General features: G+C 36.1%; 10 protein-coding genes and 3 long non-coding RNA genes across 26 annotated transcripts; 6 read left to right on the forward strand and 7 right to left on the reverse strand.

Annotated features, from left to right (window-relative positions):
* Positions 1-14,392: 14,392 nt before the first annotated feature.
* Positions 14,393-15,764, reverse strand: LOC140814273 (uncharacterized). The gene is made up of 3 exons (XR_012114085.1): positions 15,634-15,764; positions 15,049-15,108; positions 14,393-14,469 (listed from the first exon to the last, which is right to left on the reverse strand). It is a non-coding gene; the product is annotated as an uncharacterized lncRNA (long non-coding RNA).
* A 4,305-nt stretch (positions 15,765-20,069) lies between these two features.
* Positions 20,070-24,938, forward strand: LOC140802851 (transcription factor MYB124-like). 8 transcript variants are annotated; one of them, XR_012111719.1, is made up of 14 exons: positions 20,070-20,410; positions 20,551-20,919; positions 21,082-21,128; positions 21,260-21,316; positions 21,431-21,503; positions 21,806-21,861; positions 21,968-22,150; positions 22,235-22,413; positions 22,592-22,746; positions 22,915-23,057; positions 23,135-23,349; positions 23,421-23,569; positions 23,721-23,887; positions 24,566-24,938. XR_012111719.1 is itself a non-coding variant. In XM_073158470.1 (13 exons), the coding sequence occupies exons 2-13, from the start codon at positions 20,815-20,817 to the stop codon at positions 23,829-23,831; spliced, it is 1,473 nt and encodes a 490-aa protein (XP_073014571.1). In that variant the 5' UTR covers positions 20,070-20,410; positions 20,551-20,814; the 3' UTR covers positions 23,832-24,452. The 8 variants fall into 8 exon arrangements, 6 of the variants coding, with proteins under 6 accessions (XP_073014571.1, XP_073014582.1, XP_073014577.1 ...); XR_012111718.1 differs by lacking the exon at positions 24,566-24,938 and adding an exon at positions 23,990-24,452; XM_073158470.1 differs by lacking the exon at positions 24,566-24,938 and having other exon boundaries at positions 23,721-24,452.
* A 343-nt stretch (positions 24,939-25,281) lies between these two features.
* LOC140802876 (UDP-galactose/UDP-glucose transporter 3-like) lies at positions 25,282-28,226 on the reverse strand. Its single transcript, XM_073158499.1, has 7 exons — positions 27,904-28,226; positions 27,542-27,639; positions 27,328-27,458; positions 26,996-27,026; positions 26,448-26,551; positions 26,082-26,203; positions 25,282-25,820 (listed from the first exon to the last, which is right to left on the reverse strand). The coding sequence occupies exons 1-7, from the start codon at positions 28,005-28,007 to the stop codon at positions 25,412-25,414; spliced, it is 999 nt and encodes a 332-aa protein (XP_073014600.1). The 5' UTR covers positions 28,008-28,226; the 3' UTR covers positions 25,282-25,411.
* Positions 28,227-28,531: 305 nt separating this feature from the next.
* LOC140802869 (probable serine/threonine-protein kinase PBL3) lies at positions 28,532-31,688 on the forward strand. Of its 2 annotated transcripts, none has more exons than XM_073158492.1 (6): positions 28,532-28,874; positions 29,406-29,743; positions 29,838-29,973; positions 30,494-30,630; positions 30,702-30,825; positions 31,123-31,688. In XM_073158492.1, exons 1-6 carry the CDS (start codon positions 28,817-28,819, stop codon positions 31,572-31,574), a joined length of 1,245 nt encoding a protein of 414 aa, XP_073014593.1. In that variant the 5' UTR covers positions 28,532-28,816; the 3' UTR covers positions 31,575-31,688. The 2 variants fall into 2 exon arrangements, with proteins under 2 accessions (XP_073014593.1, XP_073014596.1); XM_073158495.1 differs by having other exon boundaries at positions 29,409-29,743.
* Positions 31,689-32,211: 523 nt separating this feature from the next.
* On the forward strand, positions 32,212-36,077 carry LOC140802884 (pentatricopeptide repeat-containing protein At2g02750). Of its 3 annotated transcripts, XM_073158512.1 has the most exons (4): positions 32,212-34,629; positions 35,142-35,252; positions 35,769-35,855; positions 36,010-36,077. In XM_073158512.1, the coding sequence occupies exon 1, from the start codon at positions 32,306-32,308 to the stop codon at positions 34,160-34,162; it is 1,857 nt and encodes a 618-aa protein (XP_073014613.1). In that variant the 5' UTR covers positions 32,212-32,305; the 3' UTR covers positions 34,163-34,629; positions 35,142-35,252; positions 35,769-35,855; positions 36,010-36,077. The 3 variants fall into 3 exon arrangements, with proteins under 3 accessions (XP_073014613.1, XP_073014608.1, XP_073014614.1); XM_073158507.1 differs by having other exon boundaries at positions 32,212-35,252; XM_073158513.1 differs by having other exon boundaries at positions 32,212-35,169; positions 36,010-36,030.
* Positions 34,997-36,692, forward strand: LOC140809730 (mitochondrial outer membrane protein porin of 36 kDa-like). The gene is made up of 6 exons (XM_073167447.1): positions 34,997-35,026; positions 35,142-35,252; positions 35,629-35,682; positions 35,769-35,855; positions 36,010-36,218; positions 36,473-36,692. The coding sequence occupies exons 1-6, from the start codon at positions 34,997-34,999 to the stop codon at positions 36,690-36,692; spliced, it is 711 nt and encodes a 236-aa protein (XP_073023548.1).
* Positions 36,693-37,321: 629 nt separating this feature from the next.
* On the reverse strand, positions 37,322-41,693 carry LOC140802897 (serine/threonine-protein kinase PBL34-like). The gene is made up of 6 exons (XM_073158517.1): positions 40,844-41,693; positions 39,586-39,920; positions 39,352-39,487; positions 39,065-39,201; positions 38,825-38,948; positions 37,322-38,238 (listed from the first exon to the last, which is right to left on the reverse strand). Exons 1-6 carry the CDS (start codon positions 41,022-41,024, stop codon positions 37,754-37,756), a joined length of 1,398 nt encoding a protein of 465 aa, XP_073014618.1. The 5' UTR covers positions 41,025-41,693; the 3' UTR covers positions 37,322-37,753.
* A 267-nt stretch (positions 41,694-41,960) lies between these two features.
* Positions 41,961-59,276, reverse strand: LOC140802903 (hydroxyproline O-galactosyltransferase GALT6-like). Of its 2 annotated transcripts, none has more exons than XM_073158520.1 (6): positions 57,657-57,796; positions 57,371-57,579; positions 57,148-57,245; positions 56,885-56,926; positions 42,462-43,458; positions 41,961-41,983 (listed from the first exon to the last, which is right to left on the reverse strand). In XM_073158520.1, exons 2-5 carry the CDS (start codon positions 57,420-57,422, stop codon positions 42,574-42,576), a joined length of 1,077 nt encoding a protein of 358 aa, XP_073014621.1. In that variant the 5' UTR covers positions 57,423-57,579; positions 57,657-57,796; the 3' UTR covers positions 41,961-41,983; positions 42,462-42,573. The 2 variants fall into 2 exon arrangements, 1 of the variants encoding a protein (XP_073014621.1); XR_012111720.1 differs by lacking the exons at positions 41,961-41,983; positions 42,462-43,458; positions 56,885-56,926 and adding exons at positions 56,933-57,061; positions 58,947-59,065; positions 59,138-59,276 and having other exon boundaries at positions 57,348-57,579; positions 57,657-58,055.
* Positions 59,277-60,218: 942 nt separating this feature from the next.
* LOC140802918 (serine/threonine-protein phosphatase PP2A-2 catalytic subunit) lies at positions 60,219-62,794 on the forward strand. Its single transcript, XM_073158532.1, has 6 exons — positions 60,219-60,778; positions 61,093-61,207; positions 61,482-61,590; positions 61,672-61,749; positions 62,113-62,304; positions 62,404-62,794. Exons 1-6 carry the CDS (start codon positions 60,526-60,528, stop codon positions 62,575-62,577), a joined length of 921 nt encoding a protein of 306 aa, XP_073014633.1. The 5' UTR covers positions 60,219-60,525; the 3' UTR covers positions 62,578-62,794.
* LOC140802911 (glycosyltransferase family 92 protein RCOM_0530710-like) lies at positions 62,606-65,195 on the reverse strand. The gene has a single exon (XM_073158526.1). The coding sequence runs from the start codon at positions 65,193-65,195 to the stop codon at positions 63,327-63,329; it is 1,869 nt and encodes a 622-aa protein (XP_073014627.1). The 3' UTR covers positions 62,606-63,326.
* A 2,231-nt stretch (positions 65,196-67,426) lies between these two features.
* Positions 67,427-76,053, reverse strand: LOC140802926 (uncharacterized). 3 transcript variants are annotated; one of them, XR_012111721.1, is made up of 3 exons: positions 75,870-76,053; positions 75,154-75,686; positions 67,427-75,075 (listed from the first exon to the last, which is right to left on the reverse strand). It is a non-coding gene; the product is annotated as an uncharacterized lncRNA (long non-coding RNA). The 3 variants fall into 3 exon arrangements; XR_012111723.1 differs by having other exon boundaries at positions 67,427-74,438; positions 75,017-75,075; positions 75,154-76,053; XR_012111722.1 differs by having other exon boundaries at positions 67,427-73,854; positions 73,980-75,075; positions 75,154-76,053.
* Positions 76,054-83,027: 6,974 nt separating this feature from the next.
* On the reverse strand, positions 83,028-84,735 carry LOC140814279 (uncharacterized). The gene is made up of 3 exons (XR_012114086.1): positions 84,308-84,735; positions 84,198-84,221; positions 83,028-83,960 (listed from the first exon to the last, which is right to left on the reverse strand). It is a non-coding gene; the product is annotated as an uncharacterized lncRNA (long non-coding RNA).
* Positions 84,736-92,239: 7,504 nt separating this feature from the next.
* Positions 92,240-95,202, forward strand: LOC140802931 (ADP-ribosylation factor). Its single transcript, XM_073158542.1, has 7 exons — positions 92,240-92,378; positions 93,619-93,788; positions 93,952-94,022; positions 94,209-94,328; positions 94,614-94,732; positions 94,830-94,911; positions 94,999-95,202. Exons 2-7 carry the CDS (start codon positions 93,641-93,643, stop codon positions 95,002-95,004), a joined length of 546 nt encoding a protein of 181 aa, XP_073014643.1. The 5' UTR covers positions 92,240-92,378; positions 93,619-93,640; the 3' UTR covers positions 95,005-95,202.
* The last annotated feature ends 30,150 nt before the right edge of the window (positions 95,203-125,352 follow it).

A 125,352-nucleotide genomic window follows, 5' to 3' on the forward strand; every position in this document is an offset into this window, starting at 1 on the left:
CTATGTTTATTTTAATATTTAGAACTAATTAAAAATTTCACGAGAATCTCCAATTTCGTTTGAACTTTTCATGTATGTGTAAACATGCCTATAATAAATCTCTACTATGTAAAGATGTGAAGTAAATGAGGACGAAACAGGACTAAACTACCATCGGGCGGATATGTAGCCTCACTTAAATTTAATAAAGAATTGAATATATGAATAGAAATTTTGGAAGACATAGGATTCCTATAATCTGACTTTTAAAAGTGAAAATCCCCCACATTCACATAATGCTAAATTCACATTAAAGTTGATATATTCAGCTCCACTTTCATACCCCACGTGGGGGTTTTTTTTTTTCTGAATAAAATATAATTTAGTAACGCCAATCCCAGATGGGTACAAAAAAATTGTTGCCCAAGAAGCATCAGGAAGAAGATCCTTGTTTAAAAAATATTCCTGAAAATATATTAAAAATAAAATTAGAAACATAAAGTGGATGTGTACTCTTGTTTCTTGAGTACCGTATACTTTTCTTGTTCTTAATTAATTGTAGGGCAAAATACCGAATACTTTTCTTCTTCTTCATCATTATATATATATCCCCCAAGGTCCAATTTAATTTCGTGTAAAGAGATGAAAGGAGCGGGTTGGGTCCCCTCTTGGATTAAAAAGCGGCATAGCACTTTTGTATATATATAATTTGACAACGTAATGCACAAACAACAAAAAACTAAAAACGCACAATTGTTAGGCCAAAGACTGGATTGCTTTTTTCACAAAGTCATCCTATCTCATTCTCAATTTTCTCTAGGTTGTTTATTATTTATTTTTAATTTAAAGTTAAATATCATTACTTTGTTAATGTTTGAAACATATGAATTATGCTCGTGATTTCACACTGATATTCTAATATAAATAGATATTAGTCATTTTTAAGATCAATACAATATCTAACGAATATACATATATATATATATATATATATATTATATAATATTTAGTTTAACTATTCAAAGAGTGGAAACGTGTCACTTTATGATCCTTTTTCTTTTCAATTTTTTAATTGTCTTAAACTTTCTACTCCGTTCCTTTTCTAATTGTCTCCTTTCTTACTTCACTTTCTTCCTTTGAAACTAAAGCTCACAGAGAATATAAATGGACACGTATAAAGTGACTCCCACAACTGTGCATATATATTATATATTAAAAAAAAAACCTTTTTAATTCTACGTTTATTTTTACTGATCTGTAGGTACATATATAATGTTTTGTAGAGGTCGAATTGAGTACATTTTGCTAAAAAGTTTATTTCTATTATTTTGGATTCGAGAAATATTATCTAGAACCCACATTCATAATAATAGAAACTAAAGAATGGTTTTAATTACCATATATATATATGGACCATTAATTGAGTATTTAATTGATTAACAATAATTTATATATATCTCAATAGTAAAGTTGTGATTAATGACCGTGTGCATCCGACTATCAAATTATACATAAAATTAAATAATGAAAATTCGTCCATTAAAAAACCAAATAAAAATAAAGATGTTAATGTGGGGACACTTGGCAAAGCCCTATTGGCGGAGTAAACGCGCCAATTGACGTGATATGATATCCATCAATCTCTTTGGGGACTTGAATCTCCACTTCTCCCCTCCTTTCTTCCACCCAATCATGGTGTACCTTATGCTCACCACATTGAACTTCAACACCCTTGCGTAAACTTACTACTACACTTCATGTAAAACCGTGAATTGAAAAACATATATAAATATTTGAAATCTTGATGCATTAAATTCTTAAAAAAATTAAGAATTTATAAATAACGTAACCTTAGCTTGTGGGGAATCATGTATAAAAAAATCGTCAAGAAAATATTCAGAATAATATAAATATACTCAGCCGATCAAAATGATACCATATTCTAGATCATTCTTTTTATCAAATCAATATTCTATTCATGACGTGTTTCTTTCCTTTTTCCGTTAGAATTCCAGCACAAATTCCATATTTGAGGTACCACATACAATTTCAAACACCACATCAGAGTACAAGAAATGATATATGTTTCAAGTACATATACACCCTCCCACGTAAGAAGAGAGCGCATGCATTCATTCATTAATCGAGAGACAATTAAATATTAATGAGTTTTATTTTTAGCTTTCAAATCAAATGTATGTATACACATTTAATTTTGGAGTCTTTGTAGAGTGAGACAAACCACCACCAACTTAAATCTTTAATCTGTGTGATGAATAATGACATATATGCATGTTTTCAAAAACATACCTTTGTTGTATATTGATATTTTGAATTGATATCCCGGATCTCGAAAATATGAAAGATCTCCCTCCAAAGGTAAGTCCAGCTCACTTTCGGAAATCAAAAAAAGTAAAACCCACAAAGGTATTTAGAAAGTCCGAGAAGGTCATCTTTATAACATAGCCCGTCAGGAGGTCATCTAAGCCGACCTCCCAAACGCCCGTAATCTCGTCAATCAGAAAGATATGGCCGACCTCCCATCACAAACCGAGCCGACCTCCCAGATTATGGTAACATGTTGATTGGAAATGTCTCGGCCGAGCTCTCACTCAACTTCCGTTAGCCAATCGTCAGGGACTACGATGGGAATACCGACCCTGAAGAGCATTTGGGGAGGTTCAACAATGCCTCCCTATTGCACATATACTTAGATGGGGTGAAGTGACGAGTCTTCCTTACGACCTTAGTAGGACCGGCTTAGAGGTGGTTCGATCTGCTACCACCTTATTCTATTACAAGCTTCCGAGAATTTAACAATGTCTTTATGAACCAGATACCACAAGCAAGAGATATTTGAAGACCTTTCTGGACTTGTTCAATGTTAAACAAGGTGAGACAGAGTCGCTAAGAGATTTCATAAAACGATTCAATAGAGCGGCCATGTAGGTCTAGCCGTCGGTACCGAGACGTTGGTAAATTCCTTTACACAGGGTCTCCGGGGGGTACATTTTTTCAATTCCCTGGGGAAAAATCCTCTGGTAGAGCTTTGATGAGTTCCTAAACTGGGCTGAGAAATATGTAAATCTTGAAGATGCATAGAGACAGAGGCGTACAGATGTGAAGCCAGGAGATAAAGACAAGGGGGATGAGAAGGTAGAGCCAAGAAGAAAAAGGCTTGAAGAGAGAGTTGAGGAACGAGGCCGAAGCTCGGGCCCTTTTCCCTATGCCCCATTAGCTATGAGCTTGGAAAGAGCCATGACAATCTGTGAAGAAAAAAAAAAGTTAGAACGCCCGAAACAAGTCGAAAAAAGCCTACGTTTACCTCCATCGGATACGTTCTGCGAGTTCCATCAAGAATATGTCCACAATACTAACGACTGCCAAAGACTAAGGGAAGAGGTGCAAAGAATCATGCAAAAGGATCCACACATAAAGGACATCCTAACCCGGCTTGAGGGACAATATCAAGCTAGCATGAGAGATCGGGGACACCATGGGTGAATCAGAGAGCCCTGCCCAGAGAGATCCATCCTAATCAGGGGGGCTGAGCTGACCCACCATGGTAGTAAATACCTCATATTGAATAGATAGCTAACGATCCTACCCGAGTGTCATACATATGATATTCAGTGGTGCAATTGACAGAGATTCAGACAGATCATGCAAAGCTCATTGTAGGAAATTGGAGAGCTTTGGGTGAGACATTGCTCTCAAGTTTGGCCCAATTATCAACTTCAAACCATGTGACCTGAAAGGTGTCGTGGCACCTCACAACTATGCCTTGTTAGTAATTCTCACTGTCGCCAGATATGATGTGACGAGAATCTTCGTCGACACTGGGAGCTCAGTCAATATTCTCTTCAAAATAACCCTTGATCAAATGAAGGTGGACAGCTTTGAGTTTGACCCCATTTCTACGCCTTTATTTGGCTTCATGGGACATGCAGTCCAAACCGTTGGACAAATTATGCTCCCCTTATCATTGGGGATGGGACCATGCCGCATCACCAAAATGACATGTTTTAATGTGGTGGATGCCCTTTTTTCATATAATGGGAGCCGATTTCCATGCTGTCATATCTACTTACCATCAAAAGCAGAAGTATCTTGCGAGGAGCGAGGTAGGAGTTGCATGTGGAGACCAGAAATCTTCACGCCGTTGCTATGTAGATGAGGTGAAAGTAGAAGTAAAGAGGTCCGAGGTAGGGATGATTGGACTCAACAAAGAATGATCTCCAAACAGGAGGTTCACATCACATTTGAAGAAGAGCTAGAGATAGTGGAGATAGGAATCCAGCGAACGCTAGGGTTGCAGTCGACCTGGACCCCAAAACTAAGAATGATCTATTGGCTTGTTTAAAAGCCAACTCCGATGTATTCACCTGGTCCCTGCAAGACCTTCATGGGGTTAGTCCAAAGGTCATGGAGCACCGCCTCAATGAACTCCTCGAAGCCCGACACGTCAAACAAAAGAGAAGGCACTTTGGCCCTAAAAAAGAGAAGCTAATAAAGGAGTAGGTGGAAGAGTTGCTTAGGGCAGGACACATACGAGATGTTTTTTCCCAACATGGTCGTGAAATGTTGTCTTGGTCCCTAAGTGCTCGGGAAAATGGATTATGTATGTCGATTTCATAGATCTCAACAGGGTTTGCCATAAAGATTGTTACCCTTTGCCAATGATCGATTAGCTGGTTGACTCCACCGCAGGTCAACAATACTTATGCTTAATGAATGCTTATCAGGGATATCATCAAATCTCACTGGCAGAGGATGATCAAGATAAAGTAAGCTTCATAACTTGTGAGTGGACATTCTGTTATGTGGCAATGCCTTCAGATTAAAAAAATGCAGGAACTGCATACCAAAGACTCATGAACATGGTTTTCTCAGCTCAAGTGGGAAGGAATAATGAGGTTTGTGTAGATGATATTTTGGTGAAATCCAAGAGTTCAGCTAACCTCATGGCCGACCTCAAGGAGACATTTGCTACCCCGAGATCTTATGGTTTGAAGTTGAACCCCCCAGAAATGCACCTTCGGAGTCAGGAGCGGAAATCTTCTGGGATATATGGTAACATAAAGAGGAATTGAGGCCAACCCCGAAAAAGTAAAGGTCATTCAATCTATGTCATCTCTTGGAAATCTCCAGGAGGTCCAAAAGTTTTCTGGAAGAATTGCCTCTTTATCGCAATTTATCTCGAGAGTAGCACACCGAAGTTTGCCATTCTTCCGCGTTCTCCGAAGAGCTAAACAGTTTGAATGGGATGAAGAATGCAGAAAGGCCTTTGAAGAATTAAAGAAGTATCTAGCTAAGTTCCCCATATTAGCAAAACCAGCCCCATAAGAGCAATTATATGTCTATCTTTCAGTCACCGAAACAGCTGTAAGCTCGACCTTAATCAAATAGAAAGACACCAAACAGAACCCCGTGTATTACATCTCCCATGCGCTCAAAGGGGTTGAGCTCAGGTATACAACGGTGGAGAAACTTGCCCTAGCTTTGGTCACGACGACTCAAAGGTTAAGACCATACTTTCTATCTCATCCTATTATGATCCTCACCAATAGTCCTCTCGGAAGGATAATGACTCATGCAGATATCTCAGGAATACTGGTTAAGTGGACCATTGAACTAAGGGAGTACGACATCCAATATGAACCAAGGACCACAATCAAAGCACATGCCTTGGCCGATTTCCTGGCCGAGACTCTGCATGCCATAACAGAAGATTATGGAAGGTACATGTGGATCGCTCGTCCACCAGTGAAGGCAGCAGAGTAGGAGTGCTATTATTCTCTCCCAATGGGGATGAAGTAAAATGGGCTGTAAGATTAGATTTCAGGGCATCTAACAATGAGGTAGAATACGAAACAGTTTTGGCTGGTCTAAGGGCAGCACGACAGGTGGGAGCAGCCCGGGTTCATATATTATCTGATTCTCATTTGATGACCCGTCAAATGAATGGATCTTATGATATCAAGAATGAGAGATTAATGGAATTCGTGAAGGTAGTTGAGTCGGCCAAAGAGCTCTTTACTGAACTTGTGCTTAAGCAGATCTCCAGAGATGTGGTAGTCCAGGTGGAATTAAGTCCTTACTCAAACTCCCCACCTCCTGAACTCGAAGACAACGACTGGCGCACTGAGTTGTTGGGGTACATGAAAGAGGGAGGGCTCCCCAGAGATCCACGAAAGGCATACATGCTGAAGCAAAGAAGTCTTCGATTTTATACTTATTGATGGGCCTTTCTACAAGAGGTCACTCTCTCGGCCTCCTCTCAAGTGCTTAAGAGAGATTCACGAAGGTTGTTGCGGAAATCACTTGGGAGCTTATTTCTTGGCACGAAAGGCACTTTTAGCGAGGTATTTCTGGCCAACTATGCAGAAAGACGCCCTAACGATCGTCATATCATGTAACAGCTGCCAACGTCATGCTAAGCTTCACCATCAACCAGCCACATTGATGAAGTGTATAGTGGCAGCCTGCCCGTTTGGCCAGTGAGGAATCAATATTGTGGGACATTTTCCCATAGTCCTAGCCCATCAAAAGCTCTTGCTTGTTGTCATTGATTATTTTTCAAAATGGGTGGAGGCCGAGGCTTTGTCTAAGATCACTGAAAATGAGGTCCTCGGGTTTCTCTGGAAGAACATTGTCTGTGGCGTCACATCAAATAGCCCAACAACAATTAATTCAACAAAATATAAAACTCGATTATAAATTATTATCGTTCAACAATTTAATATTCTGGAGTATTTAATTCACAGACCATCAAATACATCCTAATTAATTAATTTCAAATAATAGGTTATTTTACAACATCCATAAAATTATGAAAACTTTCTATCAATGTGTAGCCTATACTACGTAGACTCCGAATATATACTCAGAATTAATAACAACTGACAAACAACTCTCCAATCTCAATCCAACAATTAAAAATCCCTAATTAAAATAAATTAGGAATATTCAAACTAACATCATTATATTCTTCTCTACTTCATTAAAATCATACAATATTCAACAATCTTCAATTTCAATATGATTTAACAATTTATCAGATTTATTCCAGAAATCGACGAATTTCAAACATCACCAAAATTATAAAATTTATACATCAAATCGAAGATCTCGTGTCAACGATTCCAGAACTGAAGTCGGTTCGTCGATTGGATAAATCGATAAGTCACAAGATCGAAAAGAAAATAAAAAATGGTATCTCCTGTTTTTTTTCCCTCCCACCTCTCCTCTGTTCATTCCTTCTACCGAGTTCAATATGAATTCCACGGACTCAATCAATTTTCTATTTTTTTTAATTTTTTAAATATTATATTATATTAATAAAATAATATAATATATAATATTTAACATTTAACACCGGTATATCCTTTTAGATAAGTCAAACGATCAAATTTTCCAAAACTCAAAACATGAAACTTCTATATCTTTGAGTTTTCTACGTTATATCAAAATTTCTAATCATTCGAACTTAATAGGATCAAAATATGTCATATTTCTCTCTTTAAAAATCATTAATTATTTAGTAATATCACATTACTAAATTAACAACTTGTAATATTTACTTCAAGCATTACATTGTCTGTAAGTTTGGAGTCTCGATGAAGTTGATATCTGACAATGGAAGATAGTTTCAGGGATGTCGGATCCAAACCTAGTGCAAACACCTTTCAACCTTGTTTATGGAAATGAGACAGTCCTTTCGACGGAAATCGGTGAAGAGACCTCCTGAGTGATGTTCTATGATGAGCAGAATGATGAAAAAAGGCAGCAAACCTAGATTTCTTGGAAGAAAAAAGATAATATGCGGTCATAATAATGGAAGCTTACAAGAGACGCATAGCCCGATCCTACAACAAGAAGGTCATCCAGAGAAGCTTTCAAGATGGAGAGACCTAGTTTGGAAGAAGATTCAAGATGATGATGTTCGAAAGATGGATCCAAGATGGGAGGGACCTTTCTAAGGTAGCAGAGAAGCTCAGTTCGTGTGCCTATTAATTGGAAGACCTTGCAGAGAAGAAATTGAAGAGGCCATAGAATGCTTATCACCTTCGCAAATACTATGCTTAGATATTATTATATCTTTAGGTTCCTTTATTTTGTCAGTTACCTTTGTTGCAAGAACATCTTTTTTGAATGTCATATTCAGTCACATTTATAAAATTACACTTTTTTATAAGAGATTGTTGCAGATAATGTTTTCACCTAATATCAGTCCAGGAGCTTTGATCAAGTCAGAGCTCACCCCATCTTGGTCACGCCAAGTTTACAAGGATTTTCACCCGACCTCAATCCAAGAGATTTGATTACGTCAGAACTCACCTCATCTTGGTCAAGCCAAGTTTACAAGGATTTTCACCCGAAATTAGTGTAGGAGCTTTGATCATGTGGCGCCCCAAACCTCGTCACGTAATCATGCAACATGTGACGTCATATGCATAAAATTTTTCTTTTCGACGACGTAATAATATAATGCATATACGACAAAATAGTGCAATCACCACACTATCTACGTCAGTGTAGCAGAAACAATATAATAAATACACACATACAACTCAAATAATACAATAAGATATACTGTCTCTATCTACTATCAACTACAGGACTATTTGACTAGACACACCTAGTCCTTCACCACTATCCTGTCTCACGCATAGTCCTGTAACCTGTCCAACAGAAACAGCCCCCAAAGGGTGAGCATATACAACAATCATCATCGTAATACATAACAGTTATATTAACAACAACATAAGATATAACTGAAATGATAACAGAAATACCCCCTTTGCCGTTTCTGGACAATCATCCAACAACAACCTCAACAACATCACAATGCAACAACATCGACGATACGTCGCACCCCAACACCGGCGACAGCAATATCGTCGAACGAACAACAACATCGACGATACGTCGCACCCCAACACCGGCGACAGCAATATCGTCGAACGAATAACAACATCAACGATACGTCGCACCCCAACACCGGCGACAGCAATATCGTTGAACGAACAACATCAACGATACGTCGCACCCCAACTCCGACGACAGCAATATCGTTGAACGAACAACATCAACGTGACAACATCAACGAGACATCTCCCAACAACGATAGTCAACAATATCAACAATAATAAACAACAACAAATATAATATCAAATCACCCAATTCCGGTGATTTATCATCGTTCAACGCAATAGTATTCATCAATACTAACAATAACAACATATGCTCGTACGTCAACACGTACCTGATAATCGAGTATATATAAATCCTGGCTATTTCTTTGATCCTGAGGCTTGTGATGTATCTAAATAATTCAACAACAATATCAGATCATTGTCACCGTATCAACACAATCATAACAGCCTCAATATACAACATCAAATAGCCCAACAACAATTAATTCAACAAAATATAAAACTCGATTATAAATTCGTATTGTTCAACAATTTAATAATCTGGTGTATTTAATTCACAATACTACCATCAAATACACCCTAATTAATTAACTTCAAATAATAGGCTATTTTACAACATCCGTCAAATTACGAAAACTTTATATCAACGTGTAGCCTATTCTTCGTAGACTCCAAATATATAATCAGAATTAATAACAACTGACAAACAACTCTCCAATCTCAATCCAACGATAAAAAATCCCTAATTATAACAAATTAGGAATAATTCAAAATAACACCACTATAATATTCTCTACTTCGTTAAAATCATACACTACTCAACAATCTTCAATTTCAGTATGATTCAACAATTTATCGGATTTATTCCAGAAATCGACGAATTTCAAACATGACCAAAACTACAAAATTTATACCTCAAATCGAAGACCTCGTGTCAACGATCCCAGAACTGAAGTCGGTTCGTCGACTGGATAAACCGATAAGTCGCACGATTGAAAAGAAAAATCAGAACTGTATTTGACTCACTCTCTCACCTCACGTCTCTTGCCTCTGTTACGTTCGGTGGAATTGATTTGAAGAAATCAATTCCACCGATAACACTTAAATTTTATTTTATTTTTTATTTTTTTATTTTTTTAATATTATATTATTTTATATTAATAAAATAATATAATATAATATATACTATTTAACATTTTAACATCGGTATATTTCTTTGGACCAGTCAAACGATCAAATTTTCCAAAACTCAAAACATGAAACTTCTATATCTTTGAGTTTTCTACGTTATATCCAAATTTCAAATCATTTGAACTTCATATGACCAAACTATGTCATATTTCTCTCTTTAAAAATCATTACTTATTTAGTAATCTCACATTACTAAATCAACAAATTGTAATTTTTATTTCAGGCATTACATTTCTACCCCCCTTAAACGAATTTCGACCCCGAAATTAATCAACAACAGTAATAACATGCATAAATAAAGATACGTCATACCATCAGAATAAATAGGGGTAGAGCTCCCTCATATGCCGCTCTGTCTCCCAAGTGGCCTCTTCGACACCTCTATGCTCCCACTGAACCTTCACCATCGGTATAAGCTTACTACGAAGCTTCCGTTCAGATCGATCCAAAATACAAACTGGTCTCTCAACATAAGACACATCAGGATCTAACTGAATCTCAGAAATATCCAACATATGTGAAGGGTCAGGCTCATACTTCCGCAACATCGACACATGAAACACGTCGTGAATACCAGATAAAGATGGAGGTAGAGCCAATCGGTAAGCCAAAGTGCCTACCCGCTGCAATATCTCATACGGGCCAACATACCTCGGTGCCAACTTTCCTTTCATACCAAATCGCACTGTGCCACGAAAAGGAGACACTTTCAAAAATACTCGATCGCCCTGCTGAAACTCTAAGGGTCTTCGTCTTTTATTTGCATAGGCGGCCTGTCTGTCTTGAGCTGCTTTCAATCGCTGCTGTATCAACTTTACTTTCTGTTGCATTTCATGAATCATATCAGGACCTGTGACTGCAGCTCGATCAACATCATCCCAGTATAACGGAGATCTACAACGTCTCCCATACAATGCCTCAAATGGAGCCATCTGAATACTACTCTGATAACTATTGTTATACGCAAACTCCACCAATGGAATAGATGACTGCCAACCAGATTTAAAATCCATGACATAAGCACGCAACATATCCTCCAGCGTCTGAATAGTACGCTCAGTCTGACCATCTGTCTGAGGATGATAAGCTGTACTCAATCTCAACTCTGTCCCCATCGCAGTCTGCAATCCTTCCCAAAAATGAGAAGTAAATCGAGGATCTCTATCAGAAATAATAGACACTGGAATCCCATGTAATCGTACAATCTCTCGTATATACAACTGTGCCATCGTCAAGTACGTACTACTCATGCTATAGGGTATAAAATGTGCAACTTTCGTCAATCGATCAACAATCACCCAAATAGCATCAATAGTTCCAGTGCTTCTTGGCAAATGAGTCACAAAATCCATCGATATGTGTTCCCATTTCCAAGTCGGCACTTCTAAACTCCTCAATTCACCTCCCAGCCTTCTCCTCTCAGCTTTGATCTGTTGACAATTGAGACATCGACGTACAAAATCAATTACATCACGTTTCATTCCCTTCCACCAAAATTGAGAACGTAGATCCTTATACATCTTCTTGCCACCAGGGTGGATAGAATATCGACTACAATGTGCACGCCGCAACAGGCCCTGGCGCAACTCAGATATATCAGGAACTACCCATCTATCATTCATCCTCAAACTGCCATCATCAGCGACTCTAAAACGAGTATCTTGTTTCTGAGAAACTAACTCCTTCCATTGCTGAACTCTCTCGTCTGTCATCTGTGCATCACGAATACAACCATATATATCAGGTTCAGCTAATAAGGTAGATACCTGGATAGGAGTCGTCGAGATATCAAAATCATATCCCAAGGAACAACAAGACATCATCATAGCTGATAAGCGACCCACATCCTCTGCAGTACAACTCACTTTACGGCTCAATGCATCAGCTGTAAGATTGGCTCGACCAGGATGATATTCAATCTAATAATCATAATCCTTTAGCAAATCTAGCCATCGCCTCTGTCTCATATTCAACTCTGTCTGAGTAAACAAAAATCTCAAGCTCTTATGATCAGTATAAATCGTAAACGAGGTACCGTATAAATAATGTCGCCATATCTTCAAGGCGAAGATAATGGCTGCCAACTCCAAGTCATGCACGGGGTACCTTGTTTCGTGTGGTTTCAGTTGTCTCGAAGCATATGCCACAACATGTCGATCCTTCATCAAAACACATCCCAAACCATGTAATGATGCATCAGTATAAACAACAAACCTCTCATTTTCTGTAGGGATTGATAACACTGGTGCAGTCGTCAGTCGGTGTTTCAACTCCTGAAAACTCCTCTCACATGCTTCAGACCACTGAAATCGCACACCTTTCTGGGTCAACTGTGTCAAAGGTCTAGCAATCTTTGAAAATCCCTCGATAAATCGACGATAATAACCTGCTAAACCCAAGAAACTACGAATCTCAGGTACAGATGTAGGTGAAGACCACTGTAACACGGCTTCGACCTTAACATGACCCAAGAAGACCACTCGATCCAACCAAAACTCACACTTACTGAGTTTGGCATACAACTGTCTATCTCGCAACACCTGTAACACTGAAGCAAGTGCCCTGCATGCTCAGCCTCACTCCTAGAATATATCAATATATCATCAATAAACACAATAACAAATCGATCGAGATAAGGCTGAAATACCCTATTCATCAAACTCATGAACACAGCTGGAGCATTCGTCAACCCAAACGGCATAACTAAAAACTCGTAATGCCCATATCTGGTCCTGAATGCTGTCTTCTGAATATCCTCCTCTCTACCCCTGAACAGACTGAGAACTGCCCCCATGACTCTCAACACGTCGTGAATCAAATCGACGCTTCCCAGATGATGCTGAAGAAGAAGATGAACCCTTCTGATATTTAAAAGACTGTCCCTGAGGTCGCAATGACTCCCTAGTCGGCTCTGATAATCGTCCCTGAGCCCCATACTCCTGCATCACCAACTCAGCCATCCCTGCCCTCGTCACTGCATCCTCAAATGATATCGGGTTATTTGATTGCACACGATCAAATAACTCTAATTTCAACCCTCTCAAGAAATGCCTCATCTTAGCATGAACATTCGTAGCAACATGTGGCACATATTTCAGCAATGCAGAATACCGAGACTCGTACTCAGCAACAGACATACTGCCCTGTCTCAAATCCTCGAATTCTCTCTCTTTCTTCTGTCTGGCTGCTATAGAAAAATATTTATCAAGAAAACGAGATCGAAACACATCCCAATCAACAGTACGGCCCTGAGCTCTCAATCCAGCCTCAGTCGTCTGCCACCACAATAGTACATTCCGAGAAAGCTGAAATGTAGCCAACCGTAACCAAGCAGACCTAGCACACGGCGCAGTCACAAATATCTGCTCTATCCTCTCGATCCACTCCTCTGCACGCTCACCGGTCTCAGAACTATCAAATCTCGGCGGAAAATAACTGCTGAACTGTGCCAAAGTCAACTCACCAGGTAATAAAGGCTGATCTGCAGGTGCATGTCCCATAGGAGGAGGTTGCAATGGATTCATCTGACCAAACCCACTGTCAACCTCGTCCGTTTCTTCGCGTGGATGTACCTGTTCTCTAGCTGCCATCACTGGAAATCCAATTGTTAATCATAACATTTAACAATTACAATCCAGTAATCATCATCACACCTTTCGCACGAAAGTACACGCAACTAAAGAACAATCAATCATATCGAGAAATCATCAATAACAAGTCAAATGCACAGACACACGCAGATACTATCGTCATCCAACTCCCTCATCACAAACCCAACTCCTAACCATCCCAGACATCTAACATATGCTCTGATACCACCAAATGTGGCGCCCCAAACCTCGCCACGTAATCATGCAACATGTGACGTCATATGCATAAAATTTTTCTTTTCGACGACGTAATAATATAATGCATATACGACAAAATAGTGCAATCACCACACTATCTACGTCAGTGTAGCATAAACAGTATAATAAATACACACATACAACTCAAATAATACAATAAGATATACTGTCTCTATCTACTATCAACTACAGGACTATTTGACTAGACACACCTAGTCCTTCACCAACCAAATGTGGCGCCCCAAACCTCGCCACGTAATCATGCAACATGTGACGTCATATGCATAAAATTTTTCTTTTCGACGACGTAATAATATAATGCATATACGACAAAATAGTGCAATCACCACACTATCTACGTCAGTGTAGCAGAAACAATATAATAAATACACACATACAACTCAAATAATACAATAAGATATACTGTCTCTATCTACTATCAACTACAGGACTATTTGACTAGACACACCTAGTCCTTCACCACTATCCTGTCTCACGCATAGTCCTGTAACCTGTCCAACAGAAACAGCCCCCAAAGGGTGAGCATATACAACAATCATCATCGTAATACATAACAGTTATATTAACAACAACATAAGATATAACTGAAATGATAACAGAAATACCCCCTTTGCCGTTTCTGGACAATCAGCCAACAACAACCTCAACAACATCACAATGCAACAACATCGACGATACGTCGCACCCCAACACCGGCGACAGCAATATCGTCGAACGAACAACAACATCGACGATACGTCGCACCCCAACACCGGCGACAGCAATATCGTCGAACGAATAACAGTTGATACGTCGCACCCCAACACCGGCGACAGCAATATCGTTGAACGAACAACATCAACGATACGTCGCACCCCAACTCCGGCGACAGCAATATCGTTGAACGAACAACATCAACGTGACAACATCAACGAGACATCTCCCAACAACGATAGTCAACAATATCAACAATAATAAACAACAACAAATATAATATCAAATCACCCAATTCCGGTGATTTATCATCGTTCAACGCAATAGTATTCATCAATATTAACAATAACAACATATGCTCGTACGTCAACACGTACCTGATAATCGAGTATATATAAATCCTGGCTATTTCTTTGATCCTGAGGCTTGTGATGTATCTAAATAATTCAACAACAATATCAGATCATTGTCACCGTATCAACACAATCATAACAGCCTCAATATACAACATCAAATAGCCCAACAACAATTAATTCAACAAAATATAAAACTCGATTATAAATTCGTATTGTTCAACAATTTAATAATCTGGTGTATTTAATTCACAATACTACCATCAAATACACCCTAATTAATTAACTTCAAATAATAGGCTATTTTACAACATCCGTCAAATTACGAAAACTTTATATCAACGTGTAGCCTATTCTTCGTAGACTCCAAATATATAATCAGAATTAATAACAACTGACAAACAACTCTCCAATCTCAATCCAACGATAAAAAATCCCTAATTATAACAAATTAGGAATAATTCAAAATAACACCACTATAATATTCTCTACTTCGTTAAAATCATACACTACTCAACAATCTTCAATTTCAGTATGATTTAACAATTTATCGGATTTATTCCAGAAATCGACGAATTTCAAACATGACCAAAACTACAAAATTTATACCTCAAATCGAAGACCTCGTGTCAACGATCCCAGAACTGAAGTCGGTTCGTCGATTGGATAAACCGATAAGCCGCACGATTGAAAAGAAAAATCAGAACTGTATTTTACTCAATCTCTCACCTCACGTCTCTTGCCTCTGTTACGTTCGGTGGAATTGATTTGAAGAAATTAATTCCACCGATCACACTTAAATTTTATTTTATTTTTTATTTTTTTTTTATTTTTTTAATATTATATTATATTATATTATTAAAATAATATAATATAATATATATTATTTAACATTTTAACATCGGTATATCTCTTTGGGCCAGTCAAACGATCAAATTTTCCAAAACTCAAAACATGAAACTTCTATATCTTTGAGTTTTCTACGTTATATCCAAATTTCAAATCATTTGAACTTCATATGACCAAACTATGTCATATTTCTCTCTTTAAAAATCATTACTTATTTAGTAATCTCACATTACTAAATCAACAAATTGTAATATTTACTTCAGGCATTACAGATCAAGTCAGAGCTCATCTCATCTTGGTGACACCAAGTTTATAAGGGTTTTCACCGACCTCAGTCCAGGAGCTATGATCACGTTAGAGCTCACCTTATCTTGGTCACGCCAAGTTTACAATGGTTTTCACCCGACCTCTATTCAGAAGTTCTGATCATGTCAGACCTCACTTCATCTTGGTCAAACCAAGTTCACAAGTTTTCACCCGAACTCAGTTCAGGAGCTCTGATCACGTCACAGCTCATCTCATCTTGGTTATGCCAAGTTTATAAGAGTTTTCACTCGACCTTAGCTCAAGAGCTCTGATAATGTCAGAGCTCACCTCATCTTGGTCATGCCAAGTAGGGGTGATCAAATTTTTTTACTAACCGCCCGAACCGAATTGCACCACACCATTTTTCATAATATTTTATAAAAATCGCGATTAAAAATATTAATCATAAACCGCACCTCATACGCGGTTCAATTATTTTTTTGACCAAGAACCGCACTAAACCGCACCGCCTATACCGCTTGCCATAATATTAAGCCTAGAATTATAATAATTTGTAAATAACATATTCAATAAATATGTCATCATTCATTATATCACAACTCTCTTCAAAATTATTATTTTTACAAATAAAACTTATCTTTTTCTTAATTATTCTTCATATTACTCTTTTATTAAAGTATGTATTTATTTTGTTATAATATTTTGTTTGAAGTTTGAAAGTAAAAAAAAAGAAGACAAAATAGTGTAAATGTCATTTTTATTGTGAATGTTTTGTGTTGTTAAATTATTAACTTAGTTTTGAATCTTGATTATTGTTTTATCTATTTTATTTTTATATGCTTTGAACTATATTTTATATTTGAAGACACTATATTATTGTTGTTTTCAAATAAATTGGAATAAATGTTCTAATATTTTTCATTAAAAAAACCGTAAACCGACCGCAACCGCTCAAAACCGCAAAGCTAATTTTTCATGCAAAACGGAAATTAATTTTTCAAAATACTAACCGACCGCATATAGCAATTCGGTTTGAATTTTTATAAAATAACCACAAAACCGCACCGTGATCACCCCTAACGCCAAGTTTACAAGAGTTTTCACCTGACATCAGCTCAGGAGCTATTGATTGCGCCAGATCTCATCTTAGCAGAACCTTACGTGGGCTTCGCCAACCTCAGCTCAGCAGAATCGTTATTATTTTCTCAAATATTGTGCCGAGCTCCCAGAATCTGGCCGAGCTCGCTCAGTGGCCTCACTTTATTATTATCTTGTTAAGTGTGTGACCGAACTACCGGAGCCCGACTGACCTCTCTCAGCAAAATGGTTGGATTATTAAGTGTTGGGCCGAGCTTCCAGCGCCCAGCTGACCTTTTCAGTTGGACCTCGTCGTATTATTATTTTGTCAAGTATTGTGCCGAGCTCCCAGAGCCCAGTCGACCTCTTTAAGTGGTCTCACTTTATTATTATCTTGTTCAATGTGGGGCCGAGCCATTGGAGCTCGGCCGACCTCTCTCAGGGAGATGGTTGGATTGTTAAGTGTTGGGCCGAGCTTTCAGAGCCCAGTCGACCTTTCTCGGTTGGACCTCATCGTATTATTATTTTGTCAATTATTGTGCCGAGCTCCCAGAACCCGACCGACCGAACTCTCTCAGCAGGATGGTTGGATTATTACTAATAAAGTGTTAGGCCAGCTACAAGAGCCTAGCCGACCTTTTCAGTTGGATCTCACCGTATTATTATTTTCTCAAGTATTGTGCCGAGCTTCTAAAGCCCGACCGACCTCTCTCAGTGGCCTTAATTATTTTATTATTAAGTGTGGGGCCGAGCTCTGGCTCTCAACGTGACCTCATTGGGTACTTATTATTCACTAGTCTTGGGTCAAGCTCCAACCCTAAATTTGTTTTGCCGACCTCTCACCGAAACAATAACAATAATTAAATATGATTCTCATGAGGCTCGGTACAAAAAAAAAAAAGCATACTTTTGTTGTATAATGATACTTTGAATAAATTATGAAATGGCCCAGCTCCCTCAACTCCAATTCCACTAAAAAGGCAAGACAATCAGATCCCATACAGCAAGGACTGTGTTTAGGTATGCTATTATCGAACAATGAATTGCATTAATTATAACTACATGATATTATATGCATGCATTTCTATCCATTTATTTATTTTTGAAATAATGTTTAAATGGGCTTTCTGTTGGCCCCCACATTCTAGACTCTGATTTATTTCAAATTAAAAATAATGTAATTGGAAATTTGGATGGATGTATACATGAATGTGTATGCGACAACTTACCCTACCTAGCCACATTAAATTATTAAATATCCCGTTTAAAAGGATCAAATGCCCCTTTGACCATGTAAATTAAATTATTTGATGACCCTTAAAATATATCTCAAAACAAATTTAATGCATAGAATAACTAATTGATAAAGCATCAATATCAAAATCCGTATAATTAGGCTGCCAATATAATCTATAATTTATTGTCAAAATCATATCTGACTGAAAATGGAACATCAATCCATTGCAGTGAACAAAAATGTTAATATAGAAGATTGCAATAATGCTGTTGGAATTAACCGTCACATTTCAATTTCATATGAAAATATCGGTCACCTTAGTCAAACCATTGGACTCGGTCTCCACCCAGAATTAAATTAAAAGTTTTTTAAAATAGAGTAAAAAATAAATAAAAAATTGATGAATGGTCAGAAACAGGCTGGCCACTGATCAAATTTCGTGGTATCATACCATTCCTACCCTTGTTTATGTCACGCGGCCTGCACGTATATGTATGCAAGTATTGAACCATTGTATATTTAGCTTTCATGTTTCTAATTTAGTATTGAACAATTGTATGTATATATAGCTTTCATGTTTCTAATTTAGTATTGACAATTGTATGTATATATAGCTGTCATGTTTCTAATTTTTCTATCAAACCATAACTGTACAAGGAATTTTGTTGATCTAAATTTCAATTTGTTGGATAAATTTTGGACCTTTTCTATATATATTTTATGAATGGGGTGACATGACATGATCAATCACTTTATTTATATTATATTTTGGCTCCTTTCGATCATATATATATATATATATATATATATATATATATATATATATATATATATATATATATATATATATATATATATATATATGGATTTATAATCGAATATAATTTGAAAATGAAAAAAAAATCTCCCTTCTGAGTGAAATATCCATATATAATCGAATATAATTTGAAAATGAAAAAAAAATCTCCCTTCTGAGTGAAATCTTATATATCAAGGTCAAAAAGCGTAATAGCGCGGGTCGACTCCAGCTTTCAAGCTAAGTGAATAGCACAGGCTTAAGCGTGAAAAAGGTTTTTAATAAATGTAAATCTCAATCATAATCTAAACATAATTAATATTTATGTCGATGCATAATCTCATATTTAAAATCATATTAAAATATCTTATTGTTTTGCAATAAAACCATAAAATAAATATTTGTCAATATATATGCTATAATTAAAATAAAAATAACATCTAAATTATAAACTAATATATTTAAATAAAAACAGAATAAAATAATAGATCGTCATTGTGGTTAAACGCTTAATGAAATATGTTAATCGGTCAAACATTGACCGTCCGCCTTCTCGAAGCGGGGCGTTTTTGCAAAGCTTCAGCTTAACGAGCTTACGGGCTTAAGGGCTTTTAGACACGATAAATATTGATTTTAACGATATAATTTGAAATGAAAAAAAATCTCCTTTGAGGAATCTATTTATGTTAATTTAAACCAACAAGAATGGTGTAATTAATAGTCGAATCACGAATATGGTCAAGTATTATTTGTCATTCACACAATCCTATGGGTTGCATGTATATGTGGCACATAGTGACTGACAGTGGGAAGTGAAGTGAACTCTCTTCTTCTTCTTCTTCTTCTATGCGGTCATCATTAATTACACTCCCGTGGATTTCAGCGTTATTTTATTCCATTTGAGGTTTATTTTTTTATTTCAGCATTCAAACTTTCCTCCATACCCGCGCTCAAAAGCAAGAATCCGTTGATTGTTTTTTAAAAAAATATCAACACCTCTCCACCATTTACATTTTCCTAGAGAGAGAGCGTCGCACTTTTATGTTTGAACCCCATATAAAGACCAATCTCATGTTTTTATTTCTATTTTTTTTATCGATTACATACACACTTGGATCGCAAGTTCTATCTCCTGCACCCTTTTTCAAATCTCGAGGCAGGTATCAAGGTTCATTTACATGAGCTATACATAGGTTGTGTTGTGTGTTTTCAAGAAAATCTCGAAACTGATGAACCTTGTTATGATTATTGAATCTTGATTAAGACGATCGTTTTAGATGAATTTACTGTTTTGTTTCAGAAAGTAACGTGCAAAGGGAACGGAGGAAAGGTCGAATCCTAGGCAAAATTTTTGGTTGAGGGATGGGTAAAAGACACAGTGTAGTCTTTGCTGGTGCAGTTCTGTTCCGTTTTGGGAGCTAAACAGTTACTGTAAAGAGAAAAGGGCAAAAGAGTTTATCTTTTAAGGGTCTTACTTTTTGGTTATATACATAATATCCACTCACAAAAAAGGATCTTCCTTGAGCATGCAAGAGAGAAGAGGGATTCACAGCTTACATAGAAAATGAAGAAGAATTTGAACAATAATGATAATAATAGCAACAGGGATGGTGGTGGTGGTGAGATGTCCAAGCAGAAAGAAAGGCATATTGTTTCTTGGTCTCCAGAGGTCAGATTTTTTTTCATGTTTTTAGGTGCCTGTTTGCTCATTCTCTCTCTCTCTCTCTCTCTCTCTCTCTCTCTCTCTCTCTCTCTCTCTCCTTTTTTTTTTTTGGATGTTTAAGATTTAATCTGTTTTATCTGATGATAATATGATTTCTTTCGTTTGCAGGAAGATGATATCTTAAGGGAGCAGATTCGGGTACTTGGGACTGAAAAGTAAAATCTCGATTCTTTTATCTCGTGTTTGATTTTTTCCTATGGGACGTGATCATTTGATTTGGATGTGTCTGAAGATTAATTTTTTTTTTTTTGGGTAAGTGAGACTGATGGATGTGATTTTGTCGTAGTTGGACTATTATCGCATCAAAATTCCAGGATAAAACGACGAGACAATGTAGAAGGAGGTTAGAATCAAGATAAACATAGGCATCTACCTCTATTATGTACTGTAAATCTATTTGTTGCAATCTTTTGAGTTCTTGTTCTTATATGATTTTGAGTATGCCGTTGTTATTCAGATGGTTCACTTATTTGAATTCTGATTTCAAGAAAGGAGGATGGTCACCTGAGGAGGACATGCTCTTGTGTGAGGTGCATTATTTAAGCCTGTTTTCTACGCCCTCTATGCTTCCAAGATTGATATTTGTGCAATCATCTTTTAAATATTATTCTTATTAGAAAGCTGATCCCTGAAGTGCTCCAGTGAAATTGTATTTAGAACTATTGATTTTGATTGGTGGCTGAGTTATAAGTCCAGTTTTCACTGGATGGCACTATGAATCTTTTAAAAAAAGGTTTCATGAAAGAGTGTTCATATATTTCAACAATGTGAAAATGGGTATGACATATCAGACTGACATTAAGCTTGGTCTAATCATCAATGTGACTTGCAGGCGCAAAAGATATTTGGAAATAGATGGACTGAGATTGCAAAGGTGGTTTCAGGCAGGTAATTAATCACATGAAAATCAAGACTTTTCCTTGTACAACTTGTTGGCTGTATTTGTTGGCGTAGAAAACTAATAGTTGTTGCAAGGAATATATCAATTTTTCAGAACTGACAATGCCGTGAAGAATCGATTCAACACTCTCTGCAAGAAGAGAGCAAAGCATGAAGCATTAGCTAAAGAAAACAGCAACACTTCATATATCAACTTAAACAACAAAAGGATTATATTTCCAAATGGGCTCAATACATATGCAGGATCTGAAAATGCCGCACCTCTTAAGAAGATAAGGTGTGTTACTTGTCATGTTCCACTAATTTGAAAATATGCTACTGGGATCAAGTGTTACAAATAACAACCGATCCGGTAATTTAGGACATCAAACACTGCGGAAAGTTGCTACCGGGATGAAAAATTAACTGGAGAATATGGAAATGCAAATCACCTTCTTAGACCTCCATTTGCAGCAATAGCTCAAAATTTTCGTAGTTGTGAGGGTAACCTTGCCTCTCAGCTGCACGACAGCCACATGAAGGAGGTGTCATCTGATGGATGTGAGTTCCAAAGAATATTTTGGTTGTAGGATTTCTAGCAGATTGCGATCACCTAAAGGCACAATATATGGAAATGGATAAATAAATAATACATAAAATGGTAATTAAATAATTAATAACCTTTCTTCATGTAATTGAAGTTCAAATAGATAGATAGATAATGTATTGCATTTTGAAGCTTATGCAGCTGCAAATGACAAAAGACAAGGAACATTTCTTAAGAAGGACGATCCTAAAGTACTTGCATTGATGCAGCAAGCTGAATTACTTGGCTCACTTGCTATCAAAGTTAATTCTGAGAAGACAGAGCAGAGCCTAGAAAATGCCTGGATGGTGCGTCGATACAATTTATCCTGTCTTGAATCTTGTCAGATTTTGTACACTATACCACAACACCAAAGGGAAACATGTACTCCAGCTTCAGCCTTGACATATTTTTTTTGCGTCATTTTTTGTCAAAGAGACTGTTTGGACTAAACCTGCAATATAAACATGTTCCAGGTTCTTCAAGATTTTCTAAAACAAAACAAAGAAAGCGATTTGCTTACGTTCAAGGACTCAGATACCAGATTTCAACTCAAGAAGTTCAAAGAGTTGATGGAGAATGTTACATGTAGCAATGAATGTAGCGATCCATCTCGGAGGTAACTAAGAGGCTAATTTACGTTTAAATTCAATTTGAAATTTCATCCCATGCAAGATCTAATTGATATCTTTTCAGGCAATCCGATATGTATGAGTCCTCCCCTACTAGTTCCGAGTACAGTACAGGATCAACTCTGGTGCCTAATGCATTATGTGATAAAACAGAAGATTTTCATGCTGATATATGTGCACTACCTCAGAACACTGGACAGGAACTGCAATCAGATCGGTCAAATGACCAACATTTTCTTGCTGAGGAAAGTGGAATATATCATGGTGCAAGCATACAAGGTATTGAACATTTATTTTTTGCAGGATGATAAAATAAATGCTATTGCTGATAATAGTGCCATTTATCGTAGCAGATACGATTTTAAGTAATGAAGGGATAAAGGCTGATGATGGAGCTCTATGTGAATTTTCCAACGCTGAATTCAGTTCCCCTGCTCAAGTGACACCAATGTTCAGAGCATTGGCAGCAACAATTCCCAGCCCAAAATTTTCAGAAAGTGTAAGAGTTCAGCCTTTCAGATACAAATATGGCAAAAACACCAAATTATCAACGCCATTTATAGCATTTATATCACCTTTGCATCTGATGGCATGTGGTGACATTTATAAGGTCGAAAGTATATTTATGTCACTTGGAATTCATTCCACAGGAAAAGCACTTCTTAATGAAAGCACTCGGAATGGACTCAACAACTCCAAGCCCAAAGACCACTACTTCACAAGCTCCACCGTGCAAGAGATCCCTCCTCCATTGTCTCTGATCAATTCCACTGATCAATCTTACACATTATAGTCTGTGGAGTTCAGATTCATTGCGGTACCCATCAGAGTTTTTGAACAGTGCAGTGTTTTTGTCTCTTTTTTTCAGAATTTTCTGTTCTTGGGTTGCAGTTATCTTGACCTGAGTTTTTCCAAATAGGCCTGCTAAGATCTACTTTGCAATCTAGTATGCTAATGGAGCATTCTAAGAAGATCAATCGCCATGATCTGCGTCCCGGATACTCACATTGGTTTTGGGTGTTTCCTTGGTGTGTCATTCTTTTGTTTGTTGTCTCATGGAGCTCGGATATGGCTATCCATTGTTCCAAGATGTTTTTGTGGCTAGATAAGCCTATTGTACAGAACCAACACTAAAAGTTATTTGATAGTAAGTGTAACTATACATTGGCAACTCGCCAAGATTACCCTTTAGAGATATTGATAGGAGAAAAACAAAGATTGTTACGAGTCAAAGGAGAGTGCGAAGTAGGAAACACCGGCCTCCTATTTGCTTTATTGAGCAGAGTACTAAATAATATGCATGTTTCACGGTGTTTGGAGATTTTTAATGTAATTCATACTCATTGGAGTGGAAATGGAATAGAATTCTTTGTGTGCAGATATACATCTTGTTGAAATCTAAAAGAAGTGAATGCAATGTAGAAAATGGTGGTATGTATTGAATTGAATATTTAGCAGTCTTTTGTGGAAGCTGAGCTGAAATTTTTACTTACAGAAGGTAAAATTTCTTGCCTTTTGCTCTGTGGATTCTATCTTCTCTGCAAAGCTGCCTCTTATGAGTTGAAGCAGGGTGGGTTTAGAGGTACCTTTGGGGGAAGAATGGGGATCCAAATGATCTGTTATTTAACTTGGTTAGCAGTTGATGGTTGGAAGCAAGTGTCATCATTACCAAAGCAAAAGTCACTGGTACAAGGGAGAGGGAAACCTGTACAAAATAAAGTTTTGCTTTGAATGGCAGCACCCCCAAATATTTGTAGGCAGCATTGCATGTGATTCAGGTGCTAAAAGTACTTTTTGGAAATGCATCTCTCTGCAAGTTGATTAGTACTGATTGCAATTACGATATATATAATTGTAAATTATTTTTTGACTCAAAATAAATTTTAAATTTTGAACAGACTTTAAATGACTAGTAAAATTATAGACTAATTGCAATAGTGTGAATGAAAAGTATTGTTTGGAAATAACATGCAAATGATGGCAAATATTTAGTTACATGGACCTACCGGCTACGGCCTCAATTATCTTGGACAAGTAAATGTGAGATTATTGCTGTGGCCCACTTTGTTCAGTGCCTCACTTTACATGAATAAATTTTGTACTAGCTTGTTCGCAACACATCTTTTAACCTAGACTGAATCAAAAGAAGCTGCCAAGTCAACAATTCCACAGATTTTAAATAACGTAAGTTATTTGTGGCTAAGAAGAGTGTAAGCGTAAGAACATACATGTCTCAATACATCCTTCACAAGTTATATAATACCGAACTTTTGAAGTTCCATCAACACTTTGTCCTTGAAGGAAAAAAATGTTACAACATTGTCAAAAATCACGATCCCTGTTATGTTGTCTTCCTCTTCTTTTGCATTCTTTGCAGCTTCTTCGATTTAAGGTAAATCTGGTATGACAATCCAGAGAAAACCATTGCAACACTTCCCCATTGCTTTTCTGACAGGGGGTTTCCGCTAAGAACTGAAGACACGACGATGCTCACAAACTTTCGAGTGGTGGTAATAGTCGTGTTAGTCAAGGAACCAAACCTACTGATGGTCAAGAAAATAAAATTTTGGCCCACTGCGCCACACAGACAGTAGAGAAGAATGTCCCATGCAGCTTCTGGGTGCAGCCTGCAGAATTGGATCGCATCGTATCCCATGGCATTTGGAAGGCCAAACATGAATATGACGTTATAAATCGTACCCCATAAGTTCATTCCAAGCATTATATTCCAAGCACTTGTTTTCGGGTACCTGAATGCCAAAGTCAACCTTTTTGTCAATAAATAGTTATATAATCAAATCATAAGCCACTTGAAAAAAATTTGTGATAACTAGGTGGACAAAAGAGTCAGGCCAGCTCTTGTGCTTTTCGAGCTGACGCATATATTGTTTGATTTAGCATACGAAATTATCGAATTTCAGTGAATTGATGACACATTCAAATATATTTTCAAGCCAAATTCAAACCACAGTTCTTTTAAGTGTCGAATGTTGACTGTTCATTATTTTTACCTGGCTGTAATGGAATCCTGAGTGGCATTGGTGAATCCATCAAAAGCAAGGTTTAGAAAACAAAGCCCATATCCAAGGGGAGCATTTGGGCGAGCTAGTTTTCTTATTGTCTTCGAGCTAGTCTAGGAAAAAAAACACAGTAAAAGAGAGATATTAATGTAGAAAACAGATACTAATTTTGGAACCACCAAACGAACAACATCAATTCCTGGATTGGGTCTCTAATTACAACCGACGGCATAATTTAGCAACTCACATGGTATGACTGACAGATAACAGAGGTTGAATATTTATTATGTAAAGTTAGATTTAACACTATGAAGGGTTCACAAATACTAAAGAAAACATGGTAACTAGGACACATACTTTCAAAAGTGCAAAACCGGAGACCCCTCCAGCCACAAGCAAAGTGCAAAAATACTCCGGGAAGGTATATTTTATACCATAAACTAATGTACCCATCAGCATCACTGCACAAAACAAATATGCTGATTAACAAGATTACACTATGGATTTTTAATATTAAATTTCTAATACGATAATATAGCGGTACTCCTGGTAAAGTTCAAACATAAGCCAAATCATACGACCAAAATTCTGAGAATTCTAACTGAAAATCAGTGCTACTACTGTTCAATGCAATGAAAAGTAAGGATATAAATTTTGATTGAAATGAAGCAACCTACATAGACTCATTATATTTCCATATCATAATTACAGATATTACTTCCTCCTCGATGGGGAAGAAGATTATTCTAATATTCAATTGCATTCCTCCAATAGTAATCGAAGAATTAAACACTTGGGGAGCAAAGATTATATTTTTTACATCTGTAACTGCAACTTCAGCTAGCAGCAAAAGTAAGATAGAGATTGGATATTTAACTCAACATATATAATAATTAATGACTTACCCGGAATCATTTTTGAGGATTTTGCCAGAACCTAAACACAATAACGGCACAATTAGTACAAAATCTTGCATGACCTGAAACAATTTGGCTTCGTGGTATCTTAAGCAGCGAATATGATATTGAACAATTAAGACATCGATTTTATCATTTCTACAACAGTAAGCCTAATTGCAGATCAAAATCCATTTCCAGTTTCAATAAAGCAGCCAAAATTCCTTAATCACGCATCAAGCTAAAGACACGTTTAACCATGTCACAATTAGATATTTAGGTTCATTATTACATAAAGAAACTAAAGAAAAGGGTGAGGGTCCTTATAATCTTGAACGTGCCTGAGCCGGGTAACTAATGTACTTCAACGCTTCAATCCCCATAGCTGGCCCGATCGTGTTGGTGATACCAGCACTCCAGTAACTCCACCAAGGAGCTCCACCATTTCCGCCATCAGACCAAATCTTTATCACTGTGCAATAATCACACGACAATTAGAAAGCATCCAGGGGAGAAAATTCAGCTTTTACTGAAAATGGTTCCTCAGAAACTTACTTAAAAATGACCAGATTAAACACACTACATTTTGTGCTAAGTTCAAGAACGCCAAGTGCTCGAACCTCTTCTTATCAGAACCGAATCTTTTAGTGGACCTAAAACAACATAATCAAGGAATTTTCCATTACACACTGAAGGATTTAATACATTGAACACAAAGGATATTAGGCAAATGGAAGCATGCTCAGAGCTAAATATATTCATATTACAATTTCCACCAATAATATACATCAGATAAGGAAAAGAATTCTATATTTTTTTAAGAAATTTAGACGTAACTAAGAACTGTATATTACAAAGTAACAGGTAATGGATCACAAAGAAAATTTTAGCTCCATAAAAGAAATGAATATGCTTACACGGTCTCTTGAAGAACCCCTTGATAAATATAAGCAGCCCAAATTCCGGCAACACAAAAGGCGAGGAGAAGTATGCGGCGTAGCCCGGAGCTCGGAGACTGCATTGCAACAAAATAACCCACAGGTAGCCACCAGATCACCGTTTCGGAACAACCGGAAACAGCTCTTTTAAATACCGAGTGCAAACAAAATAAATCCTTTCTTTATTTTCGGGTTTTCTAAGGAAGACGAGGTGGGACCAGACACGTTTGGCTCTCCCACGTGGAGAGTTTCTAATGGTTATAATGGGTTTTAGAGAAATTTGATTGGTGGAGATGATGCGTAGCACTACCCTAACAATTAATAAAAACAAATAATTTTTTGACTTTTGGTATTTCATTTCATCAGAAAAATCGACCAGACGTCTGGCTTTGTTCAAACATTTTTTGGTCAGATTCCTTTGTTGTCTACAAACTATATCCTTTCTCAACTGCATTTATGATCGATCATAATGGTTTGTCGTATGCAAATGTTTGTTATGAAAATCAAAACGATCGGTAATGAACTAAAATGCATACACGCAACACCAGTCCATTTATAATGTCAAATTGGGATAATAAATAATAAATTAAATCAAAAACTCAGATAATGATATAATATAAGTTTGTACAAATCTCGTTTTCTCGCGTGGGTGGGACGAATCCGAACGAAGAGCTTTCAAGAACCCAACTTCTGATTTCTTTATGAGAATTTTCAGTTTTACTTCCTGGAATCGTCTTCTGTTGCTTAAAAATTTCACCTTTTTGTCTCCGTTACCGTCGAAAGCGTGCTGTCATAAGAGCCATCATTCTTTATTCAGTTCTGACCCATTTGGCTCTTGCTCGGTTGTTTGCTAGGACACTTTTCTTCTTGCTCTGCGTTGAGAAGATCAGTAATGGGAAACTGTTTAGGTATCTCCAAGAAAATTGATGTGAGTCTCAGCAACACATCTGGTATGTCCTTTTATCCTCTATTTCTTTGTTCCTGTCTCTGTTTTCTATAACGGAGATGGATGAAGTTTGAATGGTGGAACTTTGTATATCTGTGGGTCTGATCTTAAATTATAATTGCTGCAAAATGTATTTTTTTAAGTCTTCTTGAATTTGATTGACTGAGCTTCAGTTTATAAACCAAAGCTTGGATCTTTCTCATCGGCGAAGGGACCCTTTTGTGGGTTTAGGCCGATTGTTTTCGTTAGACTGGAAGCTGGACTCTAATTTTTGTTTTTAATCTCATATCTTTGAGTAAATTCTATTTATTTTGATAATAGTAGCGTGAAATCCATTGATTGAAAAAATTAGCTTGAATACCATTCTTATATCTTTGACAGGAAAACATATTTTCACAATCATTCTTTTATGAACTATTATAATGATACAAACTTTTTTTTGCCCAACTCTCTATGACTCTGCAAAAAATGTTAGCGTCGTAAGACTGATTAAGATTTTTTAAAAATGCGCTGTTTTATTTTTCTTTTGGTTAAGAAGCATCAAGATATCACAGCAAACCTAGCAATTCAGCAACTTCGAGCATGAGCATACCTTCTCATAGTAGCAAAAGCACCGCTGAAACCCTTCCTACTCCAAGATCTGAAGCTGAAATTCTATCTTCTCCAAATGTCAAACCATTCACGTTAAATGAATTGAAGAATGCGACTAGAAACTTTCGAGTCGACAGTCTTCTTGGGGAAGGAGGATTCGGCTATGTTTACAAAGGATGGATCGATGAGCACACTCTAACTGCTGCAAAGCCTGGATCAGGAATGGTTGTTGCTGTCAAGAAGTTGAAGCCCGAGGGTTTCCAAGGCCACAAGGAGTGGTTGGTATGCCCCTTCTTGGTTATTTTATTGACTGACAAAATAAAATTTACTACCAGTATATGTAAGTCTGTTTGAGAGCTTAAAAATGGATTTTTAGACAGAGGTTCATTATCTGGGGCAACTTCATCACCCAAATCTAGTTAAACTTATCGGGTACTGCTCTGACGGTGACAATCGATTGTTGGTGTATGAATTCATGCCAAAAGGAAGCCTGGAGAATCATTTGTTCAGAAGTATGTATAACACTGATAGTCAGGGTGTATTTCAATTCTTTATTATCAACGTACATGGATGGTTTCTCAATGTGTAGCTTGTTTTGCTTATGTCTCCTCGTTAATTTATTGAATATGTTTATGCCTTCCATTTATCCTTGCATTTGTCACAATTCATTTATCGACTCATTTTACGCTACATGAAGTTAAATGGGAGAGAGATGCTAAATTGCTGTGTGTCCACACAACATCATTGACTAGAACGAAGTAATTACCCATCTGAGGGACGATGATCTATCAAAATAATTTGGTTGGCTTCAAATCCTTGCATGATTTCACTTTCTTGTAAGATTCTCAAAATTGTTTTACATGTTCTCCACGCCTAGATTTCTCAAGAGATCTCAGTTTTCAACTATATAAATTGGCATTAATCGGAACTCCATACTATGTTGTGTTGGCTTTATATCAATTAAGCTTCATGTTTGTAAGATTATTTCCCTGTCGAGACTTTGTTTGAATATTTGTATTTTACCATGTTTAGGAGGGCCACAACCCCTCTCTTGGGCCACTAGAGTCAAGGTTGCTATAGGAGCTGCTAAGGGTCTTTGTTTTTTGCACGAGGCTGAACAACAAGTGATATATCGAGATTTTAAGGCTTCCAATATTTTGCTTGATGCAGTAAGTTCACACAATTTTCTTGTTATTTAATTGCTTTAGCTCAAACTGTTTGTCGGCATTTTTATTTTCAGGAATTTAATGCCAAGTTGTCCGACTTCGGTTTAGCCAAGGCTGGCCCAACCGGTGATAGGACTCACGTTTCAACTCAAGTTATGGGTACACAAGGCTATGCTGCTCCCGAATATGTTGCTACAGGTTTGCATCTTTCAGCCACAAGGTCATCTGGACGGTCTTCCCACTAATTGCAAGTCTCTTTAACTTTTCTATGCTTTTATACCTAATTAACGAGATAATAATATATTTTTGCTTTTCTAAATTTGTCTGTGGAAAAATAAACGAGAAAACATTACTCCTGTACCGCCTGGATATGCAAAGAGAGATTAAAACACCCTTTCAAACTGAAGATCTAGAGGAATATGTTTGACGAGTCATTTTAGAAGAGTTATAGCAATTATATGTTGTGAACATCTTGATTAATGACAAGATGAACAGGTCGACTGACGACAAAAAGTGACGTTTATAGTTTCGGGGTCGTTCTGCTCGAATTGCTATCAGGGCGTCGTGCTGTCGACAAAACTAAGATTGGTGCCGAACAAAAATTGGTTGAGTGGGCGGTGCCATACATGAGGGACAAGCGAAAATTGTTTCGAATAATGGACACCAAACTAGAAGGCCAATATCCTCAGAAAGAAGCATACACTGCGGCAACTTTAGCTTTGCAGTGCCTAAACGGTGAACCAAAAATGAGGCCACGAATGGCGGAGGCTTTAGCCACGCTCGAACAACTTCAAGCTTCAAAGAATACATGTAGGCACTCAAAGGTGGTGAGCCGAGCTTCTACCAAGTCTGTGAATATGCCGCCATTAAAACAGCATTCACCTCTGAATATGACTCCTTCAGCTTCTCCGTTGACAGCCCATCGAAGGTCTCCCCGTATTAAATGAGACATTCCTCTTTTTAGTTGTAAATATTGGCTTCAGATCCAAACTTTACTATTTAAGATCTTGTATTTGAGTCGAGTTATGTGATTAAAACTTGCACTCGATTCCCTTATCATCCATCTCACTGCAGAATCGATAGATTTGGAGTAAAAAGAAGTCAGGTTGTGTTCTTAAATCAAGATTTATTATTATTATTATTTCGATGACTTGGCAGCACAGTGGGCTAATGTACTAGTAAGGTAAATCGGTCTGTGCAGGCTAATGTAGTAGTAAGGTAAATCGGACTGTGTAAGTTTTGTCGACAAATTCGTCCGAAAAAGTATTAGTAAGAAAATCAAACTTTTAATCATTGTTTAAGAATATAACTACTACTACGTGAATTCATATATTCTCAAAGAAGGATTTTAAAACTACATATTTTTGAGCAAATTTGAAATATTTTGCTTTAGATTTCTACATTAAGCTAAAAAAAGTAACTAACTTTTTGACATTTTATGACAAGAAATTATTTGTTTTTCCCTATCAACTTTTGTAAACATTTGATAAAAATAAAATATTAAATATAAGAAATAATATTTTGCATTTGGTAGACATTGCGATAATTATCAAAAAGCATCGCAATAGTCACCGCTGTCTTATTTGGAGTGAGAAATTTTGTTTCATTATATATGATATTTTAACGGATGGTGTCCAACTAAAAACTACTTTTCTTTCTTCCATGTTCCATTTTCCCCATGACATACCAAATAGCCAGACTAGTAAAAGATGGACTGTACAAAGAAGCCATTACACTGTTCACTCACCTCCACTCTGCTTCTGTTTCTCTCGACAAATTCACATTCCCGTACCTTTTGAAGGCTTGCGCCCAGCTCAAGTCCATCTCACATGGCCAAATATTCCATGCTCACCTACTCAAGACCGGCCGCCTGACAAACAGACACACTTTCACGGACCTTATCAACGTGTACATGAAATTTCACTTTTTAAACAGTGCCGTCAAACTGTTCGATGAAATCCCGGAGCCAACTTTATCCGCTCTCAACGTTGTGATTTCTGGGTTTTCGAAAAATGGGCTTTTTGGAGAAGCTTCGAGGATATTCAAGCTCTTTAGTGTTCAGAATCTTAGGATTGACGCAGTTACTGTAGCCACCGTGTTGTCTGCTTGCGAAAATGTTGAAAATGGTGTGCAAGTTCAGTGCTTGGCGATCAAGATTGGTGTGGAGATGGATGTTTATGCTGCAACGTCACTTATGGTTATGTATCTGAATTACGGAGAACTGGTTTATGCTAGAAGGTTGTTTGGATTGATTGAGGACAAAAATGTGGTGTGCTACAACGCTTTTCTATCAGGACTGGTGCATAATGGTGTTGATGAATTGGTGTTTTGTGTGTTCAATGAATTGAGGGAGTCTCTATTTGAGAAACCCAATTCAGTGACAATGATTACTGTGCTCTCTGCGTGTGCAAATAGTAAGAAAATACAATTTGGAAAGCAGCTCCATGGTTTCACGAGAAAAGTTGAATTAATGTTTGACACCAAGGTTGGAACTGGTCTAGTGGATATGTATTCAAAATGTGGTTATTGGCAGTGCGCTTATGATCTATTCAAAGAAATGGGAAGTCACAGAAACTTGATCACTTGGAATTCTATGATTGCAGGAATGATGTCTAATGATAAAATTGAAATTGCTATTGATCTTTTCATGGAGTTAGAATTGAAAGAAGGCTTGAAATCAGACTCAGTGACATGGAATTCCATGATCAGTGGATTCTCACGGCTCGGAAAAGCGGACGAAGCTTTCTTTTTCTTCAGAAAGATGCAGTCTTGTGGCCTATTACCCAGTCTGCAGTGTTTGACCAGCTTATTAGCGGCCGCTTCGTCTCTATCATCACTGAACTCTGGGAAGCAAATTCATGCATATGTTGTGAGAATGAATGCCACCGATGATGATTTTGTGACCGCTTCACTGATTGACATGTACATGAAATGCGGTCAATGTTCTCTTGCATACAACTATTTCAAGCAGTTTGAAATAGAGCCTAATGATCCTGCTGTTTGGAATGCCATGATTTCTGGGTATGGAAAGAATGGTAAAAGTGAAGGTGCTTTTGATGTTTTCAATCAGATGGTAGAAAACAAAGTTGAGCCAAATTTAATCACTTTCAGTTGCCTTTTGTCTGTATGCAATCACACTGGTCAAGTTGAAAAGGCATTTCAATTTTTCAGATTGATGACTATACATCATGGTTTGAATCCAAATTTGGAGCATATGAATATCTTGATCGGACTCCTCGGTCGAGTAGGAAGGCTGGATGAAGCTTTTGAGCTACTAAGAGGAATTCCTGAAACATCTGCTTCTGTTTTTGCTTCATTGCTCGGTGCTTGTGGGCATCATGCAGATCCGACACTTGGAGAGGAAATGGCTAAGAAACTTTCCGAGATGGAGCCAGAAAATCCAATCCCTTCTGTGATTTTGTCCAACATATATGCTGTACAAAAAAAGTGGAAAGATGTTCACAAGATTAGAGAAATAATGAATGAGAAGGGACAGAGGAAAAACCCTGGACTTAGTTCAACAGGCGTGGCATAATAAGAGAAGCCTGTTATATTACATACTGGGATTATAAGCTATTTCTTGGATTCTTTCTCACCTGATGGATGCAGAAGAACATCATGTGCTGTGTGGTTTAAATGCTTAGGTTAAGTATATGGTGTGTCAATTGAATATTGATGGAGATATAAAGCAACTCCGCACGAACTTGGGGGGGAGAAGGGCAGGATGAGGGAATTTGATGAGTTGGTATGAAAATTTGGTGTACCATTGCCCTCAGTTTGATCCATCCGTCCCTTTGATGCGTGGTCTCTAGAAAATGGAATTTAGGTCTCTGGCAATTTTGGCAGCACAGAAGAACCAGCTGCAGATATAAAAGCATCAAACTTTTCAACTATACAAACTAATTGATCCACCAATTTGAATTTTCTGGGGATCATAATGCTTCACAAGGATAAGCTCGATCTAACGTTTAGCCCCTTGGTCGGTTATCGTGACAAGTACAGGTTTGGTTAAGTAATAAATAATTTTTTTTAAAAAAAAAACCACGGGTTGAAGCTTACTGGATATCCTTATAACGGATTGATGAAATTAGATTCAGCTCACGGTAGCTTATTTCATTGCGTATGTTGATATTTGACTGGAAAGATGCGTGGAACTTCTCTTATTTCTCTCCTTTTTCTTGAATCATTCATTAGCTGAGTCTTTTGTTAAAAAATTAATGATATTTGTTTTGCCCTTCAGATTTATATAAATTTGTGTGTGCGTTGAGTATAGAATATAGATTATGATTGTTTACCATGTTCGGTTACAGTCTAAACTTCTATTTTTCGTTCAAGAGTGCCTTGCAACCAGAAGTGTTCAAAGTTTGCAATGGCTTATTATGATATCATGGGATGTGTGGTTTCATCAGGATCGCGATTACGAGACTTTCTTTGTATTTGTGGGCGCAAACTTTGGCGTATTTGGATTTCACTGTTCAGATGTCTGATTGTTCAATTTGGCTTTGACTCCACAGGCCATTACATCATCTGGGACGAAGAAAGGTGAGTTGTTTTTAGCTGATGTTAACACGCAGCTGAAGAACAAGAACATCACTACTGATGTGAAAGTTGACTCTAATTCTAATGTGAGTCATCTTGTTCTCTGGAGATTCTTTATTTCGCTTTTAGTATGGGATGAAACTAGCCAGTCCCTTGCTCTAAATACCACAGAGAGTTCATGCCTTGTGATTTCTTGACATTAGATATCTATAATGTTTTCTTCATGTTTGTTGATTAGTAGAGTTTGATTGTTGTTATGTACTTGACCGGAATGCTTCACGCAGTGTTTAAAATCATTTCCTTTATGCTAACTGTTTTATGATGAAAATACATTTTGCAACACTCTTTTTTTTCATTTATTCTTTAGATGAAAATGATTTGTAGCTTTGCATTTTATCAAACACATTATAGATTATCCAATCAAAAGCGGCTAAAACATTGTTAGTGTATTTAGTTCTGCAGATTGGGAGGATTTCTCACCCTTTCTTTCATGGGTGGGGTTGGGGGTGGAGGGAGGTGCTCATACTTTTGCAAAATGTAAACTCAGCCAAAAAAAAACCTATTAAATTTTGACATTTGACTAAAGGTTTCTGATTATTAAGGTTTTCACGACTATCAGTATTGATGAACCTGCTCCTGGAGTTAAGGCTATCTTTAGCTTTGTTGCTCCCGACCAAAAATCTGGCAAGGTATTTTTTTATCTCGTGTTTGTGATATTTGAAATTCGACCCTTTCAGTTCATCAAAGCTTGTGAAATTTATTTTCCATTTATCAGTTTTATGGATTGTCTCCTCATTTGAATTGAGTCTTAGTCATCTAATGATTTGGTAATTCGGTTGACAGGTGGAACTTCAGTATTTGCATGAGTACGCAGGAATAAGTACCAGCCTTGGTCTCACTGCAAAACCTTTAGTTAATTTCTCTGGCGTTGTTGGAAATCACCAGGCTGCTTTTGGGACTGATATCTCATTCGACACGGCTACTGGGAACTTTACAAAATGCAATGCTGGAGCTAGTTTCATGACTCCCGACTTGATAGCATCCTTGATATTGTAAGCATCTATCAATTAACAAAATATACTAAATTAACAAATTTCTGACTGTCAGTGGTTTAGGATAAATGTGGATTGGGATCCTGGGTTTGCTTTTAACTCTAGCTTTTTATGGAAGAACTGGAAAAATATTGTATTGACCCTGATTAATATGTTTGTTGGGATTTCATGTTTTTTTTCGTAGAATTGTGAGCACTGAGGTCCATATTGTGAATTATTTTATTTCCTTTTGCTGGGCATTGCTTCTTCCACAGAAACGACAAAGGTGAAGCACTTACAGCATCCTATTTTCACACTGTAAGCCCGTTAACCAATACTGCAGTCGGAGCAGAATTGATCCACAGCTTTTCAAGCAATGAAAATACCCTCGCCATTGGCACTCAGCATTTACTCGATCCACTCACTTTGGTGAAAGCTCGAGTCAACAACTATGGCAAGGCAAAGTGCTCTCATACAACACGAATGACGTCCTAGATCTCTCATCACCATCTCTGGTGAAGTGGACACTGGGTCTATAGAGAAAAACGCAAAAATTGGGCTTGCTGTAGCACTTAAACCCTGAGATCAAGAATTTCCGAGTAAATTATTGATGACATATTCTTGAAGTGACGGAGCAGGAAATAAAGTAGATAATAGATTCAGGGCATTGCCTGGTTTCGAACTCGTTTGCTATCTTGGTTTTATTCTTGTATTTGATGTTGGCTTTGGTCTGTATAAATAATTCTTTCTGTTGGCACAAACTTGTCAAACCAACTTTTACGGAGTCCTCAGACGGTTACTGGTTATTCTCAAAGTTTCCTCGGTTCATCTTGCAGAGTTATTATTATATGTCCTTTTATGCTTTCATCACTGAGTGCAAGAATTGCTAAATTCTTTAATAATATGCACGACCGTGCGTACATCGATATATCACTGAACATTCCTTTCGTTTATAAAACGTGATGTGTGTCTGCCTGAGTTTATTTAATAAAATAAAACCGACGAGGATATATTTAAGATTTGATTTGATTTAAAATAAAACCGACGAGGATATATTTGCCGTCTTCCACTTGATTATATTTTTTACTCTGCCAGGACATTATAGGAGAATCGAGTATCAAACAGAATACAAGCAAGATTCTTTCCTGGTTAAAAATGGCCGTCAAATACACAGAATAACTGTTATCTTGAAGAGTACTGGTATTTCGAAATGCACTTTTCAATTAGTTGTTAAAAAACCTAATGAATCTCAAAAAAAGGCGAAGAGTTTCATTAATGGCACATCGATCGGGAATTACATCCTCAGCATATATCGGGTCTCTACATATTTTTGCAGGACCAACCCGAGAGAGAGCAAGGCAAGATGACTTCTAGCATGACATCCTCCACATGTCGGAGTTTGCCCCTCAAAACATCACATCACATCACAATAATATGTGGAGACACCGTTTTCCTATAAGCAATTTGACTGTGGACAGAGAATGTATCCAAACCGGGCGATCGGTAATTTAAAAGAATGGCAGAGAAACAATGAACATGTTTCCACCAACCGAATCTTATGATTTACCATTTGGTTTTGGTGAGTTTTGAGCAGACTGATGAAACGGTGAAGCCTGAGAACCAATCGGTATAGATAGTCTTCTTGGATGGTGCTGGCCGTTTCTTGAATTCGGGTTTGATCCGACCCTTTCAACTTGAACAGTTTGAAAGTGGTAAGATGAACTAGCCATGTCTTTGAGGTTTGGCAATGGCTTTAAAGCTTCAACTACTTCACTCATCAGCGGCCTAGCTTTGGGATCTCGGCTAAGGCAACGAGCAGCTATTTGTGCAGCTTTCTGGGCACCTTTAACAGAAAAATGACCTTCAAGACGGGGATCTATCAGACGATAAAACTGTCTCCTTTCACCAAGATGAGGCCTAGCCCATTCTACAAGGTTATGTTCCCCATTAGGCCGGTTTTTGTCCATTGATCTTCTGCCTGTGAGCATTTCAAGAAGAACAACACCAAAGCTATACACGTCGCTTTTTGATGTAAGATGTCCTGCAACAGAAAGCGACAGAACTACATTAAATAAAAGTGCGCCATTTTCCGTATTCTGAAGAAATTACGGTTTCGCATGCTTGAGTATTATTATAGGCATCAAATAATCCTTCCTACTTCTTTCTTCCCGTTCATCTATGAACTATTTATTCCCCTAGTCAAAAAGTTTCTATAAAACATCAAACACAAAACCTCAAATTCCCAAGGTGTAAATAAATCGAGTGATTCATATTCGAAATTATTGAATTTGAGCTGAACTCAAACAAGTTCGAATATTTTTTTGAGACGGACTCGAGACCCATTTACTTTAATCAATAGCTAGCAAGCAGCTCGCAAGTTTTTAATATTTTATTAATATAATTATACATTAAATAAACATATTTCGAAACTTTCGAGTATTTTATTTCGGACAGTAATTAGAATAGTTTGCAAACATATTAAAATCTTTTAAGCTTAGAGCTAAAATATTTAAACAATTCGAGCTTCGAATCGAACTCCAGCTCGAATATATCTAATTCGAGTCGTAAAATTTTCTTCATGTTTGCCTCAGATTCAGCTTGTTTATGTTCTAACGTGACATGTTTACCTGTCATGACATATTCTGGGGCTGCATAACCATAGGTGCCCATAACACGAGTGGAAACATGAGTTTTCCCTTCATCTGGAGCATCCTTTGCAAGTCCAAAATCAGAGAGCGTGGCATTATATTCCTAGAAGAAGTTAGGACGATCAAATAAAAACCACACACTCAATGTTCATTAAGCAAATACGTCGAGCAAGACTGGATTTTTAGAAGAATCGAGGTTCACAAGTACTGAGTCCATACAGCATTTAACAGAATGTTTGCCGTCTTAAAATCACGATAGATCACTGGCCTTTCTGCTTCTTCGTGAAGAAAAGCAAGACCCTTGGCAGCACCTAGAGCAATTTTCATCCGGATAGACCATGGAAGAGGGAGAGATCCTGCAAGAATTATAGTCGTTAGATTACCAAGAAATTGCAACGTATCACAAAACAAATTATACATTACTCAGTTTTGAGATTTGCAACCACAGTCTACAAACAAGGAAATCAAATATAACAAGTGCAGTTGAAAAGAAACCAGAAGAATACTTCTGAAAAGGTGATTCTCCAAGCTTCCTCTAGGCATGAACTCATAAACTAACAGCCTCTGATAATCTTCAATACAGTAACCGATCAACTTTACCAAATTAGGATGTACAAGGTCCCCAAGAAAATTTACCTCGGCCTGTCAAATGATATCACACAATTTAGAAGAATCCAGCATGACGTAAGAAAATCACGAGATGGATACTTAAGGAAAATCAAAATAAAATAGTAACCAACCAGCCATTCATTGTGACCCTGAAGTCCATCGTGATTTAGGGTCTTGACAGCAACAGTAAGTCCTGTCCCCGGTTTGACTGGAGCTGTACCATTCTCTTCTATCCAGCCCTTAAATACACAGCCAAATCCCCCTTCTCCAAGAAGGGATTCTGGTCTAAAGTTTCTTGTTGCCAACTTAAGGTCATTGAATGCAAATTTTCGAAGCCGGGAAGAGATGTTAAATTCATCTTCAGGTTTGGATGTTGAAGAATTGGTTTCGCCATTGCTTGTGGTGGTGGATAGGATTATGGGAGCAGCTGGTTGGTCTATGCTGGTACCTTTTGTGGATTTACTTTCTGGTTAAATGCATCACAAAATAACGAAGAGAAAACCAACTTTGTACATTATATGGAAAGTCCAAGGAGTCTTATATGATTCATTAACTATACAAAATTGGTAAACATAAATTCAAAAAAGTCAAAGATTTTATAATTGCACATAGTGCCAAATCCCCACCAGCAATACTTTCGAAGGATTAAAGTAACACTTGAAGACATGCAGCATGTCTCTCGCACTCAACTTTTCGAGCAATAGAAGTCAAGATAATTTTCATGAGTTGATTCACCTCCTAACAGAGTTTCATGTGACTGATCTAGAATCCAGCCATTTCGTGCAATTGACTGCATCCCACGACATTCAAATGCCAATATTACGAATTCCTTTTCAAAGTCTAGCAGCCTAGCTGACACTTTAGCAAGTTTTTATTAAAAAACACTTTAATAAATGGTGTTTGGAGAGGGTTATACAAATCATCACACCTAAATATAACTCTCAAAATCTTCGACCACTCCCTCCACCAACTAGCAAGACAGAGTATGACACAAATATCCATTTCATGGTTGGGTTAATCAGATGCTAAGTGTCACTTCAAATAATTCAGAATTCAGATGATTGTCTCTCAGGTTGAGGCCGCCTCTTGTAGGCTCCTTTTTGCATAAGCCAGTTTAACTCACAACATCATATTCTCACATTTATCAAATACAAATTGCCCATATAGAAATCACACATTATCTTAACTTGTTTTAGGTGGCCAAAGCGAAACTTTCAGTTTTATTCATGTGGGACCAACAAGCCATCGCTCATCCGCTCCTTTCTACAACTTCAACATCAACAGAAATCAATTTCTATAACTTCTATATCAAGATCATATAAGCAATATGAAAGTGGACATAAAAGTAAAAAATGCGGACAAAATTATGGAGAAGGGGGAAGGAATTACCGTGAGTGCTGATACCACTAACAGAGGTATCAACTTTAGATCTTGAAGAAATACAACTACGAATAAATCTCAACTTAATCCAGCAACCAGTCTCCTCCACACCATCAATATCACCATCTTTCTTCTTAGTCCCCTTTGATTCCAAAGACTTCACCTTTATGCCATCTCCCTTTAGCCCCATCTTCTAAAACCTAATAACCATGAAAATATTTCCAGATATCTTACCACCCAGCCTCTTGATTATTTATGCCAAACAGGCCCTCAATTCCTGTTCAATTACCTCTAAAATCCCTTCAAAATCACCTACAGTAACTCAAATTTATTTCAGAAAAAAAAGTCAAATATAACAGAGGAGAACTTTTGTTCCATTTCATCAAATTTAAGTAAAGACAGAGAGAAAAACAGAGAGAGATCGGATAAACTAAAATATCTTTAAAGAGCACATAATATACTTTTCTACTAAAAAAATTCTGTTAAAAAATAAAATAATAATAATGATAACAATAAAAAGCCCACAACAAACACGATGAAATCATTCAGACCCAGTTCAAAGAATGAGTGAAAATCTACAGATCACATGCTTGAACTTCAAATAAAAAAATATCGCCCCCTGAAATTGTGTAACGTTGAAAGGTGGAATCAGATAATTATACCACCCGTTCAAAAAGTAAAACAATCGCTATGCGCACACCACCCATAAACGTCCCTCTTTGAAAAGATTTCGAAATCCAACAAGAATATATTTGCTGACCAGTTCGATGCTCAAGAAAATGATGTACACATCCGCCCGCCACATGTACTCAATCGTAAAAAATAAAGTTCCAGTATATTATGTTTTATCATGAGGAGAGAAAAAAAAAGTATGTATGTACAATTTACCGAATAGAATTATCAATCAGCTCTTTCCTTTTTTAAAATAGAATCTAAGACTATATAAAGGTTAAAATTATTTTATATAGTGGGGTAAAAGGGGAAAGACAAAATCTGTGTGGGGTTATGACTTATGAGGGAATGGAAACGGGAAAACGTGGGCAACTCGGGCAGGTGGTGTTGGTTATATTAATTGTGTGTTGACTTCATAAATCGTGTTTCTTAATCTATGCGATTACCAGCTTAGTTAGCTTATTACCTGTCCATCAACTTGATACAGTCTACATGCTAATTGATGCAAAGAATTATGCAACACATGGATATAAACAGTTTTTAGGCATGTTTAAACTTCTCAATAACCAATCACAAAAAAAAAAAAAAAAAAACAAAGAAAAAAACCCACACGCAAATAGAAGCCGTCTCATATATTGTGTGATTTTAGATCGAGATTTCAAAATCGTATTTAACTTCATGTACTACCTGATACTTTTATAGCATTTGATGGAATGTCATTATACATTCTTACGTAAACATTACAAATCATCCCACGTGTTTACTTTTGGTCCTAAACACAAATTCTAGAGAGAATCAAGAAATGAATATCGTAATCCAATAGAATAACAGCTATCCAAAAAAAAAAAGTATGCCCAGCCAAAATAAAAAAATTATCTCATAAGAAATATATACACAACAGAATTGATTACATGAATTTATATGGGAAATTAAGTCAAATTAAATATTCCCTCACCAGTTTCCTCATCAGCCTTGGACTTCCACCCTTCACACCGTTGAGCTGAACCCCACTGCATTCTATAACATGTGTTCTGCTCAATCACTACTGGATGGCTGCTCCAGTCTCCCTAAAGCCTCGGATTAAAATGCAATATCCTTGGAGGATCCTCACCATCCACATCGCTCAATCCCTGAAACTCCATGATAAACTGTGATACCATTGTATTCTCTCTACCCTCCGTCACCATTGCAATCTTGGAATTGTTAACCATTTGAGCCCCCTGAGGCATCCCCACCACCGTAACATGGGACCCCAACGACAAGCCACAAGTTATCACTATCAATTTCCCTTTATTCACAAAATCATCACCAGGCAACAATGCCGAATTCGGGCAAGGCTCTGCATCTTTCTTTGGTATCCGGTTCTCAGCCTCTAACAGGAATTTTCCAGATTCCAAATCCTTCAATAATTTCTTTCCCAAGACAAACGCATCCCTAGCTACTCTATCCAACTCCGAAAATTCATCTTTGCTTATACCATCATACTCATTATCATCAAAAATAAGGACTGAAATCTTCCTAAACTCGCCCATTTTCCGGTCAGGCAGAAAAAAGACTCGACTTTCCACATCTTGTCTTGAAAACTGATGATCGTTTTGGGTTCTTATAATTGGATTGGAGACGAAGGTTACAGCGGGCTCTCCTTCTGGGGATTCTAATACCAGCCCAGTTTTTAAAATAATTGGAATCTCAAAGCTAACCAGTATTAGATACACAGCCAGCAAACCCATCATGGCTTGAATCGGGCGGAGACGACTTAGTGTGATGAGCGAGTTGGACTTTGGTCCCTTAGTGGTACCCATTTCAATCTCGAAACAATTATCATCGTACGCATGCATCAGCTTCCTCTCGGCAGCACTTAGTCCACATTCGCCACGTCCCAAAATCTTTAACCTTTCCCTAAAGGGTACAACTGTGTCTACTCTAAAACCCACTTCATCGTCTAATAACCTCTGCAATAACTCAAAAACGAAAATGCATGAAAAATATACTGTGTTATTTTTCAAAGCATTGGAATATTATAGTAATTAGCAAAAAAGAATGTCAATAATGGAAGCAATTGACATGAGAAGAAAATTGTGTAAAGTTATTCTTTACTCTATTCAATGAAATGTACAGAAGGAAAAAATACAAATAAAAGTGTCGATTAAATATATATAGACACTCCAAGACTATACGGCTGACATAACATTGGAAAAGATAGCCAAATAACTTTTCTTACACTGGAAGGGCTGATTTTTTTCCCTTTAGCGGTAATATCGGATCAAAATATTTTCACGATATCAACAATGATAATAATTATGAAGAAATCGACACAAGAATTTTTTACGTGAAAAACCCAAATTAGGGAAAAACCAGAAAACCGAAGTCCAACAAAAGAAATCTCCATTATATCAATAATGGGTACAAATTGTTCCTACAACAATAGGAGATAACAACAACTCTCTCTAGAACAACTTAGGGAAACCAAGAACTTCAAGAATAATTATTCTTGGATGACATACTCAATCTCACTTTCAAAGTGAAACTCACACAACTCTAATCACACAGAAAATTCTTTCTGATGTGGAAGATCGGACATTGCCGCCACCACAGAGCATAATAAAATTTATCTAAATGACTAGGCTATACAACACTCAATTGCTTGTGTTTTTGCTTTTTTTGGGATGGATGAATGAATGCAAATGCATGGCTATTTATTGGAAAAATTTTGGGTTTGGTGAAGTGTGAATGATGAATGTAATTTCAAAGTTTGGTAGCCTAACTTTGAACCAACATTTGAAAAATGGTTTGATACAAATTAGGCTTGAATTGTCAACGATTTTCCTCCTCAAGCTTCATTTTGCAGATTCAAATAGACCTGCCACATTTCTACAGTTTTCTAGTTTTTCTCTGGACAAGTAAACATTTCAGAACCATTATCATCGGTATGTATCTTCTCAAGTTGTAACGATTTCTCGTTCAACGCATCTCAGATCCAATGATACCTTACATCAATATTCTTTGACCTTGAGTGTAAACTGGAGTTCTTACTCATGAATTGCACTCTAACTGTCACAGTAGAGCATACATTTTTCTTGTCCCAAGCCTAACTCTTGTAGAAACTTCTTCAACCATAGTAGTTCTTTACATGCTTCAGTTGTGGCTATGTACTCGGCTTTTGTTGTGGACAATGCCACACACTTTTGAAGTTTTGATTGCCATGAGACTGCTCTCCCTGCAAATGTCATCAAGTATCCGGATGTGGACTTTCTAGAATCAACATCACCAGCCATATCTGCATCAGTATAACCTTCTAACACAGTTTGACTAGTTCCGAATCTCAAACAAACCTAGAAGTACCTCTCAAATATCGGAATATCCATGTCACTGCTGACAAGTGATCTTTGCCAGGATTCGAGAGAAATTGACTTACCATGCCAACTGCATGAGCAATGTCAGGTCTCGTACATACCATCGCATACATTAAACTGCCGACTGCTGAAGCATAAAGAACTCTTTCCATTTCTTTCTTTTCTTCCTCACTTGTGGGACATTGAATGGAACTTAGTTTGAAATGACCTGCAAGTGGAGTTCCAACAGCCTTTGCTTTATCCATTTTGAATCTTTCAAGAACTTTCTCAATGTATTGTTCTTGAGATAACCATAGTTTCTTATTGGCCATATCCCTAGAGATCTTCATTCCAAGAATCTGTCTTGCTGGTCCTAAGTCTTTCATTGCAAAAGACTTCTCCCCCTTAAGCTTTTCTATCTTGCTTGGATCATGACCAATGATCAACATATCATCAACATACAACAATAATATCATGATATCATTATGATCATATTTCTTAACAAATAAACAATAATCAGAATTGGTTCTGCTGTACCCATGATTAATCATGAATGTGTCAAACTTTTTGTACCACTGTCTTGGAGCTTGTTTCAACCCGTACAAACTTTTGTTTAGTCGACACACCATATCCTCTTTGCCTTTAACTATGAATCCTTCAGTTTGCTCCATATATATTTCTTCATCTAGATCACCATGAAGAAAATGCAGTCTTAACATCGAGTTGTTATATTTCCAGATCCATACTAGCTGCAAGTCTCAGAACAACTCTGATAGAGGACATCTTCACCACTGGTGAGAAAATTTCATCAAAATCAACACCTTTCTTCTGGTTGAAACCCTTCACAACTAGCATCGCTTTGTACCTTAGCCGTGATTTATTTTCTTTAGTCTTCAACCTGTAAACACATTTATTTTTGAGTGTTTTCTTACCTTTTGGTAGCTTTACTAAGTTGTAAGTGTGATTTTCATGAAGCGATTGCATCTCTTCTTTCATCGCTTCAGTCCACTTATCTTTTTGTGTACTTGATACATCATCTTTGAAACTCTCTGGTTCTCCGCCATCAGTGATCATCACATACTCATGTGGTTTGTATCTCATAGAAGGTATTCTTTGTCTGATGGACCTTCTGATCTCTGTTTCTGAATGTGGAGTTGAAGAGTTGCCTTGAGCATCTACTGGCTCAACTATCTCGTCATGCTCAGTTTGTGTTTCTCCCCCGTGATCCTGAATTGTGGGGTAATAAACTGGATCTAAATTTACAGGAATTTCTGAATTGGATGATTGTGATTGTTTGTTGTGTTCCACATCAGAACCAACTTCATCTTCGAGGAATACATTTACATCTCGGCTTCTAACAATCTTTTGATTAAATGGATCCCATAATCTGTATCTGAACTCTTCATGGCCATAACCCAAAAATATGCACTGTTTGGATTTGTCATCAAGCTTGGATCTTTCATCTTTTGGTATAAATGTTTTGCAACCAAACACTCTCAAGTGTTTGTATGAGACATCTTTCCCTGTCCAAACTTTATTAGTAACATCACCATCTAACGAAGCTGATGTAGAAATGTTGATCAAATCAATTGCAGTTCTCATAGCTTCGCCCCAAAAGGAATTGGGCAATTTGGAGTGTGATAACATACATTTTATCCTTTCACAAATTGTCATATTCAATCTTTCAGCTAGACCATTGTGTTGAGGAGTTTTTGGAATACTTTTCTCAAGCCTGATACCATGAGTTATACAGTATTTCTCAAACAGACCCCTGTATTCACCACCATTGTCAGAACGAATGCACTTCAGTTTCTTTCCTGTTTCTCTTTCAACTTTTGCGTGAAAATGCTTTAAAACCTCAAGGACATGATCTTTAGATTTCAGTGCAAAACACCAGACCTTCGTGAGAAATCATCAATAAAGGTCACAAAAAACAGCGCACCACCGAGAGTTCTGTCTTTCATGTAACACAAATCTGTGTGAACTAACTCCAAGCGTTGAGTTTTTCTTGATGAAGAAAAACTTTGAAATGCAACTCTGTGTTGTTTTCCGGCCAAACAATCAACACAAGTTTCCAAATGCATACTAGATACTTCAGGAAGGAGTTTTCTCTTAGCCAAAGTTTCCATTCCCTTCTGGCTAATATGTACAAGTCTCTTGTTCCACAACTCAATGGATGAGGTTTTTGTAGATGCATGAACATCTCCATTTGATATTTTTGTTTGCATGAGGTAAAGAGAATTTTGCTTCATACCTCTAGCAATAATAAGAGATCCTTTGGTGAGTTTTCATTTTCCTTCACCAAAGTGACCGGTACTGTGGGGACCCGGACGCTAATCAAGTTCTTAATCATCATTGGGACTAATTAATCCATTATAAAACAGGGTCTAAATTTTTTTTTAAAATACGGAACATAGTGAAATCAAACTAATATACATATCAGTATAAAATAAAGTACAAGTCCTGTACCGTCTACAAATCAGTACAAACTAGGGTTCAACAACTACTATCAAGTGTTTAACCCCTATACACAATCCAAGTCCGGAGCCTCCACTCTAATCACGATCTCTCCTCATCTCCTGAACCCTGATCATGTCCCACCTGTTGTCATGTACACATACAGACAAGACAACAGCCGGATACTTCCGGTGAGAATAAATCCCAGTATAAATCAATGAAACATGCAATCATATAAACAAATATAAAGCATGTAATCAGGTAACAGTAATCTGTATCACGATCTGAAACATAATTACAATTCTACAATTCAGACTAGACTCAATCCTAGTCTAGGGATCCCGGTTTCCAGATGTGGTGTTCCTATATCGAATTCCGTAATAGAAGGAACCGTGTTCCTATTACTCGATATAACCATATATGGTATTCCTATATCGAATTCCGTAATAGACGAATTCCCATTCCTATTACTCGATATAACCAAACATCCGGTGTCCTGACCTATCCGTCATGGACTGTAGCTCTATCGTTAATCTCCTATCTTGAGACATCGTGCAATGTGCCCGTGGCGATTCCACCACTATCAGGCACTTCTGTCACAAGATAACTCGTCCAATACCTGTCATCTATAATCAAGAGAACAAGTATATCATCAATTCAATGCAAATATCAATGCAATGAAATAAAGTATGTGATTTAGGGAAACTCAAGTCCAAGCCGACTCAAGTCGATCTCCCAATACCACATTGACTTATACCTTTCTTTCGTCGGTCTCTGGCTCAGTCGAATACTGAACTCACAGCCTGTCTGGCAATGACAATACCAACAATCTCATATCAATATACCATTCGAATCAATAACAATCCGATCAGTCTGGATTTAATTCAAAATCAACAGTATAACGGTACAATTTCAGTATTCTCGTCAATACAACATCCTCAGATACTAGTTACAATCCATAACCCATATCTGATACAATCCATAGTCCAATTACAATTCAAATATGTCCGGTATAAATCAATATACCCTAAAAATTCATAACAATCCCATAATCAGTCCGTTTCTCAATCTGACTTCAATTCTATGATGTCTAACATGTCAAGAACATATATGAGTTCCATTCAATTCTGACAATAGCATAATTTCAAAGCATGTCAAAACGTAGCAAAACTTACGTCAAGTTGTAGCCTACGTCGCTAGGAACTCGATACCGAAGTCGGATTTAAAATCAGACGGACGGATTGAAATATAAAGGCGTAAGGATTTTCGTAAACTTCCCTCAGACCTTTTCTCGATTTCTTACTGAATTTTCGAAGGAATACCGCTATATATATATATCAGTGCATGCAAACGGCGAGGTGGCACAATTTCCGCACAACACGCAGCACCGCGGGTGCGCTACATTCCGGACCGCGGGTGCGCTCAGCTCTCGGCAGTCCTATCCATTTTCCAGAAACCATGACCGCGGGTGCGGTCGCGTTAGTACCGCGGGTGCGGTCTTGCACCGCGGGTGCGGTCTCTACAGCACCGCGGGTGCGGTGTAGCCACGAAATCTTGGCCAACTTACTGTCCATGCACCGCGGGTGCGGTGTTGCATGCTCATATCTTTCATAATTTTATTTCTGAATACATTTCTCGGTGTCCCGATTAATCCCTTCCTGATCACATGAAATTACAATCCATCCTCGTTAATTACAGTGATTAATTCTCGGGCATTACAGGTACAACCATCATCATCAAGCTTGCCTGTAGAGATTGTAATGCCCGGGATTTGCTTTGTTGTTAATCTAAAATGATTTGTTGATTAATTGATGTGATTATAGATGGAACGGATTAGACCGGGATAGGCGGAAAGGAGATTTGAATTATGCGTGAGGATTGAGCTTCGCGCATATGCGCGTTCATGCCAGGCGCATATGTGCGGCGTGGGCAGAGAACCTCGCGCATATGCGCGACATGGATCCGCGCATATGTGCGAGGGTACCCGAGAGTTGTGAAGAATGGACAAGGGCCTCGTGCATAGGCGCCGAATGTGGGCGCGCATATGCGCGAGCTGCCGTGTAGGCACGTGCCGAGACATAGTGTCTCGCGCATATGTGCCGAGTGATGTCGCGCATATGCGCGAGACGTGCAGTGCATATGTGAAGCCACACGTCCCTTACATGCATTGTATATATATAATCAGTAACATTTCCTTCAACTGATAAAAAGGAAACAGAAGAAAACGGCCAGGGGAACTTCCAAGTTCTTTGATCGTAGATTTGTGATTTCTGCAAAATCCAGCCGTCTGATTTTCAATCCGACTTCAGTACTGTATTCTTATCGACGCATGCTACAACTGGACATAAATTTTACAACGTTTTGTTGTGTTTTGAAATTATGGTATTGCCAGAATCAGATAGGATTCATATATGATGTTCTTGACATGTTAGACATCGTAGAATTGAAGTCAGATTGAGAAACAAATTGATTATGGAATTGTTATTATTTTTCAGAGTATATCGATTTATATTGAACATATTTGAATTATGAATGGATTACAGATTGTATTGGATATCAGTTATGGATTGTAATTATTATCTGCTGATGTTGTATTGACGAGGATATCGGGATTGTTCCGTTATGCCGTTGGATTTGAGTTAAATCCAGATTGATCATATTGATATTGATTTGAGCAGTATATTGATATAGTATTATTGATATTGTCATTGCCAGATTGAGTGTTGACAGACTTTGAATTCCAGACGGGAACGTCATCAGAACTGCAATAAAAGAAAGGTATAAGTCAATGTGGTAGCGGGAGAACGACTCGAGTATGATATACTTGAGTTTCCCTAAATCACATACTTATTGTTATTATTTACATTGATTTGAATTGATATGCTTGTTCTATTGATTTATAGAGGCATGTATTAAATGAGTATTAGACGAGTGATCTTGTGACATAAGTGCCGATAGTGATGGAATTGTCACTGGCACATTGCACATTGTCACAAGATAGTGAATTGGCGATAGTGCCACAGTCTGTGACGGATAGGTCAAGACACCGGATGTTTGGTTATATCGATTGAATAGAATTGGAGTTTCTTCTATTACTGAATTCGATATAGGAATGCCAACGTCTGGAAACCGGGATCCCTAGACTAGGATTGAGTCTAGTCTGAGACGTGGAGTCACAAGTTTGATTAATGATTTTATATTGATTATGTTTCAGATTTTGATACATGTTACTGATATTTCTTACATGCTTTTACATTGTTTATATGATTGCATGTTTCGTTGATTTATACTGGGATGTATTTCTCATCGGAGTTATCCGGTTGTTGTCGTGTTTGTATGTGTGCATGACAACAGGTGGGACAGGATCAGGGTCGAGGAGATGAAGAGAGATCGTGATTAGAGTGGAGACTACAGACTTGGATTGTAGATAGGGTTTGAACACTTGATATGTAGTTGTTAAACCTTAGCTTTAAATGATTGTATATAGTATAGGACTTGTACTTTGTTTTGATGTATATCAGAATGTAGTCCATTAAGTTCCGCATTTAATACTGTATTTAAAAAAAAAATTAAAACATGTTTATTATAATTGATTAAATTGTCCCAATGATGATTAAGAACATGAATTAGCGTCCGAGTCCCCACAGAGATGATGTTAAATCGAATATCTGGAACATGTCGAACATCTCTGAGAATGAGATGACACCCTGTGTCTGTCTCCAAGACAATGCTCCCTATACCAACGACCTCAGTCAAACCTTGATTGGTCATTCTAACTTTGCCAAAGTTTCCACTTGAGTAGGACGCAAAAATATCTCTGTGTAGAGTAATATGCTATGAAGCTCCCGAGTCAATAATACAATCAGTTTGATGGTATGATATACTGACACATGCATCATCACCAAGGATGATAATATCTCCATCAGATGTAACTGCAGCCGTGCCTTTCTCTTCGAGCTTTGTCACATTCCTTTTATCTTTCTTTTTTTTTTTTGCATTCTCTTTTATAGTGATTTGGACCTCCACAATAATGGCACTTGAATTCTTTTCTGGTCTTGGACTTTCCTCTGGATTTGTCTATTTCTTTATGAGGTCCTCTGGTGTAATTTCTTTCTCGATTATCAACTATTTCTGAAACTAATGCATTGGTTTCAGAGTTGGCTTATTGCTCCTTTCTTCTGGACCCTTCATTTAGAAGACAATATTTGACTGTTTTTAATGTCAGCTTTCCATCAAGAGCAGAATTACTGAGCGACACCACAAGAGTATCCCAACCATCTGGCAAGTAGCTCAGTAATAATAGTGCCGTAACTTCGTCATCCAGGGTAATCTTCATGGTGATAGATTGGTTGATTAGACCCTGGTAAGCATTCAGATGCTCTGTCCAACAAAAGAAATCTTAGGGGATACCAAGAACTTCAAAAATAATTATTCTTGGATGACATACTTAATCTCACTTTCAAAGTGGAACTCACACAACTCTAATCACATAGAAAATTTTTATGATGTGGAAGATCAGACATTGTCGTAACCACATAGCATACTAAAATTTATCTAAATGACTAGACTATACAACACTCAATTGCTTGTGTTTTTGCTTTTTTTTTTTTGGGATGGATGAATGAATGCAAATGCATGGATATTTATAGGAAAAATTTTGGGTTTGGTAAAGTGTGAATGCTGAATGTATTTTCAAAGTTTGGTAGCCTAACTTTGAACCAAACTTTGAAAAATGGTTTGAATACAAGAATTTTCAACACATAACGCAATAACCTACTTAGCTATCTACTGATTAAGTTAAAAGATTAATTAAACTGTAAAACTAAACGACCATCTTGGACAATAACGACTGTAAATGGTTCTGACTTAGCAAAAGCATCAGCCAACTGAAGGTGTGTGCGTATAGGCAAGAGTTTGACCGACCCACACATTTTTGACTTTGTCTCAAACAAAGTGGCAATCTAGCTATGTCAATGTGTTTAATTCGTTCGTGGAATATTGGGTTAGTTGAGATATGAATGGAGGCTTGTTTGTCACAAAATAGCAAAATGGGCTATGAAGTGTGATTGAAAAATCATAGAGAAGCTATTGTAACCATACAAGTTCACCTTTTGTGTTATTTTGTTGCATGATAAAGTTTTACAATATACAAGCAAATTTTGGCTAAAAAATGATTTTTATCACATTTAAAGTTGTCAATATTGAGTTTTAAAATAATGATCAAAACAGAAGAAGTCATGGAACAAGGTGTGGTCAAGCCTTGTGACTGCTTCATGACTGCCTTGTGACTACATATGGAGCTCGAAATTGATGATAAAAATATCATATTTTAGAAGTCTTAATTGTGATATTTATTATTGAGATACGAAAATATTTGATAGAGTTTTATTGCATAAGAATTTAGTTTTCTTACTGATAAACATAATTTCTTCATAGTATTATTATGTTTTATTCTAGTTTTTGGGTTACATTCTTTCTCAATCTTTCTTCAACATGAAGAACAAGAAAAAGGCCGCAAGAAATTTTTTATTCTTTTCTACACAAATCTAGGCTAAATTTTTATTTATGATTCAATGATATTTCTCATACTTCAATTTTATCGCTTTGAGGTTTTTGCGCTTTAATTTAATATTATTGTTTGTTCAAATATTTGTTGATTTATGGTTTATTTCTATCAAGGTTATATGTCGATTAATCTGACAATTTAATTTGATATATAATTTTTTGTTAGTATCTAATGAATTCAATTATATGTAATTTTCTTGAATGATTAGTATGTGAGTAGCAATAGATTAGGGGAGTTGTGCTATCATAACATATTTAGTTTAATTAAATCGACGAAACTTGATTTATCAATTGTAGTTATCTTGATTGTTCGATTTCAGGATTACTTGTTTTCACAAAATTAAAATCCTATTTGTAATCAATATGGAACGCTGTCGTACCTAGTTGATTGTTGGTAAGTTTTGATTGAATGCCGAGTTTGGTCAATTAAATTGAGAAAACACAAACATTTTAGCGGTTATCCATATAATTCTAAGGTTGATTGCTTGTAACTGCATGAATAAATAATATGATAGTCGATGACCAATGATACAATTGAATAGTGGAAACCCCTTGAGTCAGAGCTTGACAATATTAAATTTTATATTTCATTAGTTATACCTCTTAATTATTTATTTCTTCTTGCATGCTAAATTAGTTGTAGTATTTTATTTAGTTCTCATCGAACAAATCTCATTTTTTATTGTATTTCCTTGAAAGAAATAAATCTGTTATTCCTTGTGGATATGACTATACTCACAATTACGCTCATTTTATTTTAGAGAGTAGTTTGATAACTCAACGACAACACATCATTGAAAAAAAATCATTTAGTTTGTCAAACAACGTAGCATATTCAAGAATTATTGAAGTTTCCTACAAGAATCCATCAAGTAAGTTAAAGCTCAATCTTTAGCTTCTCCAAACTCACACAAATACCCAAAAATCTGTTTATAGTATTTAAATTGTTCAATGAATTTAAAGAGAAAAAATAAAGTATAATAAAAATATATACAAAATTAGTTTTTTTTTTTAAAATTTAATATTGGGCCAATTTTTTTTAATTATTTTTTTTTTTGTTTCAGTTGGCCACCACTCTTTATATATAACTAGGCAAAGTCACCTCAATTCTTGAGGTATTTACCTGGTTTGTGGTGCAACTTATGATTGTTTCTATTTTTTTTTAAAGGAAGTAAACATGTGTTTATATTTGCATAAGTCTTATTTTATATTTTAATTTATTACCGTATAATTGGTATGGTTAACAATACATACTTCAAGTTTTTAAGAGATTAAAATAAAAAATAATTTGTTCGAGTACCAAGGTTAAGAAAATGAAAAATATGAAATAACTTTTGTCAATGTTAAATATGGCCGGGGGAAAAAGAAACAGAAGCCAGTATTGTAATCTATAAAAAAATTGGAGTAAATGAGTTTGCGCATGTTAACATGATTGGGTGTTTGTTAGATATAGAAATTTATAAATTTAAGAATTCGCAAGCCTTCGAAGTTTAATATTGTTAGAGTAGTATATTGTAATGTGCAAAAAGCTTATTGATCATCTTATTTAAAAAGAGATTTACCTAACCAGATTGAATGATCTGAATCCTTATCTTTTGGTTGAAGCCATATGTATTTTGATTACACCGGTTTTTATTTTCTTTTATATTTGTAGTTACATAATTATTATTTCATGTTAGAAATGCGCTTAAAAAATTAAGAATTGTGAAAGTGGAAGAAGCCTATAGAATCGGAAATAACAAGGAAAAAAGTTTAGTAGGGGTTAAAGTAAAAGAAGATTAACTACTTGGCTTAAATTGAAAATGAAATATATGTTAATTTTAAAACCTAAGTAGAAGACAAATCTATAAACAAGTTATTAGACATTTGAAAATAGAATACCCATACTGAATGCATGGAAACGACTCTAAGGTCTTTATACTTAATAACATTATTGATGTTGATTGATTTATGAACTTGGTAACATCGATTTATATATTAACTGTAATTTGATCTGTTAAACAATCGATAAGAACACCTGCTCGAGATTAATAAAATAAATCTGAAAACTTATTAATATGGGAATGATAGTAGCGGCTATAAGGTTATTAGATTTAAGAATCAAATTGATAGATTTATGAATTTGGTAACTTTTTTTTAAGATATGAAAACATTAATTCGTAGAACAACCGATTAAAATACTACAATGAGGAACTAATAAAAGAAATTAAAGTATATGAAAGAGTTTATTCGAACTTTGTGATGAGAAGAAAGTAAAGTTCAATATAATATAAACAGAAGAAACTTACAGAGAAATGGTTGATGTACCAGAAGAAAAAAGAAGCAAATACATAGAATTAAATGAAATGCAATTTTCATATATGTAGGTTTGATAGAGTACAATCTAAAGCTCTAAATAGATTTATACATATGTTTTACAACTAAACATGTTCTATACTACAAGATAACTGGTTTATTATTCATGTAAGGTATATATTGTTTTTAATGGATATCATTGATAGATAATTTTGTTTCAATATCAGTTGCACGTTTTAGTAGGAGAGAAAGCTTGACTTCCATCTTAAATATTATTAATAAGATATGACGGCTCATACTGGATTAGAGTAAAATCTTCTTATTATGAGATTGGCCCACTAAAAAATTACTGAAGTTGTGGCTTACTCTTGTTCAAAGGTCCTTGCACTCATAAAGAATGTTTGCTTCACTAAAGTAGCCCTTGTTTGTTGTCGCCGGGGATAAAAGAATGTAAACACGGCGAAACACCGACCTCAAAAAATTAGATCCACCTCATGTACTGATTTGTGTACTAAATGGAAATTATTGTGGACAAGACAAACTAAAGAAACAGTTCTTATGATAATTATTTCTAGTGAACTGTATGTTTCTTTCATTTGGCCATGTTTAAATTCCTATTTTCTTTTATAATTCAATCGCAAAGTACCTTCGCAATCATATTGGTATCCTGATAACAGATTGTCATATTCCGTTTCATCATTATTGCTTAAAAGTAAATTAACAAGCATTTTTGGAAATACCAAGATAGATCATATTTTACAAGGAAAAATCCATGTAAGCTAGGGCTCCATTTGATACGTATGATAGGATAACTGAATGATTAATAATTAGAGTGATTAAAAAATGAGATATTGATTAATAGTATAGTGAGATAAATAATATGGTGTTTGGTATGATTTTAAAATGATAGATTAATTTTGTAAATTTTATTGTAATGACCAAAATGTCCCAAAGGCTAATTAAATATATATTCTTAAAATAATTGATTAGATAATTAAATAATATAATTATAATTTACATTTATTAAAATTAATTTAAATATATTTATTAAAAAATAATTTGTAAATATTCATTTACTTTAATAGTTAAAATAACAATAATATTTTGAATGTTAATGTTAAATAAAATTTAGTAATAATTACATTATTATTGTTTTTTTAAAAAATAAGCATAAATATTCTTGAAATAATTTAATAGACAATTAAATATTTATAATTATAATTTATATTTATTAAAATTAATTAAATAAATAAACAAAATAAATTATAATTTAATAAATATTATTTTCATAAAAGAATTAATTAACAAGATTAAAAATTATAAAAATTTAATTTAAGATAGATTTGTATTATAATTTATTTTCTTTAAATTGATTGAAAATAATAAAAATATATTAAATTAATTTATAAAAAAATATAATAAAAAATGTAAATATTATATTAATTATTAACTTTCACTAATTTTAATTTTCATATTATATTGGAAAAGACAATTCAAGGATTTTGTGATCAATATACAATCTTATCAAGATCACTATTCAAAAATTATACATTATCACATCTTTTTTAGGAAGGATATTTAATCACACTTTGAATCATAATCAAGGGCCTGCAGACTAAATAAAAAATGAATCAAACGCGAGATAAGAGATGATTATTTAATAATCATTCTCTTATCATGACTATCAAACATAGCCTAATGTATAAGGTAATTAGACAACAAGAAGTACCAGGAAATGCTGGCCCATTAGCTTACACAACTGCTCAGAAGCCTAGAAACACAAATAATCATAAATCAAAATACGGCAGAAAATTAATATTTTGGAAAAAATGCCATCACGATTGATTTCAGTTATCAGGGTCAAGATTGTTTGGTTGGAATTGCCTTGAAGTATATAAATGAAAACCTAATAAATAAAGGAAAATGTATGAATCACCATTTTTATCTATTCAGTAAGGCCAGAGAAACATAGAAAGTGACTGTAATTATTACCGCTCCGCTTTCGTTGCCAACAACTAAGGTCAAGGTGATAGAAGAAAGTCCAATGATGATACTGTTGAACTTGCACCAGAAACTTGAATTCCTTCTAGCTGCTAGTAAATGGTGTGGTTGTTGTTAACAAGTATAATACTGTAAACTCAATCAATGAACTTTCTATCAATATATAATGATGATAGATGCTGAGCCAATACCATTAAGAAAGCATTGCGCTAACTTTCAATCGTAAAACAGAAACAAGTGAAAGAACTGGAGAAGTGGCATCCCATGTTCGAACAGATCCATCTTGATGTCTTCCTATATACATCTTCTGAAGCTTATTTGCAGCAGTAGACAGATGACAAGGGAACGCCACCAGTCAGAGGCCACCGTGAACCCCTCCCGGTCAACACGTTATCCTCTTGTAGCTTGGCAGGGGCAAACTGTCTAATGGAACAATAAATGGTCATCTAAACGAAATGAAAAAATAAATTGAATGTACAACACATGATGGATTTCAGTACCTCTGAAAGTTCACAGAAGAAACTCCTATCTCTACCCATCAAATAAAGCTTCCCACGGTCATATGTTGTTCCACAGTGGGTATTGCTGAATGATACTGAAATGCATGGACTGAATGATTATGTCCTGTCCCAGGCTTGAAGATAGAAAAGAAGCAAAATTGTAGAAATGCAGTTGTCCTGGATTGGTCAATATAAATAATGAAGTTGAGCTATAGTTGTCAGGTTCATGAGCCTTTGGTGTTATAATTACATCAGCAATTGATCCATGGAGCGTAAGATAAACACGTTCCACACACTTCAGTTGTACTAACCCAGCAGACCATTCAATATTGAGGTAAGGTCAGCACGTTCCACACACTTCAGTTGTACTAACCCAGCAGACCATTCAATACTGAGGATCTGCATTAACGAGAAAGTTTCATAAAAAAGACATTATGTGACTGCGAAGCTTCGACACTCAACAAGAAAACACCAAGATATTAATAATAAATTTAACACATATCAGAATAAGTTTCTGGATTTAAGTTGAAGTCAAAACCAGTGTGAAATTGTTTTTCAGAAACACTGGCAAACATCTCTATTAGAACCAGTATGAGCTGTGCCATTTCTTGAACCTCTTAAATTATGTGAGATATTTCATAATCTTAAAACAGAGCATTGAAAATCTAAAACATGGTGACAATGACTATCCAGTTTGTGCTCGTTCAGTGCATGTTAAATAATGGAAAGTACACACATGGAAGAAGCTTATCAGCGGAAATCACGATGACAGGTTGATTTAAAAATTAGATAATTAAGATGTAATAAAACGAAATGAAGCGTGCTACCATGCTCTTGCTGGAACTAATATCTGGCTTATTATTGATATACAATCTCCCACGGTCATCAAATGAATCCAAATTAAGTATAAATTTACGACACCCCTACTGCATTGATATGTGTAACAGATGTGACTGGGAAAAAAGGTCAAACTGTGCAACTTCATGACTCATTCTAGTGACAACCCCTCCTAACTTGAAGAAGGAAACAAGATGCAGCTATAGCATTGCAAACATAGATTAGCTGGTCGATACCAAGTACCCTTTTCCTTTGTATAAAAATAATAAGCAATTACCCTCGCAAAAGAAGCCAAATATTGGTACAAATGAACAACATACAGTCAAGGCTTCTTCAGATCCTATGACTTCACCAACATATGCAAAAAGTAGGCCGATCAAATTGAAGAGAAAACACCGAGAATGTAACAAAGTAAATAAAAAAACGAAACAAAAGCAAGAGAAGAAAAATAACCAGCCAAAGCTTTCCAATCCCAAGAAGAGGGAACACCGCGAAGAAGGATCGAAGCCGAAGAAATTGCAAGCAGGTGGAAAAGGTGCAAGGAATGAGAAGAAAAAAGTAGGCCGATCAAACTGAGGAGAAAACACCGAGAATGTAACAAATTAAATAAAAAAACGAAACAAAAATAAGAGAAGAAAAATAACCAGTCGAAGCTTCCCAATCCCAAGAAGAGGGGCACCGCGAAGAAGGATCGAAGCCGAAGAAATCGCAAGCAGGTGGAAAAGGTGCTAGGAACGAGAAGAAAAGAAGAACGGAAGAGGAGGTCCTGCTGGATAAGTCCCGTTTTGATGCCCTTATTGTTGTAGTGGTGGAGAGAGAAGCTTATTATACGTGTGATGTTGTTTACCGGCAACCATACAAAAACAGGCCCAAAAAAACTTATTCGTGCTTTCATATAAGTAGATAGATAAAAAAAAATTGGGTGGCCTCTATGGCCGGGTCGGGCCAGTGCGATGCTTCCAACCAAAAATATAGCAAAATTTCTCAGTTGTTTAGTTTACATTTTACTGCTCCGGCTGATACAGTATAATTTATATTATAAATAATGTGCTTGCATTTTCCCTTAACAATATTTAAATAAACCATTTAATCGTTTATTTATTTATGGTTATAATACGTGTGTTGTCATTTTGGATTGGAGAGGAGACGCAAGCGACCAAGAGCTGCTCGCCCTCAAGATAAAATCAAATAAATAAAATTGCTTTATTTACATTTTACTTTAAAGTTTTTCGTTTAAAATTAAATAAATTTTTGTTAATATGTTAGTTCCTTCCTATATCATCATGCATGGTTAAACAACTTATATATATATTAGAGTCAATATACCTAAACAAGCAAAAAAATCATATATAGTTGCTATCTCCAATCCGACACTATTTTCTTGTCTTATAACGTCCGAACAAAGCATTAAAATAATATTTTTTACTCTAAGTATGAATCGAGTCAATCTTTTTAACAAGTATATATTAATAAAACTGTCTCACATAATCCTCCATCTAAATTTTTATATATTAATAAAACTGTCTCACATAATCCTCCATCTAAATTTGAACATGTTCGGTCAAGATTAAAAAAGGTATTTAATTTTTAAGAGAAGATAAAGTTCAAATGAAACTCCTCACATTCTGGATCTTAATTTTGATTAATTTAATGAAATATGGATTGAGAGTTGCCGTTTTTTTTAATATATAATTAATTTAATAATAATATTATAATGTAGATTTGAGCTTCATCTGCTGCTATCCATCCATCTCACAGAGTCACGGTTTGTTTCTTCTTCAATCTTCATCCATATGTACATACACAATACCCCATCTTTATTCTTCTATCTCTGAGTATCATGCCTAGATTTAGATTTAGATTTAGGGCAAGGAGGATTGCGAACAGATCTTTGGTGATCTGGTGGTGGCTTTATTGATTTCATATTTCGGTTAATTCTAATTTTGAATTCCAACAGATCCAAGGGTTTGGTTTCAGTTTGAGATTCAAACAACAGGAATATAGTTTGGTTTTTTTCTTATCCGGAATTAAAATGCCGGGTCATGGGGATTTGGATAGACAGATAGAACAATTGATGGAGTGCAAGCCGCTATCGGAGGCGGAGGTCAAGGCTCTGTGCGATCAAGCGAGAGCGATTTTAGTAGAGGAATGGAACGTGCAGCCGGTGAAATGTCCCGTCACTGTTTGTGGGGATATTCACGGCCAGTTTTATGATCTGATCGAGCTCTTTAGGATAGGAGGAAATGCTCCCGATACGAATTACCTCTTTATGGGAGATTACGTTGGTGAGTTGCTAAGAAAGGCTGCTTTTGGTCCGATTATGAACTGAGGATTATAATGTTCCTGCATAGATCGTGCATGTCCTTATTGTCCTTGGAGTTACTTTACTCTACACCTCATATTTGTGGGAAATTAGAACGTTGATTTGTTTAGGTATTATGTAGCTAGGATTACTCTGCAGTCTGCACCAGAACCTTTCAGTTGCTTTATGTGATTTTTTTTGTGTTAGATTAGATTTCCCTTTTTCTTTTTATGTATTTTAATTGGATTGGTGGAAAGAGTTTCGTACCATGCCACTAAATCTTTTCATGTAATGCAGACCGTGGGTATTACTCGGTGGAGACTGTTACACTTTTAGTGGCTTTGAAGGTTCGTTACAGAGATAGAATTACAATTCTTAGAGGGAATCATGAAAGTCGGCAAATCACTCAAGTGTAAGACCCTTCTCTCTCTGGACTCTGGAGTGGTGTGCATATACTGATAAAAGCACTTTGAAGGTGCATCAAATATTAAATTGATCAACGGTGTGGTGTTTTGAAATGTATCAGAGTTTTTTGCTTCTTAAACACTGAAGATATCTTTGATAGAAGGAACTTTTATTTCAGATATTTTAAGCATTCCAAGTTTTGAAATATTGTATGTCGTACTCATTAGTCGTGGTCTAGTCATGGTCTCCTGATTTATTAATTTACCACTTGTGCATGCCAGTTATGGGTTCTATGATGAATGCTTGAGGAAGTACGGCAATGCTAATGTGTGGAAGTATTTCACTGATCTTTTCGATTATCTACCCTTAACAGCACTTATTGAGAGTCAGGTGTGGATGATAAGTAGGCAATCCAGTTTATTTGATTTGTCAATGGAGTTATTTTATTGTCTGATGCTATTGCCCTTGTAGATATTCTGTTTGCATGGAGGTCTTTCACCGTCTCTTGATGCCTTAGACAATATCCGAGCTTTGGACCGTATACAGGAGGTATGAATTAATTTTATTGTTATTTAGCGTTTTAAATGTGTCACATTTATTTTACTTCTTTTTTATTTTTTTTTCTCTTTATGTGTGAGTTGATGTGATGTGTGGGTTCTTTATATCTTTCCAATTTTATGCTTTGGGCTTATGGTGACTGAGTTTTTTTTACAATCTATCTGTTTGTATTGTTTCATTCTTTGTTAAAAGTGAGCTGTGAATGTGTCTTTTCTCAACATTTTGGCTCTGTTGCTTTGTTATTTGTTATAAATTTATAGTGCTTAGCCATCAAACAATAGGGTTTCAACTCAGATAGAATGGCTTATTGTTAGACATTATGTTTTATCAACTTTATTATTGATGAACTTGTAGGTTCCGCACGAGGGACCAATGTGTGATCTCTTGTGGTCTGATCCAGATGATCGATGTGGCTGGGGCATATCACCACGTGGAGCTGGCTACACTTTTGGACAGGATATAGCGGCTCAGTTCAACCATACCAATGGCCTCACACTAATTTCCAGAGCCCACCAGCTAGTCATGGAGGGTTTCAATTGGTGTCAGGTTAGTCATACAATCTAATCTAAACATATAAGTGTGCATCTCCCCTCGGTCCAAATGTCATTTCAATATTGATATCGACTTGTATTAATTGATTCGTAGGATAAGAATGTGGTGACAGTTTTTAGTGCTCCAAACTATTGTTATCGTTGTGGGAACATGGCTGCTATACTGGAAATTGGGGAGAACATGGAGCAAAACTTCCTTCAGTTTGACCCAGCTCCTCGGCAGATTGAACCAGATGCAACACGCAAGACTCCAGATTATTTCTTGTGAACCCATGACCTCTGCCGACTTGTTGCTTTAATTCTTTTGTTTTCGAGTTTTGCTCTTCTACTGAATTTGTTTTATATGCTCGAGATTTTAGCCAGAGAACTGGAGGTGGGGAGGTCTTTTTCCTTGTATATTTTTTCCAGCGAATAGGAACGAAGATGACGGGTGATATCACGTGTTCAGTAATTTAAAATGTTGTAGGATGCATTTTTCCATATTATCCAGGTGATTGGTACTCGAACAAAATTTCATGGAACTGAATAGTCGTGCCCATGAACTTGGCTTCTACAAAATTTAAAATTGTAGAGAATGAATCTTTTTAGGTTGTCTTTGGAGTAAATTACTCTTCTGATTAAATATTGCCATCTTTTCTGCCATCAGCTACACTGAGCTTAATATCATAAAGAACTACTGGCGAATTGTGATTTATCTTGTAGAATGCATTTCATTCCACCATGTCGAGTGGAATCACATCTATACTTGAAAAAGTACTGATCGAGCTAAATGTTTTTAAATGGCAAGACAAGGGGCTTTAAAACCTTAAAATTAGTAAATCATTCCACAAGCATAGGACCAAAGAAATCATGTCACGTCCTTGCCAGAAAAAAAAACCAAATGAAATCCCTGTGTCTGAATCTATGGCTTTTTTAAATCCTCTATTCACAGAAAAGAACGAAAAGTGGAGATCCATAATGTGTAAAAATCAAAGAATCATTGCTATGGTGTACTTTCTTCTTTACAACGTACACACGTCACAGAGAATGCGTCTCCCATGGCAGCAAACCACTCCAAAGATCAGCCATAGTGGCCATAACAAAGTCTCTAAGTCCTGTATCCCAAACCTCACAAAACTTTTTAGCCCAATTTGGCGGTTCAATAGCCTCTGTTCCCAATCCAGGTACCCTGTCTCTCGAACCTTCGTTTTGGTTTTGTTGCCAATCTGCAACATACGTAGCAACTCTTCTGTGAAACTTTGTTCTAAACACTTCCCATACCTGATATTTGTAATGATTAATCACAACAGTGCTCTGAGGCAAATTCAGGTACTTAAATCCCTTTTTGAGGTGGAAATGGTGCACCACATTGAGCAGGGTAATATGTAGTGCATCTGGTCTAACGATTGATTTATGCCTTTCAGGGCTCTGGAGGCGGCAGGTGTAACCCACCATAACTCCCTTGGGGGGTGGTGAATTCAAACCTGATGGTCCAAAACTATAGCAAGATGTTCTGATTTCTGCGACGGTGTTCGATGATGATGATATATTAGCTACCAAGTTGCGTAGCGAATTCTGAGTTGCATGACCTACTGTCCTGAACCTTCGGTGTCCAGGAGATGTAAACGGTAAGTAAAAATACTCATCCACATCCATGAATGAAACCCAACGGCATTCATCCTTCGCAGTGAGAGCACAGTGAGAGAATCCTGCTTCTTGTGTCTTGATCCATGGCCATACATGTCGGGTTAGATTATAATTCTCTTGATCAAGTTCTCTTATGACTTCATCAGTTCTATCATCACTGTCGTTATCGTATATGAACCATCTTTCAACTCCAAGCCAAGCATGATACAAAATCCACTCACGGATGGTCGATGCCTGGTTCCACACCATTGTACACACACAAAGCTCGTATTTTCCTTTAATCCTCTTCTTACTTACCACCCCAGATATGAAAATATTGGCAACAGATGGCATGAGTACACGCTCATAAGCTCCCCCATGCAGACGGGGAGTCACCCCAACAGTTACTCGGACTCCGTGTGCCTTATCATGATTGCCTTTTAGGCTTATAGGCAATGAGCATCTTAAAACCTCCTGAGCAGCAGATAAAGCCTTGGTAGTGATAGTAAACATCTCATTTCTTTCCCATTTCCCTAATCTAAAATGGCAACTAAACTGACTCGAGTGTGATTCCCTATCCGGCCTCAAGTTCAATCCTTTCACGAACACAACAGCAGAGTCCCCGTCCACTGTGGCTGCATATACCACATTTTCCCAAGAATTAACAGTCTGATTTTCCACCCAAAACTCATTTCTTTCCCCCAAGATTTCAATTTTATAGCGCCACATCAGATTTACAACAGCTGAATAATCTACTGAAGGAAGAGGACACTTCACAACCAACCTGAATTCTTCGTATACATCTACAGACAGCACCTTTTGCTTAGTTAATACAACCTTATTCTTCCCACCAAAACTCCCTTTCCTGTACCTTTGCACTACATTTTTACTATAATAAACACATTCTAATTCATCAGCTACATTCTTCTCTTTCAACCAATCTCTCTCTCCACCACTCAACAGCAGAGAAATATGATCAGGGAACAAAACCCGGTTCTCTATTTTTAATGGAAACAAAAAACTTCTAAAATCTTGGGCCGGTTTAGCAGTATTTCTTGAACTAGAAGAAGACAGTAGTGATAAGCCTGAAACCACTAAAACCGGCCTAAAAGCAGAAGAATCTGAGGGAACCATATTGGATAAAAGATAAAGAAAGGTGAGAAAGCTTAAGCATAATATAGAAGATCTCACAGACAAAAAGCAAACAGGAACACTGAACGATGTATAAGATTGTCTGCTGAAGAGCCGTTTTCTCTTGCGGCGTTGATCTGGGGAATCCATTTTCTGTTTGTAGGTAATTTTGTTAAGATTTTGTGTTAATAAGAATTAACAACACATAATGTAGTGCCGACAATGATTGTGTTATTTAAATCTAACCTTTCAAGGTTTCATTCGTTCTTCTGCAGAATGACTGGTGAATGTCGGTAGAAGAAAAGGTGAAGTTTTTGGGCCGTGGGACCATTTCGTCAAGTTTAGATTTTATGGAAGGTCTTATTTTCCATTGTATTTGGTACATTTCTCATTTTTTTTTCACTTATTGTTTTATATGCACAATCACGTACTGCCGCTAGTTGAATCGCCAGATTTAACCTTTTTTTCAAAGACAAATTTATAGATTTTATCAATAAATAGATCATAATTTATATAAATAAGACACATTAAAAATAAATAATTATCAATTTATGATCATCGATATTAACACATCAAAACAATATCAAACTAATTAAATAATAATATTGATAGCAAAATATAACTCATAATATTCAGTTTAAATAATATTTAACATAATTTTTTTTATCTTTTATTTTAGAATTATATATCACAGATAATTAATTTGACATCAGAATTTATCTTTTGCAGACTAACATTGATAATTTTTAATTTCTTGTTAAATATAATTTTACAATAATAAATAAATCAACATATATAATGAAATACACATTCAAATAATATTTTATAGAAAATATCAAATAAAATCATATAGTAATTATTAAATATATATTTTAAACTATTTATATGATTTTCACTATTAAATTTTGAAATATAATAAAAAAATTAAATTTTTACAAAAAAAATGCTATTTTATTTATTGAACTAGTTAGTTTGATTTCAAAATAATTAAATAAATATATTAGAATATCATATATAAAATCTCTAATATTTCGACAAGTGATAATCAATTAGCACTATAATTATATTTATTATAATGATTATGTCATATATTGTTTTTACAGTAGAAATTAATTTATATGTCTTTTAATTGCTTATTAGTATCGTTTTTCATGCATCACATATTTAAAGTTTTGATTGATGATTGATTTTGACGATCAAACATATGTAATTTTTTAATTATACAATTCAATAAAATAATTATACTTATAATATATACATTTGTTATTGATAATTTTTTCCATATATTTTTTGAAATTTTATTATATTTTAAAATCAAAATCAAAATCAAAATTATATATATATATATATATATATATATATATATATATATATATATATATAAATAAATAGTTCTTATCTCACTTGATAGAAAAAATAGATACGAATATATACTTTTTTCTTTATAATCGAGTAATTTCATATACACTAGCTAATGAAAAATTATTTAAAAAATATATAATTTATATTTTCATCGAGCCTTTACTATGATTCATTTTTTTTTATCAAATAAAATATATATACAATATATGAGACAATTAAGCTAATTTTTTAACAATTATGCGTTAAAATTTATATGTTATGAGTTGATTTTTGAACTGAAATCAATAAAATATTTTATTTTTGATTTCAGTTATACTGTTCTTGAGAACCAGGGTCAGGTTGACCTTTAAACCGTTAATATTTAAATATTAAACATTCTTAGTAGACGTTTCAAATACTACCAAATTTTGTTTATTGAATTTATAAATTTGTCTGATATATAATTTTTTTTAAAATGATACCCAAATATTTAAATTTCTTTATCATAACTAACTTTATTTTTCTAAGAGATTCATATTTTATGATATTATTAAAATATTAGCATTCATAATTATTGATATAAATTCTTATAAATAATTTATTAAAATCTTTACTTTAAATTCTTATTTTAAAAAATGTTAGTATTAAACTTCATATTATCATATTATACTATACTTATCATGTTATTATACTATTGTATGTATAATTAATTTTTTTTTTGCATAAATCTTCTTGTTAAATAAAATTAAAATGATAAAACATTTAATGGAGGAGGGGAAATTAAATCTTGATTGTTTGATATATAATTTTTTTTTTTGCATAAATCTTCTTGTTAAATCTTCTTCCTTTTTTGCATAAATCTTCTACTAAAATTATTAAAAAAAAACATGTAGAGAGAAAATTAAAATGATAAAACATTTAATGGTAATATAAAGATGGATGATTCGATAAAATTAACATAAGAGTTATATTTTATTTTTGAAATAATATAATTACTACAATCAATGTATATTTGTAGTGATAAAAATCAAATGCTTCGGAGCACATTGAAGAGAGGAGGGGAAAGCTGAACCGAGGTGTGGACAAATGAAAGTTGAGTAAAAAGTTGTTCTGTCTCATAGCATGCTGCTACATTTCAAGTCCAAAAAACTATGCTTTGTTAGATTAATTTCGTAAGATGTTGGATTTACATGATCATCTTCGGAAAGACTACTCAAGACTGATACATTCAAACTCAAGGACCACGTCTCAAGAGAACCTTCCATCTCCAAAGACCACCAAACTTGGATTCTGCAACCCTTTGCCACTGAATCTATTCCTTATCAAGCAGAAGCGTCATTATTTCACGCACCAAAGCGTCGCCTTTAGCCAGGGCAACATTAGGAAATCCACTTCGATAGACTGCTTTGGCCCACTTCTATGTGATCAACTCCATGCCATTCAAGAGAACATGACAATTCAGTGCCCAAAAAAAACAAAAATTGACATGTGTTAGGTGTCCATCGGTCATCCCGTACCTTCCATAGCTGGCTGGCCAACTGCAACATTCACCAAAAATAGAAACAATACAATATGATATGTTAGGATAAAACGAGGCTCAGACGAATTGATTTTGGCCTCTCCAAATACACAGCAAACCAAGACGAAGACCACAAAAGTTTCCTGATCAAAACCTCGGTTACTGATAACCAACTCATCCCTGAGCAAATAGCCCCTAAGCACACAGTAGGCAAAATTAACCAATGTGAAAAATGATAATGATCGAGACAGCACAAGGAACCAAAGGCAACTTCCAATCTCACACACACTCTCGTGTATCACTTTAGGGGTATAGAGGAAGAAGAGAAGAGAAGGGCTCACATACAACAAGCAAAGAGCACTACACGTAGAAGAAGAATGAAGAGCACACAACAGATTTCAATTTATAGCAAACACCAAGTAAGCTACATAGAAAAACATAAACCGAACACATCAGTCAGAAGTATCAAAATTTAAAATTTTTAAACAAGATTTGAATTTTTCAACAGACAAACACTTAGTTCTCATATCAGCATTATTGAATTGAGAAGGAAATTTTCAAGATAGACTATGTCTTTTGCAACCACATCGAATCTAACATCAATATGTTTAGTTCTATCATGAAAAATAAGATTCTTACACAGTTGTATACCAGACTGGCTATCAGAAAATACTACAACTTCACCTTCAAAAAAACCAATTTCAGAAATAAGACCTTTCAACTAAATAGATTTTTTTAAAGCATCAGTGACAGCAACATACTCAGATTCAGTGGTTGAAAGAGCAACAGTGTGTTGTAATTGGGATTTACAGCTAATACAAGCACCACACAATGTAAACACATAAGAAGATATTGATTTTCTATTGCCCCTATCATTTGCATAGTTATAATCTACATATCCAATCAATTTAACACAAACATCATATTTTGAAAATTTTAAACCATGCTTCACATAACCATTCAGATATCTCAAAAACCATTTGACAGCTTGCCAATGGTAAACACCAGGATTAGACATATTTCAACTCAAACAACTCACAGAATATTCAATAGCAGGCCTCGTGCTAACCATTAAATACATGACTGAACCTATAACATTTGAGTATGACACAGTCTTTATGTTTTTAACATCAAAATCAGTTTTAGGAGATTGATCTTTACTTAAAACAAAATGACCAACTAAAAGTACATTGACTGATTTTGCATTTGACATGGAAAATTCACTCAAAACTTTCTTAACATAAGTATCCTGATTCAACAAAATGACGGAACGTTTTCTATCCCTATAAATGTTCATGCCAAGAATACGTTTAGCATCTCCTAGGAATTTCATATCAAATTTAATACTCAAACAATTTTTGACATGATCAATAGTTTTCAAACAACAACTAATCAATATCATATCATCCACATAGATAAGTAAGAAAACAAAAACTTTAGCATGGTGTTTGAAATTTACTTCTAGTAAAATCCATAGAGAGCATGCATTCATCAAACTTTTTGTTCCATTTCTTAGAAGATTGTTCAATCCATACAAATATTTCTTTAGCAAACAAACATGATCAGGATACTTAGAATCAACAAAACCATCAGGTTGCCTCCTAAATTTTTTTTCATCAAGTTCACCATGTAAAAAAGCAGTTTTAACATCTAAGTGTTTCAACTCCCAATCAAAGTAAGCAACAAGGGCAAGCAAAATTCTCACAATAGTAAAATTTACAACATGAGAAAATATTTCAGTAGAGTCTATCCTTTCTTTTTAAGTAAAGCCCTTAACCACTAATCTAGCTTTAAATCTGACAGATTATCATTCATCTTTGACCTTAAATAACCATTTACAATCCACAATAGAACAATTTTCAAGTTTATGTACAAGAATCCAAGTGTTGTTAACATGCAGCGAATTAATTTCTTCATTCATCGCATTTAACCATTGCACAGAGTTTTTAGATTTTAAAGCTTCTTCATATGACTTAAGTTCAACATTATCAATTGACTCAAACACACTAAATGCATGAGAAGTCATATGAAAATCATGAAAACATTGTGGCTGCCTAATATTTCTTTTAGATCTATCCATATCCTATTGATAATCATTCAAATCACTAAGATCAGTTTCAGACATATTTTCAGTAATTTCTTCATGCACGTCAGCATCAACTTGATTATCAAAAGCAGTTTCAAACAGATTTTCAGGTAAATCATTCACATCAGGAACATTCTGCACATTTTCAGAATTAAGACTTCGACCAAGTAAATGCTCCACCTTGTTTGGAACAATGGTAGGTTCAGGGATAGGTAAAAGAACAAATAAACAGAGAAATTCAGACTCATTGAAAACAACATTCCTACTGATTAACAGTTTAAACCAAGTTGGTCCCTTAACCACAATCTATATCCCTTAACCGCATCAGGATAGCCAAGAAAAACATATTTCACGTACCTAGGTTTAAGTTTGTCATTTTTCTGATCCACAAAATCAGAACAACCAAAGACTTTCAAGTTTGCAAAATTAATTTGTGTGCTAGACCACATTGATTCTGGACATTTACCATTCAAAGGCACAGAAGAAGACCTATTTATCAAATAAGCAGCAGTGCAAACAACTTCACCTCAGAACTTTTTTGAAAGACCAGAACTTGCAAGCATACACCTCACCCTTTCAAGTAAAGTTCTATTTATACGCTCAGCTACACAATTTTGCCGATGCGTATAAGAGACTGTCCTATGTCTTTGAATACCAGATTCAACACACAAATTGTCAAACAATTGATTCTAAAATTCAAGACCATTATCAGTTTTTAGAATTTTTATATTTTTACCTGTTTGATTTTCAATCAAGTTTTTCCAGTTTTTAAACTTCTCAAACACATCAGATTTTTTTTATTATTATTAAAAACACACAAATATTTCTTGAAAAATCATCAATAACAGATAGAAAATACTGATTTCTACAATGCGTTGGCACACTAGCAGGACCCCACATATCAGCATGCAAATACCCAAGTATTTCATAAGTGACAGAGTGTCTGGGAATAGGGAATTTGAAAACATAACTCTGGGTTGTTTACCAAGAACACAAGAATCACAAAATGACATACAAGACATTTATCACTACCAAAATAACCATCTTTGTGCAAAATTTTTCAAGACCTTCAGAACTCATGCGACCTAATATTTTGTGCCACAAATCAGTTTTGTCACTTAAGACAACATTCATAGAATTTTGCACACAAGATTCTCATTCAGCATGACAAACATACAAGTTTCTATTTTTGGCAGCTTTGAAAACCACTAAAGACCCTTTCATAATTTTCATAACCTCATTTCCCCATCAACCTTGTAAACCATCTTCTTCTAATGCAGCACATGAAATAAAATAATGACATAAATTGGGAACATGCCTAACATTTTTCAAAGTTAACACATAACCAGAATCAAATTTCAGCGATGCATCACCAAGACCAGCAACTTGACACAATTTTTCATTTGTCATAGAAACAGACACATGCTTCACTTCTTTATAATTAGAAAACAAATTTTTAAATGGGGACATGTGGAAAGTGCACACAGAATCAACTAGTCATTCATTTTCACACAAAAAACTTGAATGCCCAGAATTCACCATAGACACATCACATACCTCGGTTACAATAAAAACATCACCCATTTTTTCACTACCAGAAGCCATATTAGCAAGGTCATTATGCTGATTTTTGAAATCTTGGTTTGGTTTTGCTTGGGCATAGAACACTCTTTAATGTAATGACAATTTCACCACAATTATAGCATTTTCTATTCTTGGGTCTAGACTTGAACCTTGCTTTACTCTTCCCTCTATTTTTAACAGAAGATTGGTTGTGGTTGTTTGAAGGTTTTTGATTCTGAAATCTGTTTTTAGACTTTACTCTAACAAACATAACCTCACCAGAATTATTATCACCCTTATTGGTTTTTAAATCTATCTCTTTACTTTTCAGGCTGTTCACGACAGTTTCTGAACTTACCTGATCTCTACCATTTTTAATAGCAGATTTTACATCACTGTAAGAATCATGTATGGCATTTAAAAGAACAATAGTGGTGTAATAATCAATATTCTTATCTCCTGTTTTCTTAATATCTTGAACTAATTTGGTAAACACGTCAATATTTTCATCAATGTCCTTGATTAAGTCGAGTTTGAACCAAAAAAAATTTCTTCAGCAAAAACAATTTACTGGGCAACGAAGTTTCAGTGTAAAGTTCTTCTAATTTTTCCCAAGGTTCTGTAGCCAATTTCAGTTTACTAACTTTTCTTAACACATAGTCAGAAAAGTTCAGAATTATAGACGAATAAGTAAACCCATCCATTTCAGCCCTTTTTTCAGGAGTTTCAGCTTCAGAATATGACAAGTCTATCGCTTTGAAAACTCTTTGTTATACCAAAATACCTTTCATTTTCTGTTGACATATTGAAAATTTTGTTTTTCCATTAAAAGGTTCAAGATTATATCTAGTCATAGCAATTTTCAAAAAAAAAAAAAAACACAACAGTTAATAAAAAACAGCAAATTTTCACACAGAAAAAATTTAAATCACACAAGATCAAAGCAAACACAGCGGAAACAACTTTTAGCCACGGAAATGAGAACACAACAACAACCAACAAGCACATAAAACCTAGAGTTCTACAAGCAACAAATCCCAGCACATAAGTCCGCGGCAAGCTGTTACGCTCCTAAAGAAGTAAAAGAGGTTCCAGCCAATATACCAGAGCGAAACCCTGAGTAAGAATTTCAGATTTCGAGAATCGACGACGACGACAAGGCAGGCAGCAATCAATGGCTCTGATACCACTGTTAGGTGTCCATCGATCATCCTGTACCTTCTATTGTTGGCTGGCCAACCTGCAACATTCACCAAAACCAGAAACAATACAATATGATATGTTAGGATATAACGTGGCTCAGACGAACTGATTTTGGCCTCTACAAATACGTAGCAAACCAAGGTGAAGACCACAAAGGTTTCCCGATCAAAATCCCGGTTACTGATAACCAACTCAACCCTAAGCAAATAGCCCTTAAGCACACAGCTCACCACACATAGTAGGCAAACTTAACCAATGCGAGAAACGATACTGATTGAGACATAACAAGGAACTGAAGGCAACTTCCAACCTCATACACACTCTCGTGTATCACTTTAGGGGTATAGAGGAAGAAGAGAAGAGAAGGGGTCACATACAACAAGCAAATAAAACTAAATGTAGAAGAATAATGAAGAGCACACAACAGATTTATTTCAATCTATCGCTACTGCCTTCTGTCTCACTCTCACGCCTTGGCTGCTGAGAAACAAATAAGGGTACAAAATATATGATATAACACCCTAGTAGGCCAAGGCTTTAAGAAAAAGAGCTTTGGGGTATTGGTCTCGGGATAAAGTTATGCCAAACCCAACAAGATGAATTGTCATGTTCTCTTGAATGGTTAAACCATCTTCAAGTCAACAGAAGCCACGACCAAGAAGAGACTAAGAGGTAACATGAAAGGAGATTATTAGTAGAATGAAAAATATAGCAAATACAGACAAAATGTGCTTCGGAAAGATGTTCAGGTAATCACATGCAAAGGCTCCTGGACTATGCCAGCACACAGATGGATTGCACCAAGTGATTTAGCAAAAAATGTGAGTAACATTTTCCAAAGTCAATTGCAAGGGAGGAAGAAGAAGGGTGCATAAAGTCAAGCTTACCAAATACCATATTATTTACTTTTGAAGTTTTTAAAGAATCAACCTTCCCCAAGTACACAACAGGGATTAGATGTTGAAGACCATCTGAATTAGTATGCTGCAGGCACATAAAAGGTAAATGTTCACTTCCAAGTTCCTCAAGTAAAGGCTTCAAAGAAAAAATTCTCTCAAGTTCCATCATCTTCTGTAAATCAGTCCTGAGATGTTTTTCTTCATAAGAAGGAAGGAAATAGTTGAGATGAGTGCATCCAGGATAAGGAAAAATCAAAGACGATACTCTTGAATAGTTGGAAGCAACAGAGAAAGTATTCAAGAACCGTAAGAAATGGAAATACCCTTAATTCCTCCTGAAATCGGCATCTGTATCTCATTTTTTATTCTGGCAAACTCCTTCTTTGCAGTTAGCATGACATTGCTGCCAACATAATTTCCAAAACTTTGCTCAAGTAACTTCCTTGCTTCTTCCAATGTCTGCCTAGATTGTGAGACATCCCCATCAACAGATTCTGGCGATCTTCGTGTAACTTTAGCACCATGCAGAACATTGATACATGAACTCCATAGCACCACAATAACTTGGTCAATGTACACAAGATTAAAAAGATGCCACAAGAAGATTTAGCACCATCCCAAGAGATGCTGTAAACTGTGACACGAGAGGTTCAAGTCCAGAAAAGAGAACTCAACTACATTCTCCAGCCCCTTCATATGAAGTCTGGACAAGAACAGTATGACCCCTTTCATCAATGCCTCTATGGCCAGCACGTCATGCCATTTGCAGCAGTTCATTCAAACTTAAAAGAGTGCGTCCCCTGTCAGTCTTTTTGCTCATATATGAAATAACTGCTCTTTCAAAGTAGTTATGAGGCACATATTTTACATTAGAGATTGGATGCCTTCCAGACTAGAGATTATGATTATTACATTGGCAGGATGATATAGAGTAATGATTCCAATTACATGGGCAACGTTTCCACCGATCGATACTTGGCAGTTATCAACACTAGTTTCTCAAGATTGATTTTATTTTAAAAGAATAAAATCATGAGTTGCCAAATAGATGAAAATTTCTTGCATAAACAACATGTAATAACAATTTACAGATGTTGTTAAACGAGAAGCAATTAACGTTTTGGATGTATCATTAAACTAGAAGCATTCAACAAAAACAGAGCATCATTTGACATGAATGTATCATTTTGGAATATTTCTTTTAATTAAAATTTAGCAAATTCGCAATTATATATATTTTTGTTTGCTGCAAATACTTCAACGAAATTTACATTCCCATAGCATCATTAACATCTTGGTTCATGTTTTAGCAGAAACACTTTTGATCATTAATGAAATTGGAAAACACTTAAATACTGACCTTGTTAAAGGGATCTGATTGTTTGTCGCGTGACAACACTCTGCAAGTCCGTTTCTTCCCTGGAAAAATGATATGCTTCTTGTATGATAAAGCCATAAAAGATTCCTCAAAATTTTCGTCAGTGTCTAGAAGAGTACCTTAGGGCTAAGGATGACGTTTCTGGAAATGAATCCTTTGGCCCTGGATGAGAAACTGACAATGCCATACTCATAAAAGATGAAAATCCTTTCCAGTTGCTAGCTGGATAAAAAAATCCACCACACTAAGAAATCTTAAATGCTATCTTGTGTTGCTAAAGACTTACATTCAATCGTGCTAGCACTTCCTTTCTCCTTCCTTCTAATTTATCTCTTTTATCAAGGAGGCTCTCAAATTGAGGCCCATAAGATAGTTGCAATCAATTTCCAAGAAAAACAGACTTATCCAACTTCCTTTTGGCAAATCTATTTTCAAAACGATGTACAAAATTTGCATAATGAGATTGCCATATGCTACATTTTCTTCCTCAAACTCATTTATCAAACACAGAGATTCGCAGGCATTCAAGTGAATATTCAAGGATACTTATTAGCTAACATCACATGGCATTGCTGATCTGACGAAACTTAATTCGGTAGACATCGGTAAATGGCTGATTCTTCCCTATCCATTGGCTTTCATATGAGCATCACTTTCAGAAACCATCAAACTCTTAATCAATTAACTGGATAATAGGCTATATTCATGAACTTAATTTTCTTTAAAATAATAAAATCGATGCAACACAAAAAAGAACAAATTTTTATGGGGAAAATAAAGGCTATATATATATTTATTTGTGCATACATATAAATGATATTTGATGAACACTCACGCATTTCACCGTAGCTAGAGAATAATTTCATCAACTCATCACTGCAGTCAACCTCCCCGAGCCGACCTCCCATCATGGTCCGAGCCGACTCACCTCCCAAATAATATTATCACATCGATTGAGAAGATCTCGGCCGAGCTCCCATAGAAATCTGGGTATTAGACGAGCTCATGCCTCAAGGAGCTCTCAATCAAATATATTAACGTGTAGCCCATAGACATAAAGCTCATAGATATTTAATCTAATCTTATCTAAAATTTGCTTGTAGATATTTAATCTAATCTTATATAAAATTTTAAGAATCCAAAGTTCAACAAATTTAGTGTCACGCCCCAGGGATGGGGTTGGTCGACACCGGCGTTGCTCTCAAATTTACATTCGAAAACAACAAGCTTCAGAAGTAAAAAATTCAGAAACCAGTCTTTTTATTCATAATATTGAATATTTCATTTTCTTATACAAACTCAAATAACTAATGTTTTACAGTGGAAATGTAAAACCAGACATAAATTAGAACTGAGAAACAACAATCTTCTTCACCAGCCCCAGAACTGATTATGCACTTCTTCTTCAAACATTTCTTCCTTGTTCTTATCTGAGATGAGTTTGATGGGTGAGTGATGTGGTCGTCACTCAATAAGCGAGGGCGAGAATTATTCCCAGTTTTCAAAACCATTTTCAACAGAAACAGTAACAGAAATAATATACAGAAACTCTTACTTTCAGAACATGAGTCGGTATTCGGGAATATAGGTTTCACAACAGAAATCAGAACATAAAATTTAGCAAGCAAGTACTGAGAACGTTTGTAAATTTCATAGCTATACTGATATCAGTCTCTTATATGTTCTCTTGTAAGGACCGTGTATCGTATTATCGTAAATCTTATATGATTATCGATAATTCATGAATTTGATGTGAGATTATACATTGATGTATATTACGACAATGGAATTGAGAAATGAATATTGTATATGAATTGATGTTGTACGAATTTGATTTGAGAGGCCGGACGCCAATATAATACAAAAACTAAAAATTTGTACAGAACATGTGGCGCCCGGGCGGTAGAAAATGACCGCCCGAGCGCCAAGGAAGAAAGGGCTAGTGTTCTCGGACAGAACACTCCGCGCCCGAGCGGTAAATTTTGACCGCTCGAGCGCGGCAGAAATGTTTCTCGGAGGCAGAATGTCTCGCGCTCGGGCGCGAGAATTCTACCGCCCGAGCGCGAGAGCGGTGCATTGATAAGAACGAGCTTTTGTCTTCGTTTTTTTCATTTTCTTCCTCAGTAACTTCGAGATACACGAGAGAAATTTTATTTCTTTCTTACAAATCGACTTTGAAACGCCGTCTAAACGCAAAACAAATCATATATTTGTTATCTGCGCGTTGAGGGCTTTAGACTGAGGTAATTTTCTTCTAGTTTCAGCAGCTTTAAATATCAAAGTGCTGGAATAACATGTATTTGAAAGTGAATTTCTGATATGTAGTAGAATATCCGACAATAAACTTATATTCGAAGTCGGAATTGAATTATGATATGATTTGGATTTGATATGAATTTTTGAAGTTTCAAATGATATTTGAAACTCATGTTAATGATTTTGGAGTATGTTATTGATTGGAATGAATATGCTATTGATGTAGATAAAGTGTTATATCAATATCTTCAGGCTACATCAATTGGAACGAAGAATTGAGGTATGTTGCGACCGGGTAACATACGACATGTATCTGTATTATATGATATATGTCGGTTTGATTGGATTGATTGGATTGGAATACGTGTCTATGTGCCTATTTGATGATTTGATGTGGCATACATGACATTGAGATTTGAGTATCGATGTACAAAATAAATGTTTTGTTAACACACATCATTTTATGCATACATCGATACATGACATGCACGTTGAGCTATGATCCTTGGATACCCTGATATGATTGGATTGGATTCCGGGGTTTGTGAACACAATCGCTATGCCGGTATTATATGACCCGTAAAGCATAGACAATTGTGGCCCCATATGATTGGATATGAGATGTTGGATTGATGGCGCTTCGTCGACGCTATCATATGTGTATTCCCATATCGGCCGGTGTGCCAGCTCGAGCATTGATTTGATTTGATAGCGATTCGATTGATTCTGACATGTGCTCAGTGGATGGGCATTTGACCTGATACCTCCACGACATACATGCATTGCATACCATATATCATTGTTTAGATACTTATGGTATATATTGTGGTTGTTTCATACGGAGCTTTGCTCACCCCCAAGGGGGGCTGTTGTTGTCTTTGTGTGTGGACAATGGCAGGTACTCCAGGATATCAGGAGACCGGAGAGGGTACTTCTGGTGGGAGCCACAGCTTGGGCTGAGGTTTTATGTTTATGTCTGATTCCCAGTATATATGTATATGTATCTATATACCGGGGCATGTCCCGAGGATATGAGATGTTTGTATGTGATTGATTATGTGTGGGCATGTTTATGATTTGAATTTAGATACTATTTTTAGTATTTAAATATCAGAAGAGATATTTTGGGCTCATTGTAAAGAAATTTTAAACCCGTTTTCCGCTGTGATTAATTAAACCCTAATCAGATTGCATTGTAATAACGATTAGGAGTTAAGGGCCCCACATCTCTTCTCTATGGGGTGAGGCCAGTAATCAGTAATCATAATTTAGTAATCAGGAATGTTTCAGAATATATATTCATACTATTAGTTCACTAAGTTTCATTGCTTTTAAAAATCAGAGATCAAAAATACATATTCTTTGCTTCAAAACAGAAATTATCAAACAAGTTTCAAGATATTTATACATAAGCTCACTTACTGTAATTTGCTAGAAAGTTTCGGTTGAAGTCTGGAATCTGCTTGCTCTCACTATTGTATTTTTCTGCTCAAAAAAGGCACTCTCTTAGCTCGAATTTCAAGTGATAACTCAGGATTTGTGTAACATTAATTCAGATATTTGAGGGTGTATGACCGAGTGCTTACCGCTTTACCAATAGCTATAACTAGTGGTAATGGTGCAACTCAAATCTTTTAAACCGCACAACAACTCAAGCACCACGGCTCGATCGCTCTACCAAGCAGGGACCATTATTGCACCCAACAATCTCCCTCCCAATAATTGCACTCCTTGCAATCAACGGGAATCGAACCCGTGACCTTGGCTCTGATACCGATTGTAGGACCGAGTGCTTACCGCTTTACCAATAGCTATAACTAGTGGTAATGGTGCAACTCAAATCTTTTAAACCGCACAACAACTCAAGCACCACGGTTTGATCGCTCTACCAAGCAGGGACAATTATTGCACCCAACAGAGGGTGTTATTTATATGAAAAAAATTCTGACTGTTAGCCTCCCAATTAATAGTCATAATATGCCAGAATGTGCCATTAACAGCCTTTATTACATGTTAAAAGCTTCAGTTACAAGTCATAAGTAGAATCAGTAGCTGTCTGCTGAGATCTCGCGCTACTGAACACTTCTGCTGCTGGAATTGTGAGCTGCTGAAATTTTTGCATTACTGCTGATTATTGCTAGCTGTTGCAAAATACACTGCTGCTGATTATTGCTAGCTGCTGCAAAATGCTACTTACTGCTGGATATTTCTAGCTAGTGCAAAATGCAATGCTGCTGAATATTGCTAGTTGCTGCAAAATACTAGCTACTGCTGGAAATTCATATTCTCACATTTAGGACTCAACAAATAAGAATCCAGAGTCCTACTCCTACATAATTAAGACTCTACAAATACCAGCATTTTAGTTGTCAAAGAATTCCAGTCGCATAAGGACTCTTCTACTATAAATATCAGGTTCCGGTCATTGTTTATTCATTCATACATTCACCCATTCTTAGCAAACACGGTATTCTCTCTGTTTTTCTATTATCTAACTTGAGCGTCGGAGGGACCACGCTGGAACAACCTTCTTGCCCCTCTTCTAACTTTCCTGTTTGTGCTTCCATATTTCGAAGGTCAAACCCGAGCTTCCAATGAAAGATCCGACGTCCCAACTGCCCTCGCGATTTTCATCAACATCAATTGGTGCGATATGTGGGAAATACTAAGAAAAAGACGTAGACATGTGGGGACTATGAGGACGAAGAACATGTCCTAAAAGCAATCAAGGCAGCACCACCACCACCACCACCACCACCACCACCACCACCCTCTCCCCCTCTTCTTCCTCCACGGCCAAAATTTCTTTAGCTCTTTAACATTGTTAAATAGAAAAAAAAATTAAAACAATAAATTATTAATTTATCAATTAATTAATTGTTCTCTAAATTAATAGCATTTCATAATTAAGATATTATTAATTTATAAATATTTATGGTAGATATCAATAATAACGGATTACTTTTAGTACAAAAACTCTATTTTTTTTAATTTTTGGAATATAGTTAAATGTTTTTTCCCAACGATATAGTTAAATGTTTTTATAACGTTAATTTAAATATTTTTCTAATTTTAAACATCTAACACTTACTATCATTATTTTAAGAGTATGTCTAGATTTTCACATAAATTTATATATTTAAGACGAGCGAATACAATTAATACTCATGAAAAGTAATATTTTTGACATATTTCGTAGATCTATAATTATAAGACGGTTAAATCTGATTTATACATAAAATGATAGTTAATATATTTAATATAAAAATTAATATTTTTATATGCACCGAGTTGATTATTACAAAAGTTTTTTATGTTATTTTAATTTTTAATTTAATGATTTTGAATCAAATTCTTTAAAATTTGAGTAAATAAAATTATTGTGTAATAATTCTTTATTACTAATGATGTGATCAAAACAAAGATAATATAATGTCGCGAAAATTTGAAGGTCCATGTAAACCATATGCATGTAAGATTATCAATTTTTTATGTATTTTAATTAAATTGTTTTAATTGCATCTAGTAAATATGGTAAACATATTTACATGTTTAAAAGATGGTTTTCTACTAGAATGTATAAAACTATGTTTTAAAGGTTATTCGAGACGCGATCGAGGAACGGAGACCGGGGACCACATAAGGGAAAATATTTTTATTAATTATTTATTTTTAATTGGTTAAGGTGTGGTCTATTTTAAATGGAACTTTCAAAAATGAGGTGTTTTGGGGTGATTTTATATGTCGATACATAATTTTTAACGGTATTTGATTTTCCACTAAAATACGAATTTTTTGAGAATTCAACTAATAATTTCACGAACTTTCCTAAACAAAATATTTTAAATATGCATTATTGGGCTCAGTGGGCCTATTTAATCTTGATAATGGGCATGGGATTGCACCTTCACCATTTAGCAATTATTTAAAGCCTATAACCCCTACCCCAAACCTTTCAAATACACGCCCCCTTCCCCTAAACCACACAAACTCTTTTCCTCCCCTCAAAACACACGCACACACGTAAGATCAGCATAGAGGAAGCATCAGTTTTCTTAGGAAAAAAATTCGGCCAAGGTTTTACGTCGTCGTTCTTCGCATCGCCGATTCATTTTCGAGCGTAATTAGGCACACCTTAACTATATTTTTCTCATCTATCACACCATATTATTGTTTTGAATTACATTTGCATGAAAACATGAATTCCTTATTAATATTTTCGATTTTATGCATTCATATATGAATAATGTATGATTTAATGTTCCAAAACTTGATATATATTTGCGAGAAAGGGCTGCCATGTTAAAGGATCATAGAAGAATGTTTTTACACGAGTTTAAAGGTCATAAGATGCATGGCTTAGAAGTTACACGAAACTATAACTACCTGAACAATTTATTGCATGTTTTGATGTCAAGGGTTCGGGTAAGGGTCTAACCATTGCATGGCTTGGCCAGGGCTGGGCTGGGCTGGGACGTGGTTGGGTGTGTGGAGGAGTACTAGCCACGCTATAACTCGAGCACGGGGCGAGCTAGAACTCTTCCCAAGCCACCCAAGAGTGCAGCCGTGTGCAGGGAGGGATCACGCCTGGGCCAGGGGTCCAAAATAGGTCTGTTAGGGTCCTGAGAGGGTTCACTAGGGGCTGGAGTCGGAGGTGGCTCGAGGGTGGGAGTCCTGGTGCAAGAGGAGTCCTAGGCGCATACTTGATAGAAACTGCGGATGTCCTTGTCTTCATGCCGGGGGTTGCAGCGGGCTGTGGACTGGTTCAAGGGGGTCATGGCTAGTCAGTAGGGTCCATAAATGGTCTGGGAAGGGCTTGGCTCAGGGTGGCTAGGGCTCGGCTCGAAGAAATTAGAGATGGTTCGAGGGTGTCCTTGAGGGTTCGGTTTAGGGTTTTAAAGGTCTAAGGCTTGAACCGTGGGTCCACGGGGGTGGTTCATGGTTCACAAGGGTAAATTAGGAAATAAAAAGTCAATGTTTAAAATTTGGGAATTTATTAATAAAGTTTGAATTAATTCGGGAACACAACGCTCCACGAATTAATAATTAAGAAATGAATAGAAAGCCCCGAATTTTAGCTAAATAAAAATATGAGAAATTTAATTTAAGCTTAAATAATTATTTGGGATGGTCTAGAGTAAATGAAAGTAAGAAAAAGTCAAAATTGGGAATTTTACGTCTAGGAGTAAAACTGTAATGTCCAAAAATTAAGACGACGTAACTCAACTGCATGCAAATCTAGAAAAAAAATATGAAAAATGGGAAATTAAGTTATTTTAATTGCTAATTAATTATGTGACATACATGCTTACTGGTTAATTATGATTTTATTGTCATTCTGCATAAATTGTATTTTAAAGGCTATTCGAGTGACGATCGAGGAACGGAGACCGGGAGCTGAAAAAAATGTAAAATTTTTTTATTTAAATAATTATTTTTATTATTTAATATAAGGATGATGGTTTTCTCATATTTTTGAAAACAAAGAATTTTGAGGTGATTTTATACGCCGGGATTAATTTTATCGGTTTGGATTTTCAACCAAAATGCGAGCTTCTAAACAGTCTGGCTATTTAATTCACTAATTGTGAGGGCCCGTTATCCTAATAACGATTTATTAACATGCAATCATGATTAATCAGTTAACAGCGGAAAAGTGAGTTAAAAATTTGCGGTTGGGCCTATAAAAATTTCGGCATGACCTTCCTGTACATAGGACATACCCGAAAATCAAATACTCAAAATAAACAACATGTGCCCTCAATAAACACAACATCATACACACGTGCCAGCCAGACACGATCATGACATATACAAACCAAAATATCATAGAGCCGACAAGGCTCGATAATACCATAATACAATCCTCCAAATATATACATATAGTATCTGGGAGACAGAAACACCACGCAGTACCTAAATACAACTGAGCCTACTCTCAAGGAGCTCTGGTACTTCCCGAGGCTTCCTCTCGAGCACCTGAGGTCGAACCACCTGTACCACCTGTCATGTCCACACACAAAAGACACGACAGCCCCCTCTCGGGGGTCAGTAACCCCAGTACGAGACATCAAGAAACCACGATATATGACATAGAAATGCAATGATGCCATGCATGAATGCAATGCATGAATAGGTGCAAGATATCAGGATATCAGGAGTCAAATGATCGATATCAACAATCATACATATATGCTCGAGCTGGTCCACGACTCAGCGGACCCGTCCACGACTCAGCGGACAGTGTCTGGGGATATGGCTTCACACTTGATGCCAGCAACTACCTAAGCCGGACCGAATCAAGGTAGCCAAACATCTCCAGGACACCATATCATATATATAACGGATCTCAACCGAATTAACTGGATCTCAATAACAGATAGGCTCAATATGATATGTTCAGTGGTATTGATGTGTCTAACTAAAATAAAATGTGTGTAAACCAAAAGAAATATTTTATTTTATTTTGCACATCAATTACCAACTGATAATATGCGAGTCAGCATATAATATCACATAAATCATCAAATAGCAAATAAATCATACACATGATCATCAGATGCCTATGTCAGACATCGTGAAAAATAACTGATCTCTACGTACCTCAACTAATTTACCAGTAACTTAAATCCTCAAGAAAGTCCTGGAATTGCCAACTCAGACAAATCACCTGAATATTAATTTAAATGGTCTTATTATCATATAAAAATTCCTTAACCATTTAAATTCATTAAAAATCCAATTTCAACAATTTAGGCATCTTAAATTCTTAAAATTCCAATATTCGGCTAAAATGCCTAAAATCAATCATTTCTATTTTATCGTCGCAAAATATTATTTTTAGCTTTAAATGACGTCAAACTAATATTAAGCGACTGCGATAAATTCTAGGTTCACCAGCTTATACCTCCAACTCGCACAATACCGGAACCTACAATAAGAACCCAATAATTAATTAATAATGATACAACATTGGAGTCTAAATTGAATTAAATTCACATAGGCAACAATTCGTACCGAGACAGCTAGTAATCCCAACAACAGTGACTGGAAATCGAGCCTAACCCAAAGCTAACCGGCGACAGGCGACAAACTCGCCGGAGAAGATGACCGGAATCACGCATAAAACGGAGCCGACGGGTCGTTCGCGAAAATTTGCAAAAGTGGTATCAAAAGAAAGCTTATGACATAAGGAACAAAACCCCTCAATCAATTTTTACTTTTGAGCGGCGGAACACGGCGATTAAGCGATGAAGCCGGCGGCGTTTTCCGACGGGTTTTTCAGAATCTCGATTTTTCCTATCAAAAGTGGTATCAACGGAAAGCTTACGTCGAGAGCTTTCCACCGTATATTTACTTGAATTTTTCGACGACTGGTGCGACCACAATCGACGGTCAAAGGTGACGAAATGGTTGAAAATGATTTCAGCCGAAAGTTACGGGAAGAATGGATGATAATTTGTGTGTGTTTATAGGTGTAGTGTGTGTGAGAGAGTGTATTATAATATATATATATATATATATATATATATATATATATATATATATATATATATATATAATGCAATGTTTATTTTTTATCATTTCGAAGTTCGAATCTCGAAATTTGACCCGGTCTATATTATTTCAACTCTTGTGTGCTACAAAATTTAAATATGCATAAACACACAATTTAATTATTTGGCTTAATTATTTTAAATTCCTTAATTTAAAATAATTAATCTTAATTATCGCCAAATAACATATAATTAATCGGGTCATTACACTAATTATTGTTATGAAAACATTTTTATAAGTTTATTTAAATCCTAACTAATTAGCACTAGTGGGCTTAATTAGGATCTTAATAGGCCCTAAGTCTACTTAATAGATTCATTAGCATATAAAACACACAAAAACCCTAAGCTAGACTCTCAAAACTCACGCCGCTCAAGTTTTTCAAAAACAAAACCCTCTCCTCGGCGCAGCAGCAGTCACGGCACTAGCACAAGCCTTGGGAAGCAGCTTTTCCTTCGAAAGTTTATAGGGAGCTAGCCTTGGTTTTCTTTGTTCTTCGTTGTCATCGGTATTTCGTGCGTATATAACGCAAAGGCACGTCTAAATCTTTCTTTTCTCATCCATCATATCATATTATCGATTGGATTAATGTATGCATGAAGAACTTGAAGTTATTTTCAGAATTTTCGGTTTTCTCATATACATGCTATGAACTAATGATTCTATCTACCAATTCGTGCCTCTCAAGTATTTAGGGACTGCCATGGTGTAGGGCCGTGACCAGGGAGGGCCGTACATGTCTAAAAACAACGCACACCCACTCCTAGACCATCGAACAATCAAAAAAAAAAGGGAAACGAAAACTGCTTGCACCGGTTGCTGTCACGGGATTGGCGATCGGGTTCATGTTTTAGGGTAAGGCTTGGCCTTGGCTTGGGCCAGGACACAGTCAGAGGTCGTCATGAGTCAGGGTGAGAGTCCTAGCCATGCTAGGACTCGAACCGAGGGCTCGGGAAAGAGTCCTAGTATGGCTAGGACTCCACCCGAGAACCCTGCACAGATTGGTGCAGGGTTTGCGCTACTTCCAGGCGCTGAGGGCTCGATGCGTGGGGCACGGGCTGGGCTAGGAAGGTTCACTAGGGTCCTAAGTAAGTGTTCAGGGGTTGGGTTCGGGTGGTAGAGCGTCGGCTGGGCTCACACGATCACAAACATGGAGTCCATGCAAGGTGTGATTCTCGGCCAGAATAGGTGTCACGTGGGGAACCATTTTTTTTTCGATTTTGGTTGGATACCTTGACAAACTTAGAGTCCAGTAGGTTAATTTAACATGTTGGGCACGTTTTGGCTCGACATGGTTCGGGGGGTAACTCGTGAAAATTAAGAGATGGCTCGGGGTTGAAGTTTAAGTGTCAAAAGAGGGCTTCTAATGAAATAAAAAAACTGAAAAATGGTTCACGAGGGGTCGAATCGTGATTCATAAAAGCTAAAATAATATAAAAAGACTAAATTTTGAATTTAGGAATTTTATATTAAAGTTTGGGATTTTCGAGATTAAAACACCGTCAAAATAATTAATTAAAGATAAAATAGGGAAAATGAGGAAAAAGGGAGTGGCGGAAGAGTTTATTAAGAAAAAGGGAGTGAATGTAATTTATTTTTTTATCCTTTGTTTAAAATTTGTTTAAAAACTAATTTTTACATTAGTGTATTTTAATTTTATATATAATAAAATTTATAATTTAATTAAATAAAAAAACTTACTCGGCTCAGTTTTTCCATCTTTCCCGACTCAATCCTAGATCTCATTTCATTCTTTACCTTCACAAAAAATCTTTTTCTTCTCGACCTTCCATCCTCTCATTTTTTGGCTAACAATTAGCTACAAGTCTACAAGTTATTCCTATACAACAAATCCAAAAAGAAAAACACATATTAAACAGAAATTTATTTTGAAATATGAAATTTATTGGGTCTCGTCAGTGTTCACGACCAAATGTGAAGAGCACGACCCACGGCGTCATGACCTGGGTCGTGATGCTTCACAGTGAAGCACAAGTGCTTCACTTTGGGTTGTGAAGCACAAGACCCACGACCCTGGGTCGCGACTTCACGACCCAGGCGGGGTCGTGACTTCACGATCCAGGCGGGGTCGTGACGTGAAGACTTCACGACCCATTGTTAATTTTAAAATTTTTAATTAATAACCTTTGTTTTGTTTTAAATTTATACAATTAATGATTTTTTTGTTTTTTTGTTTTTTTTTTCCAGATTTACTTTCCCGCTAAACTTAGAAGGAATCAATTTTTTGAATGCAAGTTAATTTTAGGATCAAGATACGTTGAAATCTGTAAGAAGATTGTATCATTTTTAAATGAGAAAGAGATAGAATATTTGGTGCAGTACACTCAATTTCGTAAATTAATTTTATATGCTAAGGATTATAACAATTTCAATCAAAATTGAGTCGAGGGTTATGACTCGTCACAAAATTGGGTCGAGATTATACTCGACCCACGCGACCCAATTTTGGTGGGTCGCGTGGGTCGAGATGGGTCGAGAAGCATAATTTTGGCTTCTCGACCCATAAAGCTATATATATATATATATATATATATATATATATATATATATATATATTGTAAAATCTATATAGATTTTAATATGTTGTAATAGATGGGTCGAGAAGCATATTATTATAAAATTTGTTAAAAATTTTAGTATAATTATAAAATTTGTTAATGTTTGCATACAATAAACATTAATTTCATATGTTTTGATATACATTCATTACATTAAAGTGAATATGTAATGAAATTTGTTATGAATTTTTTTAGTTCTATTATTATAAAATTTGTTAAAAATTTTAGTAGAATTATAAAATTTGTTAATGTTTATATACAATAAACATTAATTTCATATGCTTCGATACACATTCATTAAAGTGAATATGTAATAAAATTTGTTATGAATTTTTTTAGTTCTATTATTATAAAATTTGTTATGAATTTTAGTGGAATTATAAAATTTGTCAATATTTTTAGTCGAGTATAAAGTCAACCCACATTGTTAGAATAAGAGATACATTCTTCTACTTGTTATGAATTTTTTAACTAACATACTTAAGTTATAACATATAACTAATGTTTACACAAATAAATTTTTTATATATATTTACATTCTAATCATATATAAAGTGAATTATATATTATAAAATGATCAAAACTCAAAAATATCAAAAATTTCCTACCCACTCGACCCCTCTCGACCCAAACTCGACCCAAACCCTAAACCCTAAACAAAACCCTAAACCAAACCTCTAATATTATCACTCGACCCACTCTTTTTTTTTATTTATTTAAAAAACAAAAAAAAATAAAAACATAGAAGAGTGGGTCGAGCACTCTTTATTTTTTTTTAAAAAAATTTATTTAAAAAAAATAGAAGCAGAAGAGTGGGTCGAGCTCTTCTCGACCCAAGCTCGACCCACTCTTCATTTTTTTAAAAAAAAAAATTTATTTTAAAAAAAATAGAAGTAGAAGAGTGGGTCGAGCTCTTCTCGACCCAAGCTCGACCCACTCTTCAATTTTTTATTTTTTTAAAAAAAATTTATTTAAAAAAAAATAGAAGTAGAAGAGTGCTCTCGACCCACTCTTCATTTTTTTTATTTTTTTTAAAAAAGTTTTATTTTTAAAAAATAAAAAAAATAGAAGTAGAAGAGTGGGTTCTTATCTCTTAAAAAAATTAAAAAAAAAATAAAAATCAAAAGAGTAGGTCGAGGTCTTCACGACCCAGCACCTCGACCCACTGGGTCGAGAGTCTGAAGAGTGGGTCGAGCTCGACCCCAAGTGAAACTTAACTAACTAATTAATGAGCTAATTAATGATCTTATTTAACTAACATATTCAACTCCCTTTTTTCGATTTAAAAAAGTCAAAATCCCTTTTATTTAATTAAATTTTAAATGGATCATATATTTTTTATTGACCCAATGAAAAAGTCTATTATTTAAGCTAAATAAAATTATGAAAAAAATTCAGGTAAGCTTAAATAATTATTTGGGACATGTTAGAGTCAAGAAATCAAGGAATAAGTCAAAAACGTAAAATGTCACGTCCAGGGGTAAAACGGTATTTCTTTTTACACCGGAAAATTAGTAAAGGTCATGGCAGTGCCCTAAATGCTGTTTTTATGATATTACGAGTATTTTTAAATGCTTATGAAATGTTCAAGATTTATTTTAAATGTCCATGAAATTTTATGATTACAAGTTGACATTTAAAATACATGGTGCATGCTTGGTTTCAAACGAAAATATATTTATGCACGATTTTATTAAGTGATGAAAACATTGATGAAAGTGATGTAATTGTGACTATGAGGATATGAGGATATGAGGTTATGATTGAGGATAGGCCAAGGCTCAGTTGACGATCCTGTGTCGCTGATGTCCCTGCCGCCCAGTACTGTGGTTTCATGTAGATGGTACCATCGACTTTTGAAGATTGAGGAAAGTCACAATTAACGATCTGAATTCAATAAAGGAAAAGATAAGGTTTATGATCATGAAAAAGATTATGTCATGTTATGATTGAGGAAAAGGGTAAAGGTGAGGTTAATGTTATGCATATCACGAAAATGTTATTTTACGTAAAAGTATTTTCACTGTTGCACGTGGTTTTATTATGTATTATTTGTTACAAAGATTTGGTGTATTGAGTCTTTAGACTCACTAGGTGTGATGGATGCAGGTGGGGTTGAGGGAGGCCTTGACGGGTGATTGACTGGACTGAAGGTGCACGCAACCCGATGACCAGCGTTTCTACTGTTTCCGCATTTACGATTTTATGATTCATGATTTCGTTAAAGATTTTAAGATTTTTTTTTATGCTTTGAGAGGTTTTTGAGAGGTTTAGTATGGACTACACATTTCAAATTTATTGCTTTTTAGGTTTGGTATATCATGCGATGATTTTATTTTTAGGATTGTTGCACTTGATTTTAAAATGCTAACTATTGGATGTTCTAGATCATGGGCAAAATATTTTATTTAAAATATTTTCATGTGTTGGCCGAATTTTAAAAAAAAAATTCTAGTACATTTTAAACAAAAGAACACGAGACGTTTCAAAAACAGTCAATTTACACCTGAAAAATAGTAAACATCCTGGCAGTGCCCTGAATGCTGTAAAATACGTTAATATGATTATTTTAAATGTTTATTGATTTTTATGATGGAAAGATAATGCTAAAAGATATGTTGAATGTTTGGTTTAAAAGAAATATGATTTATGCATGCTTTAATTTTTATAAAGTGGTGAAAATATGAAATGTTGAAGGAAGCGAAGTAATTGTGACTAATACGATGATTATGATGAAACAATGATATGTAAGGACAATGCTCAGTTGACGGGTGAGAGTGTCACTGATATCTCCGCCTCCCAGTACTATGGTAATACGTAGATGGATCTATCGACCTTCAGCTAATACGAAAGTCACAATTAACGATCTGAATTCAACAAAAAGAAAAACGTATACGTATATGATGAAATGAATATGTTTATGATGAGATAAAAAATGTTTAAGTTCATGCATAATATGAAATGTTATTTTAAGTAAAAGTATTTTCACGGTTGCATGTGATTGTATATGTATTACTTGCTATTATGGTTATGGTTTGATGAGTCAATAGACTCACTAAGTGTAATCGATGCAGGTAGCATGATGTTGATGTTATTGGAGGTATTGATGGTTGATTTTACTGGACTGAAGGTCCACATAACTCGAGGATCATCGCTAGTTTTCCGCATTTATGATTTTAAGTTTATGCTAAAGATTTTTACGACTTTTATTATGCTTTTGAGTGGTTTTTGAGAGGTTATTAGAGTTAGCTTTATGTTGAAATATTGCTAAGTTAAGTTTGGCAAACGTTTAACGATTTTATGTTTTGAATTCTTTCTTTTGAATTTTCAAATATAGTTGGTTGTTTTATTTTTAAAATGGTGCAAGGTATTTTAAAGTATATATGTATGTATCAGCCAAGTGTAGTAAAGAAAAAAAAATTTAGTACTTTTTTAGAAAAATAAGTAATGGACGTTTCATATAACATTCATGGCAAATTAATGGAAGAAAATTTAAAGTTTTTCACGAGGATTTGAATCTTTCGGATATCTAAATTTATAATGAATACTCGTCGTCATCTTTTGACATTTCCAACCACACATCTCTAATAAAACCTTGTTTTTCAATTTATTTTAGTTGAACGAGATGTTTGTTACAATGAAATCTTAAATCAAAATTGAGACTTTGGTATCACGATACACATGAATCAAATTTTTGAATTTCATTTTATAAAAGCCAATATCAGGGAATTGTTTTTGTGACAATAGTTATATAGAGCGTTTGGCAAAACCATAATGACGTGGTTTGGAACGAGAAATGTAAAAAATCAGCCATGATCTCTCGTTTTACTATAGAGCTTTGCATTCTTTGGCCTGGAGCTAATCAACGGGCTGCACATCACCCTATCTCCCACTTGCAGCCTACTTTACCTAGATGGAGTACTGCTCCCCAAACGACTCAGTTAAAGTTTAATGTGGATGCATGATCTTCAACAACCCCTTCACATGGGCTATGGACGTTTGATACGAAATTCTTGTGGTATTGTTGTTGCAGCGATCCATGGCTGCATTCCTGGTGTTCATAACCCAACCATTGATGAAGCCTCGAGATTTCGGAAAGCTCAAAGTTGGATTAAAGCTCAGCAGCTTTCAAACGTTATTATCGAATCTGACGCTCTTTTGGTCATTAAAGTTTTACAGAATACTACTCCTTATTTATCTATATTTGATTGTTCATGACCTCAAAACTCTAGCATTGGATTTAAAATCTGTTTCTTTAGCTTTTTTTAGAAGATCGACAAATCAAGCCGCTCATGTGTTAGCTAGAGCGACTGGTTCTTTGTCTAGTTTAAAAGGCTGGATTATCCTCTCGTCTTGGCTTGTTTCTGATGCAATTATAACTAACTTGACATTTTAATTTTATGGATTTTTTACTTCAAAAAAGCTATTATTTTTCTGTACGCATTATATGCTTATATAGTTTGTTTTTTTTTAAGTTAAAAAAGATTAGAAATCAAAAGTGAAAAAATTATAATTTTCTATTTTTGATAAGTTTTTAAAAAATTCTTACAAAAAATTAATTTTTTTGCTATACAAAGAAATATGGATAGTTCAGGGATTTTAAATACGTAAGACAACCAGTATAAATTAATTAATATGATAAAAATAATAATGGCGGCTCAACAAGACAAATCTAAACGGATTCCCCTGAATATTTATTTATTTTAATTATTATAATTTAGTTTGATTTAATTAAATTTAATAGCCCCCTGAATAAAATTTTCCACTTTATACTTCGCAAGGGGTAGTACCGTTATTTAGAGGACAATAGGCGGTTATTTAGGCAATTGGAATAAAAAAATACCAAAATTATTTTTATTTAATGGCTGAATAGATTTCATGCTCGCGTTATTCTGAGGCAGCTAGCTGTACGCACGCTCTCCTCAACATTTCGCTAGATCTATCTCGCTCAGGTACGTACCATCAGGTTCTTATGCGCGCGGTTTGAAGTTGTTTTTGCTGTGGTAAAATCTTCTTCGGATTTCTGTGATTACTGATTTATTGTATTATTTGAGGTACCGGGTGAAGGAATTTTTTGTTTATCAATTTTTTTGAATTGGTTTTGTGTTATCTTGTTTGATTCGGATGCAATGATGGGATTAAAAACAGCGTTTCATTATGATCGAGTTAATATTTATTTATTGCTAAATGTCGAGTTGTTTCTGTTTCTGATTTTGTTTTGGTTGTGATCCGATCCGATCCGTTGTGTGTTTTGGTACGACATTCTGAGAATCTGGATACTCGTGAAATTGCGGTAAATATCTATTGCGGTTGTGTATGAACCAGTTTTTTCAGGTGGATCTGTTTGATCTTATAAATTTTCTGGGACTTTTAGTTCTAATTGCTATAGTTTCGGACTTATACGTTATTGTTTAGTGATTTTAACATTTAGAAGGTATGATTAATTTTCTTTTTACGTGTTAGTCTACACAGGCATTTCACTACCTAATGCATTGAATAAATTTATCGGATTTGGATTTAGCCTTTTTAATCATGGATTTTAAATGCATCTTAGTTATATAGATGAATCTGATTAAAGGGGGTTTCAAATTCATCCCCTATCAATTATAATGGATAACCAATACAATTTTAGGTTATTTGAAATACATACTTGATATCATTCTCCAGATTGAATTCCCGATCCATATCAAAATATGTCCATCCAAATGCAACCTGGCTAAGTAATTCTTAATTTGGTGTTGTGTAATGGCTCCTGGTTTCTTCTTTTGCCCATGCTTGTTTGTGTGTCTTGTGATTGATTTTATTGATTGTATATATGATAAACAGTATTATGTGTTGAAACAATATTTGTAACAAGTCTGTAATGGGGTCTATATTTCAAAGTCTCATATTTGTGTTTGCGTAAGTGTTAAGCATGTAAAAGATTTCAATAGTTCTATTTTGTGTTGAGATCTTAGATGAAATTGGGAACGGAGCAAATACTGGAATGTTATAGTACATCACTGCTGTTCCTATTCATCCATCATTCTTTTAGAAATTATAAACCTTTTGGTTGTAATGTTCTTGCTATAATTGATATTGATATGCTTGTCTGCATATGGTTCTGGTCATGTGTTATTTATTAGGATAAATTATGAAACCACTTACACATAATATAATGCATTGATATTTTTTGCTCATTATGGTTTCTAGGGATTAAAAGCAAGTTAGGGAAATGGGGCTGTCGTTCACTAAGCTTTTTAGCCGGCTTTTTGCCAAGAAGGAGATGCGCATTCTGATGGTTGGTCTTGACGCTGCTGGTAAGACCACCATCCTGTACAAGCTCAAGCTTGGAGAGATTGTAACTACTATTCCTACAATTGGTATGCCTTCTTGATCTTGCAACTGCAGTAGTTCCCTTTTTACTTCTTCTCTCAGCTTCTCTTTCCAATAACCAGTGCAGATGATCTCTATTGCGTTTTTTTAATTCCAACTTTAACAGCTTTCTAATATTTCTTTGCATATGGGTCTTGTATTTATCCGCAGGTTTCAATGTGGAGACTGTTGAGTACAAGAACATAAGCTTCACCGTCTGGGACGTTGGTGGTCAGGATAAGGTGGAACATTCGTTATATTCTTTATGATGAATCTATTTTTATTACTTATTTATATGATATAATAGTTTAGCGCATAGTGTACCATTTAATTTTGTAATCTTTCCCTGATGGAATAATTGTTTAAATCATTTTCCATGATCAATATAACATGCCTATGGAGGGTAACATATTCATTTACTTTTACAGATTCGTCCATTGTGGAGACACTACTTCCAAAACACACAGGGTCTTATATTTGTGGTAGATAGCAATGACAGGGACCGTGTTGTGGAGGCTAGGGATGAATTGCATAGGATGTTGAATGAGGTGACAATTTCTTTGTGCAATCTTTTTGTATCCCATTTTAACTTCTGAATTTTTTTTTTAATAACCTGTGAGGATTAATACTCCGGATGCAAATAGTTTGTTTGTACCCAATTTCATGTCCTGAAAAAATCTTGTTTTCCCCCATGCTGCTGTTGTGAGCCATTTGAGGAGTGCCTTATAGTTGTTTCATCATGCCCGATAAAATGGCTGCACCATTTATGTTCTTGACAAAAAAATGGTTTTTGCTTACCACTTCGGCTGGAATTATGGATTCCATTTTTTCAGGATGAATTAAGAGATGCGGTACTACTTGTATTTGCCAACAAACAAGATCTTCCTAATGCAATGAACGCTGCCGAAATAACTGACAAACTTGGCCTGCACTCTCTCAGGCAGCGTCACTGGTAGACATTTTTTAATTCAGTTACATTTATTGTCTGTTACTCTACACCCACAATTTCCCTTATAAATGTTATTTTACCTGTTTTTCTTTGCTTCCAGGTACATCCAGAGCACCTGTGCTACCTCAGGGGAGGGGCTTTACGAGGGACTTGATTGGCTCTCCAATAATATTGCTAGCAAGGCAAGTGCAATAATACTTTAATTATAAATCTTCACTTTATTTGGTGCTTGATCATTTTGTGACCACACTGGTACACATTGTTTACAGGCGTAAATCTTATAAGGAGTCGTTTTGATGGTGGATGCAACTGGTTTTTATCAAGTTTTATACCTGTGGTCTGTGTTGTTTGTAATGTTTTGCTTTTAAACTGTTTTGGATAATGTGTAGGAACCTTTCTAATGCATGTGTACGACCAAATGGTTTGTGTTTTATATATTAGTTGTGTTTTATATATTAGCATAAATTTGCTTCTTTTGTTGTTGCAAGTCATGGGTGGATGCACGGTTTCATGAGAATGAAGGAGCATCTTAAAATATTTACTCTCAAAATCCTTGATTCTCTGTGGAGACTGGAGAGAAGAGATGCACGGGATTACAATTGAATTTGCATAGCTTTATATTTATATGAAGTGAATTTGAAATATATTTGAATTTTATACATCCAAGAAAGTCAATAAATTTGAAATTAATCATCTTAAATCCATATATAAGTACAACCTTGAAAAGAAAAAAAAAATCCTTTTCAACCAATTTATAAGCACATTTTTTACTTGATAAATGAGGCGAAACTCAATTTGATCCTTAAAGAACGATAAAATCCCAATTTGATTTTTTCCTTTGCATGTTCCCACGTCGGTCCTTCATCTTTCCAATAATTAGTCAAAGCTGGTCCCCACGTCGGTCCTTCATCTTTCCAATAATTAGTCAAAGCTGGTCCTTCAGGCATAAATATTTTCTAAAAATTTCCAAGATAACCATGGACCTATTATTATTATAAAATCCTTGGAAAATACAATTAAAATGATATCAGCGGCTATTTTTTTTATTCTAGACATAAAATTATTATTATTAACTTATCTTGTTGAGGAGATATTATCAAATTATAGATCTGAACATACGTTCGAAATTTATTATTTACAGGTTTTATTCCAATGTTTTTGAATATGTGAAACAAAAAAATCTAACAAATGTTATATATCCAGAATAACAAGAAACAAATTAAATTACTAATTATGATTCAAAATACTGGATTATTAGAAATAGTCTCGGGTTCTTCTAAACTCTCTGGAGATATTAGAGAATCCAAAAGATTGTACAAAATTATGATAACCAACTATATTATGTATCATGAAAAATTGAAGCAATCCTTGAAAAAAAAATTCTTTGTTGAATGATATTTAAACAAAAATCCAAACCCTATAATAACAACTCAGTTCTAGCAATAGGATCTTGGAAGGAAGGTTACCACCATCATTTGGTATGGAACCCTTATTACATCAAAGAGAGAATGCACAATAGTTCAAAAACCTTAATCAATGATGAGAAAGATAATCAATCTTATCAAAACTATCTCAGAAAATAAAATAATCTGATGACAACTATAGAAATGATTGATCTCGATTATCTTCAAGACCTTATTGAATCTTTTGTAATTCTCAAAGTCGTATATCTGAAAATGAACATAATCGGAGGTGAACAATCCATAGTTAATAAGGTGCCTTCTCAAAAACCACTAAGGGAAAGTGTGGAATTCAATGTCAAACATGAGAGGACCCCAAACACACTTTCCGGTTGGTGGAGAATCACACACAGCTGAAACACAATCAAAGAGGAATCGAATTCCTTTGCATCAAACACGCAATGGGAAGGCTGTTTTAGAACCAATACATCTTTACAGAGTTGTGCTTAATCTTAATATACTAGACTTCAAAAACATAGAAGAACTCATAGATGATTAGACAATGCCTATGAGAATCACAGGAGGGTCACTTGATCTCAATAGAGAATGATTTTAAAAATTAGTCTCATTGGATCAATTAAAATCACTTGGGATATGACTTCGGATTAAACCAAAAAGTCAGTCCTATTTGAATAATCTCTTAGTGAGATAGCTGGAAAAATGATCACTCTATTTAAGGCACAATTTATAAAAGTGGTGGATTGTTTCAATAATTATGATACGAAAAAGATAAGGAAAAATGCTCAAGCTCTATATAGTTTTGAATTATATGACATATGTATAGTATATGAATACAGTTTTTGTTCATTAAATACAGATGAATTCAGGAATCGAATAAAACACAACAATGCAACTTGTATTCGCCAAAATGTCAAATCTCTAGAGAAAAATTCTAAAAATGAAATACATCTCTGCCAATCCAGATTCTCTGGTCAGAAGTGCTTCTTTTCTTAAATAAAAATTGGCAGAATTGTTTCATTTGATAGCATTATAAAAGAACTACAAAAGATTAAGGGATATAAACAAGATTACTCCTTTATGTTATAGAGAAATTGTGAGACCTCAAGAATAAAATAGTATTAATGGCATTTTTTAAATAAATTGAAAAATATTCAATTTATTTTGATGACATTTTCGTAAATAAGTTGAAAAATAATGAATTAATTTTAAGGGAAAAATGATAATTATGTTATAGTTTTTAACATAATTGTCTGAGTATTTGTCCAAATGATTTGAAATTTGGATATGACGTAGAAAACTCAAAGATATAGAAGTTTCATGTTTTGAGTTTTGGAAAATTTAATCGTTTGACTACCCAAAGGGATCTATCGATGTTAAAATGTTAAATAATATATATTATATTATATTATTTTATTTTATTAATAATATAATATAATATTAAAAATAAGAAAGATATAGATGAAACGTACGAGAATGAATTGATCTCAGCAAGCATTTCATCACAGAGAAGAAAGTGAGAGAAGAGTTTCGATTTTCTTTTCAGTGTGCGACTTATCAGTTTATCTAATCGGTGAATCGACTTCAGTTCTGGGATCGTTGATACGAGGTCTTCGATTTGAGGTATAAATTTCATAGTTTTGACGATGTTTGAAATTCGTCGATTTTTGGGAAGAAATCTGATAAATTGTTAAATCATACAGAAATTGAAGATTGTTGATTAGTGTATGATTTTAACCAAGAAGATATGATTATAATGATGTTATTTTGAATTATTCTCAATTCCTTATAAATAGAGAATTTTAATCATTTTATTGAGATTGAAGAATTATTTGTCGGTTATATATGCGGTAGAATAACTGACAAGAAACTAAGTTTTGAAGTCGGAATGGAATTATACGATGATTTGAATTTGATATGAATTTTCGAAGTTTCAAAAGATATTTGAAAATTATATTATTGATCTTGAATGATGTTATTGATTGAAATGAATATGTTATTGATGTAGATAGATTATTATACTACAATCTCCAAGCTACATCAATTGGAAACGAAGAATTGAGGTATGTTGCGACCGGGTAACATACGACATGTATCTGTATTATATGATATATGTTTGATTGATTGGATTGAGGATATGTGTCTATATGCCTTATGTGATGACTTGATGTGTCATACATGACATTGTGATTGGAATATCGATGTATAAAATAAATATTTTTTTAACACACATCGTTTGATGCATACATCGATACATGACATGCACGTGGAGCTATGATCCTTGGATACCCTGATATGATTTGATTTGATTCTGAGGTTTGTGAATACAATGCTATGTTTGGTGTTATATGACCCTTAAAACATAGACATTAGTGGCCCCGGTGATTGATTGAGATTTGGGATTTGATGACGCTTTGTCGACGTTATCATATGAGTACCCCTGATTGATGTCGGTGTGCCAGCTCGAGCATTGATTTGATAGCGATTCGATTGATTCTGAGATATGCTCAGTGGATGTGCATTGACCTGATACCTCCACGACATACATGCATTGCATATCATATATCATTGTTTATATACGTGTGGTATATATGATGGTTGTTCCATACGGAGCTTTGCTCACCCCCAAGGGGGGCTGTTGTTGCCTTTGTATGTGGACAATGGCAGATACTCCAGGATATCAGGAGGCCGGAGAGGGTACTTCTGGAGGGAGTCATGGTTGATTTGAGGTTTCGTTGTCTTTCCCAGTATATATGTATATGTATCTATATACCGGGGTATGTTCCGAGGATATGAGTTTGTTTGTATGTATTTGATTTGGATTATATGTGGGTTTGGTTTATATTGTGACGTGTTGAGACGAGACTATATTATATACTATTTTTAGTATTATAATTACAGTTGACACGTTTTGAGCTCATTGTAAAGAAAATTTTAAACTTGTTTTCCGCTGTAATTAATTAAAACCTAATCAGATTTGATTGTAATAACGATTAGGAGTTAAGGACCCCACACAAAGTTTTCAATAATTATTGGAAGAAAACCACAAAGGCAGAAAGAAGAGATTTGGCTCTAATCATTTTGCCAAAAGTAGAAGAAGTTATTGAAAAATAAGAAAAATATGGTCTGGACGAAAGCAAGATATTACAAATTTGGACAAAAAAGTGGACTACCAAGAAGTAAGATACCGTCCCATACATCAAACTCATTTCAAAGCACGAGACGAACACCAACAAGAAAAAATTTCAGAAGAGCTCACATCAGAGCTAATAAAAGTTTTAACTATTGTAATTATTGGACATGTGGGGGCAAGTTGTCACATTTCGACTAATCGTCTAGAAAAAGATAGAAAGAAAATAAGGCGCTTAGAACCAACTCCAAATATTGCATAAGCAAGTAGTTTATTACCAAGATCTAGTTCAAATATACCAGTTTGAAGATATTTTTTCAAACAAGAATATATATGAAGAAGAAGAAGAAGAAGAAGAAATATAAATCTCGAGTCAATAAGAATCTTGTGGAAAAAATCAGAATATGACTAAAGAAGAAGTGTTTCGACATGAAACAGATGAAGATTTGTCTGGTTTCTTTAGCCAGACAACCATACATAACATTATCCAAAATATCATGAGAGAACGTTCTAGTTTATAGAGACATCAAGGATTCTCTGCAAAACAAATAGAAAAATTCTTAGAAAATCTTGGTCTAAAAAACATAAAACATCATCTAATCTATAAGGTTTCCAGAAGGGAAATGACAATTTCAAGGGAACTTACAAAAAACCATATGGAGATGTAATTAATTCTAAGATGAATTACAAAAACTCAAGCAATAAAGTTAATAGACCATATTCGATTACCTATCGGGTTTCATACGCTCTGTCTAATAAGCTTCATTCTGAATTTTTTTTTACTAGAAATGACTTTATTGAAATACTAGAAATATTCGAAAAAGTTTCTCAGACAATTTATCCAAAAATAATCGAGTTTCTTTTAATACAAGAAACAAATATCCAGATCCAAGACAAGCCAATTCTACGAAAAAATCAAAGTCCTAGACTTATACTAGAAAGAATTGAGATACAATCACAAGTTACAGATGGAGAAAAACATCTACCAAAGAAACCCAACCAGTGCCAAAGCTTTGCAACAATAGGAAATCTTACATGACTGGAAGAATTGAGATAAGTCAAAATAATATTTGATATTATAACACAAAAATATCATTTCACTCGAGTAATATATAATATTTGAAATAGTCTATGATAGGAACCTACTAATGAATGATAAACATCGGAGAATTGGAGGTTTATATCAAAGAAATTCAAGAAAAAGAACTTGATCAATTGGTTCTTGGACTAAAGTTTCCCAAGGAATACAAACCTTTGGAATGCTCTAAAACATAATGAAATTCATGACATAGGATGGGATATGGAAAATCAATGAACACAAGTCCACTCTTGATATACATCATAGTAGGGATTAGGATACTTTATTGTTTATATTGAAACAGGAACTGAAATTTGTACGGAAAATCAATGAGTTTTTCTAAAATAATTGGACGAAGAATTAACTCAAAGAACTAGATGATATTTCTCATAGAGAATCTTAATTTTTTGCAAATAGATTAAGAGATCGGAAATCTTATTTAGAAGTGCAAGACAAATACCTTAGTACAAGGTGAAAACACCACTGATTTACTTTCACGATATAAGAGCGGACATCTTGTTAGGAAACAATTTCATACAAATTTTTAAATCATATAAACAAGAAAATGACATTAGAAAATTAATGTCACAACATCATGTGATCACAAAGTCATAGTTTAAAAACTAAAAGATGCATTTTTCATAAAATAGTCAATCCAGTTTCGCAGCAGTGTAACGATAAAAGAAAATTTCTACACCCAAAAATGAAATATTATAGAATGTTTGGTGAAACAATGCTTTAAATAAGAACATAACAAAACATTTAACTGGAAGAAATAAAATTCCTCAAGATAACTTTACAACATAAAAATATAGTGCTTGAATCAAAATTATTCTTAGAGTGTGTCAAGAGAATGATCAAAGAAAACTATAATGAGGATCTAGGATCTTCTCTAGAAAATCGGAGGCCTAGGCTATATTTTAGAAGAATGTATTATATAATTTTTTTTTATTAAATACAAGTTATAATTAAATGCACATAATTATCACATATATCCAATATTTTACGTAAATTTATTAAATTATAAAAAATGAGATATATAAACTAAAAAACTCAATAAATTAACTCTTTAGGCTTAATCTCATGACTCATAAATGAATGTTTGTATAATACAAACAAAATAAGAATAATTAAAATAAGGATACATAAATATTTGATTTTTGTCACAAAACAAATTATAATTTAAATATTAACAGATACAAGGAATAACTATGAATGAATTGAGTAAAAATCAATTCAAGAGCCAAATAAGCAAATTACAAAATTATAGAATATCGGATACCGAAACAAAATCAATTAAAAACAACAGACAAACAGGTAAGAAAAATCACATTCAATAGAAAACGACACGATATATAATTGACCCGATTTAAAAAACCTAACTCATCTGGGTAGAGCAATTTCACGAAAGGAGAAAGATTTTCTAAGAACAAGAATGTTTTTAAACTAAGAATAGAGAATGAAAATACAAAATATTGACCAGGATTTCAATTTTTTTTTTTAAAAATTTGAGTCTACTAGAATTTTAAATGAAAAACCAAAAAATAAAAATATAAAATATATAAAAAAAAATTAGAGGTCCCCTCCAATGGCCCTAGGCTGCCTCCCCCTCGAGCCGGCACTGTGAGGATCTCTCTGTGTGATAGGAAAGAAGCCAACTCCAAACAACTTTAAATGCAAAGAAGACAATGAATATGAGTTCGTCATATGTACGCTTATCCTGATTAACATAAATGCAGATTATTATCAATGTATATTTGGACCTTGTTTAATCAGAATAGGAATATCACCATATAGTATCACATGTTTTCTGGTAAGAAATCACGATGAATCTAAATAAATAAAATCAGGTTAGTAATTATTTATCAAGAAATTAATAAAATCTTGAGTTTGATGTGTGTTTTTATACCAACTTTTTCAGAACCAGACCGGACCAACTGGTTCGACCGGAAACCTGTCATAGGTCTGGTCCGAAACACTATAAAAAAACGTTTTAGCGGTCAAATTAGTCAAAAACCGGTCGAACAGGCTATGAACCGGTTTTTCGAATTTTTTATTTTTTTGAAAAAAATAATTTTTAAAATCTTAGTAATAATATATTTATTTAATTTATTGTTTTTGTTTTAAAAAAATATATAATTATAATTGGTATTTTGAATATATGTATGTATATAGTTATTTAGGTTTAAACTTCGGTAAATATTTTTGTTGTATATTTATATGTATCTTATATGTTTGTTTAGATTTTAAACTTGAATAAATATATCTTTTTTATTATTTATATACACGTTTAAAATATTTATAATATAAATATATCATTTATGATATTGTATTATTATTTTATATAATATAATGTTTTTTCGGTTTTATCGTTGATTCAACCGATCCGACCAGTTGAACCGTTTTTCAAGCTAAACCGATTTGATCACTGGTTCGATTATGAAAATATTATTTTATACCTAGTAGAGATCATTTAATTAGTTATGATACTCACGGGAAATTTAGGGTCCGCTCCCAGCAAGTGTCACTAGTACAGACGCAGGGTTTTGATATGATCTTGAGCCTGAAATCACGAAAAAGACCGTTAAGAGGGGGCCAGGAGGGTGTCCTGGCGTAGCCCCTCCGACGCTCAAGTCAGTGACTGAGGATATAAGGGGGAGCAGCTAAGGGTGCTGCTGAAAACAATATAGTGAATCCATAATCATATGCTCAAACCTGGTATTTATAGGAGAATACCTGGGCCCTTGATGGGTTTGTTTTCCACTTGGGCTATGGATGGACCAGGGATAATAGGGTCCTTGTTGGGCATGTCTTCCATGGGGTATCACCAGTCTCCCCCTCCCAAGTCGAACTGAATCGTAGGTTCAAATTCGATTAGTTGTGGTGTCCTTGGTTTATCGACGATGAGGACGTATCGTACTAGAAAAATCTACTTCATTTGCCGTTAACGAACGATGTTCACCGCTGCGAAAATTACGGGATCGACTTGCCCGGTCAGGTCGCGGGGATCGACCTGCCCGGTCAGGTCGTGGGGGTGTGGTGGCAATGCCCCCATAAAAATTTTTTCCCTTCATTTCTCACTTCTCCCACAAAAATTTCTTCTGCAATTCATTCGCAAGCTCTTCCCCGCACAAAATTCACTTGCGCGTTGACACTAGCGCCACCTCACCACCACTCCATCGTCACCTTAGCCCGCCGCCCCACCTTCGTCGGAGCCAGCGCGCCCTCGCCGTGCGCCGCTTCACCCTCGCCCGAGCCAGTGCGCGCCCCTGCTGCACACGTTCAAACACGCCTCGCCTCGACCCACCTCTGCCAAGCGCCCCTGCACGCTCGCCCGAGCGCCTCTGCACGCTCGCATGTCCCCGCCCGCATGCTCGCCCGAGCGCCCCTGCATGCTCGCCCTCGGCGCCCCTGCACGCTCGCCCTCGGCGCCCCTGCACGCTCGCCCGAGCGCCTCTGCACGCTCGTCTGTCCCTACCTGCACGCTCGCCCGAGTGCCCATGCACGCTCACCCTCGTCCTCAAGCTCGCCCGACACCCTCGCCCCCAAGCTCGCCCTGTCGGGCGCCCCTGCCGAGCTCGAGCGCGCCATGCCCCTGCCAAGCGCCACGCTCGCCCAGCGCCTTCGCCCAACCGCGCGCCTCGCCCTCGCCAGCTCGCCTAGCACCTGCCGAGAACCCCTGCGCCACGCCATCTCCTGCTCGCCCATATCACGCCCGCCCAAGCACATGCTCGCCTCTGCCGAGCTCCTGCCCGTCCACCCTCGCCGAGCGCGCCTCGCAGCCCAGCGCCACGCTCGCCCGAGCTCCCTACGTCGCGTGCTCGCCTTCTGCCACGCTCGCCTCGGGCTCAACACTTGTCCGTTCCTACGGTCTTATCTTTCGAGTATTTTGCATTTGAATTTACTGCTTCTCACGAGTTTATCTTTGATGTTATTAAACGACCAGGACTAATAAAATATCCAACTCTCCTTCTCTTCTACTAGGCGATGTTCTAACAGGAAAATAAAGATTCAACGTCTCCACCCTCTAACTCCTCTGCTAGGTGATACCTTAGCAGGAAAATAAAGATTCAACGTCTCCACCCTTTAACTCCTCTGCTAGGTGATACCTTAGCATGAAAATAAAGATTCAACACCTCCACCCTCTAACTCCTCTGCTAGGTGATACCCTAGCAGGTGACACCTTAGCAGGAAAATAAATATTCAACACCTCAACCCCTAACTCCTCTACTAGTTGATATCTTAGCAGGAAAATAAAAATTCAACCTCCTCACCATTTAACTCCTCTGCTAGGTGATACCTTAACAGGAAAATAAAAATTCAACACCCCTACCCTCTAACTCCTCTGCTAGGTGATATACCTTAGCAGGCATATTTAATTTCTCACGATGCTCCTCTACTAGGCGATGCCTTAGTAGGAAAATAAAATTTCTCCGCGCCCCAAATCTGCTCCTCTACTAGGCGATGCCTTAGTAGGAAAAAATAAAATTTCTCCCCGCCCCAACTCTACTCCTCTACTAGGAGATGCCTTAGTATGAAAATAAAATTTCTCCCCGCCCCAACTCTACTCCTCTACTAGGCGATGCCTTAGTAGGAAAATAGAAATTCAACCTCCTCACCATCTAACTCCTCTGCTAGGTGATACCTTAGCAGGAAAATAAAAATTCAACACCCCTACCCTCTAACTCCTCTGCTAGGTGATACCTTAGCAGGCATATTTAATTTTTCACGATGCTCCTCTACTAGGCGATGCCTTAGTAGGAAAATAAAATTTCTCTGCGCCCCAACTCTGCTCCTCTACTAGGCGATGCCTTAGTAGGAAAAAATAAAATTTCTCCCCGCCCCAACTCTACTCCTCTACTAGGCGATGCATTAGTAGGAAAAAATAAAATTTCTCCCCGCCTCAACTCTGCTCCTCTACTAGGCACACACTAAGTAGGAAAAAATAAAATTTCTCCGCGCCCCAACTCTGCTCCTCTACTAGACGATGCCTTAGTAGGAAAAAATAAAATTTCTTCCCGCTCCAACTCTGCTCCTCTACTAGGCACAGTCTTAGTAGGAAAATAAAAAAAATTTCTCTCCTTCCAATACAATAACATTCATGAATTAAAAAGAAGAACCTGATTTTATTGAATTTCAACTTATTACATGAGAAAATGTAAAGATGAAATACATCAACGGTAAAATCCAGAATGATATTCCCTAAGGTGGTAAACATTCCAGGGACTCCTTAAAGCCTTGCTTTGAGTATTCTTCAAGTAATAAGCTCCAGAATTAAATTTCTCAATCACTCTGAAAAGATCTTCCACTCTGGGTCCATCTTTCCCCTCTGCTCTTCTTGTACCTAAGACCAAGCCACACATTTCCTCCTTTCCTAATCATGTTAACCTCCAAACGTGCTCTCTTCCCCTCTTCTTTCACTATCCCCTCATAACACCGACGCGCGACCCTCTGATCCCCGCATAAAACTCCAACCTCCTTCTCTACAGGAAACTTCAACTTCTGATGATACGTGGACGCTACAGCTCTGAAATCCTTTAGGGCTGGTCGCCCCAGAATTCCATTGTAAGCGGATGGGGTGTCCACCACAGTAAATGTTGTCATTTTTGTTACCCGCCGAGGCTCATGTCCCAAAGATAAAGGAAGGTCAATCTGGCCCAGCGGCGGGATGGCATGTCCTGCGAATCCATACAGAGGAGTGGAGATTGGCTCAAACTCAAATCCCTCCACCTTCATCTGATCCAGAGTGCTCTTGAACAGGATATTCACAGAGCTCCCATTATCAATAAAGATTCGTGCCACATCGTAATTAGCAATCGTTGCAGTCACCACCAAGGCATCGTTATGTGGAGCCACAATGCCTCGGAGGTCCTCCGGCCCGAAACTGATGATGGGATCCGGGGGCAGGTCCGCACCTCTAGAAATCTCAAAATTTTCCCCGGAATCTCCAGCAGTAGCACCTCCCGAGATTATATGAATCATCCCTCTCGTGGGGTGGTTATCCTCATTCTTTCTCCTCCTCGGTTCGGCGGGCTCTCGAGGGACATCCTGACCTCGACCCTCTCTCCTCGGCTCTTCGATCCTCGGATGTATCCATGGAGGGCCTCGACCCCGCCTAGAAGACGGGCGAGATCTCAGCTCACTCCCGGACGAGGACCTTTCTTGTCTACCCCGTGGCGGAGGTCGAGCACTGCTCTCAACCCTCTGCGACTTCTCCCCCCTCTCCCCCGAATCCCTCACCTCCATCACCTTATCCCGACTCCTATTCAGAGGAACATGTGATGAGAATTGTCCTCTACCTTTGGTTCTGTCCTCATATCTTTCCCCTGCACCCCTCTTCTTTCCACCTCTCTCGGCTGCCTCCACCCTGCTTCCTCCTGGCCGGTTTTCCATCCTCCTGTATCGTTGAGCATCCTCCAAGTTTACATATTTCTCCGCTCGAGCTAACAAGTCATCATAGCTCGACGGAGGCTTCTTGACCAGCGATTTGAAGAATTCTCCCCCCTCAGCCCTTGGGTAAAGGCGCTTCTCATGATGTCCGGGGTAGCCGCTGGTATTTCTAGCGCTGCAGTGTTGAAGCGCTGGACAAACTCCCGCAACGTTTCAGCCTCTTGCTGTTTCATCACAAATAGACTCAAATAGTTCTTTTGATGCCTCTTGCTGCTGGCAAATCGGTGCAAGAAGGCTGCAGAGAAATCCTCGAATGACTGTATGGAGTTGGGCTGCAGGGTATTAAACCGTTGCTGGGCTGACCTCACCAACGTGCCCAGAAACACCCTGCACCTGACTCCGTCCGAATATTGGTGCAACAGATCCGCATTCTCAAATCTCCCCAAGTGTTCCTCAAGGTCTGTATGTCCGTCATACTCTCCAACGTTTGATTCTCGGAAATTCGGAGGGAGCCCTTCCTCCAAGATGGCTAGTGAAAAAGGGCTTTCTCTCTTGGGTACCGGTGCTCTGCTTCCCACCTGCTCCCTCAATCTCCGTATCTCCTTCCACATCTCCCCCATCTCACTAATTTCTCCACTTTGAGGTGGTTGCGTCTCTTCAACCCTGCTCTGGTGGACTTCAACATTTTCCTCACGCTCCTGCCGGGCGGATTGTTCCTCTACAAATATAGATTCTTGATTCCGCTTCATGGCCTCATCCACAGTTCGGGTGATAAATTGGTCCAGCTGTTCCAGGGTCAAGTTTCCCACATTTTCATTAGGACGGGGTTGCTCAGCCCTGGTCTCTTGACGAGGTTGTTCAGTTCTCGTCTCCGGAAGGGGTTGTTCCTGCATCGCCTCAACATGAGACGGTTCGGGTCCCCTCTGAGGACGCGATGACGCTGAGTTAACTCTTCTGCTTCCTCTCCTGCCTACCATCTCTACGTCTCAACTCAAAGTTTCCCACAGACGGCGCCAAGTGATACTCACGGGAAATTTAGGGTCCGCTCCCAGCAAGTGTCACTAGTACAGACGCAAGGTTTTGAAATGATCCTGAGCCTGAAATCGCGAAAAAGACCGTTAAGAGGGGGCCAGGAGGGTGTCCTGGCGTAGCCCCTCCGACGCTCAAGTCAGTGACTGAGGATATAAGGGGGAGCAGCTAAGGGTGCTGCTGAAAACAATATAGTGAATCCATAATCATATGCTCAAACCTGGTATTTATAGGAGAATACCTGGGTCCTTGATGAGCTTGTTTTCCACTTGGGCTATGGATGGGCCATGGATAATAGGGTCTTTGATGGGCCTGTCTTCCATGGGGTATCAAGTTATATATGAAACACAAAAATATTCTCTAAATTTAATTATAAGACCGGATTCTATCAGATTCAGATGAAGAAAGAAATTAAGAAATTCGTAGCTTTTTTAACATCACAAGGTCATCATATTTGGGAAGTATTACCAATAAAATTGACAAATGCATCCCAAATATTTCAAAGGAATATGTATAATATATTTTAAAATTTTCTTGAATTAATGTTTGTCTATATTGATGATATTTATTTGCATCTAAAAATATGAACGAACATATTAAACATTTAGTGATTGCCTTTAAATTTTGTAAATATGAAAGATTTTATCCGATCTGAAAAGAATAAGATCATCGCTAAAAGGAAAATTGAATTTATTGGAGTAGAAATAGATGAGTCAGAAATAATAATGTAAAAACACATTGTTGAAAAGGTGCAAACTTTTCCAAAAAGTCTCGAGGACAAGAGACAACCTTAAAGTTGTTCAGGAATTGTTAACTTGGCTGAAATATTCATAAAGAATCTAGCAAAACAAAGAAAAGTGTTTAAGCCATTATTAAAGAAATATGCAATATTCATATGGACAGAAGTATGGATGACAACTTTCCCCATGGGTTTGGGGCACCACGGGAAAGGATCCCCGATTTTTTCGGTTTTGGGTTCGGATTCATGGATTTTTTTAAATCCCCGATATAGTTCGGGACGAGTATGAGATTATTATCCCCATCCCCGAACCCGCCCCGAAAATAATATTAATAATAAAATAATAGTATTATTAGTATCTGTAACGCCCCAGATTTGACGACTGTCCTCACTGTACCAAGACGAGTCTTTCCAGCGTGCTTATGTCCTCACTCACACGCACCCTAGGAAACTTCCCAGGAGGTCACCCATCCCAAAATTGCCCCAAGTCAAGCACGCTTAACTTTGGAGTTCTTATGTGATGAGCTACCGAAAAGAAGATGCACCTTCGTGATATGAGTAGTACCAATCAAATCTTTTAAGCCCTCTTCAACTGTTCAGTCCATTACATTGCCCAGTCTCGGAATCCCTCTCATTCCCGTGTGGGTCGGTTCATTCATGTTCCCTTCACCTAGAAGCCTGCCAGGAGCCGCTCATTGTCCGTGCAACTGATGGCACCGGCGTTCACCCCCCGCCCTCTTCGGCCCCGGGCCTCACATGCCCACCAGCTTCCGCTTGGTTCGTCCCCGATTTTTTCGGTTTTGGGTTCGGATTCATGGATTTTTTTAAATCCCCGATATAGTTCGGGACGAGTATGAGATTATTATCCCCATCCCCGAACCCGCCCCGAAAATAATATTAATAATAAAATAATAGTATTATTAGTATCTGTAACGCCCCAGATTTGACGACTGTCCTCACTGTACCAAGACGAGTCTTTCCAGCGTGCTTATGTCCTCACTCACACGCACCCTAGGAAACTTCCCAGGAGGTCACCCATCCCAAAATTGCCCCAAGTCAAGCACGCTTAACTTTGGAGTTCTTATGTGATGAACTACCGAAAAGAAGATGCACCTTCGTGATATGAGTAGTACCAATCAAATCTTTTAAGCCCTCTTCAACTGTTCAATCCATTACATTGCCCAGTCTCGGAATCCCTCTCATTCCCGTGTGGGTCGGTTCATTCATGTTCCCTTCACCTAGAAGCCTGCCAGGAGCCGCTCATTGTCCGTGCAACTGATGGCACCGGCGTTCACCCCCCGCCCTCTTCAGCCCCGGGCCTCACAGTATCAATAATATAATAATAATATTATTTTTTTATAATATTAATAATAATATTATTATTATTAATATTGATATTAAAATTAATATTAATATTATCACTAATAATAATAATAGATAATAATAAGTTTTGGTTTGAGAAAATCTCTGAATCCGTCATCGTTTTGCCATATTAATATTTTTGAAACGGGGATGGAGACATGGATGAAAAGTTGATCCCCGAAGTTTCGGGTTTGGGATTGTCCGAACCCGAAAAAGCGGAGATAGGGATGAGAATGGGGGTTGGGATGGAATTCGGGGACGAGGATGGGGATAGCAAACCCGCCCTCGCCCCCGTCCCTGCCCGTTGCCATCCCTAGATAGAAGAACACATTAAGAAACTTAGCCAACTAAAAGAGATTTTCAAAAAACCTCAAGAAAAAGATGAAATGATATTAAATACATATGTCAATGATCATTGGTGGATAATAGTCTTTACAAAGGCCAAACCATATGAACTGATATTATACAGATGTCAATGATCATTGGTGGATAATAGTCCTTACAAAGCCCACACCATAACGAGAACAACCATGCAGATATTGTACTTGACTGTTCTCGGATGCAGAAGTCATACAATGACACATGAAAGAAAAATAATTTTATACAGTAAAAAAAAGATTTAAGAAATGACCATTATTTTTATTTTCTAAGAAAGTTACTTTGAAAGGTGACTTGTTAAAACTTTCTTGAAAAATAAAATTGAATCTACATATGAGAAAGCTAGATTATTAAGATGACAAGCATTATGTCGAAATTTTATTTTTGATATTGTTATTATTAAATCTTATGATAATATTCTTGCAGACTTTCTAACAAAAGATAGACAACGCTGATGTCGATGTTGTCATAAAAATGGATAGGCATTTGAGAGAATACCTTAAAATTCTTCCAAACAAATTCAATAAGCTTGTCCTAAATGCGAAATTTACAGGTAGACTATAAGAAGTTGATAAAAGCATTGTCTCTTATTGTATTAAAAGTTATTACATGTTTACACTAAGTTATGGCCTGTATTGCAAAACCTTATCCTCCAGGCTATCGAGAAACCATTGGCCTCTCAAAATCAGAGTTTTCAGGTACATGAATCTATACATGGAGCATATATTCAATTACTCCTAGCACAGGTGCTAAGTCAGATCATTTTTAAATGAGTCGACCCGAGCAAAAATTTATCCTCCGGCTCCTTATCTCGAGCCATCAAGTCAACTCTTCATCTCAGATATTGTCATGATTTTTGGGCTCTTGTCTCATTTTATATCATGACACCCAGTTTCCCAGAAATATCCGCACTATAGAATAAATCCAGGAAGTTTTTCAAGAAACATGGGCAAATAATGTTTATTTGTCTAAATTAGATATTCTGAAGCTATGTTTTTTTAGTGCAAAGTCAGAATCAGTTGAGAAAGGCTCGCACAAGACTTTCCATTTCGTCAAGCTCAGGAAGCCAGATATGAATGTCTATAAATTCATCAAAGATTATCCGATAAATGAAATACCTCTTGTTGCTTAACTTACTGAAGATAACATCTCCACCAGAAGAGCATGAAGATTATGAGTATGTCTCACAAAGATGGACAAAGTCAAGTTTTGTTTGAATTTTATAAAAACTCAGTTAACGAATCTTTCCTATTAAATACAAGGACAAGAAAAACTACATGATTTGCAGAATAAATATTTGAAAAGAATAGAAATATTATGTGGAATTTCAAGTTGCCAGGAATCAAATAGACTCAACGAAAATTTTGTAACATGACTCAAATTGGAAGATGGTCAGAAGGGATCTGCCCATAATGCCTAAGCCAGAAATTTTCAGAATTCATTAAAAGTTTTCGGCCAAAATATGATAGGAAGCATATTACAAAGACAAGTCAAAGTGGTGAAAGACCACACAAATAATTTTTTCCTCGGGGACTACTAAAAAGTCAAAGATTCTCCGACGAATTTTAAAAAAAAACATGTGATTCAATCACTCTACCAATATGACCACTCAACCACTACCAATAGTGACGAACAAAAGAAAAGTGGACCACTTTACAAGTAGCTCCAAACAATAACTCGCAACAATTCACAACAATAATGTAAAGTTATCAATCAAGTCTGAAGTCCGAATTTCTAATCCATCGAGGACCTCTATATATATCAAGATTGAAAGAACTTGAAGTCATAAAACATCCTCTTCAATTTTCTCTTAAATAAACTTTGTAATATTTTTTCATTTTATATGTATTGTATTTCCATCTATACTAAGTAGCTAAATAATTTATCGTTTCCTCAACGGGAGATTACTAATATAATAATATGTATGTCTGAATAAAAGTACTAGGCAATTTTCTCTCTCATGTTTAATTTGTTTACAAATTAAATTTGTAATTCTGCGCTTTGAAGTAAGAAACGAAACAAGATTGTACTAGGTGCTGCTGAAGAAATCTATGACATGAACCATTGGTTGTGACTACGTAGTTAAGATATCAGAAATAGTTTGTAAAATCCGATATTTACGACCGGATGACATTTTGGTCAAGAGTTAAAAAGTTTTAATATAATATGTGAAAGCATGACGAGCTAAAAGAATTAATTATATATATAAAAATAAATAAAAATAAAATCAATGTTAAAATGAGAATTCTGACAGAATTTAATCAATTGTCTAAACAAAAATGCTATTTTACGGCACTAAAAAAGAAAGAAGACTAAATTGAGAAGTACCAAAATAATAAGGACCAATCTTACAACTCTTCTGATAAATGTTACAAATATAAAATACTATTTGTTTGAATGTTAAGCTAGCCCAAAGGCATACACCTCTATAATAGAAGAACTATTTCAATTGCATGACAATAAATATTTATTTCTTGAGTTTAAACAATTTTATTTATCAATTGTGAAATTTGTTTAATAGTTATATTCTATATATATATATATATATATATATATATATATATATATATTATTATTATTAAGATCGACATAAAATTGGTTATACAACGTCTTTTGATGATCATAATTGTTTATATGAAATAATATCACCGATTCGGTAAATTCTTCAAATAATAATAATAAATAAATAAAATCACTTGGTAACGATTTAAAAAAATTAATGATTTAACATATCATTTTAAATATTGGTTATCAAAATTTATTCATCTCATTATATTTCAAACAATACGTATGAAAGTCATAAAATTGTTTATGAAACTTAATTAGAGAATTATAGATATGTTAAAATCATATAATTAGTTGGAAGATGTTTCATAATGGAGCAATTATTAATTATTCATTCCATCTTTATGAGAAAAACATGAACAAATATATACATACATATCATAAAGATCAATATAATAATTTTAATATCACTTTTCTTAATTTACGTTTTTTTCCAGTTCCAATAATTTCTTGGACCATGTGCAAAGGACGAGAAAGCCCACATCCTCATCTCATTTCAATTCTCGCCCTTTCGGCAAGGAAATCGCGCGTGCAAGTGGCCAGGCATTGATTCTTCCGCGCGTTGAAGTGTCCCTGCTCATATTTTTCTTTTTTTTAAAATAATTAATAAAAATTATAATTAATAATTAAAAATTTTAAAGAAAGAAGTAGATGTTGAAAAATAATATTTAAAATGTGTGTATTGAATATTTGAATGTTGAAAATAAGAGTTGTAAATATTAAAAATTAGTGTGTGATGATGTATTTTATTTTTGGATTATTTGTAAAGAAATTCTATAAATAGCCCCACCATTTGTGAAAAAATTCACAATTGAGTAAAAAGAAAAATATTATAAAGTGTGCAGTTTGGTAAATTTTGAGATTTTTATTTTTTACCATAAATTTTTACTTTTTCACAACACGTTATCAGCACGAAGCTCTAAAAATCCTCCATACTTTTCCAAGCTCCAAACAAAATAAAAAGGTAACAAAATTAATAATATTTATTTTACTGTTATTTATTTATTGTGTATATATTTATTATATAATATAATGTTATTATTAGAAATAATACAAATAAATTTTTCAAAAACTTGTTATAAATCCAGAGAGGATGTTAAGATGATATATCATACTGTCGGTAAGGGATACGACAAGTATAAAAGCCTATAAGATTTTTAAATAAAATAACTTATGACACATCATTATAATAATATGATATGATATACATAATTATTTAAACATATCTAATATTATATACATCATATTATTACCATAAAATTATACAAATACATACATTTATTTTTTGTATACCAACGGTCATAAACGATAACAAAACGACTAGTTTTTTTCCCTATAATATGATCTCACAAACACATTCAATCACTACAACTTTCTTTTCTTCTCTAAAAATTATTCTTCATCAAATTTTTCGAAGAAAAAAGAAGATGACTTTCTCAATGTTATTTTTAATTATTTTGGTTATCATACTCACGAGTCTTTGTTATCAGACTGGACCTGAAATGATACAGAAAATGAACGATAAGGTTCAGTTAATTCGGCAGCGGATGAAAGCTGCTCAGGATCGTCAAACGAGTTATGCGAATAAACGACGACGACCCTTAGAATTCCAGAAAGGTGAGAGAGTGTTTTTGAAAATATCTCCCTTTAGAGGCACTGTTCGATTCGGCATGCGAGGGAAATTATCTCCTCGTTATGTTGGTCCATACGAGATTCTGGATCGAGTTGGTGATCTTGCATATCGATTGGCATTGCCACCAGCTCTATCTGCTATTCACGATGTGTTTCATGTTTCTATGTTGAGGAAATATGAACCTGATCCATCACATGTGCTTGCACCTGATGAGGTTGAGCTGGATCCTTCTCTTTCCTATGTTGAACAACCTGTTCGCATTATGGATCGAAAGGAAAAGATATTGAGAAATAAATCGATTCCTCTGGTACGAGTGCAATGGACACGACATGATGTTGAAGAATCGACGTGGGAATTGGAGAGCAAGATGCGAGATTCGTATCCACATTTGTTTGATTCTATGACATCTGTTCCATTGTATTCGATGTATTCTGATCCTTATTCCGATTTTAGTTTTGATATGTACTATATCTGGTAACATATGTATGTTTGCCCATGTTATGTATATAAGAATGTTTGAGATTTCGAGGACGAAATCTTTTAAGAGGGGGAGAAATGTAAGGACCGTGTATCGTATTATCGTAAATCTTATATGATTATCGATACTTCATGAATTTGATGTGAGATTATACATTTGATGTATAATACGACAATGGAATTGAGAAATGAATATTGGATATGAATTAATGTTATATGAGTTGAGTGGAGTGGTCGGACGCCAATTTAGTACAACAATGTATATTTGTACAGAACATGTGGCGCCCGGGCGGTAGAAAATGACCGCCCGAGCGCCAAGGTATGCAAGGTGAGTTCTCGGGCAGAACACTTCGCGCCCGAGCGGTAGTTTATGACCGCCCGAGCGCGAAGCAAATGGCAGTCGGACAGAACATGCCGCGCCCGAGCGGTAATTTGTGACCGCTCGAGCGCGGTACATATTTGAGTCGGGGGCAGAATGAGCGCGAGAATTCTACCGCCCGAGCGCGGTAAACGGTGAAGGATAAGAACAAGTTGCTGCATCGTTTCCTTCATTTGTTTTTAGAAACTTCGAGAGAGACACGAGAGAATTCCGATTTTCTTCGTCCAAATCGACTTCGAAACGCCGTCTAAACGCGAAACAAATTATATATTTGTTATCTGCGCGTCGAGGGCTTTAGACTGAGGTAATTTTCTTCTGATTTCAGCAGTTTTAAATATCAAAGTGCTGGAATAGCACGTATTTGAAATTGAATTTCTGATATGTAGTAGAATATCCGACAATAAACTTATATTCGAAGTCGGAATTGAATTATGATATGATTTGGATTTGATATGAATTTTTGAAGTTTCAAATGATATTTGAAACTCATGTTAATGATTTTGGAGTATGTTATTGATTGGAATGAATATGCTATTGATGTAGATAAAGTGTTATATCAATATCTTCAGGCTACATCAATTGGAACGAAGAATTGAGGTATGTTGCGACCGGATAACATACGACAGGTATCTGTATTATATGATATATGATTGGAATTGGATTGGAATACGTGTCTATGTGCCTATTTGATGATTTGATGTGGCATACATGACATTGAGATTTGAGTATCGATGTACAAAATAAATGTTTTGTTAACACACATCATTTTATGCATACATCGATACATGACATGCACGTTGAGCTATGATCCTTGGATACCCTGATATGATTTGATTGGATTCCGGGGTTTGTGAACACAATCGCTATGCCGGTATTATATGACCCGTAAAGCATAGAAAATTGTGGCCCCATATGATTGGACATGAGATGTGGGATTGACGGCGCTTCGTCGACGTTGTCATATATGTATTCCCATATCGGCCGGTGTGCCAGCTCGAGCATTGATTTGATTTGATAGCGATTCGATTGATTCTGACATGTGCTCAGTGGATGGGCATTTGACCTGATACCTCCACGACATACATGCATTACATATCATATATCATTGTTTAGATATCTGTGGTATATATGATTGGTTGTTCCATACGGAGCTTTGCTCACCCCCAAGAGGGGCTGTTGTTGTCTTTGTGTGTGGACAATGGCAGGTACTCCAGGATATCAGGAGACCGGATAGGGTACTTCTGGAGGTAGCCACAGCTTAGGCTGAGGTTTTATGTTTATGTCTTGTTCCCAGTATATATGTATATGTATCTATATACCGGGGCATGTCCCGAGGATATGAGTTGTTTGTATGTGATTGGTTGTGATTACGTGTGGGCGTGTTTTATGATTTGAGATTAAATACTATTTTTAGTATTATAAATCTAGAAGAGATGTTTTGGGCTCATCGTAAAAGAAATTTTAAACCCGTTTTCCGCTGTGATTACTTAACCCTAATCAGATTGTGTTATAATAACGATTAGGAGCTAAGGGCCCCACACAGAGTGGTATCAGAGCATAGCTGGGAATGCTTTGTTGAGTCTTGTGTACACTTGAATAGGCACAAATGAATTGTGCGTATGTGTTTGACTTATTTGTATTAGTTGCTCTTATGTGATTTGATTTGAGTAAGTATCTGATGAGATTGATGATATGAGGTGATGAGATTATGAAATTGATATGAAATTGTGATATTCATCTTTTGATTTGTAGATGGATCACACAAATGAAACTGCGAGTAGCAGTACTGAGAGGATTGTTGGGCAATTTGAAGGGTTGTCCATGGATGTTGTGATGGCTCGATTCCAGGATCTGAAACCACCGAAGTTCTTTGGCACTGAGAGTGCTGAAAGAGCTGAGGCCTGGCTGAAGGATATCGAGCACTTGTTTAATATTGTTGAGTATTCCAAGGCTCGGAGACTGAAACTTTCTCTCTATCAGTTGAAATACCGAGCTAAATCTTGGTGGGAAGCCGCTGAGATTGGATTGAAAGAGGCCGGGACTGAAGTCACATGGGATGTCTTCAAGGCCCAGTTTTTGGAGCAGTATTCTCCTCCTTCCTATTATACTGCACAGGAGAATGAATTCAATAATCTGCAGCAGGGAACGATGACTGTTGCAGAGTATGCTTCGAAATTTTCTACGTTATTGAAGTATGCACCTCACGTGGCTGGGAATGCGAGGGCAAAATATAACAGGTTTGTAAATGGTTTACATCCTGTCTTGTATACATATGTTGTTTCTGGATTGCCTACCAGCTACGCAGAGGCAGTTGAACGAGCCAAGGCAGCCGAGGCTGGACTTAGGCGGGGAGGTCCACAGTATACTCCTCCACCACCGGTGTCAGCTCAGCAGCCTACTTTGCGACCGAGGGGTAAGAAGTTCAAGAAGACTGGATCTGCTTCTTCGTCTTCTTCGAGCTCTAGTGGATCACAGCGAGGGAGTCCTGTGATTGCTCCCTACTGTAGTCATTGTGGAGGCAAACATACTATCGAGCAGTGTCGAGGTATGTTTGGTACTTGTTATCAATGTGGGCAGGAAGGCCATTTCTCTCGAGTATGTCCGAACAGGGGTACGACTTCTGCTCAACCCCAGCCAGGCTTTAGAGGTGGCCCTGGTATGACGAGACCTGTTGTTCCTGGTCCATCTTTTCAGCAGTCGAATGTCCCACGATATCGAGGACCGGGTGGTCAGAGTGCCCAAGTTCCTCCTCAAGTGAGAGTGTATGCCATGACTGAAGATCAGGCGAGAGAAGCTCCTGGTGGTGTGATTGCAGGTATTTGCACGCTTTGCGATTATCCTGCACGTGTTTTATTTGATACAGGAGCATCTCATTCATTCATATCTCATGCATTTGTTGCATCTCACGATATTGAGTGTACCCCGTTGTATGATATTTTGTCGATAGCCACGCCAGCAGGAAAGATTATTTTGTCTGAGAAAGTTTTGCATAATTGTCTATTGATATATGAGGATAATATGGTATTTCTGAATTTGATTATCCTCCCTATGCACGACTTTGATTGTATTGTTGGCATGGATATCTTGATGACGAATCGAGCTACTGTTGATTGTTGTCATGGAGTGGTTCGATTTCTACCTATTGATGGACCCAAGTGGAATTTTTATGGCAAGGGTTCCCAAGCCAAAATTCCATTGGTATCTTCCTTGGAAATGTCTCGATTGCTGACTAGCGGAGATGAGGGTTATCTTGTCTACGCTATTGATATTTCGAAGAAGGAATCTTCCTTGTCTGAGATTCATGTTGCGAAAGAGTTTCCAGATGTGTTTCCCGATGAGATTCTTGATTTTCCTCCTCATCGAGAAGTTGAGTTTAGTATTGATCTTGTGCCGGGGACTGCACCTATATCTAAAGCTCCCTATCGCATGGCACCATTGGAACTGAAAGAATTGAAAGAACAATTACAGGATCTTCTCGATAAGGGATATATTCGACCGAGTGTATCACCTTGGGGAGCTCCAGTTTTATTTGTTCGAAAGAAAGATGGTACGATGCGAATGTGTATCGACTATAGACAACTGAATCGGGCTACTGTGAAAAACAAGTACCCACTTCCACGTATCGATGACTTGTTTGATCAGCTTCAAGGTACTTCTGTATACTCGAAGATTGATCTTCGTTCTGGGTATCATCAAGTACGAGTTCGAGACGAAGATGTGCTCAAAACTGCTTTTCGTACGAGGTATGGCCACTATGAATTCCTGGTTATGCCTTTTGGTCTTACGAATGCTCCTGCTATCTTTATGGATTTAATGAATCGTGTCTTCCGAGATTATCTAGACCGATTCGTTATTTTTTTCATTGATGATATCCTTGTCTATTCGAAATCGAAGAAGGAGCATGCTGAACATCTGAGACTGGTACTTCAAACTCTTCGTACTAGTCATTTGTATGCCAAATTGTCCAAATGCGAATTCTGGATGGACAAAGTGGTATTTTTGGGCCACGTCATTTCGAGACATGGCATATCTGTTGATCCTTCGAAGGTCGAAGCTGTATTGAATTGGCCAAGACCTACGAATGTTCCTGAGATCCGTAGCTTCATGGGTTTAGGTGGATATTATCGTCGTTTTATTGAAGGATTTTCGAAGATAGCTAAACCTATTACTCAACTGACACAGAAGAATCAGAGATTCATTTGGTCAGATGAATGTGAAGCTAGTTTTCTTGAGTTGAAGACGAGATTGACCACTGCACCTGTGCTTACTATTCCCTCAGGTACCGGAGGATTTGTGGTGTGTACAGATGCATCTGGTAAAGGTTTGGGCTGTGTTCTGATGCAACATGGCAAAGTGATTGCTTATGCGTCTTGTCAATTGAAATCTCATGAAACTCGTTATCCTGTTCATGATCTTAAATTGGCTGCCATTGTGTTTGCTTTGAAGATTTGGCGACATTACTTGTACGGAGAAAAGTTTGTTATCTATTCGGACCATAAGAGTCTGAAATATCTCTTTTCTCAATCTGATTTGAATATGAGGCAACGCAGGTGGATGGATCTCCTGAAGGATTTTGATTGTGAGATTCAATATCACCCCGGATCGGTGAATGTTACTGCGGATGCCCTGAGCCGTAAAGTTCATGATTCTGTTCTAGCTTCTGTCAGTGTCGCCAAGGTACATGAAGATATATGTACTTCTGGTTGGACTTTTCACTCGAATTGGAATTCTGTCACTGTCTCAGCATTGCAAATTGAGCCGAGTTTGATATCGAAGATACGAAAGGCCCAACGAAGCGATGCTCAGATTCAAAAGTCGAAAGAACTTGTATCTGCAGGACATCAGTCTGGATTTCAGATTTCTTCTGATGGTTCTTTACGACTTAATGGTCGGCTGGTAGTTCCTGACGACTCTGAGTTGAGATCTGCCCTTCTTCGAGAAGCACATTGTAGCAAATATAGTATTCACCCTGGAGGTCGGAAAATGTATTTGACATTGAGACCTCAATTTTGGTGGAAACGTATGAAGAAGGACATTACTGAATTTATTTCTAAATGTCTTGTCTGCCAGCAAGTGAAAGCCGAGAGAATGAAACCGGGAGGATTGCTCCATAGTCTTGAAATCCCAAAATGGAATTGGGAGCATATTGCTATGGATTTTGTGACTCATTTACCTCGTTCGCCCAAGGGCTGTGATGCTATTTGGGTGATTATTGATCGGCTTTCGAAATCTGAACATTTTATTCCGTATGAACGGACTTATTCTTATAAGAGAATGGCCCGTTTATACATTGAGAATATTGTGAGACTGCACGGGGTGCCAGTCTCGATTGTATCTGATCGTGATCCCAGATTTGCTTCTAAATTCTGGGGTAGTTTTCAGGAAGCGATGGGTACGCGTTTGGCTATGAGTACTGCTTATCATCCTCAAACTGATGGCCAAACCGAGCGTACGATTCAAACATTAGAAGATATGTTGCGTGCTGTGGTGATGGACTTTAGAATGAGATGGCAAGATGCCTTACCATTGGTTGAATTTTCTTATAATAATAGCTTTCAGACGAGTATCGGTATGGCACCGTTTGAAGCTCTATATGGGAGACGATGTAGATCACCGTTATTCTGGGATGGGATTGGTGAGAGACAATTGACTGGACCTGAAATGATACAGAAAATGAACGATAAGGTTCAGTTAATTCGGCAGCGGATGAAAGCTGCTCAGGATCGTCAAACGAGTTATGCGAATAAACGACGACGACCCTTAGAATTCCAGAAAGGTGAGAGAGTGTTTTTGAAAATATCTCCCTTTAGAGGCACTGTTCGATTCGGCATGCGAGGGAAATTATCTCCTCGTTATGTTGGTCCATACGAGATTCTGGATCGAGTTGGTGATCTTGCATATCGATTGGCATTGCCACCAGCTCTATCTGCTATTCACGATGTGTTTCATGTTTCTATGTTGAGGAAATATGAACCTGATCCATCACATGTGCTTGCACCTGATGAGGTTGAGCTGGATCCTTCTCTTTCCTATGTTGAACAACCTGTTCGCATTATGGATCGAAAGGAAAAGATATTGAGAAATAAATCGATTTCTCTGGTACGAGTGCAATGGACACGACATGATGTTGAAGAATCGACGTGGGAATTGGAGAGCAAGATGCGAGATTCGTATCCACATTTGTTTGATTCTATGACATCTGTTCCATTGTATTCGATGTATTCTGATCCTTATTCCGATTTTAGTTTTGATATGTACTATATCTGGTAACATATGTATGTTTGCCCATGTTATGTATATAAGAATGTTTGAGATTTCGAGGACGAAATCTTTTAAGAGGGGGAGAAATGTAAGGACCGTGTATCGTATTATCGTAAATCTTATATGATTATCGATACTTCATGAATTTGATGTGAGATTATACATTTGATGTATAATACGACAATGGAATTGAGAAATGAATATTGGATATGAATTAATGTTATATGAGTTGAGTGGAGTGGTCGGACGCCAATTTAGTACAACAATGTATATTTGTACAGAACATGTGGCGCCCGGGCGGTAGAAAATGACCGCCCGAGCGCCAAGGTATGCAAGGTGAGTTCTCGGGCAGAACACTTCGCGCCCGAGCGCGAAGCAAATGGCAGTTGGACAGAACATGCCGCGCCCGAGCGGTAATTTGTGACGGCTCGAGCGCGGTGCATATTTGAGTCGGGGGCAGAATGAGCGCGAGAATTCTACCGCCCGAGCGCGGTAAACGGTGAAGGATAAGAACAAGTTGCTGCATCGTTTCCTTCATTTGTTTTTAGAAACTTCGAGAGAGACACGAGAGAATTCCGATTTTCTTCGCCCAAATCGACTTCGAAACGCCGTCTAAACGCGAAACAAATTATATATTTGTTATCTGCGCGTCGAGGGCTTTAGACTGAGGTAATTTTCTTCTGATTTCAGCAGTTTTAAATATCAAAGTGCTGGAATAGCACGTATTTGAAATTGAATTTCTGATATGTAGTAGAATATCCGACAATAAACTTATATTCGAAGTCGGAATTGAATTATGATATGATTTGGATTTGATATGAATTTTTGAAGTTTCAAATGATATTTGAAACTCATGTTAATGATTTTGGAGTATGTTATTGATTGGAATGAATATGCTATTGATGTAGATAAAGTGTTATATCAATATCTTCAGGCTACATCAATTGGAACGAAGAATTGAGGTATGTTGCGACCGGGTAACATACGACATGTATCTGTATTATATACTATATGATTGGATTGATTTGATTGGAATTGGATTGGAATACGTGTCTATGTGCCTATTTGATGATTTGATGTGGCATACATGACATTGAGATTTGAGTATCGATGTACAAAATAAATGTTTTGTTAACACACATCATTTTATGCATACATCGATACATGACATGCACGTTGAGCTATGATCCTTGGATACCCTGATATGATTTGATTGGATTCCGGGGTTTGTGAACACAATCGCTATGCCGGTATTATATGACCCGTAAAGCATAGACAATTGTGGCCCCATATGATTGGATATGAGATGTGGGATTGACGATGCTTCGTCGACGTTGTCATATGTGTATTCCCATATCGGCCGGTGTGCCAGCTCGAGCATTGATTTGATTTGATAGCGATTCGATTGATTCTGACATGTGCTCAGTGGATGGGCATTTGACCTGATACCTCCACGACATACATGCATTGCATACCATATATCATTGTTTAGATATCTGTGGTATATATGATTGGTTGTTCCATACGGAGCTTTGCTCACCCCCAAGGGGGGCTGTTGTTGTCTTTGTGTGTGGACAATGGCAGGTACTCCAGGATATCAGGAGACCGGATAGGGTACTTCTGGAGGGAGCCACAGCTTGGGCTGAGGTTTTATGTTTATGTCTTGTTCCCAGTATATATGTATATGTATCTATATACCGGGGCATGTCCCGAGGATATGAGTTGTTTGTATGTGATTGGTTGTGATTACGTGTGGGTGTGTTTTATGATTTGAGATTAAATACTATTTTTAGTATTATAAATCTAGAAGAGATGTTTTGGGCTCATCGTAAAAGAAATTTTAAACCCGTTTTCCGCTGTGATTACTTAACCCTAATCAGATTGTGTTATAATAACGATTAGGAGCTAAGAGCCCCACAAGAGCTGACCCCCTTGGGTCGTGACAGGGCTGAGAGAGGGCCATGAGCAGCTGGTCAAGGTCTGGGAGTCGGTCGAAGAGATAGGTGGAGTTGTGACTCGGTGGTCTCGTGCGGAGCGCCTTCGTGAGGATCACACTTGACTGGGGTTTGAGGGGGGCAGTAAGGTCAGCTAGGTTTGGTCAAGGAGAGTCTCTTGGGTTAGAACTTGGTCTCAGTATGGTTAAGTAGGCGCTGGTCCTCTTGGTCTTGAGCTAGGATCCATAATTTGCAAAGTTTAGTGAATTAGTGTAGAAGATGTCTTGCACAGAATTTCCAGCAGCCTAAGGGGCCTGATCGAGAGCTTAAAGGGGCTGGTATTGAAGGTTTTAAGGCTGTTAATAATTTTATAAGGTGTGGAAAAAGGTTGGGAGAAATTTGGTTAAGTTTCGAGTCAATTCGGGTTAAAACCGGGACCTCGTTCCAAGTTTTAAAACAATTCGGTTAAGTTATGAAATGAGCCCGAGTTTACGTTTAGGAATGCTTAGAAATATGTTTTGGGACATTTTTAGGAGTTTGGTAAGCTTCAGATCAAAATAATGAGTTTTGGATTTATTCGGGATTTAGTCGCCGCACGAAACGTTAATTAAAGAATTAATTGAAACGCCTAAATTTAAGCTTAATAAAATTATGAGAAATTATATTTAAGCTCAGATAATTATTAGAAGTCTAAGTTTTTAATTTGAGAATTTTATGTTAAAGTTTGGTTTAATTCGGGATTAAAACGCATTAATTTGTTATAGTTAAAGATTAATTTAAAAGTCCTCGATTTAAGCCAAATAAAAATATGAGAAAATTAATGTATGCTTAAATAATTATTTGGGACATGTTAGAGTCAATGGAATTAAGAAAATGTCGGAAACGTGGAATTTTACATCTAGGGGCAAAATTGTAATTTTTGGGTTTTCAAGAGCAAAATGGTTATTTTGCACCAGGTGAGAGATTTTGGACCTGGCAGCCCCTGAGCACATTTTATCATGTTTTTAAATGTTTATGCATCACGTTCATGAATTTTATGGAATTACGATAAATACATTGCATGATTGGTTTAAAGGAAAAGTTATGTATATACATGTTTTTATTAAGTGGTGATTATGATGCTATTTTGAAGGATGAGATTTGGTTGTGACTGACGATGTATATGTATACGATGATATGAGATATGATGAGCTGAGGCCCGGGCTCAGTGGACGGGTAATGCTGTCGCTGATGTCCCTCGCCGCCGGGTACCATGGTTACATGTAGATGGATCCATCGATAGAGCTGATACGATAGAGCTGATACGAAAGTCACAACTAATGAACTGAATTCAATTAAAAAGAACACGTATACGTATATGATGACATGAGATGATATGTTTTGACACGATATGATTTTACACGACACGTATATGTATATGATGACATGAGATGACATGTTTTGAGACGATATGATTTTACACGACACGTATACGTATATGATGACATGAGATGACATGCTTTGGCACGATACGATTTTACACGACACGTTTAAATTATGCTTTTAAGTTCATGAAAGATATGTTGAGTATGATATTTTTCACTGATGTGTGCTATGTATATGTACTTGTTATTAACGGTGCAGGTGTTGAGTCTTTAGACTCACTAGGCGTGTGTGATGTAGGTGAGCTTAATGATGAGGAGACTGGAGGTGCCGAACTCTGAGTAGGCAGACCTGGTGCGGCGACATGACCCGAGGACCCCATGTTTTCCGCATTACGATTTATGAAATTGAGAGGAGATGAATGATTTAATACGTGATGATTTTTAAGATTTTTATATGTTTATGTTTACGTATGATTTTTTTTTTAA

This window comes from Primulina eburnea, chromosome 1 (assembly GCF_022965805.1).
Source record: "Primulina eburnea isolate SZY01 chromosome 1, ASM2296580v1, whole genome shotgun sequence".
Taxonomy (NCBI): domain Eukaryota; kingdom Viridiplantae; phylum Streptophyta; class Magnoliopsida; order Lamiales; family Gesneriaceae; genus Primulina; species Primulina eburnea.

Excerpts from the sequence above, each read along its gene's own strand:
- LOC140802897 (XM_073158517.1), bottom strand. The coding sequence starts at position 41,024 with ATGGGGCTAAAGGGAGATGGCATAAAGGTGAAGTCTTTGGAATCAAAG. Across the intron at positions 39,921-40,843 it reads TAGTGGTATCAGCACTCACG|AAAGTAAATCCACAAAAGGT; the intron begins GTAATTCCTTCC and ends GCATTTAACCAG. Across the intron at positions 38,949-39,064 it reads CAAACATTCTGTTAAATGCT|GAATATAATGCCACGCTCTC; the intron begins GTATGGACTCAG and ends AACTTCTTCTAG.
- LOC140802869 (XM_073158492.1), top strand. The coding sequence starts at position 28,817 with ATGGGAAACTGTTTAGGTATCTCCAAGAAAATTGATGTGAGTCTCAGC. Across the intron at positions 29,744-29,837 it reads AAGGCCACAAGGAGTGGTTG|ACAGAGGTTCATTATCTGGG; the intron begins GTATGCCCCTTC and ends ATGGATTTTTAG. Across the intron at positions 29,974-30,493 it reads GGAGAATCATTTGTTCAGAA|GAGGGCCACAACCCCTCTCT; the intron begins GTATGTATAACA and ends TACCATGTTTAG.
- LOC140802876 (XM_073158499.1), bottom strand. The coding sequence starts at position 28,007 with ATGCAGTCTCCGAGCTCCGGGCTACGCCGCATACTTCTCCTCGCCTTT. Across the intron at positions 27,640-27,903 it reads GGGGTTCTTCAAGAGACCGT|GTCCACTAAAAGATTCGGTT; the intron begins GTAAGCATATTC and ends ATGTTGTTTTAG. Across the intron at positions 26,204-26,447 it reads CCGGTTTTGCACTTTTGAAA|ACTAGCTCGAAGACAATAAG; the intron begins GTATGTGTCCTA and ends TTTTTTTCCTAG.
- LOC140802918 (XM_073158532.1), top strand. The coding sequence starts at position 60,526 with ATGCCGGGTCATGGGGATTTGGATAGACAGATAGAACAATTGATGGAG. Across the intron at positions 60,779-61,092 it reads CTTTATGGGAGATTACGTTG|ACCGTGGGTATTACTCGGTG; the intron begins GTGAGTTGCTAA and ends CATGTAATGCAG. Across the intron at positions 61,208-61,481 it reads AGTCGGCAAATCACTCAAGT|TTATGGGTTCTATGATGAAT; the intron begins GTAAGACCCTTC and ends TGTGCATGCCAG.
- LOC140802911 (XM_073158526.1), bottom strand. The coding sequence starts at position 65,195 with ATGGATTCCCCAGATCAACGCCGCAAGAGAAAACGGCTCTTCAGCAGA.
- LOC140802884 (XM_073158507.1), top strand. The coding sequence starts at position 32,306 with ATGACATACCAAATAGCCAGACTAGTAAAAGATGGACTGTACAAAGAA.
- LOC140809730 (XM_073167447.1), top strand. The coding sequence starts at position 34,997 with ATGGCTTATTATGATATCATGGGATGTGTG. Across the intron at positions 35,027-35,141 it reads ATGATATCATGGGATGTGTG|GCCATTACATCATCTGGGAC; the intron begins GTTTCATCAGGA and ends TTGACTCCACAG. Across the intron at positions 35,253-35,628 it reads AAGTTGACTCTAATTCTAAT|ATTGGGAGGATTTCTCACCC; the intron begins GTGAGTCATCTT and ends TTAGTTCTGCAG.
- LOC140802903 (XM_073158520.1), bottom strand. The coding sequence starts at position 57,422 with ATGGGATGCCACTTCTCCAGTTCTTTCACTTGTTTCTGTTTTACGATT. Across the intron at positions 57,246-57,370 it reads TTTCTGTTTTACGATTGAAA|CTAGAAGGAATTCAAGTTTC; the intron begins GTTAGCGCAATG and ends ATTTACTAGCAG. Across the intron at positions 56,927-57,147 it reads TTGGCAACGAAAGCGGAGCG|GCTTCTGAGCAGTTGTGTAA; the intron begins GTAATAATTACA and ends TTGTGTTTCTAG.
- LOC140802931 (XM_073158542.1), top strand. The coding sequence starts at position 93,641 with ATGGGGCTGTCGTTCACTAAGCTTTTTAGCCGGCTTTTTGCCAAGAAG. Across the intron at positions 94,023-94,208 it reads ACGTTGGTGGTCAGGATAAG|ATTCGTCCATTGTGGAGACA; the intron begins GTGGAACATTCG and ends TTACTTTTACAG. Across the intron at positions 94,733-94,829 it reads TCTCTCAGGCAGCGTCACTG|GTACATCCAGAGCACCTGTG; the intron begins GTAGACATTTTT and ends CTTTGCTTCCAG.
- LOC140802851 (XM_073158470.1), top strand. The coding sequence starts at position 20,815 with ATGAAGAAGAATTTGAACAATAATGATAATAATAGCAACAGGGATGGT. Across the intron at positions 22,414-22,591 it reads GGAGGTGTCATCTGATGGAT|CTTATGCAGCTGCAAATGAC; the intron begins GTGAGTTCCAAA and ends TGCATTTTGAAG. Across the intron at positions 23,350-23,420 it reads TCATGGTGCAAGCATACAAG|CAGATACGATTTTAAGTAAT; the intron begins GTATTGAACATT and ends CATTTATCGTAG.